Source organism: Panthera leo, chromosome C1 (assembly GCF_018350215.1).
Source record: "Panthera leo isolate Ple1 chromosome C1, P.leo_Ple1_pat1.1, whole genome shotgun sequence".
NCBI classification, from domain to species: Eukaryota; Metazoa; Chordata; class Mammalia; order Carnivora; family Felidae; genus Panthera; species Panthera leo.
In genome coordinates, this window is record NC_056686.1 from 154,030,309 (window position 1) to 154,158,728 (window position 128,420).

Genomic DNA, 128,420 nt, shown 5'->3' on the forward strand with positions numbered 1-128,420 from the left:
CTCTCAGGATAAATAAATAAACATAAAAAAAAAAAAATCTACTTCTCAAAGAATTAAAGACAGAACTTCCACAGGGAACCTGATCATAGAATGTGAGATAACACATCTAAAACCTCTAAAATAGGAACTTTAATCAGGATGGTCTGGTTCAAACTGCAAGGGATCTAAAATGCCACTTAAGAATGTCAGACAAAATGCTTCACCAGTTCAAAGCGAGGGATGATTTGTTCCTTCCTGGAGCCCCCTGTTGGATGTGTTTGGAGAAATTGTGCCATGGCAGTAAAAATCAAAAGACAAACCTGGCCTTTTTCCTGGAGGCGTGCCCTAGAGAGCCCGCTTCATGATTTTTTTCCTGGGCGGAAAGAGAAAAAGAAGTTCATGGAGAATTAAAACCTCACTCTTGTCTTTTGATAAAGACATTTAGCAAGAATCGTCAATAGTTCCACAAGCATTAGTCACTGAGGGATCTAAATCACTGAAGAACAGAAAAGCCTGCTGATACAAGTTTCCTGTCAGGAATAATTTCGACTGACCAATCTGGCTGTTCCACTCAATGTGGCCACTGGTTCTCAAAGATGTAAACTTCTAGATGGGTGTTTAGGTCATGCATTTGTCATGCATTTGTCTATTTCATGTAATAAGAAAGAGACAGCAAGCTCCTAAACAGCAAGAATTGTGTTTCCCTGGCATAGGTTCTAAATACGTAAGCAAGTAAATAAATGCCAGCAAAAACCTATGAAAAGATTGATAAAATTATATTTTTACAATTTTTAAGGATGAGGAATGTGGCAAGAATGAAATGGAATAAAAAGAAGAAATGAAGCTATTAACTTATTATGTTATTTGACATAATTTGAAGATAAAGCAAATATGCCTAGAAGGCAGAGCCTGAGAAATCTGTAGGAGAATGGAAACTTATCACCCAGATTCTGCCTTATCTCTGGCCTTAGTGTTAAAACCACGTGTTTCCTTATTGCTTACATCAGTTATCTATTATTTGTGGTTAAAAGCATCATAACTGGTTCAACAACAATGTATTTACTTCAGTCTTTTAATAACCAGAAATGCATTTGTCTCCTATTCCAGACACCCCTTGTTAAGTTGGAAAATCTGCGAAGTCCATATTAGTCATCAGATGGTTCTCCCCCGCCACCCCCATCTCCACTTTTCTTTATTTTTTTTTCTTCTTTTCCTCCTCTCTGAGGGTAGAATCTTTTTTTATTTTTTTTAATGTTTATTTATTTATTTATTTATTTATTTATTTATTTATTTATTTTTGAGAGAGAGAGAGACAGACAGAGTGTGAGTAGGGAGGGGCAGAGAGAGAGGGAGACACAGAATCCGAAGCAGGCTCCAGACTCCAAGATGTCAGGACAGAGCCCAAAGTGGGGCTTGAACTCCCAGACTACGAGATCATGACCTGAGCCAAAGTCGGACACTTGACTGACTGAGCCACTCAGGCACCCCAAAAGGGAATGGGATAGTTCATAGTTATGGGATTGTTTTCCGGAGGATGTTAACTCAGTCTTTAGAAATCCTGTTGAAATATTGCTACTTAGACACAGAAAGCATCTCTCTAGTGGCTGGAAAATTGCATGCACTCCAGAGAAAGACTTTTATTTCCTCCTGGACAATGATAGAGACCCTCTACCCTTATCTTCTTCTTTACTGCTGTTTATGTAAACCATCAGGGTTGAAAAGAAATATAACACGAGCCTCAAATGCAAGCAGGGAATTTTCTAGTAGCCATATTTTAAAAAGTAAAGAAAAGCAGGTGAAATTAAATTAAATGACATATTTTTAATCCAATATATCTAAAATATAATTTCAACATGTAGTCAGTATAAAATCATTTTTAATATAAAATTATTAATGTTATTTTACATTCTTATTTTTGTAGTAAGTCTTCAAAAATCTTTGTTATTCTATGTTTCTAGCACTGCTCAATTTGGGCTAGTCACATTTCAAGTGCCCAACCGTGCAGTTGTAGCTGGACACAAATCTCTACTTCTGTTACAGCCTAAGACCCATAGACACATAACATCTGATAGGTAACTGCTTTCCCTTGTTATTGCAATCATCATCAAACTAATGTCATTCTATCCTTTTATCTGATTGAATTCAATCTCATGTGTGTCATAGTTTCTGATATTAACAAGACAGTCTTCCTGATAGGTCTAAGGGAGGCCATTTCTCTTTACCCAAGGATTTCCTTATTATATAATAGATAAGATTATATATATAATAGATTATATATTATATATATTGATATATATAATTAATATATATTATATATTAATATATAATATATATTAATATATAATATATATTAATATAATAGATAATATATAATAGATTAATATATATAATATATATAGATTATATATAATAGATTATACATATATAATATATATATAATAGATTATACATAATTATATATATAATATATGTGTGTAGAGAGAATATATTCTCTATTTTAAAAAGTGACTGAATGTTAGTTTACAGCTATTACATGGATGCATTGTAATTCCTCCTAGGAACTCTACTTTTAAACTATGAATTGACCAAAAGTAAATATGTAGAAAGTATCTATTTATTCATGGTAAACAGAGTAACTAATACAGCAAACAGATACTCACACCAAAAGCAAAACTTTGCTCTGTTGGCCTTTTGATGAAAAAGTGTTTTTATCTGATTAGTTGCATTCTATCTTGGGCAATAGATTAACTGAGTGTCCAAGAGACAGTGTATCACAGTGAAAAGAGCATGCCCATCAGACATACCACTTGGGTCTATTGCTTCCTAGCTGTGCAACATTGGGCATATTTGTTAACTTCTCTTACCCTCAGTTTCTTCACTTACAGAAAGAGCATGCTATGCTGCATAGCATGCTATGACAGACACAGTTAATTTTATATCAATATCCATTCTTTCTTTATCAGCCAAGACTCCTCGAACGTTAGCTAGACACCAGGATACCCAAAATGAAGTCCACATTCCCAGTCTCTCTTGCAGTTAGATATGTTTACGTGATAAATTTCTGCCCCAAGAGATAAAAATGGAGGTGGTAGGTATCTACAACTTCCAGGAAGTTTCCCTAAGAGAAGAGGGAGATCATCCTTTTGTTTTCTTTCTCCCCCTCCCCCCCCTCCCTTCTGCAGGCTGGGATTCAGACACAGCAGGTGGAACTGAATCAGTTGTCTTGAAAAATGAGATGTAAGAGGCTTATGAAGCAGAGCAGAGCACAAGCAGGAACCTGGGTCACTTACGATTATGAAATCGCCACAAATGCCCTAGATCCTTTGCCCAGGCTCTTTGAGAAGAAAAAAACACATACTTCTATTTTGTTTAAGGTATTGTTATTTATTTTCTGTAACTTGCTGCTGAAACGAAGACATGCCTGATTCCTAGGGCTGTTTTTAAAGATTAAATGGGATAGTATATGTCAAGAACTTTATAGAGTTCCTGACACAGGGGAGTTATTAGGATAAAATAGCTCCATAAGAGTCATTCTAAGGGTCAAATGAAAAATACAAGGAAATATGCTTTTTAATCTGTAAATCTAAAAATCACTGTATAAATTGTTGGTCATAATTATCATCATTCAATTATGATAAGGAATTAGCTAACTGCCAGCACACTGTACTTGGATCAATCTATCTAGGCCAATAAAAACAAACAGACACAGACTTCTTTACTTTTGTTAGGTTTACTTAGTTTTAGCCAATTGTGAATGTTTAGAGGCTTGCATTTTATTGATGCTTTAAAACTTTGATGCAATACTCATTTGAGTAATATAAAGAAAATATATAGAACCCAACAAAACTAAAGTATCTTTTATTCACTTAATTTAACCTTTAGAAAGTTCTCCATTGCAAGAATCAATTAATACTTGTAGTTAAAATCAATTACAATTACAAAGACTTGAGTAAAGTCCATCCCCTTCCTTCTCTTCCCCACCCCATTCTTTAGAATTAACTATATTAACAGTTTAATTCATAATTCCTTGTGAATAAATTTTTTTGGTATGGTGATATACACATTTTCTCTTTACAAAATAAATGCAATCATTCTTGCAGGAAGTTTAAAATTACAGAAAAGAAACTTTTGCAACAGCTTTTGGGTTTTGTGTCATTTTGTTTTCCGATTTAAAATATCCCTTGAACATCTTTTCCTGTCAGTACATATCCATCTTTCTCATTTTTAAGCACCTTCTAGGGAGTCATTTAAATTTCATTTTACTAACTAATTATTGTAAAATTATTTACGAAACAAAGGAGAGTGCCCTTGAAAAAAATAATAGTAGGTAGCAATTCTGAACATTGTGAGGATTTCATTAGATAATTCAGTAGAGTGCTTAGTAAAAAGTCTGCACATAGTGAACGATTAATAGGTATAAATATTAGCCATTTTGATAACGATAGTAATAATAATTAAAGTTGACCATTTCTCTGAGCTCAATCTCAATAAATTGCTATGGTCAAAGTAGTGGTTTCTTATCCCCTGTATCTATAAAACATTACTCAATATATATACTATTCCTCATACTTTCATTCTGGACCCTACTTGGGCTTTGTCATATGGTGGAAGTGGGTGTCATGTTCTGGAGGACTGTCAGACTCAGGTTGGTTGTCTCCAGGATCTGATCAGCCCTTGACTATCCAGATCAGTGCCAAATCTGAACAAAAAAATATGGTCCACCCAACAGCCATCTGTTGAGGCAGCAAAGAAGGCATTTAGTTTCTAGGGCATTAGGGAACCTAAATGATCCCTTGTCTGAACAAGAGATGCCTGCTGGGTTGAGCCTTTGGGACCAGTGGGGATTGAATGGGCCTAATGACTCCTGAATAGCTACCAAGCAACCAGCCTGCCATGAGGAGATGAATCACAGGGTGCAGTGGGTAGCAAGTCCCTTGGAGGAGCCAGCTGGGGGTGTCTGCTCCCAGGAAGGGGACTGGCTGATGTGGACTAATGGCTCTGGGGCAGAGGGAGAGGGCTATGACAGGAGCTATCACTCAGAAGGGGCAAATGGCAAATTCAACTTGATAGATGGTAGCCTTCACCTTGTAAATCTGATAATTTTGCCATTCCCCAAATGCCTGAAGTGTAATTATTCCAGAGGCTGAAAAAAAAAAAAAAAAAGACTGAATAAGGGAGAAAACGAAATCAACTTATTTTATAAAAACACACAATTCTGCCTTTAATAATGTTATGTAGCCAGGTAAATAATATTAAAAATAAATCTAAGAGCACCTCAAAAACTGGAATGTTCAGGAGTTTTACATGTATCTGAGGTTGGTAGTATCCTTTTCCAGAACATTTCTGATTTCTTGTGAAACTGGAGGCTTGAGTGGTTATAAGTGGATCAGAAGTGACACTGGATTCAGTACCATCATATACTTTTTTGCTCTGTACAAGAGCATTTAAGGCCCTGAAATCCATCCCTCACTGCTCTTGAAAAAACTCTGAGTCTTAAAGGAATGCCTTTCTATAGTGTATCCACCAGGAGTGGGAGCCTTATGATAATCCCCACAAAGTCTTGGCTGGTGGAGGTCTTGCCTTGACTGGCTGAGAGACCTAGGTTTGGATCTCAGCAGAAGTGCTTTCCAGAACCATCGTTCCTGTTTACATAAAGCCATTCTCAAACCTATAAGCTCATAGAATCATGGAATTTAGAACCTGTTAAATATCCTAGAAATGACAAACTTGAACTCATTTTATAGATGAGATAACTGAACCATCAAGAAGTAAAGAGTTTTACCCAAGTTTAGATAGCTAATAATCTTATTCAACAACATAATATAATCTTTTATGAGTTCGTTCATAGTCCCATTTTTACTAGTGTATCACTAAAACTTTACTGCGAATTTTTTGAGGTTTAAGCTGTAATTTCAAGCAGACAGGTTAAATTAAGGGCAATTCTGCTTGCTGTTTAGGTCATAAAAAATGTTGGTTCTCAGTATAGACTTCCATATTTGACAACTTTACTACTATTCTAGGTTTTCAGTTAAAATGTGTGGTCATTTCCTCTGATAAATCTTTCCCTTCCTCTCCAGCATAGGTTGGGTATCCCTTCCATATGACTGCCCATCACTTTAATTTGTCTCTGATAACATTTGTGACATTATATTATAGTTGCAATTTATATTTTGATTCCCCCAAACCTGTAAGCTCTGTGAGATGTAGGACCTAAATAGGCATTAGAAGTACAAATACATGTAAAGAATTAAATAGTTACAAAGTTTATAAAATTTACAATTACAGTTTAGAATTTATAATTACAAAAATTAATTTACAAAGTTTTAAGATCTCCAAGTAAGGAGGACAGAACATAACTTGCCTTAGCAGAGTTCTCTGTCTTTGCCTTTATGTGTCTATTTACAAGTGGGGCATTGGAGGTTTGTGGCAGACACCATACAAGGGAACCCCCATGATTCCCGCCTCCTGTCTCCCTTCCTTTCTTTCTTCCTTCCCCCCAATGGAGGGCTAGTTATTTGTATAGCATTAGTAAAACTGGGCCTATGTGTGTATCATTAGTATGATACATTAGTAAAAATGGGACTATGAACAAATAACTACATAAAGGTTCACACCTTTCTGCAATTCTCTCCCCTTGCACATGGCCAAGACCTTTGACCATCTTCTAACCAATGAATATGGTAGCAGTAATGAGGTGTCACTCTTGAGATTATCTTACCTTCTAGAAGACTGTCTTGCAGGCAGACTACTCTAGATGCTGTCCTTGCTGGCCGGGAGAGGTAAGCCATGGGAAAGCCCACGTGGCAAGGAGCAGTAGGCAGCCTCTAGGAAAGGGGGTGGCGGCTAGGAACTGAAGGCAACCTCTAGCTGACACTCAACAAGAAGCTAGGGTCTTCAGCCCACTGCAAGGAAATGAGTTCTGCCAACGACCTGAACGAACTAGGAAGCAGATTCCTCCCTAGTTAAGCCTCCAGATTAGAATACGACCCAGCTGGTACCTTGCTTGCAGCTGTGTAAGACCTTAAGCAAAAGACCCAACTAGGTCAGGCACAGACTCCAGACTCACAGAACTTGTGAGATAATAAATGGGCGCTGTCTTAAGCCACTAAATTTGTGGTAATTCATCACACAGCAAGAGAGAACTAATATAAGGTGTTAGGTTATAAAGATGCTACATAAATAACTAGCCCTCCATTAGAAGGAAGAAAGGAAGGAAGGGAGAAAGGAATACAGCTTCAGTTAAAGTTTCCAGATTTTTTAAAGGACTTATTTGGTCATTTTAAAATCAGTTCGAAAACATTCAAAGGAGTTATCTTAAAAGATTTTAAGACAACAGCATACAAAAAATATTTATGTGACCTGCAAGGTTTAGATTTGGGTGAATTCTATGAACATACGGGACCAAAAAAGATCTTAAGAAGATAGGTGATCTGTTTTTACTTCAGGTAAAGTTTTCCCCAAACCTTCCCAAACGTACAATGACAATGATGATGACGATGTGAATATTACCATCTTTTACTTACCGAGTTCCTCATATACATCACACAGAATAGGAAGCACTGACTTTATGGAGCACTTACAATTGCCCATGTACTGTATGATGAACTTTAGGTAAATAACCCTATATTAAATAACAATAAGCCTTTCACAGTAAGACACAAGTATTGCTTTCCCCCATTTTACACACATCTGCGCACTCACATGCTTCGTATGCACGCAAAAAGAGACACACAGAGAAAAAGTGCTTTGCTCCAAGTCAATCAGCAATTAAGTTGTGAAACTGTGATTCAAATACGTAATTAACAGTTCCCACTACTGGAAATTTCCACAAACAATCAGATTTCCAATTTTCATGCCATATTTTAAGCCCAAGGATGTTCCATAGGCAACCATCCTGATTTAGTCCTATCATCTGATATTCAAAAACCAATGAATATGCTACAGAGTGAAACAAGTTTAAAAACTGGGAAAAGATGTGAAAAAGACAATTCACAGAAAAGAACTGCAAATGGCTCATAAGTATACAGTAAAATGGTCACCCTCACTAGCAGTCAGAGAAACAAATCAAAATGAGAAGTCCCTTTATATTCATCACGTTGGTAAAAACTAAAACCTTCAATAATACCAAGTGTTGGTAAGTCTTGGGAACCTTTGTACAAGGCTATTGGCTAACTAGAACTGATGAGACCAATTTGCAATATTTGGAGAGATTCACCATGTATATTTTGAAAACCTAACAAAGTGTCAACTCCCTATTTTATAGAAGCTGGGTCCAGGTGTCAACCTAGACCTGTTATTGAAGGACTGGATAATTAAAAAGTGTTGGATGCCTCCTATGAAATAACATGTAGCGGTTAGAAGCTATGAATTAGTATGTATAACATCATCTTAAAGATAAGGCATTGAATGAATAAAAAGTACAGGAGAGAGTAAAGAATTAAATCTACTGTATAGGAACACTTCTGAATATTAAGATGTGCATACAGGGGTGCCTGGATGACACATTTGGTTAAGCATCTGACTCTTGATTTTGGCTCAAGTCATGATCTTACAGTTGTGAGATCGAGCTCTGTGTTGTGCTCTGCTCTGGGCATGGAGCCTGCTTAAGATTCTCTCCCCACCTCTCTCTCTGCCCTTACCCCTGCTCATTCTCTCTCTCTCTCTCTCAAAAAGAAAAAAAAAATGCATACATATAATCAGTTTATGTATTTTTATTTATTTTTTTAATGTTCGTATTTTGAGAGAGAGAGACAGAGCATGAGCAGGGGAGGGGCAGAGAGAGGGGGAGACACAGAATCTGAAGCAGGCTCCAGGCTCCGAGCTGTCAGCACAGAGCCTGACACAGGGCTCAAACTCATAAACTGTGACATCATGAGCTGAGCTGAAGCTGGATGCCCAACCGACTGAGCCCAGTTTATGTATTTTTAAAGAACATTTACAATAACCTACATCAAACTCATTAAAAATGGCTGCATGTAGGCAAGGGAAAGATAGATGAGGTGGGGGCAGGGGGTAGATGGATAGGGAAGAGATTAAAAGAAAAAACATATGAAAGAAAAAAAGGTGGGGTCTTGACCGGACTAATAATTGTTCATTATGGACTAAAGGGTATGATTAACACATCCTTCAGCATTTGAGGTCCCCCAAAAGACAACTAAAAATGCTGTGGAATGAAATTTTATTCTTATAGGCTGAAGACCTTACACTGACCTGAGATATTTGAATTTAAAAATGGATACCCCACGTTTTACTGGGGAGAAGAGCCACATAAGGATAACACACTCTCAAATGCTGAAGAGAATAGAGAGATTTTTTTTTTTTCTAAAAATAAAGTGGGTAATTTCTTAGATTTGTACTTGGAGAAAATACAATGATAAATGTTTTGGCAAGGTGTTAGAACTTGTGCATTAGTCTTGCCTTAATGGAAGAGAATCTGTTGAAATCATTACATTTGAGCAGAGCAATCTTGTAGTAGATAATGTATCTATGAATAAACAGCCAAAAGAGACTTAAGCCTGGGTTTCATGGTGCATTCCACTTATATACTCTCTAGTCAAGGACTGTGGGATCTCCATGCTCAGGTCCTTGTTAACACCCAGCTCAACAAGGCAGGACATACCAATGGTGTGTGTGTGTGTGTATATATATATATGTGTGTGTGTGTGTGTGTGTGTGTGTGTGTGTGTGTGTGTGGTGTGTGCATACACATATTATTCCAGTCAATCTGATTTCACAAGGAAGAAATTACAAGGAATAGCTGATGTATGCCTGTTCTTTTTTGTTTTTTTGTGGTTTTTTTTTTTTTTTTTGTTTTGTTTTGTTTTGATGTATGCCTTTTCCAAACCATTACACATATTTGACATTGTTTAGACATGTGGTTAAGAATACATTTACCATCTAGTAAGTTTTAGAACTCACACAGGAAGTTAGAAATTATAAATGAATGAAGCAAGAAATAAACAAATGGAAGCAAGGCAAACAAAACAGAAAATACAAGGCACATACCTCTGCTGTAAATACAATTATCACTTGGCTACAAATTTGAGGGAGTATGTCCTACAGTAAATGTTATCATTTGGTTGAAAATGATTTTTGCCTATTTTGAAAGGTAGCAGATAGATGGAGGAAAAAAGAAAAAACTAAGGTGAATAAGAAATTATTCCATTTAATGATACAGAGAAGATTATCATGGCCCTTGTGCAAGGATGACATGCAAATTCGTGACATGTTCCATATTAAAAAAGGGAGGGGGATTTACTCCATTTATCTATACCTTTGGGGAATGGTGTTTTATGTAAGTGATCCATCACTTAACCCTATGACTACTTCTTTTTAGTTCACCCACCTCTTTTTCTTAATCTAAACACTTTCTGTAGAATTTTCTAGTTTGTACAGTGAATAGAAATTAATGATATACTTTTAAGCATAGGATCACTAGATCAACTATTTTATTATGACAAAAGGCAGTAATGTGTACAGCGGCCATTGGGGTGTAAAGGCTTAGCATTATACAAATAGCCCTGAACTTCCACGTGTTTACAAATCCAGTCTGCCTTTTATTAGTGTCTTCCTTCTCAATTTCCTGTCATTTCTTTCCGCCATGATTGTTTTAGCTGTTCCACCCTTTGTTGGCTATCCCCATGCCTACCACATTCACATCCTCTCCCACTGGAAAAGGATCCATGGACTTTGTGACAACCATGAAGAGTAGTTGTTTTCTCCTTATTTCCTGGTGTGTGTATCCAACTCAAACACCTAAGAGACATTCTAAAAGTGTGGTGGATCTAGATTAGAAAATCTTTTCTGATTGAAATTATTTTAAATGAGACAGTCATGATTTTTATTAGGATTTTCCTGTTTACTAATAGATAAATGTGTCCCATTTGGAGTTTATAGTTCATTTTTTTCCACAAGGCGATCAACCAAGACACCAGATAAAATTTTATCAGTACCTATTTTATTGTGCTGCTCCTGCATTTTACTAGTGAAGTTCAAAGTAAGTTTTTTTTCTTTGCTCTCTTCTGCTTACTCCAAAAATTTCCAGAGGCTAATAAAATCTGAATCTTAATAAGGTCTTAGCTATAGTAACAGCAAAATTTAGCATAGCTGAAGAGATATGAATACAATTTCTCAGGCTTTTTTCTCATTAAAATGCTACTCTTCAGACACATAGAGTAAAACTCATGAATGAAACTACGTCTATATACTTAGCAGTAGAACTGTAACAAAATTTCAGTTAGCAATTTTTCACTGGAGGTCCTTTGAGGCTGAGCTTTTAGCACTGGCGGACAGTACATAAACTACGACCTACAAACGTAAGCCTTTCAGACACTAATACCATGCCCTGTTCATAGTAGGTACTTTAAAAATAGTAGAGCACCATTTCTCTTTCTTTACTCCTTAAAGTAACCTTAACTAGGAAACATTTCAATCTCATTTCTCAGAATGCAAACAAAAAATAACAATAACCACTTGGCCCTACTGGGTCAGGATGAAAGATTTACCTGACCACCCAGGCTGGTTACAGAAGCTCAGCAGTAAAACAATTTCCGAGTTGGTCTACATTCTTCCAAACCAGAGGCTTCCTTAACCATGAGCCGCCACCCCTCCTTGCAGGACTATCATGGGTAGAGTTGAAGAAGGGTTGGGTGATCTGGGCTGTGCATCATGTCATGCAATGGCCATCAGAACAGCATGAGGACACCTGAATGCCCACGTGAATAATTCTCAGTGTGCAAGCACAGAGTGCACGCAGGACAGCAACACTTAAAAGGTCTAAAAGCATAAACTGCAATATGCTAGACTGCCACAGTCACACTCCAATTCAGTAATGTCTTCAATCAGTATTAATGAAAGGTGCTTTTTCAGGGGTTTACAGGTTATTTTCCTGAAGGGAATGAAACGTGCTAGAAGATCATCTTCTAATTCCTACCTTTGTTTCTGTAATACTATTAAATAATCACATACAGTCAACTCTAATGCCCTACTGAGACAATACTCCTGTGTAAATATAACATTTTCAGTACATCCTCAAGTCACAGATATGATACATCACAAATTTACATGTAATGCATTGTCCCCAAAGAAAGAACTCCATTCCTTAAAAAGTGACAAAGCATTTAGGCATATTTCTGGGCAGTAACATTCAAATCAAGATTACCAACAAGTGATAGGTGACAATTTTCAATGAAGAAAGCTGTAGAAGATAATTGAATCAGTTTACCATTTGTAGCAGAAAAAATAATCCATATTAGATGTATTCTGTGATACTTTAAAAACTTCTCAATACTGACAAATGAAAAAAATAAATGTGTATATATCTAATTTTTTCTTCTAATATACATATACATATAAATTATAAGAACTATCATGGCAATCAAAAATTTTGTGTTATTTTTGGGGCCCCTGGGGGGCTCAGTCAGTTAAGTGGCCGACTTCAGCTCAGGTTATGATCTTGCAGTTTGTGGGTTCCAGCCCCGCATGGAGCTCTGTGCTGACAGCTCAGAGCCTGCTTCAGATTCTGTGTCTCCCTCTCTCTCTGTCCCTCCCTCACTCATACTCTGTTTCTCTCTGTCTCTCAAAAAATGAATAAAAATGTTAAAAAAATAAAAAAAGTTTTATGCATTTTTTAAGTCTGATTTAAGAATGTCTAGTGGAAAGCCCCTTTTAAAATAATATGACAATAATTAAAACATTTACAGTTCACTAAATTTAAGAATATTCTTTTACTTTCCACCTTAAAGGTCAACAATTAACCCATGTTATTATAATTTATTTTGTAATTTTCCTCAATTTAATGCTTACAAGATTAAATTATCTGCAACTTGTCTTTAAAATTCTGGGATTCAAAATTCTTTCTAGGTTTCTGAAAATATTAGTATTTTTTCCTCTGTGTAAGTGGAGCTACTATTATTTTTTGGTGTGGAGGAGTTGCTTTAAAAAAAAATACAGGTAAATGTGAGTGGGCATTCAGTTACACACTATTTTAGTTTAAAATGGGAGGGGATGGCAGTGGAAAATACTCACGAAAAGATACCTGTCAGGCAGACTCTTCAATTCATTCATTTTATATTTTCTTTCTTTTTTCCTCCTTAATGAATGAGAGGAAAATGCATCTTTGGCATTCCAAGGAAATGATTCTGAAGTGTAATCTCCATCAGATCATCTAGAAGAACAAATGTCCAATGACGTGGTATTAAAGGCAGTACATAAGGTTGTTCCAAAGACCAGCTGAAAGCCTGAAACCCCGTCAGTAGCCATGACTGAAGCTCATCATGTTTGGACACTGCAGCTGAAACCTCCAGACTTACTGAGCAACAATGAAGATATTGTACAATCAGCTAGGATTACAGTGAAGAAAAACAAAATGCTCTCAGATCATAACAGAAGTGATTATCACGAGGAAAGAGAAGTGACTGTTGGGTTTAAAAGGCAACCAGAGCAAAATAAAAACAAAAGTAAATACAGAACATTAGCACCCTACCCCAGAGGATGTTAAAATCACAAAGAAAAATTTCCAAAGGAATTATAATAAGCTCACACATGAAAAAGCACTTACACAATCCATTGTAGGATGTACACTTTGCTAAATGATCTGCAAAATTAGAAAAAGAAACTGATTCATTGTAGAGGTGCATTATCTAAAAGTACACAGTGTCCAGAAATTCTATTGCTTCTTTCATCAGAATCAATGTGAGGTTTGCACTAGTAAAGATGGTGAAGTATTTTATAAGAGGAGAAGGAGGAGGAGGAAGGGGAGGAAGAGGAGGAGGAAGGGAAGGCGGGGGGAAGAAAGCTAGAGAACCAATATCAAGTCAAGAAACAAAAGGGGTGGAGAGGGCTTATTGGAATATAATAAAGTGCCTTCTTTTTCTTTCAGCTGATATATAAAAGTTAAAAATTTCCAGTACTCCTGAAAAGAGATTTCTACAAATAATGCACCCTTTAAATACCATTCAACAGCTGTTGTTGAAATTTGGCTCATGAAAAGGTTGCCAGAGGGGATGGACATGGGGGGCGGGGGATGGGCAAAGTGGGCAAAGGGGAGCAGGAGGGGCAGGCTTCCAATTATGGAATGAAGAACTCATGGTGATAAAAGTTACAGCGTAGGGAATACAGTCAATGGCATTGTAACAGTGTTGTAGGGTGACAGATGACAGCTACACTTGTGGTGAGCCTAGTGTAGACTTGTCCAATCACTATGTTGCACACCTGAAGCTAATGTAACATGGCCAACTATTTTTCAGGTAAAAACAAAAACAAAAAGCTGCAGTTACATCTTTCATCAGGCAAATGACACTAGGCACATCAACTAGTTATGCAATATTTTGCCACTGTTTTGTTTCATGTATACTTTTGTCAACGGTGTGTGACGGCAGTTCTTGTCCTTTTATGTCCCAATATACCTGATGTAAATATCAGTCTCCTATCAGTAATAGGGATCACTCAACTAATCATGAATGCTTTCGTAGGAGATGATGCTAAGTAGTAGAATTTTTCTCCAGTGGGGAGATGAGAAGGGACTCCAGCTTTAAACACCTTGCTCAGGAGATTCTTATAGGATACCCACGGGTTGTAAAGTGCTTCCCTTTTTGAGAATCACTAATCTTCTCAAAGGTTATAAACCTCTTCCCCCTTTGAGAATAACTGATGTTTGGAATGAAGATAAGGAATTTATATATTTTCTCCATTCCAGGTTAACAAGCTTCTAGAACATGGTCTGTATATGTTGGATTCAGCAAGGGCATTCACTAACCCACATTTGGTAGGGCTTGCACTTTTATTTTTTCTTGTAGCAATGAAAGATTTATGCCTATCCATCACTTTGTTGTGATCGCCACCAGAAGAAAGTTGTCTGGGGTTAAGGGTATAGACAGGCCATGGGATAGATGAAGTTTCACTTTGGCTTATCTGCTCAGCCATTCTAACCAACACTAAGAAACCATAGATCAAAGTCACATGTTTACAGTAATATTAATGGCAACCTCACGCCTAAGTAAATTATCTGGTCCTTTCACTCAGATGTTTGGATCTTAGGAAGATGAAGGAAGAGGTCAGGCAAGTCTTGGCTGTGACAACATTCACTAGCACCTGAAACAATTAGCTTTAGTAGCCACATACGTCTTTAAGTGCTTTGTAACTATTTGTCTATCCCAATGATTGAAAACAACTGTATAAAAAAGTGATCTCCTTATAGATGGGCATTGCATCGCCAGCGGTTTCTGTAGTGGGCACCATCTCCCTCTTCAAGATCAAAGCATTCCTTCCCCCAGCTGCCAGGTTGTGACTGCAGATGGTTCACAGCTAAGCCCCTTTTTTTAGGAATTATCCTTGGCCCAAGATTATATCCCCTACTGGAGTGAGGGAAGGACAGCCTGCACACAATGCAGGGCCAAGAGGTGGGTGGAGGAAGTGAGGAACTGGCCTTGGTGCTCAATTTAAAGGGAGGCCAAAAACTCAGTAACCAAGATAAATAATATTTCAATTCACTAGTTTTTAAAAATAAAAAATGTAGGGACGCCTGGGTGGCTCAGTCGGTTGGGTGTCCGACTTTGGCTCAGGCTCACGGTTTGTGAGTTTGAGCCTCGCGTCGGGCTCTGTGCTGACAGGTCAGAGCCTGGAGCCTGCTTCAGATTCTGTGTCCCCCTCTCCCTCCGCCCCTCCCCCGCTTGTGCTCTGTCCCTGTCTCTGTCTCTCTCTCTCTCAAAAATAAATAAATGTAAAATAAAATAAAATAAAAAGTGTAAAGAATCCATGATGATCAAATATCACAATTGTAAATAAAGACAGCATCAATAATAACCAATTTTTCTTTTTTGCCTGAGGCTTCAATATGGCTCCACACAGCACTCTTACTGATCCTATCTTAATTTATTATGTTCAATATTTTGTCCATTGTGGATGTTGTATTAATTTAAGATTTTGTTAAAATAGTGCATCAAAATATTTTTCATGGTAACTGAGGGTTTTGGCATCCCTAAATTTTGTCCTTGAGTGGAGTGCCTCCCTTACCTCACCCAAGTCCCAACTCTGGAAGGTAGTACTATTGCTTGGCTCATTTGCCCTTCAGAGGAACAATGTTGAAAGGCCATCCCAACAACAGAGTACCTGCAGGATTCGTTGTGACTTCCTTTCTTGTGACTTCATCACAGTCCTGTTTCCTACACTCCCTTTTAGTTTTATTCCCAAGAACACCAGCAGGCAAGTCTCTGTCTCTGTGTGTTTCCCCTAAGACATCCCCATAGAAGAGGTGAAAAATGAAACTCAGAGAAGCTGTAGGACTTGCCCAGGTTCTCAGCATTCCTAAGTGGTAGAGGTGAGAACCCAGGTAGGTCTAACTTGACACCAGTGTTCTTCTTTGTAACACCGGAATTTGGGTTGATAGTCAAATAATCCAAAAGTTAAACCCAGATATCAATAATCCCCATGCATGTACCTAATAGTAAACTGGAAATCAGGTTCTCTGGTTTCCAGGAGGTAAGCCTCTGATTATGTTAGACCCTACAGCAGAGAGAATAATGTTCACCCCGCCTCCCCAACAAAGATATCTACATCCTAATGCCCAGGACCTATGAATATGTTAACTGACATTAAAAAATGGATTTTTCAGATGTGATTAAGTTAAGGACCTTGAGATGGGAAAATTATATACACTGCTTTTCCAGGTGGGCACAATATAATCACAAGGGTCCTTTTTAGGGAAAGAGGGAGATGCGATGATGGAAGCAGAGGTCAGAGGGGTGTCACCATGAGCCAAAGAATGCAAGCATCCTCTAGAATCTGGAAAAGTCAAGGAATAGATTCTCCCCGAGAGCCTCCAAAAGAAACAGTCCTACTGCCACCTTGATTTTAGCTCCATAAGCTCCATTTGGACTTCGGACCTCCAGAAGTATAAGAAAATAAGTTTGTGTTATTTGAAGCCACTCAGTTTGTGGTAATTTGTTACAGCAGCAACAGGAAAGCAATACAGAATCCAAAGGCAGCATCTTTGCCCTGATATCATGGCACCATTCACATCACTCAGAATTAGAATGAATCCCTAACGAAAATCAGACAGAATCAGCAGAGGAATTTAACGATGACTTCTCAGTTGTGTTATATTAAAAAAAAAAAATCTCTTTTAAATAACTTGGATATGTGGAAGGATTGATGATCTTGTTCTGGCTCCAGATGGTCATGTTCTCCTAATGACAGATGGAAGTCCAGAACAGGCAGGCTCATCTATGTGGAAGGAGGAGAGAAATGATTAAGGCCAGCAAGATCCAAGAACTCTTTAAAGCATGTTTTTTACTTTCCAGATTCTTCACTAATTCTCTTTAAATTGTAAACATTGTATTACTAATATTTTATAATGGGACAAACTACTCTGTTTTTCTTCTCTTTCCTTGACGCACTTGAAGAATTTAGAGTTTAAGCTTCTCTGGCACTTACGCAAAAATAGACATTCTGGTTGTTATTCTTGTTGTTGATTAGATTTTGGGTCTGATGTGCCATCAATTTCCTCATAAAAAGGCTGAGTAATGACGAAGTTTGTTTTTAAAGGTTGGTTATAAGAAAGAGGACAAAATACTTTGGCTAGAAGCCAAAACAAGAGAATTGGGGACATCAAGAAAATATCTTGAACAGAAAGAGAACACAGTAGCAGGGCTTCACTCCAGGCAAGAATGGAGTTCTATCTTTTGGACATACAAGAAGAAGAGAAAGTACCGGGTGTATGTGAATTAGAGGTGGGACAGGGAGGAAAAGGGGCAAGGGGAGGTGATTATACCTAAGCAGATGGGACCTCAAGCAACCTTGCAAAAATACTCTTACCTCCACTGTGTGCCAGCAGGATGTAGTTCCATGGCCAGTCACCTCCTCGGAGCGGAGTCATCATTGGGAAGTGGTAGCTTTTATCCAAACAAGCATCTCCTACCTCTGCAGCCTCAGTTATCTGTACTTGCCTTCTGCTTCTCCTGAAGATGTCCCTTCATCAGCTAGCATCTTGTTTGAGGCCTCTCTGAAGAAATGATGCTTATCCATGTCCTTAAATTTTTCTTGGTTTCTGCCTGACTTACTCTTACCCCACACTGCCTCAAGCATAATGTGAGCCCAAGAAAAGTGGGGTGGAGTCCTGGAAACTTAATGGAATGGCATAAACAAACAAACAAACAAACAAACAAAAACTAAGCTAAATAGAACCAGTTTAATTTCTCCCCTACCGGTATCTGTCTTTTCGCATGAGCTGGGATAATGTTTAATGGCTTCTTTTTACATGATAATAAAATTCCCTGTAAATACACGGGCTATCCTGCGCAGAAGGAATATCCAGGTCAAAGGTCTTATTATAGATCAACATATTCTTTAAAATAGCTTAGTAACCAATATGGAGGAGCACTGGTCATTTCGGCTGATTTGGAAAAGCATAGGCCTGGGCAGTTATGAAGTCACTGAGACTCTCAGCAATACAGGCCCCTCTGAACTCCTAGTTAACACTGAACAGGTGTAGAACTCGGTACATCCTAGGTGGGGCTTTTTGGACATCTGGTAGAAAGAAAACAAATGGAGGAATTATGATTTGGAACAATTTACTGTGTTAAAAATTACTTTATCAATGAAAGTTGAGTAATTTTTCCCATTATTTAACTGAAGTTTGTGCTCTTTTATGTAGTTGGTCAGCTATGCTTGTGCCTCAGTGTCTTTAAAAAAAGTATATTGCATTAAATACTTTGGAGGGAGATGTGCAAAAAGATCAGAGGACATGCTTGTAGTGGAGCCTTTGGGCTGTCTGCTTAGAACTTTCTGAACCCTAGAGGAGACTTGGGTAGTCTGCTTCACTGGGTGGCCTCCCTTGTGGCCAGAGTGGGAGAGAAGTGGGACCAAGGGCTGCACATCAGTATTTGCCTGTGGTTAAAACTGTAACATGGGAGCAGTGAAATGTCCATGAGAAGTGAAGAGTGTTTCTGCCCTGTTTGAGGATTCTCCTCTTGCTTGGAAGTTGTCTTCAGTGAGCATTTGTTGAATGACTTGAATTAGTGAATGGATGTATGGAAGAATGAATACAGCCATGCAGAAAACAGCAGAGGAAAAGGGTAGAGTCCTGCCCACATTCCAGTCCCTGGTTCTAGTTCCTTCCTGCCTCTTAGCTCCAGTGTTGACTTTAGTAGCACAAGCCATTCTATGTTGGGTTCTGTTACTGGAGATTGTAATCACTAATAAGGGGAGTTTGGAGTCTACTTTGAGACTTATGTGAAAAAAAAAAACAACCATAGGACTTATTCTCTTTGTATATATGTATATTTATATGAGCGTAGGTGCATGCATGTGTATGTATATATAGTATCATGTACATATATATACTCCAAATCAATAAGTGTTCCTGAGCTCTCTTCCTTATATCTAAAATGAAAGGATTAAACTAAATGATCTGAATTTTTAAGAGGTTATGCTTTCCAGGAATTGTGTCAATGATTTGTATACAAGGTATAATGTTGCCCAAGTGCCCAAGATAGGCCCTCTGGAAATTCTTATACTTTCCATGTTGTGTCATTGCTGAAAACAATTGGGAAGCTCTTTTGGAAGTGCATTCAGAGGTGGTCACACATTATTTTAACTCCCTCCATGGAGGCAGATCTCCAGTCTGATAAAATGGTGACTGAGAGTGCTGGTAACACCAGTTTGGGCAGAAGGCAAATTTTGGCTGTAAAATAGCAGTGACAATTTTCCCATGAACTGGCCCCAGAGGCAGACTCCAGGGAGTGCCATGGCCCTAAGGATGGAATATTGACACATCATGTTTGGTGAAAATGACACACCAAATTGAAATGTCTGGATGGGAGATAACTTGTAGGAGTCACCCACACTTGGTTGCCCTCTTTTTGGATGGATAGTTCTTTAGTATCTCTCTCACATCAAGCATAAGGCTGGGCCTATACCAGGTTTTCAATAAGCACTGGGTGATTGACTAAGCCAAATTCATAATGACAGCTATCGTTGTTTGAACTTTTACTAGTGCCAGGTGCTTTACATATGCATATATTTTCTTTTCTTTATTTTCTTCTTCTTCTTCTTCTTCTTCTTCTTCTTCTTCTTCTTCTTCTTCTTCTTCTTCTTCTTAGTAGGCTCTACATCCAGTGTGGTGCTCAACTCAGGGCTTGAACTCACAACCCTGATATTGGGACCTGAGCTGAGATCAAGAGTCGGACATTTAACCGACTAAGGCACCCAAGTGCCCCTTCATGTATTTTCTCATTTCACACTGTCAACCATCTTCTTCTTAGTCTCATTTCAAATGTTAGGAAAGAGAGACTTCAAGAATTTAAGAAACGCGTCCCTAAATTCCACGGCTAACAAGTGGCAGCACGAATGCGGTGAAGCCAGGTTGTCTGACCCCAGGCCCACTGTGCTCTCCTACCTCCCTCTTCTCGGCCATAATTGGAGGCAATTGAGAATGGCACAGGCACAAAGACTGTCCATTAAATAATATTGATCAGAACCAGAATGTTCTCCTGAATAGCATTTCTGCCTAGAAAATAAAGTTAGGGGTCGTAAATGGTTCAAAACGTTGTGTATAAGTATTTTGTTCATAACATTGTGTATATGCATTTCTAGCTGTTACTTTTGCTTTGTGTTTTCAGAATGTCTGAAAGGGCAGCATATCCTGTATAATACTCTTCTCTACATTTCTCAGCCGTCCATGTGGCTTTTACTGGCATGCATTATTGTTCTCTCCTTCTCCTATATGCCTTAAGGTAGGGCAATTCTGCCACCCACTGAAGTTCAGTTCTAAAAAGCTAATAGCTTTGGCAAAATAGCAGAGGGGTTAGTTATTTTTTTCAAGTTAGTGTAGAGAAAAGGGAATAGAACAGGTTCTTCCCAGATGCCTGATTTCTAGTCAGCATGCGGCATGAATCCCTGGTTGAGCACGTTTCAGCCATCCTGTGCCTCAGGAGAAAACCACCACTCCTGCCTGCGTCGCTATGGTAACTGATGCTCAGCAGGCAGTTGCAGTTTCATTTAACATACTGGCTTTTAGAACTTGAGGGGAAGCATGCTTTCATGTAAGAGAAAGGGAAAGGCAAGTGGTTTAATTAATGTGTCTCAATTTAACATAGGGATACAGGTCACTTCCACTGTTTGACCATAGCGTGTGTAGCTCTGTTTTATATCTGTGTCAGATCTAAGGCATCAAAGGATGGAATATTTCTCTCATCATGTGTGAAGTGTACAAAGTGGGCAGAAAAGGAGAGACGGGTTGTGTTGGACCCTTTGCGAAAGGTTTTTCACTTTATAAAACCATCTCGGTTTGAGAGTGTATAGAATTGCTTCCTCTTCTCACATCCACAAAGGAGGCCTGAGAGATGGGTTGCTAGGCAACCTCACACTGAAGACTGGGGCGCTTTGAAATTAACATAGTTGACCTCCCCGTCATCTCTGCAGCTCTGCTATTCAAAACCATTTGGTGAGGTCCTAGGACTCAAGAAAATAGATACAAAACGTAAATACAAAAATAAAGAAAGGGTGAAACACATCTAACCTTTTCAAGCAAAGATCAGGATTCTCTCAGTGAAAAAAGGCAACAGTATGAAAAAAGCAGGTTGAGGGGAAAATGGTATTAGTTGCTATAAAACTAGAAACTTATATTTTGAATAATCCAGGAAGCAAATTTTCCTTGCTATGTTTTTAGAGATGTTTATAACTGCCATGTAAACTATCATAGCAAAGAGTCTGAAAACACTTAAAGGGCAAACAAAAAATAAATCAGTTTATGATAATAAGATCTACTACATATTTTTGATGAAAAGCTCAACTCTCAATCCTCAGCACGTGATGTTTTGCTTAAGCTCCAGAGTCTCCTATTCTCCTTCCTGCCACTACATCATTAATATGACACTAGTTGGTGTGGGAAGGGATGGCATTTATTTTGCAAGTAGATGAATATTTGGAAGGAAATTGCAAAGCTGGTTTATGGAGCAAAGCATACACTCTTGTCAGCAATAAATTATTTAGTTTGATTTTTAAAATACTTTATACCACTGCAAAATGGTTATGGTAACATTTTAAGATAGGCTGTTAAATTTATCAACATTAAAATCAATCAAAATTGGTGGTGCTGTGGAAGGTGGGGGACAGTAAACAAACCTTGAGGTCTTTTAGTAGATTTGTGTTTTTATCATGAGTGTTAAGTGAAGCAATTCTGAAGCTATTTTAGATGGATTACAGGATTGAAGAAATGAACAAATATGTTGAGGTTTTTGGGACTCAGGGTCTCCCTGTGGAAGAAGGGATGTACAAATGAAGACTGGGGAAAAGCAAGAATGAACCTTAAGATGATAAATTGGAATTTGAGAAATGGATGTAATTTTGTGATTCCTAAAATATGTGTTAGTATATGAGTATGTGTATTTATATGTGTGTATGCATGTGTATACATGTGTATGTACACATATATATACATGCAAATGTTTTTTATTTGCTCAATGTGTTTAGAAGCAATTCACCCTGGTAGCAATGAGCACTTAGCAGTAAGATCTTGATCTCTGATACCATTCCCCCACTAAAGAAAACCAGGGCTGCTTGTAGAAACTGCAGCTTGCAGGGCTGAGGCAGGGTAATTAGAAGTTCAACCTAACACATTGTTATGCTGAAAAGCAGGGAAGTGCTCAAAAAAAAAAAAAAAGTGACGGGGGGTGGGGGGGGGTGGGGGGGTGGGGGGGGTGGGGGTGGTGGGGGTGGGGGGGGTGGTGGGGTGGTGGGGGGGATTTCACAAGCCCACAGGGGCCAGCTTAAAGCAGTTTCTGCTGGCCAAAACTGAAACAATTTGAGCACCAAAAAAAGAACATTAATGACTTATGAATCATTGGTGGGGGGAGGGGGAAGGGAATTCATGAACCCATATGATATTAAATAATAGATTAATACATAAAAAGTAAAAAAATAGAGGAAGGGGCTCTTGCTTACAGTAAAATGCTGAGTACTGACTGGTTGGTACATGTGGAGAAAGTGCTGATGATAGATTGTATTTAAAAATTTTTTTAATGCTTATTTTTGAGAGTAAGAGCGCGTGCATGTGAGAGATTATGCAGGGGAGGGGCAGAGAGGGAGAGGGAGACAGAGAATCCTAAGTAGGCTCTGCACTGTCAGCACAAAGCCCTATATGGGGCTTGAACCCATGAATGTGAGCTCATGACCTGAGCCAAAGTCAGACACTCAACCAACTGGGCCATCGAGGTGCCCCTAGACCGTTATCTTTTATGACCATCGTGGTAAAGAAGAGATCAGGCAAGAATCATGCTAATCTAGGGGGTATTTTTGAAGAAGAGTAGACTATGTGTATGATCTAGAAGTGTCTCCTCACAAATTGGTTGCTCGTTACAAGGGAAAACAATAACAACTACATAGTGGAAAAATTTGATTGGGCAATCAAAATTAATGTCACCAGTGAGGACAGATGGACATTGTGTGCTTCCAGAGGACACCGGAAGGACACAGCATTATCTGGTATTATGGCCAGGTATACTCAGTGTGGATCTAATCATTAAGAAATATCAGACAATCCCCAAACAAGGAACAACTCTACTCAAGAAAAGGAGGGGCTGAGTGGATGGATTCTTCAAACATGGCTGTGTTATAAAAGACAGAGAAAGGCTGTGGAATTGCTCCAGGTTAAACAAGACTAAAGAGACATGACCAGCAACACAGTTGTATCTGATCCCACAGTGGAACGGGTCTGGAGGAAAAGGATGCTATAAAGGACACTATGGGATCAACGGACAGAGAGTGGAAGATGAAAAGTACCGTGTCTATGTTCAATTTACTGAAGTTCACAGCTGTACTGTGATTATATTAGAGAATATCCCTATTCTTGGGAGATACACAAGAAAGTACGTAGGAGGACAGAGGCATGTATGCAACTTACTCTCAAAAATGCTTAGAAAAAAACATTTTATGGGGTGCCTGAGTGGCTCAGTCGGTTGAGCGTCCGACTTCGGCTCAGGTCATGATCTCATGGTCTGTGGGTTCGAGCCCCGTGTTGGGCTCTGTGCTGACAGCTCAGAGCCTGGAGCCTGCTTCCCATCCTGTGTCTCCCTCTCTCTCTGCCCCTCCCCCGCTCTTTGTCTTACTCTGTCTCTCAAAAATAAATAAATGTAAAAAAAAAAATTAAAAAAAATTAAAACAAAAAGAAAAAACATTTCATGTATAGATAGGAGTATATATGTAGTGTATATAAATGTATATATAAATGTATATATAAACATACGTAAACACAGAGAGAATATATATTAAATGTATATATAAATGTATATATAAACATACGTCATACACAAATGACAGCACAAATGAGGTAAAATAATGGCAATATTTTAATATGTATCTGTGTAAGTGGCATGTGGGCGCTCTCTGTACTTTTCTTATTCATGCAAGTTCTGTAAGTTTAAAATGACTTACAAATAAAGAGTTAAAGTCAACCAAAAAAAAATTTTTTTTTCTCTTTTTGTGAAAACAAAACCAATTTGTACAGGAACTAAAATAAGGACTCTTTGATACTTAATCTGTGAAAACAACAACACATACAAAAAAATGTTACACTGTAACCCAGGGTTGTGTGTTTAGCACAGAGAAGTGATAGCAGGATACAGACACACCCTGGTTGTACCATTTCTTTCTCTTGCCTCTTTGTGTGGCATATGTTTAATCACTTTAACTTTGCTCTTGGGTGTTCTCAGAATCCTGGACTTGCCCAACTCCTAAATTCCCCTCAAACTGTCCTCTGCAATTTGTGACTTAGGTCAATGTGAAAAATTGACCAGTTTTCAAGAAATTATATGTCAAGAAGTTTTTATTCATCAACTAGAGTAATTTCAAGTATTTCACGTAAACTGTTTGAAAAGAGCATTTATATGACTGTTTAGCATTTTAGCAAAAAAGTTTATTTTTTCCCTTCCAAGTTTTTAAATGTAGTGTGTTTTTCAAAGAAAGTTTAATCTGTAACTGTGGGGCAGGACCTGTTACCCTGACCCATTACAAGTGAGGATACTACTGACTACTTCACAGCTGTTTGTGATTCAAAAAACTTTTTTTTTAAAGCTTCTTACATCATTTACCCATTAAAAATAAAAGTAGCCTGCCTTTGGCAGAAACTGAAATAGTAATTACCTTCTTAAAATACCCTTGTTTTTTTTAAAAACAGAGTTTCTTTCACATTGCCAAAACAATTTGTTTGAAGAAAGATAAAAATAACATGCACACTATTTGAAAACAGCTTGGTTTAAAGATTGCCATAGATTCTAAGGTTATACCGCTCGGAAGGAAGACATTTAGAACCTGCTCATTACTCAGCTTTCCTCATTTATGGGATCAAATTGCTTTTATGGGCATTGTGCCAGATTCATTTATGTGCACTGTAAGGCAGATTGTAGAGTGAAGCATTTTTCTAGAAAACATCTGGCTCTTAAGAAGAGTATTAAAAGGTGTGTAGCACTTTTTTTTTTTTGCTCATAACTATGATTTATTATGTTACGGTAACCCCCCTCTAATCTGGCAGGCAGACTTCCAGCAACCACAGCCAGGAACCTGGAAGTAAGTGAAAAATATTTTAGAACCCAAGGAAAACAGAGGCCCCCAAATTCCATGCATATGAAGGAGAGGTACTGCATTTAGGTCAAAGTCCATTTTCTTGATTACAAAACTATTGGAGCAAATTAGTGTAAGGGCTCCTGAGGCCACCTTATATGTTACACCTCTTTCTACAGTTATTTTGTTCCTTTACTCTTATAAAAATCGTGCATGCCTGCAAACTCTTAATTTTTCTAAACACCCCTAGAAACCTACCCTTTTCCTTTTCGTTTTTCCCTCTTCTCTTCTACCTTCAATATCTATTGGCTTTAAATATTCCAAGATATTCAAGCAGCTCCTCCCTTGGGGAAAAAAAAAAAAAAAAAAAAAAAAGCAAGACACTTGTCATATCCCTCTGCAGCCAGCACTCCGTCACCCTTACCTTCAGTCCTGTATCTAAACATTCTCCTGCACTGTATTTCCTTACCTTCCATTCACAGGGCTGTCACTAACCCACCAGGACCTTTTGTTCAAATTAGAAGAGGGGATCCTCTTCCTCCAAGTGGGGGGCAGTTGCAGGACCTAAGACCTGGGTGCTGGATTTCAGCCTCCACCCACCACCCCCGTAGCGGGGTCCTTCCATTCAGGACACGAGCTACACAACCACACTTTGTGGCCTTGTGTGATTTCAGTTATTTCCACTGGCAAAACTCTGCTGCTAGAATATGGGCTAAAAGTGCAGAGGACTGGTTTTGCTCTCCGTTTTCCCGCAGTTGTGGGACTGTGCTCTTCACCCATTTTGACAAGAGAAGCTCCTACCCTCCTTAGCAATTCCATGTTCTATTACCGGCTGTTACCCCTTGGGTTAACATTTTCCAGCAGCGTCTTGTTCTATCTTCTACATCCTGAATCTTTTTCTCTGACAACTGAAATAAACCAGATTACATTTTGCATAAACAATTAGTAGTAGAGTGTGGGTGTTAAGAGTTGAAAGAATGCTAGCTTTTGTGTCGTTTTTTTCTACTCATCTTTGTTCAGCTAAACAGCTGTAACAGGCAGCAAGAAGCAAGCTTGAGAACGTTATTCTCTAAAAAAACAAAACCAAACCCAAACTTTTTTAGTGTAGATGTTCACTGCAGTGAACTTGAATAATAGCAAAGAAATAAATTGCTGATTATTTCAGCACTCAGATATAACTAGCTATAAATTGGGTTAACTTCATCTAGTTTTGTATTTATATCTATGCATCTATTTTTTTGCAAGTTAATATATGAAGTTATGTTTCTTCTTTTTTACTATTTTGTGAGAATTTAGTAGTTAAAAATCTGAAAAAAGTTTCAAAAAACACATAAAAACATCTTCGAAAATAGTTTTTGATGACTACAAAATAGTTTTTGATGACTACTCCATTATTGGGTACACTTTTCATGTATTTGACACTTCATTTATGTTGAGTGTTTTTGGTAACAATAAAAAAAAAACTCAAGCTGTTTGCTATCACATTTTTTTAACCGAAATTTCTGAATATTTCCGATAAATTTTCTCCAAGTGGGATTAGTCAAAGGACAAACTCTTAATCCACGTTGCCAAAATGCGCTTGAGTAAGGCTGCACTGCGCTCTGCCAGCAGAGTGTGAATGTGGGTTTCCTTGCACCTTTGCCAATCTTTCATTTCAAACAAGGCATTTGTTACTTTATCAGCACTAGTGCTGCTATAGGATCCTGTTATAAGGCTATTCACTTGTCGTCTCTAGTCCCAAACTCAAATCGTTTCTGTCAGTCTTAACTGGTCGTTTGGTTTCCATGATTGTTAGCTACTCGTACCCTAATGCAAAGTTCAACCTAGCTTCCTCAGCTGTGGGTGCATAAAGCCCTTCCAGAATTGCTCTAGGTTCTTGACTTTTGGAAAGAAAGCGATTTCTTCTTGGGACGCAGTTCGTCATACTAGCTGATTTAAGCTCAAAGTGCATTAAACTTTGATGGGATGGTATTCTGATCCTAGGTTGACAGAAAATTCTTCCCTGCTGTGCTCCTCTCCTCTGTCCTGAGTGCAGCCCCCAAACCCTCATCTAACTTGATTCCTTCAAGCAGCAGTTCAGAGCAGTCTGAGCTCCCGCTTTCCTGGATGTGTGGTCCTGGGTACGGCACATAAGCTGTGGGCAGAAACCATGCCATAGTGAACAAGAAAACATCAGAGATTGGTTAAGTGCTAAGTGGAGTTTAAAAAGGGTGATATGATAGAGTATGACAGGACGGCTACTTTAGATCATGGGCCTGGCCGTGGACATGGCCTCTGAGGAAGAACAGGAAATGGATACCTGAAAGAAAGAAAGAATAAGCCTAGAGCAGGAAGCTTGGAGACAGGAAGCAGGGTAAGGGAGAGGAGTAGGGAATAGAGAGAGAATCCTGGGTACAGGAGGTGAGGGCAAAAGCAGAGCTGGATGAAATGAGATTATGCATGTAGAGAATACAGCACAGTGTTCATGGGGGGAGGGGAGAGGGGCAGAGGGAAAAAAGAAGAGATAGGGTGGGGAGGAGGGAGAACGTGAATGAGAACCCTGAATCCTGTCTGATTGAGCTGTCTTGGGGAGCTTACTTGTCCTCTTTATCATACCTTGGACTGCATTTTTCTCTTCGGTGAAGGTTTTTCTCAGTTGCAATTGCTACTTGGCCCTGTTCCACTTATAATAAGTACAGCCACTATTTATTAAGAGCCTAAGTGAGTCAGATTCATTATAGGTTTTATATATGTTCTCTCATTAAATCTTACAACAACCTGAGACAGATTTATTCTTATATGCTTCTTTATGGATGGGAAACTCAAGGCCGAGAGAGCCCACGTAACTTGAGAAAGACAAAACATATAGTCAGGGGTAGAGCCAAATGTAAACTTAGGCTGGTCTGACTTCAAATCCATGTTCTTAACTGCTACACCACACTGCTCCTCAATTAGACTTCTCTTTGGTAGTTTCCACGTTTGTAAGAACTGTGCATTCCACTCAGTTCATCTTGTTCCTCATTACTTGACTATCTCTGTGACAGAACATCTAGTTTCGTCTGCTAGCCAGATGTAGACAAGATAATTTGTTCTTATAGACACAATCTCTCTAGCTCTATAAGATGTCTCACTACGGCAAATAGGGTATGAACTTTGAAGTTGTCTGGGTCAGTATGGAATCCAGATTCTGATGCTTTGTCTGTGACCTTTTGCGCAAATCATTTACCTGCACCTCCATCTTCCTCACCTGAAAAATGAGTATTTTTCTTCTGGAGAGTTGAATGAAAATTAAAAGACATAATGTAAGTAAAGTTCCTAGAATAGTACCTAGCAAATGGCAGGTGCAAAATGTTCAGTGGCTGCTGAGGAAACAAAAACAAACTCCTGATTTTACAGAAAGGAAGACTGATTTGGAAATGTCTTGCTGGGAGAAGAGATGTTCTGCTGTCTCTATCCAATTTCCAGGACTCTAGCATCCCATGATGCAAATTCACTAGAACTCCTAAAGGTATTCTGTTATATAATGTCCTTAACAGTATCCGTTCAGGCTGAAATACAAAGAAAGAGATAATCTGCCACAGTTCCAGAGTTGTAAACAGGGATAATGAAGCCTATGTCCTAGGGTTGTGGGGTGATATTAACTGTACTAAGACACGTGAAAGTGTTTCAAGAGATAAGAAATGCTTCATAAATGCTCTTATTATTAAATAGTTTCATGAAACACAATAAAGTAGGTGAAAAAGAAGAATGATTAGGGACGCCTGGGTGGCTCAGTTGGTTAAGCGTCCAACTCTTGACCTCAGCTCAGGTGGTTATCTTGTGGTTCGTGGGTTCGAGCCCCATGTCAGGCTCTGTGCTGATCGCGTGGAGCCTGCTTGGGATTCTCTTTCTCTCTCCCTCTCTCTGGCCCTCCCATGCTCATGCGCTCTCTCTCTCTCTCTCTCTCTCAAAAAAAAAAGAAGAATGATTAGAATTTTATAACATATAATTGGAATTAAAAGGACTCTGGAAAATTGTAGAAGTGATCAAAAAGAGATATAAAAAGAAATAAACATAGGACATTTAAAAGCAGCAGTGACTAAAAAATACTCTGTTTATTGAAAATGCAAATGACATAGAAGACTATGATATTTTTAAAGACAAGTGAGAAAGAGGTGACAACAAATCAGAAATAATGCTAAAAATTGAGTTTATTAAGATTAGGTTAAACTTAACCTAAAAGACTGAGAACTGCTGGGCCAGAGGGTGTTAGGCACGGTAAGGTAAGCAGTTGCTTTTGTGCTTGGTGAGTCCCTGTTGACCAGAAATATTGTCACCCTTCTCTGCCAGATGTTACAGTGTCTGAAGTCATCTCAAAAGACCGAGTCTTTGGGCTAAGGTTAATTATTGCTGTAAGAGCTTACCTATGTAAATGGATTTCAGGTATAGATTATTTCTTAAGATCACATTAGCATCAAAAGCAGAAAGAAGGAGTTCAACGAAGGGAAGGGAAACTCACATTCTTTGTATTTTTCTAAAAAGATTCTTCTAGGCAAGTCACATATTCTGTGCTACTACTCACTAAACATTGTGAATTGTACAGGGAGCTTACCCTGATTTTGCAAAACTTACTATGCCTCTTGAGTTCCAAGAGCAATACAAACCATAAATTTGTAAAGTCTTTATTAAAATAGACTTTTTATTTTTCATACATTATTAACAAGAAAATTTTTTCAAACCTTTGAAACAGCGAAGAATGTTAACAAAGAACAACAGCGTTTTAAATATATTTCCTGAAATAAACAACTAATGTTCCTAAGAAAAGCTATAGGATACTTAATGACCTAGTATTTAATAAAATGTTCTTTATAGAAATGGGTTATAATCTTTACCACAGAGACACCAAATCTATTCCTAATCAAGACAGGCAATCAAATAAACCAGCTCTAAGTCACCTGCTCCATTAGAAACCATCTATGTGACATAGCATTTCTCTTTATATACAATAGCAGCCTCTGCTGGAGAAAGAAAAGGATGCTTCTGTTATAGAGCTTTAGCTCAAACCTATTTTGACCCAGAAGAACTGATTCCTTCCATTTCCTGCTGTATCAACAAACTAAATTGTAACAGTTTTCAAGGTCTCAAAGACATGCGGGCCTTATCAAGTATATCCTTTCTGATTTTTGGATAAGTTGGATGTCCTTCAAGAACCTGCAAAAACAAAAAACAAAAGCACAAGAACTTGTAATTGATTACTGAGAACTAGAGCTATAAAACTTACAGGAAATATGTATTACAGTTGAGATTTCATTGTATTAATATTACAAATATAACAACACTTCTTAAAGGTGACATTTGAAATGTGACGTAACTCCTAGTAATAGTACTTAGAAGACAACAATAGAATACATGTGAGAAATACAACAAATATAATTACTTCCTTAATGGATCAGCTGCAAAAAACAAGTATGTATCAATGATTTTAAATATTTAGAAAGTTTAGCTAATCGGGGCGCCTGGGTGGCTCAGTCGGTTAAGCGTCCGACTCTTGATTTCGACTCAGGTTATGATCTCGTGGTTCCCAAGATTGAGCTCTGCATCAGCCTCTGCACTGAAAGTGCAGAGCCTGCTTAGGATTCTCTCTCTTCTCTCTCTGCTGCTCCCCCGGCTCAACCACATGCTGTCTCTCAAAATGAATAAATAAAAACTTAAGATATTTTAGCTATTCATATGATATTAATAAACCCTCACAAAGTTAATTTCGACCAGTAGCACATATCAGATATACTTGGAGTTATTTTGAAACATACAAATTTTTAGGCCTACTGAGTCTAGTAGTGGGGAGATACTCATTTTTTAAAAAAGAATTCCACAAATGGTTCTAATGCATAACCTTACATTAATGTACAACCTTAACCTTAATGTGAAACACTGCTTTACAGAGAGGCTCAGCAATCAATAGCAATCACTGAAGCCAAGTATTTGCTATAATGATGCTGATACAGCTATTTAGGATAGGAGACATTACATAATTCCTTTCGAAGGAGCTGCTTTTCTTGGAGCTCCTAACAATATAATGCCTTATCTGGAACAATGGTGCAGTGCCTTATATATCAATGGGACAATGTACATATAAGGAAACTGCAAATTCTAAACCTGCAACTTAAATATTTGTCACTTGCTAAGGGATCATCTAGTTAGGGATAGATTACAGAAATGTAATTGAATGACTTCTAAGTAACAGAAATACCTCTTGTCTCTAATTTATAAATCTGAATTCTGCACTAACCAGACTTAGACACATTCACAAGAACTTCTATTCAGAAGAATGGCTTGGAGAATCAATAGTTTTAGTTCACATGCTTCTCCCCTTGTCTCTGTCTTTAACGTGACACAAACATTTTATTATTTGAGCCTCAATTAAAACCATGTTTGATTCAAGTAAACTTATTATTATCTAAACTTTGAAAAGCAGAAATCTCTCCCAGATGTATTTGATGAAGCCATTTAATCCAAATACAACATCGTCTACCTCTGCCATTGAGTAAGATGTATTCATGTACATCTTGAGATTAACTAAAAGTAGGAAATTGTGTATCTGAAACATTTTAAGAAATCTATATTGAAGTATTACCTGGTGACATACGTCAATTGCATCCACATATCTTTTTGCTTTTAAGTAATTGAATGCCAATTTGTATCCTGTTAAAGACAAAAAAAAAAAACAACCAAAAAACAACATAATGATGTAGCACTATTTATAGAGCACACTGCTAGCATTCCCTTTTTTGCCCCCTCCTTTGTTTGCTTACTCATTTGAGAAGTCTTAACAAAGGCTGGTGACTATACTGTAAAGAGAGAAGGGATGGGATAATGGAAGGTGGAGTGGCTCAAAGGGAGAACAGGTAGCGAAAAAAATGGAGTTAGAAAAAGGACTGCAGTGAATATCCTGTTGGGTTAGAAGACTGCCATCCTACAGGAGTGGCTTTTGTAACTTACTAAAAAAATCCCATTTATTTCAGATTATAGTAATAACTCATCACAGGGCAGTAAATGATAACACAACTACTCATTTATACCACATAGGTTTATTTAGCACTTAACATGTCAGGCGCAGTCAGGAAGTTTACATTTTATTAGAGAAGGAAAGTATATTATTTAAGTAATTATGTAAGTATGTCACCAATTTCCAAAGTGAGATAAATGCTATGAAAGAAAGGTACAGGCCAAGAGAGCTATCATAAGCAGCCTGGGTGGGGAGGGGGTGGGTATCAGGCAATGCCTGGAATCTGAAGGATGAGGGGATAGGCCGAGGGAATCGGAAGCAAGAAGGCAGAAGGAGCTGACCAGGCAGCAGTAGTCATGGGACCCACAGGAAACAAATGGATTTGGAGTACGACAGGGCAGAGCAGTTGGGAGGGTGGCCCAGAAGAGGACAGAGCAGTCACCAGATATGCCACATCAATGATTAGTAACAATTATCACAATTACCGATACCGAAATGTCATGTTTCAAATACTGACAATTTAAAACAAAGTTTTAAGACATTCTTAAATGATTGCTGCTTTTCTGTAAGAATGCTGTAAGAGTTAGCAAACAGGAGATAAGACAAATAAGATATGATGTATACCATGATGTAAAATAATATGTAATTAATACATTCAATATTTCACTTTACCTCTTGCAAATATAAATCAGGGAAATTTAAATGCTGCTCTTGGGGTCTAATAAAAGTACCAAAATTTTTTTTTTTATTCCAAACAAATACTTGAAAGGAATTACTGGCTAATGTAATCATAAGGTAGTAAAAAGTAAGAAACAGGACTTATCTGAAATTCATAGTGTTTGATAAAAACACACATGAACACATATGCCTATAAAACCATCAAAGATGAAAACAGTAAGTTTAGGAGAGTTAAACTTGATATCATTACAAAGGAATTGTAAAATTGGCTAATAAAGGTGGTGACATTTAAAAAGGAAAACAATTTAAGATGTCACGCCATGTCAAACATACTTTACATGAAAACTAGAGCCATAAAAGTTGGACTTCAGTTTTGGGGTCTGGCTTCCTGACTGGCTTTGAGATCTCAGGTGAGCTGCCAACTTCAAGTTTCCTCATCAACCCCTCCTCCCCCCAACTCTTAGTGTACTTTTAAGATCAAAGGAAATACTTGCTGTGAAAGGATTTTAAAAGTTTTAGAGCACCATACAAATAGGACTAATAGTAAAATAGAAGAACAAAGTTTTAATGTTGGAAGAAACTTGATAGATAATCTTGTTCAAAATATTTTAGGGAGGAAATAAAGGGCCAGAAATGTCAAAGGATATGTACACTGAAGCTGCATTATACCTGTCAAGCTTACAAAAATTCAACTCTGTGTAATGAGGGGAAAAAAGGTAGCATGGCAGGGGAGGGGGGGAGGAGGAACATGAACAATGTACACAGTCTAGTGAGTGTCATATAACCAGAGAATGGATGTAAAGGGGGAAACAGAATTGTGTTTTCTTTTTGGATCTCAGTTCCTGGTGCCTTTCATAGTGACAGTACTCAAGCCTCAATCCTTTGGAAAGAACATGACCGTGATTTTAAGGATTTCCTGACAACTATATAAGTGAAAGGCAATTGCAGGTGTTGGATACAATGACAATCTGAAGGAAGAAACTAAAGAATGAACTGGGAGCCTCAGAGAAAACTTACTAATGAGAAGTCAGGGAAATTGACAAAATCATCTATAAAATACATAGATGACACAATGAAAGAATGAATGAGTTGGAATATTTGCTGACGTCTTCCAAAGAACAGAATGTTTAAATAACTTAACTTGTAAATGTATTCCTTCTGTGGAATAAAATATATTTAAGGAATTTTTATTTTACAAGCTGACTTTATTGTGTAGGATACATGATCTTAAGAAGGAAAAATACTATCAACAAATGGTATGGTATTAGTTCCTGTGCCATATACCAGTCTAGTAAAATAACAAACTCAAGAAAAATACAAGGTGGGGGAAGTCCTGAACTGACAGCAGTTAATGTAAAGATGACTTATCTGATTGCAAATTAAATCTGAGTCCATACCATGACATAGCTGCTCAAAAGACTCATGCCACCTTAAGGCTAAGTTAACAACTGCTAAAATGCTTAATAAAAAAATAGCTTGATTATGCATATAATTAGATTCTTAAATTATACTTAAGAACTTGTTAATTTCTGGTACAACATTTTGGGAGGGACATGGACAAACAAAAGAGGCTTTTCCAAAGTTATCTGGCCATGAAATCTAATCTCTTTATACTCAATTCTCTTCATTTTTTTTCTTTTTTTAAAGAAGTAACTATTAATACCTCACCAACTATTCCAAAGGACAGAGTAGGAAGCATTATTTTAGAGTTTACAGGAGACAGGAACAAGAAGGCTGAAAGATTTGGAAGCAAGTCTCAGGAAGAATGGACAAGTAATTGAGATAGTTTGAAGAGATGTCTTGGGAGAGACAGGACAGAGGTTGAATTAGAATGCCACCATCGGTAAGAGGGAAGAGACTCTGTGGGCTGCTCCAGAGAAGAGACCTGACCAGTTTCAATGCAGCATATTTCAGCTCAGTACAAAGAAAGGGAAGAGCACAGGTATGAGCTCCTCGCAATGTGGAGGGAGGCTAGTCACTAAGTATATTCTAGATGCTGTGCATCTGGTAGGGATGTTGGAGACTGCATTCCTTGAGTCTATCACTGGAACAAATTGATGTTTCTGGATGCTCAGTAAAAATAAAAAAAAAGTTCCATGGTCATATTATTGTGAGAAACACGTCCCTCTGTGATATCCATCACAATGTACATTAGTGTTTAAAGGCATAAGAAGTTCTGCAGTAAAGAGACCTGCAGGGGCGTCCGGGTGGCTCAGTTGGTTACGCATCTGACTCTTGAATTCAGCTCAGGTTATGATCCTACAGTCGTGGGATTGAGCCCCACATTGGGCTCCATGCAGGGCATGGAGCCTGCTTAAGATTCTCTCTCTCTGCTTCTCCCAAATCCCTTGCCACTGAACTTGATCTTGATTTAATGAAATGTTTTCCTAACTGATGTGACATTGGAATACTTTTTCCCACAGCATTATCATTTTAGAAATAGCAGAGGGTTAAAGGGAGAGAAAGGGGCAGAGTTAGATTAGATGCAGGGGCGCCTGGGTGGCTCAGCTGGTTAAACGTCTGACTTTGGCTTAGGTCACAATCTTGCGGTTTGTGGGTTTGAGCCCTGTGTTGAGTTCTGTGCTGACAGCTAGGAGCCTGGAGCCTGCTTCAGAGTCTGTGTCTCTCTCTCTTTCTGCCCCTCCCCTTTTCATGCTTTGTCTCTCCCTCTCTCAAAAATAAACATTAAAAAAAAATTAAAAAAAAAAAAAAAAGATGTAACTGAGGACCCATTTGAATCTCAGGACATTATACTTAGTAACTATTAAGCTAATAATCTATTATGAACATAAAATTTATTTTTCAGAAGGACTGATAAAGGAAGTTGGCTTTTTATTTAGGAAGCTGTTTATTTTGTTCTTAAAAAATATTAAATGCATTTAAATGGAGATTTACAAATAAAACCCAAGTTTCCAGAAAAACCTAGTATCTAATTTGTTAAACTCACCTACTGTTGGATTTGTCTGATTGCCATGTTTCCATGCCATCTCATAGTTTAAGGCAGCGTCTGTATATGCTTGCTCTTTTTCCATAATGTATCCCATGTATTCATAAGCTTTGCAGCAAGACTGAAAAAAAAAATGGAAGATGTTATCAACAGATATCACTTGATTTTATGGGGGTGCTTATGACTCTAGAGGTTGACCATATTAACTCATTTAATTGGCATATAAAACAATGTTTTTCAACCTTGGCTATGCAATCAAGTCATCTATGGGACTTAATGAAAGATTCTGATCAAGTCCCACTTCTATTCCCCCCAGAGTCAGGAGTTTTACATGCTAGGCAATGGACTGTGTATTTTACACATATACACATACAGTTTTTATTACAAATAGTTTTAAGTTAAAATTAACAGTGTAATGAACCCCATGAACCTCTATCTTCAACAATTAAATCAGGACTAATACTGTTTTAACCTCTACCCCCCACACTTGTCCTTCTGTATTATGAAAGAAAAAAAAAATCCTCAGATATTGTATCATCTCATTCATAAATATTTTACTTTAGTATGCCTCTTTACATACAAGGACTTTCTTTAAACATAACCACAATTTATCATACCTAAACGTAACAACTCATTGATATTACCAAATATCCATTCATTATTCAAATTTCAAATGGTCTCAATATCAGTTTGTTTTCTCTTGTTTTTAGTTTGTTAGGAAGATGATCCAAACAAGACCCACACATTGTAACTGGTGGAAATGTCTCTCAACTTTCTTTTGATCTAGAGGTTTCCTCTCCATCACTCTCTGTGTCTCTTTTTTTGCAAGTTTTTAAACGTAGCAAAAAAGAATTTTTATCCTAGAGTTCCTCACAGCCCAGATTTAGTTGAATGCATCTTGCAGTGCTTATGTAATATATTCCTATATCACCAATATTTCCTGGAAATTGTAATTAGATCTAGAGGTTTGAATTTGATTTCAATCTTTGAGGACAGAGGTAAAAGTACTTCTAGGTCAGTGCCCTGGTGAGCCACATTGGAGCCTGAGGCAAAAGGAAAAATGCACAACTCTGTATACATGTTTTTGTGATTTAATTGATAATTCCCCCCCCAGATGTTAACATTTTACAAATCAAATTGACAAGTTGAGATATTAAAACTCACAACATTTAAAATTTAAATATTTCTTTATACCCAAACTAAATTTATTATAATTTTATTTTCCTGACTTTAATGGGAGTAAATATATTAACATTTTCATTAAAATCATTACCCACTGAAAAATATATAGGGGCACATGAGTGGTACAGTCGGTTAAGCGTCTGACTCTTGATTTTGGCTCAGGTCACGATCTCATGGTTCATGAGTTTGAGCCCTGTGTGGAGCTCTGTGTGGAAGTGTGAAGCCTGCCTGGGATTCTCTCTCTCCCTCTCTCTGCTCCTCCCCTGCTCGTGCTTTCTTTCTCAAAATAAATAAGTAAACATTTTAAAAACGAAAAATATGTAAAAACATGGATATGGAGACATAAATTTTCCCCTTTTGTTTCAGGCTTCAATACCACTCAGCACAGCACTGTCAGATGCTATTTAACATTTTGGCATTTTGGCTAAAAAATACTGCATTAAATTATTTATTAAAAATTTTTTCCTCCAATGTTTATGTATTTATTTTGAGAGTGAGACAGACAGAGTGTGAACAGGGGAGGGGCAGACAGAAAGGGAGACACAGAATCCGAAGCAGGCTCCAGGCTCTGAGCTGTCAGCACAGAGCCCGATGTGGGGCCTGAACTCACAAACTGTGAGATCATGACCCGAGCTGAAGTCAGATGCTCAACCGACTGAGCCACCCAGGTGCCCCTGCATTATTTATTGTAATAATATTTTATTATAATTTATAATAGGTATCTTGATTAAATGATAATTTATCTACAATGGACTGTTTCTATTCCCCCCAAATCCGTACATGGAAAGCCTAACCTCCAGTGTGATGCTACTAGGAGATGGGATCTTTCAGAGCTAATTAGGTCATGAGGGTGGAGCTCTCATGAGTGGGATTGGTGTCCTTATAAAAGAGACCCCAGACAGTTCTCTTACCCTCTCCTCCCACCATGGGAGGTCACAACAAAAAGTCAGTGGTCTGCAACCCAGAAAGGTGCCCTCACCAGAACCCAGCCATGCTGGCACCCTTACTCCAGACGTCCAGCCTCCAGAACTGTGACAAATCAACTTCTACCGTTTATATGCCACCCGGTCTATAGCACTTTGTTATAGTAGCACCAGCTGCCTAAGATCATTACTGAGACATAAAGTGCCCTTGGAAATTTTGGACCCCAAGTGAGGGTTTCACTCGCCTCACCCCAGTTCAGCCCTGTCATAGATGGCGTGATCTTCCCTGAGGAGGCACATAACGTCAGGTTCTCTTTTTATGATGTTATACCCTTTCATCAATTTATCAGGGCTGGAAAATGATGATAGTCTATCACTCTTCATTTATTATCTGGAAAACATCTATAATAAGAGATGTCTTTTATACTATATTGTTTCCCAGTAGTGTAGTTCATACAGAAAAGGTAGGCTAAGTGCTTAATGCCTTCCCTTTATTTCCCAGCTTCAGAAATAATAGTTCATCAGTATAGGCCAATGGTGACTAATTAGGTTTTTAATTTTTTTTTTCTTTTTTTGGATCTTTGTAAACCCATGGATTTAAACTTTTTTGGTGTGTTTCAATCCACTGCAGTTACTATTCTTACTGAGAGTTAATGTGTTCCAACTCTGGCTACTGTGAGTGTCTTCAAGTTGGCTCCTGAGTCCTTGACATGACTCTAATCATCTTCGATAGTTTCCTTGCCATCTGGTATGACAAGATGGTCTAGTGTCATCCTGTACATTTCTGTCCCAGATCTGGATGATCTCCATCTTTTAATTATACAATTCAAGGTTTCTAAGCTCTAGTTCCTGAATCTCATGCTTCCAATATTGACATGCCTAATCAGCCAAATGGCGCCTCTAAAGTAGCCATTGTGTTCAGCCATGCAATATATTGCTGTCAGTGTTCCAGGAAACTGAAATTCTATCTGCACTGAAACCTTAATTTCCATGTAATCTCACTTAATCCTAGACGAGGCGTGTAAGGGTCAGCCATTTGGCTGTTTACATTTTTCTTTTTCTTTTTAATTGAAGTATAGTTGACACACAATGTTACATTAGTTTTGGGTGTACAACATAGTGATTTACCAAGTCTATACCTTATTCCATGCTCACTACAAGCATAGTTCCCATGTGTCATCATACAACGTTATTACAATATCACTGACTATATTCCCTATGCTGTACCTCTTTTCTTTTTTTAAATGTTTATTTATTTTGAGGGGGGAGGCGCAGAGAGGACAGAAAGAGAGAATCCTAAGCAGACTGTGCCCTGTCAGCATAGAGCCCAACCGGGGGCTCAAACTCATGAACCGTGAGATCATGACCTGAGCCAAAATCAAGAGCTGGACACTTAACCGACTAAGTCTCCCAGGGACCCACCCACTCCATGCTGTACCTCTCATCCCCATGACTTTTTCACTCCATAACTGGAAGTCTGTATCTCCCATTCCTCTTAACCCACTTTGCCCATACCCCTATGACCCACTCCTCTGGCAGCTATTAGTTTGTTCTTTGAGTCTGTTTCTGCCTTTTGTTTGTTTAGATTCCACGTATAAGTGAAATCATGTGGTAGTTATCTTTCTCTGACTTATTTCACTTAGCGTAATACCCTCTAGGTCTATCCATCTTGCACAAATGGCAAGGACCCATTCTCTTTTTATGGCTGAGTCATAGTCCACTGAATATATCTGCCACATCATCTTTATCCATTCTATCAATGTACACTTGGGTTGCTTCTTATCTCAGCTATTGTAAATGATGCTGCTTTTTAAACATGGGAGTGTATATAACTTTTTGAATTAGTGTTTTCATTTCATTTGGGTATATACTGAGCAGTGAAATTTTTGGATCATATAGTCTTTCTATTTCTAATTTTTTGGGGAACGTCCATATTGTTTTCCATAGTGGCTGTACAAATTTACATTCCCACCAATAGTGCACAAGAGTTTCCTTTTCTCTACATCCTTGCCAACACTTGTTATTTTTTGTCTTTTTGATGATCCTAGTCATTGTGACAGGTGTAAAGTGATATTTCACTGTGGGTTTGATTTGCATTTCCCAGATGGTTAGTGATATTGAGCAACTTTTCATGTCTATTGGCCATTTGTACATCTTCTTTGGAAAAATGTCTATTCAGGTCCTCTGCCCATTTTTAAATTGGATTTTTGTTTGTTTTTGGTATTGAATTCTACAAATTTTTCATATACTTTGGATATTTTTTCACTTTTTTTCAAAAATTTTTAATGTTTATTTATTTTTGAGAGAGAGAGAGAGAGATAGAGAGCGTAGCGTACATGCTAGTTGGGGAGGGGCAGAGAGAGAGGGAGATACAGAACCCGAAGAAGGCTCCAGACTCCAAGCTGTCAGCACAGACCCAATGCTAGGTTCCAACCAACGAACTGTGAGATCATGACCTGAGCCGAAGTCAGAGGCTTAATTGCCACCCAGGCACCCCTATATACTTTGGATATTAACCTCTTATCAAATATATCATTGCAAATATCTTCTCCCACTTCTGCCCTTTTGCTTTGTTGATGGTTTCCTTCTCTGTGTATAAGCTTTTTATTTTGGTGTAGTCCCAGTAGTTTATTTTTGTCTTATTTCCTTTGCCTGAGGGGTCTGGAGGCAGATTTTTCAAAACCTATTAATTAGTATTACCTGTTTTTCAAGTCCAACTTAACTTCAAATTAGATGTACAGACTATAAATTGATAAATGGCTTGATATTTTGGGTTTTTAAAGTTATTAAAGTAACTTAATAGCATTAGATGATCTGTTTTATAACTTAATTTGCTCAAAGAGAATAAGACAGATTTACTATGATTACGATTTTGAGGTAATTGACATGAATCTGTAAAGATAAATATCCTTAAGTTTCTAAGTTGATTGCAATTATTTCTCAACAAATAGTAACAAATTCTTTAAAAATGTTATAAGACATTCTTTTTTGTGTGCCTAAAAACCAAAATGAGCTATTACTGAAATATGGTGGAATTGTATAGACTTAAAGATTTTCAGCTTTATACCTAAAGGTAAGAACTTTTTAATAAGCAAATTAAATGCTGGAAAGACTTTTCCCCACAAAATATATTATGCATAGTGGATTTTAATAATGTGAAAACAACATGCAGCTGCAGTAAATTTATCTAGAGTATTTCTTAATAGGAGGGACAGACGTCCGCAATTAACGTTCTTCTGCAATTTTCATTAGTTCTGGGATGAGCTGGATAATCACAAATGCTTGACATTCCATAAACACTTTCTGTAAGTGGGGCGTAAACCACAGCTGAACCCTGAAACTGCATCAATCTCTATTTTTATTTTCAAAAGCAAATGGCTTCTTTCTTCTCATGACTGTTTATTTCCTGATTGTGTTAAGAATAAACATTTAATTTTCAAAAAATACACAAGAATCCTTAGAAATGGACCAACATTCTATAATAACCTATTACGGGAAGCTTGTAAGTGAAAGGTTACCAATGATGTTTTACTCTTCAATCACCTACCCTGTTATGACGCAGGCACCGTTTTAATAGCTCTTCTGCCATGTCGTATTTTGCTGATTGAATATAAATATCAGCAAGCAGCAGCCAACTCTTCTCAAAGTCCTCAGCATCAATAGGATTCCAGTTCATTTTCGCAATCCGCTTCAGCTGGTTTCTGGCTCTTGGAGTCTGTTTCAAGATCATATAAGCTGTTGCCATTCCCAAAAGTGCTGGAATATGATCCCTCTGTAAGAAAGCAAAACTTCAGATGCCCATATACACAAATATACATGTTCTATGTTTAAAAGGAAACAGGGAAAGTAGCAAGTGCTACACAATGTGAGAACTGGCCTGTGAATTCTGTAACTGGCTCCACAGATATAACTGTGACATAGTCATTATTTAATACACTGAGTAAACTCAAGCTATCATGGAGAAACCTGGTCAGGCACCATGCGGTCAAAATAATTCAATAAATACACAGATGCCAGAACCACATGATTCAGACCATTAAGGCGACTTAATCTTTTGGGGACTAATTAGTTTTTATGGTTTTATACAGAAACAGGAAAAAACAAAATTCTGTTTCAGTATAATACTCATTAAACATTTGCGTTTCAGATTCTGCATTCAGATTCCTTAGTTCTTTCACTTGTAAAACAAGAATGAGAATGATTTACCTGCAAATGATATTCCTTCTCTATGTGAACTTCTACTGACTTATCTATATTGACTTTTTATCGATATGGACTTTTATCGCTTGTTTTCCCTTCCTTCTTGTTTTATTTGAAAGCCTCTTCATCCAATTAAGTTTGACCAATGAAATCTTATAAACAAGGCATGCGATTAATCACTCAGAAATTATATGAAATAAACTCATGCCTTAAAACACTCTTTTAGACTTAGAGCCTGCTGCTTGGTAATGTCTATAAAACACAATGTTCTTTTAGAGAAGAGTTCAGAGTCAGAAAATGTCACTCTGTGAAACCTACAGACTAAAAAGAATTGGTATGAAATGGAAGCCATTAGTGATCTACCCAGAAAACCAACTTACCTAAGCAATATGTGTATATCCCTGATAAAGCTAGGGGGGCTTCTTACATTTCAGCAGTGGGATCATGATGTTTTCATAAAGAGAAGGCTTCAGGTTAAAATACAAATAAAAGATGAGAGACTGTGCTTTAGAAATTACAATATCATGACTATAATAAAAGGACACTGTAAGATAGCAAGTTTGGGTAACCAATAAGGAATACTGCCAAAAGGAGACTAGAGGGGCATGTTCAATGTCCAACCCTGATCATGGTTGGAAGTCAGAAATAACCATCTCGGAGCCTGGAGCCTGTTTCCGATTCTGTGTCTCCCTCTCTCTCTGCCCCTCCCCCGTTCATGCTCTGTCTCTCTCTGTCCCAAAAATAAATAAAAAACGTTGAAAAATTTTTTTTAAAAAAAGAAATAACCCTGGAATATGGGGCGCCTGGGTGGCTCAGTCGGTTGAGCGTCCAACTTCGGCTTAGGTCAGGATCTTGGGGTCTGTGAGTTCGAGCCCTGCGTTGGGCTCTGTGCTGACAGCTCGGAGCCTGAAGCCTGCTTTGGATTCTGTGTCTCCCTCTCTCTCCGCCCCTCCCCTGCTCATGCTCTGTCTGTCTCTCTGTCAAAAATAAATAAAACATTAAAAAAAAAATTAAAAAAAAAAAAAAAGAAAGAAATAACCCTGGAATAGAGAAGGACAGTTCCTTAGAGCTTGATGAAAACAATTTTTTGGAAGATAAAATTTCTTTGGTTGTAATTCTATGCCTAGCAACAAACTTCCAATATGTAATTTGCTGTTGTAATTAAGGGATGGCAAAAAGGTTTGAGTGTCAAATTCAGCCAATTGGTGGTAGATTTTGGAGACATAAGGGGCATATTATCAATTATTGAGCCCCTTCCCCCTTCTGTAGAAAGGAAAGAAAATAGAGGTCTGCTCTGAATTTGTCAGCCTGGTCCTAGGACAGCCCAAGACAAGAAAGGTTCTATAAAAATGTCCAGATCTAGGGGTGCCTGGGTGGCTCAGTCGGTGAAACATCCAATTTCAGCTCAGGTCATGATCTCAGTTTGTGAGTTTGAGCCCCGCATCGGGCTCTGTGCTGACACCTCAGAGCCTGTAGCCTGCTTTGCATTCTGTGTCTCCCTCTATCTCTGCCCCTCTCCTGCTCATGCTCTATCTCTCTCTTTCAAAATAAAAAAAATTAAAAAAAAGTCCAGATCTAGTCACATGCTAAAAATATCCTACACTATACATTTAAAAATAAGCTCTCTGAATCACACACCTTGAGTTTGATTGGAATTAATCAACTTCTCACCGCTTGATCACTCCTGAATGAACTCAAGAATGGTTTCTAAAAGCACAAACCTGAGTTACAACCCCTGCATTAGACCCATATGTCTTTTCTGGTGCAGACATCCTAAGGTGTTCAGCTGGCTTGTCAATGTCTCTCTCAGTCACTCTGAGCTGCAGCAACTTTAGATCACAGAAGACAATATAGCCATGTTGTAACCAATGCACCCTTATGCTTCAAGACGACAGGATGAAAACAGGTGGAAACAGTTTGCTTGGGTTTAATGTGTCTTCTACCTTTTCCTCAGGTGACTTCCTGTTACCTACCTCTTTTTCAATCAATCTGAATGCTACAGAGTGTCATAAATATACCCCATGCTTGTCTGCCTCCTTGCCTTTGTTCATACTTCCCCCTTCCCCTAGAATGTATGTATCGTCTGTCTCTGCCTGTGAAAATGCAATTTATCATGGTTCTTCTTCAATCACACCTCTCCACAAAAGGGCCTCCCCCTTTCCTTATACTGTCCTACACCACTTTTACCTGTAACTCTAGGACAGAATGTAATAGATTTTGGTTTGTACACAGGCAGTATGCTTTGCCTTATCATCCCTAGATTATGATAAACTCGATAAAAGAGAATATACACTTTTGTGATTCCCATTTTGCCTAGCACCCACTGGCTGCTTAGTGAATATTCATTTTATTAATACATGCAGCTTATGAGTTAAAAGAAAAAAATGCCAGATAAAACTCACTGCTGAAACATCAGTTCATGCATCAGTCTTAGGCTGGAATGGTCAGTGAACAGATTTGAGGGTAGTATATTACTAATCACACATATATGAATGGTAAAAACAATGCAGTCTCACCAACACAAAAAACTGGCACAGTACTGCTAAGAAACAGCCGTGATGTCGCTCACTGATTTTGGTGTTCTCTCAAACCTCATGATTTAAACTCTCTCCCCTACTTCTGCTCTCCATTCATCAGCCGCTGTCGTCCATCTGCTGCCACACAGCCCACCCCTGAGAGGGTCACGTCATGGTCAGCAGAAGGGTGCTGCTCTAGAATGTCACTGCTGCTGATACTACCTTGCTGTTAAGTTCCAAGGGTGGCTTACAGGGGTGATAAAGTGCCATCTAGGATGCTTGTGCACAAATGGCAACAGGAGCTATAGGTTCCCCAAAGCTCTCCTGGGTCATGGGAGGCAAGAGGAAGGGGCCACTGCAGGAGGGTTTTGGTGGCTTACTGCTACCACTGTGATCTCTGAACCGCAAGAAAACACAGCAAAGTTCTGTATGTCCTCTGAGAGACATAAATTATGAATTTTTGGTGGCCTACAACACTGTTGAATGGAAGAACATGAAATCCGATGAGTATGCTTAGAACTAGCGATCACCCACTGCTGATGAGTGGGGTCCCTAGAATTCCTTCCTTAGTATCAAGCAATTGAAGAAATACAGCACTGTGTGAGAGAAGGCAAAACCAAGAACCCAGAGTGAGAAGGTGGATCTGAGTGAGGTGAAAAGAGAAGAAAATCTCTGATCTAATTATTATTTGCTCTAATTATTATTACTGTTGTTACTATTATTATTTTTGCAGGGGCAAACAACACCATTATTCTCACGACTGAATTATAAGCGGTCAGTACTGACCTCATTTAGCCTTAGATTTGGAAACATTTCAAGTTTGCACAAGTGAAAAGGTGAGCTATCAAGGCAGACAGGTATTTATTTTCACTTAGCAAGTTAAGTGAAACAACACAGAAACTTTCCAGAAGACAAAGCCATTCCTTTGAGTTAATTTATGCCCTTTTGAAGAAGAATTTCCTTTTCTTAGAATTTACCATTCTAATAGAAATAAATATAAATACATATATAAAGAAATACAAATAAATACAAATATAAATAAATAAATATAAACAACATGTCAAAATAGTAACAAAACTGTTTCTTCTGGAAACAGAGGTGTATATATATTACGTAGAATTATGCCGAACTACAGAGGCATTTGTACTTGTAATTAAATCAATCTTCAGAAAGTAAACAACTATTTCTATACCACCAAGAAAGAATATAAAGCTGAAAAAGAAAATCTAACCTCAGATGTTGCTATTTCGGTGAAGGTATTCAATGCTTGTTCAACATTAGACTTCTGTTTGGTAGCGACTAGGCAATAGTTTTCCATTATGCGAAGCTGTACATGACCCTGAATGGTCTGAGGTTTTAGTTCTTTAAGGAGTTTTTCTGCTGTTCTCACTGCTAATTGCACAGACTCTTGCTTCTCAGTTGAATTCCTATATACAATTAAAAATAAATCTGTCTGTTACTCATGAAGTAAAAAATTCACTGATTTTGGAATGAGCCCTAGGGTACACTGGCTTCTTTGCTGTCACTTAATGTAACCCTTTTGTGGAATGTCACTCATTCTCTTCTAATACAAAGTGAACCACGGTTACAATGCATTAGATTTAAACAATTAATACAGCTTTAATGAAACACCATTAAACATTTATTCACTTTAGACTGAAGACAAAAATTGGACAATATCTGTATGTGGTAAGTGTGTTCATTTCCACTAATATAAAACTAGAATTCGGGAGAAGTAGAATCATTCAATTATCAAGTGGTACATATACTCAGAAAATGAAAGGAAAGAAAGGAGGGAGTAAAAAGTAACTAACTTTGCTGAAGCACCTACTATGTGCCAAGTACTGCAATATTTTTACCTATCGGTCTCTCAGAAAAGAAACTATGTATCTGTCAAAGGCTGTAAATGTCAAGTGTAAAAACAATGTGGATATGTGACATCAATTTTCTTATTTTTAAAAAAATATATAAATCAATTAATAAAAGGAAATTAAATTCTCAAAGCCCATTCAGTAAACCATTGGTTTTTTTTACCTCAGGCTTCAGGCTTTACCTTCTCTAGAACATTTCACATTGTTGAATACCTTCTTCAAAGTTTCCCTCCTTTGTCTTCTGTAACATTATGGTTTTGGGTCTCTTGCTACCATGCTGAGTGTCCTTTTCTGACTTCCCTTCCTCCTCCAATCCCCTTAAACATTAGCCCGAAGTTTAGTTTTCAAACTTATGTTACTGCATTCTATTTGCAAAGAGGCCATTCATTGAGCTCCAACTGTCTACTCTGATCACACATCCCCCACACCTGTATCTCCAGCTGGGACCTCCCTTCCGAGTTCTAGTTTTATATTTTCAACTATTTGCTAAATATTTCCATGAGGACAGCCTATAGTTGCATAACAGTATGTTACCTAAACCTTTATAAACAAACAGAAACATGCCTCTCCTTTGCTCTAAAACTTTTAATGGTCTCTATAACCCAAGCCTTCAAATCTGTCATTAAAACCTCTCAGCAGTCTGTTCTCACTTTCTCTCACACCCCTGTGCATCTTCCCCTGACTGCTTTGCACTGCTAGGATTTCTATGAATTCTTGTAACACTTACTATCCATTTCACCCATTTCTGTTTTGTCAAAGATCCAATGGTTTCAGATATTGTCTTGCCTCCTAAGTAAATTACATGCTCCTGAAGGCAGAAACTACCTTATGTACCTTACGCATTTACATCCTTATATATCCCCTACAATGCCTTGCCCATTTCTGAGAACAAGCAACTAACACAGGTTGATAGCAACAGCACTATTTATCAGCAGTGCACCACGGTGGCTATTAGCAGGAACTTTGAGGTCATGTAGAACTCAGTCCACATCTTGCCCCCACCATTTACTATCACATTAGATAGGTTAACTCTGAGCTTAGTTCACAACACTGTTGCAGGGAGTAAATAAGACAATGCACATAAAGTATATAGTATAGCACAGGGTATGGCAGAGAACTACCATATGCTAAGGAGTTACTGTTACTGTGTGGACAGCTTTTGCTAAAGTAATCAAATTCTACAATTTATGCTGTTTCAACAAGTAATTAGGGAAATGTCTTTGTAGCATGCTTATTCTGATTTAGGAAGCCTCTTAAAAGCATTTCATGTTTGTTTCAGAGAATGGCTATTCTAGCTATGATTTTTTTTCACCTGCCTTTTCATTAGTGCTCTCCTAGAGTTTAGCCCTCTTTTAGAAGGTATCCTTGCTTGTTATCCCTAGTAACTGTTTCCAGAAAAGGGATAATTTGTCAAATGATAACTCACCCTAGGTCTCCATCCAGATTTTCAAATACTTCACCTCCAACAGTTTCATTATCTGGATTCAGACAGATTTCTATCATATTATAAAGGGCATTTTGGCCCCAGTCACTGTCTTTCCGAGCTTTATTAAAGTGTCGAAGGGCATCATTTGGTTCTCCAGTATACCTTGTTAGATATTAAAAAAAAAAAATCACTTATTTCAATTGTCGACTACAAACTTTAAGTCATTTATAATATCTTTGGTAAAGATTTGGTTAAAATTATTAACATGTTTTTTTAAAGTTTTAATTTGAGAGAGAGAGAGAGAGCACAAATGGGGGAGAGGGGCAGAAGAAGGGAAGGAGGGAGGGAGAGATGCAGGGAGGGAGGGAGGGGGAGGGAGAGGGAGGGGAGAGAGAGAGAGAGAGAGAGAGAGAGAGAGAGAGAGAATGAATCCTAAGCAGGCTCGTGCTCAGCCCAGAGTCCGACTTGGGGCTGGATCCCATGACCCTGGGATCATGACCTGAGCCGAAATCAAGAATTGGATGCTCGACCCACTGAGCCACCCAAGCGCTCCATAAAATGTAGATCTATCTTAAGACAAAGGAAAGTTTATTCTACTTCATTCACAATGAGAAAGAAAAAAACTATTATGTAGGATTTATTCACCAACAGATTTACCAAAGATATAGTCCTTTACAGTATTGAAATCCCGGCTCCAATTTTGCTCTGCAGTTACGTTTTTCAGCCATTAAGAAAAATCTTGGAACATCCTCAAGTTTTCCACATCTTCTCAGGAAATCAATTAAACGAGATAATGTCATGTAATTATCTAGAAACAAAGAATATTTCAAATATAGACAACATTTTATATCTCTTGTTTTTGTGGTTATAATCCTGCTTCATTAAAGTAGTTTACTTTAAGTGATGTAGAATTTAAATACAAGCAAAAGGAATGCTTTAGGTATTATAAACCCTTAAAAAGACTGTATGAGTAATTGGATAAAGGTTTGGTTGGTCTGGGCAGTGGGAGAAGGTTCTATACAAGCCAATGTATAAAAATGTACATTTGTTATAACTTAATTTTCAACTGTTCCTGGGACCAAAACCTAGAAACAGTCTCTGCATTGATCATCTAAACTGTAACTGTAGAATTCAGGAGGGTTGATGTGATTACACAGGGTTAAGACTACCTCTGACCTCCTTTCTCCTCCACCCTTAGCTAGGAACAGGGTGAGAACAGTACTTTTTGATGATAATGTTTGGGGTGGGCAATTAGAAATTTTACTCCAGACTTTTCTTAGTATGTATATGTGACTAATGTACTAGACACTAGCTTACCATAATACAACTGTAACAAATCAGTCCTAGTATTTTAATCCTAATTTGCCTTCTCCTAAGAAAAAAGAATTAATTTAGTTCTTTGGTATCAGGTATAATTTACTGGCAGGTTCCTAGAAAGCCTTCTCCCAATTCTATCTAGTTCTTTTATATCATTAAAATACTGTTTTGAGAAAAATTTAATAAATATTTTTCAGATTGTAAAAATAATGCATGGACATTTTAGAAAATTTGGAAAAGTATAAAGAAGAAAAAGAAATCACTCATATTCCCACCAGCTAGAGATGACCACATTTTTGTACTTTTCCTTTCATATATTTGTGAGTGAAAATCATTCTATCAGTATTTATGTATCTACTTTTATTCTATCAATATTTAGTATACATAAAATTAATATGCAATATTAATATACAATATTAATATATACAAAATTGAAGTCACACTTGGGGTTTTAATTTTGGTTCAGCATTATACAATAAACATTTCCCAACTCATTAAATAGTCTTCAAAAACATGATTTAAATAGCTGCATAATAGTCTATTATATCAATGGCTCATATTTTATTTCTCTATAGTTGTGCTTTTTAGATGTTTGGACTCTCAAGTTTCAGTGAGCACAGGACTCATAGTAGGGGATTTGTGAAAATCATTGTATAAGCTATGCTGATCTTTTCTGTTGAGTGAATTAGAATTAAAACACACAAACAAAAACTTTTTAAGAAATTTTTCCTTGATTTTATGTTCTAAGGAGAGAAAATATATGATCCAGCAAGTCCACTTCTGGGTATATATTCCAAAGAATGGAAAGCAGGGAATCAAGTAAATATGTGTGCACCTGTGTTTACAGCAGCATTACTCACAATAGCTGAAAGTGAAAACAACCTAATGTTCATCATCAGATGAATGGACAAATAAAGTGTGGTATATACACACAATGGAGTATTACTCAGCCTTAAAAAGGAAGGAAATCCTGACATATGCTACAGCATGGATGAACATTGAAAGCATTATACTAAATGAAATAAGCCAGGCACAAAAGGGCAAATATCGTATGATTCCACTTATATAAGGTATCTACCTACAGTAGTCAAATTCATAGAGAGGTAGAATGGGAGTTGCCAAGAGATGGGGGAGGGGAGCATGGGGCGTTAGCGTTTAGTGGGTACAGAATTTTAGTTTAGAATGATGGAAAAGTTCTGAAGATGAAAAATGGCGATGAGTACAAAATAATTTGAATGTACTAAATGTCAGCGAACTGTACACTCAAAAATGGCTAAAATGGCAAATTTTATGTTATATACTTTTTGTTATGTTACCACAATAAACAATACTTAAAAAAAAAAAAAAACTTCTGTAGGCTTGGTTTCTACTCTATTACATGATGTTAACGTAATCCAGGTTGACAACATCATCATTTGCCTTCCTTTACCTAATATCTTGAGATTTTGTTCTTCCTGTTTTTTGGCATCACTAAAATACAGAGCATGGTTTCAGAGAAAGAGGATTCAACTAGTGGTCTTTGTCTTTTTCAAACAAATTACTCAAATTCTCCAAGTCAAGGATTACCTATTTTCTTAAAATAGGAATATAATATTGACCCTCAACATGTCATAGAGACCAAATAGAAAAAGGTCATGAAAGAGCTTTAAAAATACAATGGTCATTAGTGGGGAGCCTGGGTGGCTCAGTCAGTTAAGCGTCTGGCTCTTGGTTTTGGCTCAGGTCATGATCTCATGGTTTCGTGGGTCCAATCTCCGCATCGGGCTCTATGCTGACAGGACGGACTCTGCTTGGGACTCTCTGTCTCCCTCTCTCTCTGCCCCTCCCCAGCTTGCACTGTTTCTTTCTCAAAAATAAATAAACTTAAAAAATTAAAAAAAAATTACAATGGTCATTACTAATATTTACAACTCCAAAAGTGTGGATAGAAACTAGGGATATCTACCCACAATAAAGTCACAGGACCTAGAAGCTGTCTTGGATTAGGCAGGATGTGAAGGTGAAAATTTCTGGCCAAAGTTTTTTTGTATGATGTTGCTAATATGTGCGATGCATGATATTGCTAATATTATCTAAAGTCAACATTGGGAGGCCAGTTTCTTAGATAATTATCACTTTCCAATACTACTGAAATGTATTATTAGTTCCAATTATAATTACCACTGATACTGACTTGTCTTTTGGTTAACCATGATACCTGACAAGCAGGCAAATTTCTGTACTTAGGGAATCCATTGAAAACTGAAATGTATTATATATTATGAAAAAACTTAGCCCATACCTATTGAGGGAGAGGGAGAAGATACCAAATGATTATAGTGTGATGCAATGCAGCATGAATAAAAGTGCTATGGAATTACAATGCACAAATTCCTAACTGCCCGAGGGAGGCGGGAGGTTTCACATGGAATCAGACCTTTGGGCAGCCTGAAGGCTACGAGGAGGATCTTACTAGACATACCAAGACATTCCAAGAGGCATATGGCATGTGCAAAGACAGAGCAGAGCAGCATGGGGAGTGCTGCTAAGTCCAAGGTTACCTGATATTAAAGTGGAGGAAGAGGGGTAAGAAATACAAATCGACCAGTAATTTAGGACTGCCTTATTACCAAAATAATGCTATGATTTTAGACTTTCCCCTGGAGAGCCATCCTAAATTATACGCCAAGCAGCAGTTTTTGATTTACAGAAGTGCTGTGAAGGTGTCAAATGGCAGGAGCCTAGAGACTGGAGGATGAGTGCGGGGGCTGCACTGGTCTGGGTGAGAGGGGATAAAGGCGCTAATTCGAGCAGTAGGCTTAGCAGACAGCAGCCTGGATGTGACAGCTGGCTCTTTAGCAGACAGAACTGATGAACCCTGTTAAGAAGTTAGTGTGAGGGAAGGGACAACCCAAGATGATGTGGAGATTTTAAGAGTTAAGAGGTGTAATCTGTCAAGAGAACAGTAATTACCTCTATAGGAAGGATTGTCTACTAGTTAGGTTAAGTCAAATTAGACAGTGCATTTCTGAAGTCAGCTAAAATACAGCATTAATTTAAGGTATAACATGTGTTACTTAGGATGACCTATAATTCATGCAGAGAGTAAGTATATATACTCAGGTGTTAGAATGATTCTGATAGAACAGATCTGTGAATAGAGTCCTATTAGGAATAAAGAATGCAAGATTAAAAACCTAAAATATGACAGAGACCATAAAAATTTTAACATTTTGTACTTTTAAATGACTGGGTATTTTAGTCATGCATTGATCCATTCAACCAATAAATATTTATTTTGCACCATCTATGTGCTTGGTGATTCGTCTGATGCTGGGGATGTAAGATGAATATGACGTGATCTCTGCAAACTTGAGGAGACTGTAGTCCCATGGAGAAGACAAATGGATGCATAAATATTTTCAAAAAGATACTAGAAGAGACGAGACAAAGAGGTATGGGTGAGGTCATCCAGGATTAGGGTGACCAATTCATCCCACTTTGTTGAGACTTTCTTTTAGCATTGGAAGTACTGCATTCCAGGAGATCCTCTCATCTCCAGCAAATTGAGGTAGATGGTCCCTCTACTCAGCATCACGTAAGGCATCTTAAAACATAGGTGGTGGCAGTAAGGTACAGGCTTTTGTTTTTGGTAAAGGGTGAGTATATTTTGGATCATGTGTTGGGAAAGACAGAGAAAAAGAATAAGGAAGGCAATGTACATTATAGGCAAAAGGAAAAAGAAACATGCAAAGATTTGGACATATGGATGTATGTGATTTGGTATTTCCAATGTACAAAGTCTGTACACTGAATTTACAAATAATTTATTTCATATTTGTTTATAAACAGACAGTCCAAAGCTGCCAGTCTACTAAGCCAATTTGACTATTATCTCTTCCAACAAAATGCTGATGCCAAGTTACCTGGCTGAAACCAAATTCACATGACAGATGAGGGCTTCTTCAAATCTTCTGTGTGAGGGCACTAGTGTCATCAATGGCTTAAAAATATTCCAAGGGCAGAGGTTTGTTTTTTTAAAGAAGCCAGGTTTGATTATTCACTCAGAGGGAAGTGCTACAATATGAGAACAGCTTGAGACAGAATGAAAATAGTATGTGTGTCCCTTAAACTGGCAGTTCATAGAAGGAGAAAAGGACAAGCAGAGTCTAGAACCCCAGACAGAAATGGCATGACAGAAATAACTTAGGCTTGAAGAAAATAAGAGTAAGCTTTGGACAACTGAGGTGGGAAGATGTACTCAGAGTGAGTAGAAGAGGTAAGATGTTAATATAATTAACTGCACTCTTTTATTTTTTTAATGTTTATTTATTATTTTTGAGAGAGAGATAGAGAGTGGGGTGGGAGGAAGAGAGAGATGAAGACAGAAGATCTGTAGGGGGCTCTGTGCTGTTGCCAGAGAGCCTGATGCGGGGTTTGAACTCCCGAACTGTGAGAGAGATCATGACCTGAGCTTAACCGACTGAGCCACCCAGGCACCTGGATTAACTGTACTCTTTTAAATAACACCTGGGTAGAAGCTGGGACAGACTGGGGAAAGAAACAACAACAGAGCATGAGGCAATCCAAAGGTGGGAGAACATTTAAAAAGATAATAAAAATAGTAGAAATAAAATAAAATGTTATCACTATAAAGACAGAAAGGACTTATTTTCTTTCAACCTTTACTCTAACGAGGGGTATTTTGTTTGTAAGTAGAAAGTGTTGTTCTCAAATTCAAACTTTTTAAAAGTAGAAGCATTAGTAACTACAATAGTAGAGTATGTAAAGTTCTTTGAGTTGCCCTACTTGAAAGAGACAGCTGCCCAAACCAGGCAGTTGTGGTTGCCCGTGGTGGCATCCCACCATGAAGGCATTAGGGTTTACAAGAACTGAGTGACACCTCTAGGAGTCCTCTGAGATTTCAAACTCTTTTTGGTAAAAACGTAAGTAACACACATTACTGTTTCCACCTTCCTTTCCTGTTTTCCTTTTCCTCCCCCCCTTCCCTCTCCCTTGTTCCCTTTGCTCCTCCCACTCTTTTTCTATCCAATATTTACTGAGCACCAAGTTGGCCAGATACTGTTCTAAATCCTGGAAACAAAGCAACAAAGACAAAGTTCCTGGCCACTTGATGCTTACATTTCATTATTTAGGGTGATATAAAAAAACCAAACACAAGATAGAAAGATAGAGAGCAGTAAGAGGTGTCATTGATACAGGATGGCTGCAGAAGGGTGCTCTCAGGATGTGGCCATGCTGGAGCCAAGTCCTGAAGGCGTGAAGTAGCCGCCACCAGAATATTCCAGGAAGAGGGAAGAGCAATTTAGAAGTGTCAGGGCACTAAGCTGCGAGGACTGTTGCCTACCTAATGTCTACCATCACTTTCTTCCTTACTATCAGAATTCTGATTTTATCCTACATGGCACTGGGTTCAACTAAAAGATGACCTTTCCCACCATCTTTTGCAGCCATGCAGGTGCTTCCAGAAGGGAATTTTTTTACAGAAAAAAAAAAAAAAAAAAAAGATGGTTCACTAGGGAGGTAATCCCTTTTAGCCACCTCCACCCCAACCTTCCCCATCTGGGCCCTGGAACGTTGATGCTAGAGCTGCAGTCATCCTGGACCATGAGGTGATACTCAGAGTGGAAGTCAGGCTGATGAGGGCAGGAGAAAAAGGCAGAGGACTCAGGTGTCCTGATGATACTGTGGGTCCTCCATGCCACTCTCCGCATAACCGACTTCTACATTTCTTTTACGTAAGAGGAAAATAAAGAGCCATAATCATTCAGGCCACTGGAACTTTGAGAGGGACAGTCTCTGCTACTTTCAGCTGAAAGCATTTCTCGACTGTCTGGAGGCAAGGAACAGAAACGGGTGAGTTTGAGAACAGAGCATTAACTATCTACGTGAGAGACGCTGATGCCTGAGACCAGGTGGCAGCAGCACAGGAAGTAAAAGGTGATGGGATTCCAGATATGCCCTGAAGGTAGAGCACACGGGGATATGCTGACAGACGGGATGTGGTAGAGAGAAAGATGAGCCGAAGGTAACTGTAAGGTTTGGGGCCTAAGTGGGTAAATGGTGATGCTATTTACTGAGGTGAGAAATGGAGGAGTAGATTTGGAGGGACAGAGGGAGAGATCCATTGTTCTACAGAAACATGTCAAGCTGGAGACCCCCCAGGACAGCAGAGTGGGAATGGGTCAGGACTGGAGGAACATGCTTGCAAGACACCAGCATACACGTAGGACATAAAGCCATGGGCTTGGATGAAGTCACCCAGTGGGCTGACTATATTAAAAAAAAAAAAAAAGTTTGAGAGCCCAGGTCTAGAACATTCTGATGTTTACAGGTCATAAAGAGAAAAGAGATCTAACAAAGATGTAGACAACAAAAAAAGAAAAACCAGGGAAGCCCAGCGCCCCAGCAGGCAAGTGAAGAAAGTCCTTCACGAGGGAGGGAAGGAGCTGTGCTGAGCGTAAGGACAGGCCACGGAAGCAGACAATGAGATATGAACGCAGGCTCTGGCAGCTTGGAGGTGGCCGCCTGTCCTGCAGAAACAGCCTCCCTGGACTGCAGGAGCGGAGCAGACGATGTGGAGACAGCACAGATGGAAACCGTTTAGAGGAGACGTTCTATCCGGGAAAAGCGAAGAATGGAGCATTAATTGGCAGGAAGAGTAACTGGACAGTTAAGAATTGGTTTTTAGTTAATATATTTAGCAAGGGGCTATCACGCCATACTTGTGCGTGGGCTTGGGAAAAAACGGTGGTGCAGGAGAGACAGATGTGCCTGAAGAAAGCCCTCCGGGAGGACAGGGGTGGCATCCCGAGCCCGCAGGGAGACACTGGCTGTGGGAAGGATGGCAGATCCGGGGAGGACAACGGCTGCGAGAAGGCAGACTTGATGAAAGGCGAATGGAGTTCTTCCAGTTGCTTGTATTTTCCTACTCAAGTGGGCGGCAACATTTTTAGTTGAGGACAAGGAAGGGGGATGAGGGGGCTAGACGTTTGAAGGGGGGAGGAGAAGGTATAAAAAGCAGCTGGAATGAGTGAATTCATTAGAGAAATACAGCAGGATTGCCAGGCAGCGTCTGAGGGCCCACTGGGGGTCTGTGGTCATAATTTAAAGTGAGGCCAGTCAAAGGTGCTGCATTTTCCTTACAGACATTTCTGCTACTCAAAGGCAGGTGTGGAATAGAGAGTTGGATTTGACTGAGGTTTTCATAACAGTCAAAAAGAAGAGAAAGGAAGTTGACTGCATTAGTAAAAACATAATTAATGGATATTTACCTGGTTTGCGTTCTAAAAGCTGCTGTAAATGAAACACTGCTTGTTCATAGTCCTGTTTCCTGAACATGAGATCTGCCATCATCTATAAAGGTAAAAGTTGGTTCTAAAAATATTGCCATATATTTTACAAAGCATACCTTTCCTGTCAAGATTTAGGGCTATGAAAACACCTATGAAAAACATGAAGAGGGCAAAGTTTTACAAAAAGGAGCCATTTAAAATTCAAGTATATCGAGGAGCCTGGGTAGCTCAGTTGGTTGAGCATCTGACTTCGGCCCAGGTCATGATCTCACTGTTAGTGAGTTTGAGCCCCACGCCGGGCTCTGTGCTGACAGCTCAAAGCCTGGAGCCTGCTTTGATTCGGTGTCTCCCTCTCTCTGCCCCTCCCCCATTCACGTTCTTGTCTCTCTCTCTCTCTCTCTCTCTCTCTCAAATTAAATAAACATTAAAAAAATAAATAAAATTCGAGACTCAAGATATGAATTACACTAATTCATATCACTGTAACAGAAGATAATTAAGGATGTGAAACAGATCACTCTGTTCACAAAACTTTATTTTTAGCAGAAAATATGTTTCAAGTGGCTATTTTAAAAACAGAAATTTGAAGGGAATTGCACACTCTATGTGCCGTGATAGAAAAGATGCCTCCCTGGATTTGGCTAAAAGGACGAGAAGATTTAAAAAAAACCCAAATACTCTTAAACCCTAAATATTCCAAAGCAATTTAAAATACACAAGATCTACTGAGCTTTTCTTATTGTGTTTTAAAAGGGATGCTTTTTATACTTCTTTTTTGTTATAATAATAATTTTTCAGTGAACCTCACATACTATCATCTACCTAGCCGTTGGGAAATGAACTCGTATCTCAACCCAGGTAAAAATGAGAAAGCAAAGCACACCATCTTAGAATAATACATCAAGGCTTCTCTCTGTAACTACAAAAGTCCCATGGAAACTTTTTAATTAGTCCTGCATGTCTGGTAAGTACTTAAAAGTCAGTCATTAGCAAATGATAGCTTTGTCACATCAACTCTTCCTGATCATGTATCCTCTTCGGCATAAAGACAAATTAACTAGACCCCAAAGGGAAAGTAAAGGCCTGACCTAGGTTTGCCATTCTTATAAAACAAAAAGATTCTTGGTCTTTATTGGTAAAATATGCTAATAATGTTAAAAATACTGTTTCTTCCAAAAGTCAACATGAGCCAGGCTTCTCATCTAGTATTAGTTTTACGGGGTAAAATTTGAAACTTCCACATGGAATATAAAACACAACTGCCTTTCCAGCACTGAAGTCCTTTGCACTGACCATGGTGGCAGCTTCATTGTCCTGGTCACTCTGGAGAAGCAGCGCACAGTGCCGCAGGCAGGCATCAGGGTCATCCTGTGCCAGGTACAATCGAGCCAGCTCCAACAGGATCTGTAGAGAAAAAGCGCAAGATTAGTCAGAAACTGTTTGGATTAAAAAGTGCATATGGAAAATGTCTGGACACAGATTACACTTCAGTTGACCAAAAATGATTGCAATAAAAATGCCAAGCATGATCGGCAGGAAAACTATACACATACCCGCCTCTATTTTCTCTTATACTGGAAGAAAGGGGGAAAACAGGTAGTAACTCACTTGAAAGGTATACAGACACAAAGCACTGTGAAAAGAACACTTGTCTTAAATCAGAGAGAGATTAGATTCTAGTCCAGGCTTCTCCACAATGGGGCCAGGTCCCTGTTATCCCTCTAAACCTGTTTTCTCATTTGAAAAATAAAACGCTTTTAGCAGATAATTTCCAAAGTATGCTTCAGATTTGAAAACATGATTCTAACTCCTTTAACCACCACTATACAAGGTACCTATTTGGCTATGCCTTAAGGGTTATTTTTGCCTTACATCTGAAAGAGTTGTATTCATTTTACAATGTTCAATTCAAAACCATAAATTTTGGGGCATCTGGGTGGCTCAGTTGGTTAAGCAGCTCAGGTCATGATCTCGCAGCTCAAGTGTTCGAGCCCTGCATCGGGCTCTGTGCTGACAGCTCAGAGCCTGGAGCCTGCTTCAGGTTCTGTGTCTCCCGCTCTCTGCCCCTTCCCAACTCACACTCTGTCTCTCTCTCTAAAAAAAATAAACATTGAAAAAAAAAATAAAACCTTAAATTCTAAAATATAGTTGTCTTTTCTCCTGCATCATGAAATAAACTCATCAGAGAAAGACAAATACTATATGATTTCACTCATGTGTGAAATTTAAGAAACAAAACAAATAAGCAAAGGAAAAAAAAAAAAAAAGAAGAGAGATAGAAGCAAGAAACAGACCCTTCACTGTAGAAAACACACTGATGGTGACCAGAGGGGAGGTGGGTAGGGGTATGGATGGGGATGAAGGAGGGTACTTGTGATGAACACTAGGTGTTGTATGAATTGCTGAATCACTATATTGTACACCTGAAACTATTATTATGCTGTATGTTAACTAACTGGGATTTAAGTTAAAAAAAGAAAAAGAAAAAAAGAAGTATTTAGCCATATATTAATTTTTTTAAATTAATCATCTATCTAGATTTGAGAGAGGAACAGCATTTTAATTTACATAACCAGACACGTATAGAAGTTTTCTTTACCAGTATTATCCTTACAGTTATTCTCATGCTGTGCCACTTTAGGTAAGAGATTCAATCTAGTCACTTTTCTGCATATCCAGCACCAAATAGCAATTGAAATACAGAGGTGTTCAATAGCAGTTTAGTAAACTGAACTGAATCATGAAGATCGAGATATTCGAGACTGAGAAATTGTTTCAGAGTGATTATTAAAACATAGATTAATATCAAAAAAACCAAAGAGCTTACTGATTTATTTTATGTTACTTCTTCCACGATAAGTTTTAGACTCTGACATTATTACATAAGGCATTTTGAAGAATTTCTAGAAATAATATTAATTTTTTAGCTTGTATTTTTATTACATTTATTTTTTTTACAAACAAGCTGGGAAGAATTTTACATCTGGGGCAATTAGATGACATCTGGAATAAAAGGCGGTGAAAATTTTATAAAGGTTCTGACCTTATTATCTGTTTCACAATGAACAAGAGCCTCTCTATAAAACTTAATTGCTTTTTCATAGTCTCGCTGAGCAACAGAATGTTTGGCAATCCCTGCACAAATTTCAGCTGCTAAATGCTTCTGTGCAGAAGCTGCGTCTGGCTGTTCCATCTGAACACGTTTTAGTATCCGAGATTGTAATTCTCGAGCCTAGAAGAAAATAAGGATAAAAAGGAATTTTAAAAAAGAAATGGAAAATAAGTTAAACAATTATCAATAACTCACACACGGCATACATTTACAGAAGATATATTTAAGCATTATTGGCCTTAAATCTAACAAAGCCTGATCCAAAGAAAATGTCTTAATTGAGGTCTTAAACATGTGCTTGTTTGCAAATGAGCCAGCATGCACATATCTTTCCAAACAAAGTATAATAAAATTACTGAGTCTTTTCCCACTGTTATAAGGATATGTACAGAAGGCTCACTAAGGAGGAAATGCAGGCATGAAACAAATATATGAAAAATAGTCTAGATGTTGCAATTAAATACGTGGAAATATAAAATGTTTATTAAATTAATCAAGTAGTATCTAAAAATTATTAAATCAAATATTGGAAGGTTTCAGGCAGTAAGTACATCCATATATCGGTGATGACAAACGAGTGAGTCCAAACATTCTTGGAGAGCATCCTAGCAAAACATGCTAACTCGATAAAACGAATCAAACTACTGAACTTAGTTGTTCCACTTTTGGGAAGGTATTATGGATGTTACTTAGAAGAAAAAAAGGAAACATGTTATCTGTTAAAAAGAAAAAAAAAACAATCTCTGTTATTTGTTGTAAAAACAAAAAAAGAAACAACAAAAAATAAGAAATCTGAAAGCAACTCAAATGTCTAATGATGGGGAAATGACCAACGAACTGATGGTGTATATTTATAAGGTCCAACACTATACACAGATACCCAGAAAGGAGGTAGGGGCCTCTGTCAAGGTAAGAATGTAGAGCAGGTTGTTAAACTAGAATATCAGCCTTATCACCTACCTACATGTTTGATTTGTGAAACATTGAGACCTTCCTTTTGTAAATGACAGAGAAGTCCTACGTTTTAGGCCTTCACAATATAATTTAACTTTGAGCTATAGATAACCATCCACTAAGGCATTCATGCATTCATTTAACAAAGAGTAAAATGCCCACCATCTGCCACACATTATGCTACACACAGGGAGCCCTTCTGGGGACTCCTGTCAGAATGTTGGTTGACAACTGGTATTTGACGAAGATGGTCTAAAGCAGAGTATTTTTAGAACCGTAGGTCGTAACATTAATTTAAGGTGTCATAATAAGCATTCTTTTGGAAATGAAAGAGGAAAGATTAGAAAACATGGGTATATATAGCATGTGGTAAAGGTTAATATTGTTTCATGAAATTTTTATTTTGCTTATATGAATGTATGCTTAAGTGCAGAGGTATGTGTACATTTGTGTATTTGATGTTTTTTATACATACATATATTGGTGTGCATAGTTTTGCACACATATTCACAAACACACACTCATAGACAAAAAACTCTGAAACAACTGTCTAAATAGAGTGAATGTATCGTTCCATCTGGCAGTACCTTTTATATCTGTTGTGCCAGGTTATTATTAATTCTGCCTTCTTTCTCTCTCAAAAGTATTTTGGCTAGAATGATAAATTCTTTGGTCACCCTAGGTCTAAACGGTACACAATTCATTCTCGAGATAGCCTAAGTTTTATCTCTGCATCAATTAAATTGCTACAAAGTCAGATGAGTGGACCTCATTAGCTTAACTTCTAGATAAACACTTTATTTATCTACTTATTTATTTAGGAGGGAGAAGGAGAGAGAGGGAATCTTAAGGTAGCTCCATTACATGGAGCCTGAGGTGAGGCTTGATCTCACAACCATGAGATCATGATTTGAGCTGAAATCAAAAGTAGGATGCTTAACCAACTGAGCCACCCAAGTGCCCTGCTTTGCATTTTCTTGAAGGCAAATAATCAGGGAAGATTTTTTGAGCAAAAGTTTTTGCATTTCCTATTAAAGTCATTTCATAAAAGAACAGTCAATGATTGTGAGTATATAATGATTAGAAAATATTTTCATACAGAATAAAATTTTCTTGAAGAATTGACACCATTTCCTATGTTTTTTTCTTGGGTTCCAGAAAGATTAAAGCTAAATTTAACTGTCTGTTAAAATAACTATATTAACTTTGATTGTCAATGCATTTACTTTCTTTCCTTATTTTATAATATTCTTGTAAATTCCATAAAACCCTTGGGTAGAATGACATACAAACATCTTATTTCATAGACTTCTTAATTTTCCTTTTATATTTCAATAGCCTTGTTGTATATGTATCTTACTGAAAGCCATATCAAAATAAAACTTACCAATAAAGTCAGAATGTCACATTATATTTTATATGAGGAAGATGGAGCTACATAGACATCAGGGAAAAAGCCACACGAATGTTAAGTGAAAAAAAGCAAAAATAAATATAATCTGTCCGTAGTAATTAAAGTTACACTAAGTTAAAAGTCACAAAATTGTTAGTGTTTTATGACATATAGGTTGTTTGTATTTAATTTATTTAGATTTTATTTTCACAGAAAAAATGGTTAAGATGATAAAAAGTGATTTTTTTCCCGTGTAATTGTTCCTGCAATTAAAGCATTAAAATAATGTATGGTTTTCACGGGGCGCCTGGGTGGCTCAGTTGGTTAAATGTCTGACTTTGGCTCAGGTCATGATTTCACAATTCTTGAGTTTGAGCCCTATGTCGAGTTCTGTGCTGACAGCTCAGAGCCTGGAGCCTGTTTCAGATTCTGTGTCTCCCTCCCTTTCTACCCCTACCCTGCTTGTGCTCTATCTCTCTCTCTCTCTCTCTCTCAAAAATAAATAAACATTTAAAAAAATTTAAAAAAATGTATGGTTTCCTTTCAGTCATTCAACTAAAATTTCAAGCACCTGTCATGGTGGACAGATTTTTAGGATGACTCCCATGATCCCCACCTCTTGATGTTCACTTCCTTGTATTAATCACCCCTCTTTGTGGGAGGTGTGGCCTATAACTTACTTGTAGCCAATAGAATATGGCAAATATGATGGAATGTCACCCCCATGATTACATTTCATAAGACTCTGTTAGTAGACTTATTCCATGCTGGCTCTGAAGAACTAAGTGACCCTATTAGCTGGCGTACCAGGCAAGGAGCTGATGAACCTCTAGGATCTGCAAGAAGCAAACAGGAACTTGGAGCCCTAAGTCTCACAGCCTTGAGGAAATGAATTCTGCTAACAACCCATTTAAGCTTAGAAGTAGATCCTCCACCTGACAAGTCTCCACATGAGAACCCAGCCCTGGCCACACCTTGACTGTCCTGACACCTTTTAGAGGACCCAGCTAAACCATGCCCAGAATACACACCCACAGAAACTGTGAAAAAATAAACGTGTGTATTGTTTTCATTGACTACAATTTGTGGCTATTTGTTACACAGCATAGTAAACTAATGAAGCAAGCATTTGCTAGGGTCACAAAACATGGAACTACACCTACACTCATGGAAATTTTAATTTTAGCATGAAGACAGATAATAAAATAATTACGGCAAATTATGAGGGTCCTGTTTTATGGCTGGGAAATACCAGTCACATTGGGATTACATAATAGGAGACCTAACCTAATCTTGGAGATCAAGTGAGACTTGAAGAATTACTGGTAGTACTCCCATGTGACTTTGGGAGAAGGAAAGGAGATGGGATGGATTACAGGCATTAGGAATGACAGGTGAAGGAAGAAGGTGTGGGATACTATTGTTTGACCAAAGAATTAGAAGGAAAAACGGCTAGAAATACAGAGATAATTTACATCAGGTAAGCTTGTTAAATAATTTGCTTTTTATTCTAGAGGGCAGTTTTTAACATAGGGTAGTTACTACTACATGTTTATAAGCAACAGGATGACAACATCAGGTCTGCCCTTTAGAGCAATTACTCTGGTGTTGTGGAGAACTGGAATGAAACAAGATTGGAAGAGGATGGGGATTAGTTAAGAGGCTCCTGGAGTCTGGGCAAAAGATAATGCTGGACAGGGCTAAAAGGTAACAGAAAGATGACAAGATGAAAAAATGTGGAGTTATTTCAGAAATCTGAAATCTTTAGAAAGTACAATTAATAAGACTTGGGGTTTCCCTAAATGTAGCAGTTCTGCCACGGCCTATAATGTTTAGCAATTATGCAAAAATACTATGACGGGACTACTAAAGTTCCATAAGGTGGAGATTAGGCTCAGTAATGGGTCCTGAATAAATGAACTTAAAATATCAAAAACTTTTGACTAATATTTATAAGTTTCTGTTTGAATTATAATTCAGGATTTATCTTTTTGGAGATCAGAAAGCATAGAATGTTAACAATTGGGAAGAATTTTAGGGCTCTTTAAATTTTATTAAAGATGAATAATCTCAGTGCTATAACATATAAACTTAAAATTATTTAAATTTGGCCCACTGGCATTGTCTAGCCATGTATACTGTTTGTTCTCAGTGTTGCTTGATTTATCTGCCCATACAACACAAGGACTCATATAACCAAGGCAGCTGGGACTAATAATACTTACAAAAAAGTAAAATAAGCCAAATTCACTTCTAAAATATTTTAAAAGTCTAAATTTACCAAAATTACATTTTTCTTGTAGCTAATGGTAGCTAACCTAGGGTTAGGTGAAATTCTCTTATCATGTGATAGAAAAATAGGGATAAAACCATACCAATTAAGGATAAGATATTAACACTTTAAAGATTACATATTTTAATGAAATCATAAACTTAGATGGGTATCACAGAAATTTAATGAGTATCATAGAAATCTAATAGTCCAAGATCAATTCATTCATAACTAGAATAAAAAAAATTATTGGACATATTGGGCAAATTACTGAAATACAGGTTATTTTACACACACACACACACACACACACACCACTGTTAGCTAAAGCTCAAAATCAAAACATTTGATAAATTATTTGGAGAATGGAGAATTCTTCTGGGTACATGAAAATTAGGTCAAAAGGTGTCAAGCAGTGTGGTATTCTAGAAAGCATATAGGATTAGTAATGAAGTACTCTATGTTCCACTTCAAGCGCAGCAAAGATGTAGGATAAATCAACTAACAAATCTGACCCGAACGACATATGTTGAACTAAGTGCTCAGTAATGCCAGAAACACATTATTTCAAATCCACACGGAACCTATACCAAAACTGATTATAATGTAGGACACAGAACAAGCTTTAACAAATACCAAAGGATTGAATCATTCAAAGTATGTCTTTGACCACGGTGGAATTAAACTAGAAATCAATATCCAAAAGATAATACTCAAATACAGAGAACTAGTGGTTGCCGGAAGGGAGGGAGTAGTGGAATGGGCAAAATAGGTGAAAGGGATTAAGAGGTATTAAAAAAAAAAAAAGGTAACAAGAAAATCAGAACTGTTTCGAAACTGAAGTTAAAGAAGTAATCAAAGGGGAAATGAGGAATATTGTGAACTGAATAATAATAAACTTGTGAGAGGTAGCTAAAGCAATGCTTTGAGAAAAATTTTCACCTTAAATAGTAAGAACAGAACTAAGGCTAACTAATCCATTATCCAACAATAATTCATCAATAAGCTAGGCAAAGATCAGCAAACCAGATCCAAAGAAAGTAGAGGAAACTAATTAATGAGATAAAGGGAAAACATTTAATGAAGCCAGAAAAGGGAAAAATTGGTTCTCTGAAAATATTAATAAACTCCTCGTGTAACTGATCATTAATAGTAGAAGGAAAATAAAATCATCAGTATCGGGGCCATAAAAGAAGATATTTTTATAGCACTTGCAGACATTCAAAAAATAAGATACAATGAACAAATCTTAGTCAATAAATTTGACAATTAATGAAATGAACAAATTACTTAAAAACATAGCCATTCAACCTCACATAAGAAATCTAAAAATGATCAGTCTGAGGGGCACCTAGGGTGCCTCAGTCGGTTAAGTGTCTGACTCTTGATTTTGGCTCAGGTCATGATCTCACGGTTTGTGGGTTCGAGCGCCGTGTAAGACTCTGCACTGGCAGTCTCCCTCTCTGCCCTTTACCCGTGTGCTCTCTCTTTTAAAATAAATAAACTTTAAAAAAATGATCAGTCTGAAACCCTCAGTGGAATCCTTTAATAAAAACTTGCCATCAACAAAGCCTTGAGGTAGAAATGGTTTTAATTTTGAATTACTCCAAATATTAAAGAAACAGCAAGTCTTAGAGATCCAATCTCCCTTACGAACATAGATATACAAATTTTAGACAAAGTATTAGTATCTTTAAATCCCAGCAATATCTTTAAAAAAAAAACAAAAACAAAGTGACATTTATTTAAGAAATATAAGGGTGGTTTAACATTTGAAAACCAATTTAATATACCACATTAACAAGAAAAAAAGGAAGATTCATGCGACCATCTTGATTAATGCAGAAAGTGCAGTAGATAAAACTTAAGTCATTTATAAAAAAACTAATAGCAAACTAGAAGTTGAAAAATCATCAAAAACCATCAGCTGCCTAGGAATATATCTAAGGAAATGTGTATAAAACCTCTCCTCTGAAAACCTCCAAAATATTAAGGGAAACTAAGGTAGATATAAATAAACAAAAGTAGAAAAAACTGAATTCAAATCCTGCCTATGACCCTGGTCATGTGATTTTATACAAATTATTAAACCAAGCTTCCTTACCTACAAAAGTGGATTAAAAATATTAACTTGCTGTAGTTGTTACAATGATTATCAATAACACATTTAAACAGTACAATCCATTGGCATTTGATCATTATTTCTATTTTGACTTATTTTCTGTGGTAGTTGGGCCAAAATAACTGGTCTTTCTCCTACCCGTGATGTATTCCCTTCTCCCCTCCCCTCCGACACCCCACAAGCACTCACAAGTACATTTACCTGTTGTAATGAAGCTATGGCATCACCAGGTCTTTCCACTTCACTATAAACTTTTGCTAGGAGAACATGAGAACGTCCATCCTCCATGAGAGCTGACAGTTCATTTACTATGAGAGAAGGTATTGGGAACAAATAGTCATTTTTAAATAAACGTTTACATTTTTCTACAAGTTTTGAAACAGGTCTTTACAAAGAATGATTTTGAGAAATAGTGAATAAAGTTGAAAAACTTTCAGTCAGTTAACTGAGGGATGGCCAAATTAAAGAAAGAAAAAAGATTTAGGATAAAAACTAGCTGGAAGAAAAGCTAAGGAACTGGATAATAACAAGGTTTTTCTTAGACTTATATTAAGAGATAACAATGTAACAATACATGTAAGAATTTCAATTTTCATTTTTAACTGTATAAACATTTATGCTGATTGAAATCATTAAAAAACAAGATAGAGTAGTTGCTACATGCAATTAGGAAGATAATGGCTGTTTTTAAAATAATAGACACTTGATAAGCAATGAAGTACAGTCACTAAGAGCACTGACTTTGATGGCAATCTGTCTGGTTTCAAATCTAGTCCTTATCACTTACTAGCTATTTAACTTTGAACAAGATACTTATACATTTTGTGTTTCCCTTTCATCTGTAAAATAAGGGAAAGAATAGTACCCATCTCATAGGGTTGTTGTAAAACTTAAAAAGTAAGTTATGAAACAAGTGTGCATATGCAAAGCAATTAAAATAGTCTAGTACATGGTAAGTGCTATTTAAATATTTGGTATTATTATCTTGTGATTTAAGAGCAATAATAGAACCGTACATAAATAAGAAAATGTTTCTTCTACTATTTATCAAGTTCATGAAATGAACAAATTACTTAAAAACATAGCCATTCAACCTCACATAAGAAATCTAAAAATGATCAGTCTGAGGGGCACCTGGGGTGCCTCAGTCAGTTAAGTGTCTGACTCTTGATTTTGTGCCACATATACATCAAAGTGGTTTATATATATTATTTCTTTAAAACCCCAGCCTAAGGGGAATCAACAGGATTTCCTACAGGCAGGGACAGGGTGATGGCTAGGATCCGGGCTCTCAGCAATGACTAGAGGGATAAAGCTCTTATTGAGACAATGAAGGTTGCATGCAGGACAGATGTGGGGAGGCAGATCGGGAATTCTGTTTCAGACATGCTAAGTTTAAGATGTTTATTAGAATCCAGGTGCTGGCTACTTCAGCTAGATTAAGTTAGATATGTCAAGGAAACAGAGTCTTAGGTTTTAATTTAAATATGGGAATTATAATTGCCTCAAAAATGAATGTGGACATTAATGAAACAGTATATAATGAAATGCACATGAAGGCATCTAAGTGCACAATGGGGTGTGCTCAACAAATATTTATTACACGAAAGCATTTATATTACGTAAGTGTAATAAATTTATACCCATATAAGTAAAATATGCTACTTGAATCATTCTTCCTCTACAACCTTTTCAAAAATGCATATGCACATTTAAGGCTATCTGTAGTGTTTCAAGCAAGGTCTGACAAACCCATGCAAATATTTTTATGCACTAATACTTTATATGGTGAATAAACCCAAAATTAGGTAAATTTAAGCACCAACCTCATCAAAGCTAAATGAAAATACTATTTTTGAAAATCCTAGAAAACTTCGAGTGGGCTGGCCTTATCATATACCCAAACACATTTTATTTTTTAAAAAATATTTATTTATTTATTTTGAGGGAGAGAGAGAGAGAGAGAGAGCGAGCACAAGCAGGGGATGGGCAAAGACAGAGGGAGAGAGAGAATTCCAAAGAGGCTCTGTGGTTCTGTCAGCACAGAGACCAATGCAGGGCTCAAACTCACAAACCATGAGCTCGTGACCTGAGCCAAAATCAAGAGTCAGACATTTAACTGACTAAGACACCCAGGCACCTCTGAAGACATTTTAAAGCTACAGTGGATAGGATACTGGCAAAAGAAAAATAACGCAGGGCAACAAAATGAAGATTCTCAGAATTAGTCATACATACAAATAAGTTTATTATGTGACAAAGATGGCATCTCAATAAATGGCACAGAAATAAAATTGGTCTCCATTTGGGAAACTATATAGTAAAAACTGTACATGGACTAAAGTTCTACAAAAATTACAGAAAATATAAAAGAGTATTTTTATGATGTTAAGATGAAGGAAGATAGTTTCTGAGTATGAGAGGAAATTCAGGACTCAAAAAAAGGAAAGGCTGGTATATATAATAATTGGCTATTCTATTTGACTAAGGAAATGACAAATTCAATTAAAAAAACAAAAAAAGGGATAGGCTCAGGAGAAAATGTCTGCAAATGACTAACAGGTGACAGATGATTAATCAGAGGTTCAGGGTCAAAGCAAGGGATATAAATGAAAACATCCTAGAAGGAAATGTGATCTACAGACATGGAATGATGCCTAACCTTATCGATTATCAAAGAAATTCAAATTGAAGTGGTTTTCTCCCCTATAATTAATACAACACAATGATGGGACATTTTTGACCTTAAGAAACAATGATGCGGCACAACTCAACTCAGAGGTATATAAAGAAGCTTATCTCATATTGTCTTCAACTTTTCTTCAGTCTAAATGTCTATCAATAAGGGACTCATCAAATAAATTATTATATCAAGATATAGAATACCTATACTAAAGAAAATAAAGAAAAGCTATATTTGCCAACATGAAGAGAAGCTATTAAGTGAAAAATGTCTACTGTAGATGTACAGTATAATATGATCCCATTTTGGCAGGAAAAATGTGGTATGTAATTCTGTGTGAGAGAGACAAAGAGAGGCATGGCAGAGACACTAATTAGGATGATACACAAAGTAAATGTGTTTTTTTTTTTTTTCTGGAAAGCTGGGACAACACAACTTTCACTCACTTCTGTAATCTTTAAATTTTGACAATGAGTAAGCACTAGATTTTATTTTAAAATAACAATCTTTAAAAAGCAAATTTGTATAGGGGTGCCTGGGTGGCTCAGTCGGTTAAGTCTCCAACTCTTGATTTCAGCTCAGGTCATGATCTTTCAGTCGTGATAGTGAGCCTGCCATCAGGCTCTGTGCTGGGAGTGGAGCCTGCTTGGGATTCTCTCTCTCTTTTTCCCTCTGCCCCTCCCCTGCTTGTTCCCTCTCCCCAAAAAGAAAAAAAAAAAAAGGCAAATTTGTACCAACTTATAAGAAGGCAATTTAGATAGTATCCAGTTAAATTTATCTTATTTTTATTATTTTTTTTAATGAATACAATTTATTGTCAAATTGGCTTACATACAAGACCCAACAACTGCCCTCCAGTTAAATTTTAAATGCACATACTTTTTTGACTTAGCATCTTACTCTTAAGAAATATAAGCAAGTACGGACTTCAAGCTATATTACAAAGCTGTAATCATCAAGACAGTATGGTACTGGCATAAGAACAGACACTCAGATCAATGGAACAGAATAGACAACCCAGAAATGGACCCACAAATGTCTGGCCAACTAATCTTTCACAAAGCAGGAAAGAATACCCAATGGAATTGATATTCAGCAAGTGGTGCCAGGAAAACTGGATAGTGACATGCCGAAAAATGAACCTGGACCACTTGCTTACACCACACACAAAAATAAACTCTAAATGGATGAAAGACCTAAATGTAAGCAGGCAAAAACCTCTCTGATCTTGGCCACGGCAACTTCTTACTCAACACATCTCCGGAGGCAAGGGAAACAAAAGGAAAAAGGAACTATTGGGACCTCATCAAAATAAAAAGCTTCTGCACAGCAAAGGAAACAATCAGCAAAACTAAACGGCAACCAACGGAATGGGAGAAGATAGTTGCAAACGACATATCAGATAAAGGGTTACTATCCAACATCTATAAAGAACTTATCAAACTCAACACCCAAAAAACAAATAATCCAGTGAAGAAACGGGCAAAAGACATGAATAGACACTTCTCCAAAGAAGACATCCAGATGGCCAACCGACACATGAAAAAATGCTCCACATCACTCATCATCAGGGAAATACAAATCAAAACCACGATGAGATACCACCTCACACCTGTCAGAATGGCTAACATTAACAACTCAGGCAACAACAGATGTTGGTGAGGATGCAGAGAAAAAGGATCTCTTTTGCACTGCTGGTGGGAATGCAAACGGGTGCAGCCACTCTGGAAAACAGTATGGAGGTTCCTCAAAACATTAAAAACAGAACTACCCTACGGCCCAGCAATTGTACTACTAGGTATTTATCCAAGGGATACAGGTATGCTGTTTCGAAGGGGCACATGCACGCCCCAATGTTTACAGCAGCACTTCAACAATAGCCAAAGTATGGAAAGAGTCCATATATCTATCAATGAATGAATGGATAAAGAAGATGTCGTGTATACATACAGTGGAGTATTACTCGGCAATCAAAAGGAATGAAATCTTGCCATTGAAACTACGTGGATGGAACTAGAGGTACTATGCGAAGCGAAATTAGTCACAGAAAGACAAATATCATATGATTCACTCACATAAGGACTTTAAGATACAAAACAGATGAACATAAGGGAAGCAAAAATCATATAAAAACAGGGAGGGAGATAAAAACATAAGAGACTCATAAATATGGAGAACAAACAGAGGGTTATTAGAGGGGTTATGGGAAGGGGATGGGCTAAATGGGTAAGGGACATTAAGGAATCTACTTCTCAAATCATTGTTGCACTATATGCTAACTAACTTAGATGTAAATTAAAAAATAAATTAAATAAAAATTTTTAAAAAAGAGTACTAAAAAAAAAGGATATAAGCAACTATATACCAAAGAATGAAATACAAGGATACTCACTGTAACATAGTTTATAAATATTAAAATAATGGAAAATCAGCTAAATATCTAATAATTGGGGGCATCTGTGTGGCTCAGTTGGTTAAGCATCCCACTCTTGCTTTCAGCTCAGATCATGATCTCACAGTTCATGGGATCAAGCCCCATGACATGCTCAGTGCAGAGTGTAGAGGCTGCTTGGGATTCTCTCTCTCTCTTTCTCTCTCTCTGTCCCTCCCCTGCTTGTACTCTCTCTCAAAAATAAATAAATAAACTTAAAAAAAGTCCAATAATTGAAAGAAAGTTAAAAGAGAAAAACATGGAGTCATAATAAAAAAAAAACTGTTGAGTTATAGAATATTATGATGCCATTAGAATGATATGAATGTACTAACATCTGGAATATGCTATCTGGGGAAAAAATTCCAGAATAGGAAGAACAATACACTCAAAAAGAAAAATTATGCATATTATACTTATGTACTTACATATACACTGAAACACAAAAATGGTATTACCTCTAGGAAGGTAGTTTGAGAAGAGGGCAAGTAGAATTCACATGAGAAACTGGAGACTTACACATTATATTCTTGGATTGTGTTGAATTTAAAAAAAAAAAAAAAAACTTAAGAGGAAAGATTATAAAAATGTTTACTTGTCTAAACATCAGATGTAGTTTCACATTATTCTGGAAAGTAAAGTATCTATGGCACAATTAACTGTTTCATAAATCTGTTATTAGATCATTCAAATGTCCTATTTTAGTAGAGTGACATTCTGATAATGAATTAACCAACCTCACATATATAATACCGAGAATACAAATGAACATTTATATAATATAAAAATAAAATAGATCAGACATATCAGATATGGTATACTTTTTTTTCAAATCAGAAAGACTTTCATACCAGGCTCATGAGCTAGAGCATGTTGAAGAACTTTTTCTGCTTTGTCATACCATTTCAATTTTAATAAAAGCTCAGCCAGGTCATAGCAAAGATAATTTTGTTGTCCACTTTTCAGAGCGGCTTCATAGTAAGTGATTGCCTAAACAAAATCCGTTTCAGTTAGGAAAATAAGGCAATGAGAATGGTGTTCAAGCATAGATATTTTATACATTATAGATTTAAAGCATAGAAAAATTGGAAATAACCTAGCAGAAACTCAGGCATGTACCTATCAGTTAAATATGCCATTTTTTAGACAATCAAACATCACATAAGGCAACTGGCATTTCTTATGAAAAGCAGTTAATGAAAACTGCTTGGTGAATTTTTTTTTTTTTTTTTACCAGTTTTATTCCAGAGGCCATTGAATGCATTGAATGCAAATATATATGTTCAGTAGTTACCAGGAATAGAACAAGAATATAACAACTAAAGGAAAATCCATTATCCCTACTAGAGGGAAATAAAAGCACATGGCTTACCAAAACTGGTTCATTAAAAAGGACAGCTATTATGCTTTGTCCTATAATGAAAGAAATATAATGTTATCACAATTGACTGGTTGCAGGGTTTAGGTGCAAGATGAAGCCAGAAGTAAATTTTAGGCTCCAGTCTTTGCAAAATGCAGTGGTCAAGAATCTGAGACACTGACAAAATCTTTAACATAAATTCCAGTTTGTGAATATAAATTTGGAGTTTATAACCATCAAGATACAAACAGTGCTTGCTGCAGACTTCTCAGAGAGCAGGGTTTGAAACATTTAATCGAATAGGCATATCTCAAGTACATAAAGTACTTACCTTTGAGTAGTTGTGAGTTTTGACAAGCGCTTTCCCAATTTTGCTTGCCAGTGTTCCATCTTTGGGATTCTGATTTAATGCTTGCTCATACGCTATTATGGCTTCTTCTGGCTAATGTTGGCAGATACAAAAAATAAGCAATGAATAAACAGCTTAGCTGGATCCTTTTAAAGAGCAACATTTCTGTAATTAAGCTCTGTATCTGTAGTACTCACTCAGTGAGACAAATAAAGTACATAGTAAAGTCTAGAAACATTACCACTGTCAGATAGGTGACAGTCACTAGTGTAGGTGTAACTCATTACTGGCTCTCTTCATTTTTCTGTTTAAAAGAGACTCTTACCTTGTTTCTGGTATCCTATCTATTTCAAATAATGATAATGCTAAATTACTGGATCTCAGTTTGAAAACAACTTTTTTTACTATAATGGTTATTTCCTTTTTACTGTAATGACTGGATCTTTAAATAACACTTAAAACATTCCTTTAAATAGAATATTACGCCAATCACAAAAAGGAGTTTTTTTTTTGTTTGTTTGTTTTTTAAATCTAAGTTCAGTAGCATCAGAAACTTTACCTCTTGTATATTCATGTATGCATCACCAAGGAGAAGAAAAGAACGAGGGCTGGGCATTCTCTCAGCAATTTCTCTAGAAATCAGACCAATTCTAGTTAGTATCCTGAATATAAATATCTTCTTCCAAAAGAATTAAATAAAAAGTAAGTTTACTTATTTCAATTAAGCCATAGCTTTCAGAGTATCTTCTACATTGTAAAAGAAAAAAAAAAAAACCAACCCATTCATACCCAGATTATTTATGCTAGATCAACTTTTTTTTTTCCATTAAATCTTTCCATTTTTTGATATGCAGGTAACAAGAGTACTGGTAGACAGTAAACATATAAGCTCTCATTATATGAAAATACATTTTTTTACCTTTAATTTTGAAATGATGTGGGAGCGAAGGCACCAAAACAGGATGTGACGCTATCAGTAATGTACAGCATCTCACTCAATTGGTCCAAAAACTATATGCGAGGTATAACTTTATACATGACACTAAGAATTGAAGTCTATAACTAATGTGTCAGATCTGCCTGAAACAAGACCTATGCTTTTAACTATTATACTATAGGGCATCCAAAACAAATCAATCTTATTTTTAAATATCTTCTGATCATGAGAGATGACGGTGCTGATCTTTTGGAAACATCACAGGGAATAAGATCTAGGACCTCCAGTTCATCTACCCATACACAGGTGCTGCTCAGTTTCTTCGAATCACTCAGCACCTACAAAGAACCTGAACAGCTTTCTAAGTTTTGATATTTACATGATATAGATGAGCCAATGAAATAATTCATCAACACTGTGCTATGTTCTCAACAGATAAGAGTGTTGATCTCTTCTTACATGAAGTGTGTGCTTGTATGTTTATAAGAGTAAGAACAACCTGTGCGTGTTGTCGATCCCAATAAGAGCACCAGTGTATGACATAATGCACCTGCCCTTTCACCAAGGAAAATTTGTAATCCATACCTTGGCGTGGTGTATACTAAGTCATAATTTTCTATTGCTATAACTATTATGCTGAGCATTAAATATGACCATTTAGCCCCTGAATTGTTGTTATATTATAGTTTTCTTAAGCTATTAGAATGTATGTAACAGTTGCTTTTCCCCTTCCCAAACAGAAAGGTTTAAGGTCTAGAAATAACATCAAATGAAGGAGGAGAGTTAAGAATCTAGAGTAAGCCACAAAATAATCATCATCATTAATGATTTATGTCTTAGGAGAGTGAGTTGCTTGGTTAGTGTGACTGTGGTTGGTAGTAGAACATATTAAGGAAAGGGTCTATGAAATATCTCTGTAAAGCAGTTAAAGAAAGAAGAAATAAATCTGGGAACTAATTTTAAGAAGTAAATGTGTCAAAATACAATGGGTTGAAATAATCATTTACCTGTAACAAGTAATATATAACATTTTCTCTTTTCTGTGCTTCAGATAAATATCTGCCATTTTTTCTTTGGCCTCTATGAAATAAGGCTGTTCAGCGGTAACATTCCGAAGCATACTTAAAGCTCGCTCAACATCTCCCTGGGCCAGAGCTAGGTCTGCATTAGCAATAGTAACACGCAATTCTTCAGATGTCCCAGAAAATTCATGGATGGCATCTTGTATAACTTTCGCTGCCTCATGCTATAAAGATGAAGTTAAAATAACATTCTTTCAAAATATTCAACAAATTACATTAGAAATGAAGATTTTCTACTAATCCAGAATAAACAATAATTATAGCACAGGTATGATGAAAATTGACAGATTTCTGAAAAGTACAAAAATTTAAAACTAAACTCAGAGACCAAATTCAGATGACAGTATGAATATTTTTTAGGTGAAAAGTGTTTTCATGACTAGGACAATGGCAATTGCTATGAAAGAGCTCCTGCTACTGTAATTTAATAAGCATTTACTTTGTATCCAGCATTATATCAACCCATTTAATTCTCACAAAACCCCTCTAAGCCCTCTCACAAAAACCCCCATCTTGCAGCAAGGAAAATGAAATTTGGAGAGTTAAGAAGCCATGTTCATTATTGCCCCCTTGATGGGATCTAGTCCACAATCATCCACTGTACCAAATGGGTCTTCACCAAGTAGCAGATTACTTTATTCCCTATACCAGGAGCAGTTCTGTTATGCCTCAGCTGAATACATTACCTCATTTTCAAGTCTGTACCTCAATGAAACTAAAATGTCTTTTAAGATCAATATCAATTTTAGAGAATATAAGACATTCCGATTTCAGAAACATTAACATGAAAAAAATAGTGCATTTTAGAATCGACTATCTGTGGTAGAACTGGTTCTTGTTATGTATTTATGTTAATGTATTAGTGAAATAGAAATTATTTTGCGATTTGGCAAGAATCTAGACACAGCCTTCTTCATTTCTGCTAAAATATGAAAATAACTGACTAGCAACTGTTGCAATCTAAAAAACAGACCTAAATGATGTTAAGTTCTTCATTTTCTAAGGCTTTAACTCCTCTCTCAGAATTGCATCCTTGCCTACTTCCTGTCTATTTATTATTATATTATATTATATTATATTATATTATGTAATATTATGTTGTATTATACTGCATTATATTATTGTATATATTATTTTAAGTATTTGATTTTATGATCACCCTATAAATTTACCAAAGGTATATTCATTAAGTGTTCCTTTTGGTTTCTCAACTATTAGAATTTCAGATTGGTACTTTCATTTGATTCCAGTAGTACTTGTGTGCACATGTACATACGTGTATGTGCATGTGTGTGAGTCCTTTCAGGAATTCACAGAATGACAATTATATTATTACCTTTCATGGTAGCTGAGATCATCACACATATTGCTATATACGTTATACTACATTCATACATTTCATGGTACGTATTAAATTATATTATTACTCATATTATATTACACATATGTTATTCTATTGCCTGGTAGCTAATGTAAGTACACTGATACCTAAGGCCATCCAGGTACAAATTATGTTTAATTTCAGGGACTTGAAGAAAGGACATGATTTGGTTCAAAGTAATGAGAAATTTTCTAAACTTTATCATTTGGCCAAGAAAACAATTTTAGCTTTTCCATTTCCTACTAATATGTACACTTGTATAAAAGTTCAGAGCTGAACTACTGAATTAAAACTTGACTTACCTGTTCTCCATTTAAGCGGTGAGCCTCTACCAACTCAAGAAAGACTGATAAACGATGGTTTGCATCAACTTCAGTTTTTCTGTGTTTTGATTTTGAGGAAGCTCCAATTCTCCTCATTCCTGGTAAACTCATTGCCATATGCAGGGTTTTAATTGCTTCTGCTATTTCTCCCATTTTCTTTTGTGACTGAGCTTTTATCAAATGATACAAAGGGCATTCTCTCACCTGAAAAAATAATATTCAGAAATACTTCCTTAGAATATACATACAACATCAACACATAATTTACAATCCACCAAACATTAAAATAACAGAATCTCTGAGGACACTCAGCCTGTATTATGTACCTGAGGTCTATTTTTGCCCTCTTATTAATTTTGTGATCATTTACTGTGTGATACCAGATTCAAGGAAACTGCCATTCTCTAGCATCCTTCTGGATAACAAACCAGGTGATGGGCTTTTACCATGATAGAAGAGAAAATACTTTAAAAAAAGACTAGCCAATATATTCTTTAAAAAAATTTTTTTTAATGTTTATCTTATTTTTTGAGAGAGAGAGAGAGAGAGAGAGAGAATGAGTGGGGGAGGGACAGAGAGAGAGGGAGACAGAGAATCTGAAGCAGGCTCCAGGCTCTGTGTCAAGCCAGAGCCCGACATGTGACTCGAACCCACAAATCATGCAATCATGACCTGAACTGAAGTCAGACGCTTAACTGACTGAGCCCCCCAGGTGCCCCAAGGCTGGCAAGTATATTCTAAGAAATTTAGTTTTCAGGCAAGGCATTTATCTGGGACTTCTAGTACTGATATAAAGTCATTAGATTTCTAGAAACACAGTTTTTCCCTTTTCTTCTATTTTTTAATTTTAGGATTAAAAATTTCAGAACATTTTAGTCAAACTTGGTGTTACCCACTGATACTACTCTGAAACCTATAGCAATGAAGTTTCTATCTTTATTTTGGCTATCCAAAGTGTTTACAGAAAAAAATAAGAGAATGACAAAATGAATGAAGAAGGAGTCAAAGGAAGGAGATGATCCAGAATGAGGCAGTGTGGCAGTCATCTAATGTCTAGGATGGCTACAACTGCCCTGGAGGCTGCAGCTCTAAGCCTTAACTAGGCATCACATTTGCTGATGGGTTTTGTGTAAATTTACTCATGCTTCTATTCTTCTCTCTGAGATTTCAATTTCTTGGGATAGGGTACTGGCATTGGGGTCATAATGTACCACCCGTCTTGAGAACTAGTGACATAAGAAGCAGGCACTGCCTTCTGCAAATCTTGAATTATCCAGTCCATTGAAGCGTCCTCACATAATAGGGTTCAAGACCCTGTGAACCAAAGCCAAAGTTTGAGGAGCTCCTCCATGATTCTAGGTAGTTAGGAAGCACCTGAACCTATGATTTTCCCCAATGCTTAGAGATATGGGATGTAACACAGAATATCTTGGATAGAAACCTAGTGTGTTTATATCCTCAAACCATATATGAACTTTCAAAATGACTAGGTGTTCTTTGATGATGACTCTAAAAAGATGTTATTAAAGCCACAATCCAAGAAAGAAAAAAGCAGTAAAATAAAGTTCTTACACATAAAAATATTTGGCATAATGTTCTATAGCTTACAATTATTTTTATATACATCCATTATTGCACTTAATGCTCATTATAACTGTAGGGTGTTATTATATGAGTTTTATAGAAAAGAAAACAGGTTCAGAGAGAGATAAGTGACTAGACACTGACCCCCAGGTATTCTGTGTCCAATTCCTTACAGTTTTTTAATTATACCACAGCTGCCTCCATGTTTTCTCCCACTGCTTGTGAATCCAAACTTGTTTCCATTAAAAATACATTTATTAGCAAAACATATAAGCAAAAATGCAAGATAGCTGAATATGTAAGTATCTGCTAAAGGTTCAAGGAGGGTGATATGTCCTTTCCCACGTGAATCTGGAATACTTACCTTAAAATTATAGCTCAGGCAAAGTTCAAGTGACTGAGAACACAATTTGAATTTTTCCTGAGACAAATAAACCTGAGCTATCAGGAGATGCGCATCTGCATAAGAAGGATTGTGTTCTAGGCAATGCTGCAGGTAATTATAAGCTGCTTCAATGTCACCTAATGACAGAAACAAAGCATTGTAATTCAAATGGTTAAGAGACAGAGATGTGAGAGAGAAGAGGGTCATGAGGAGTTTATGGAGAGTTCCAGTATTTAAACTAAAGTTCTCTATTCATAAGGCAGTGTAACCTCTCTACCTGCACCAGGTAGCTAGCCTCCTTCTAGACTTCATGAAAGGATATACCTGTAAGTCCATAAGGAGCTCCATAAGGAGCAAGGCAGAGAAAAGCTGTGAATGGATGGATCAGAGTCCATTACTGTTGTTACCGAGAGGACCATAAATGTACCTTTATTTATTTTCCTGATCAAAAAAATTTTGCTTACAATTTTATTACAGTAAGTTTTGTAAAACATAGACATTTAAATAGGTAGAATTCTGTAGCGTCCCTTACATTAACAAAGAAGATCTAGTCTTGGAATTATTTTTGGCTAGAAATTTTATCACTGTATATAGAATAACAAAAAAAGCATAAGGATATATTCCAGACATTCAGAAATATGAACTACTGATTTAATATGCTTTTAAATACCAACTGAAATAGTCAGTGTTTTGGGCATGCATACTCTGTACATCTGGGGGTCTTAGATGGAAGAAATGATCAAAATTAAAGTGACAAGAATGGGTGGAATCTGTTAGGCTAGGCTGGTACTTGGGGTCAAAAGAGGCTCTTCAGAGAAGGAAGGGCATGAACTCTAGGTCCCAGAAGAACTTTCTAGTGATGTAACCTACAGTGATCTGCCCAAAGCCATCTCATAGACTGGCTAGGTATAGGAGCCCAACTCCCCATTCAACCTTGTTAGGAGCATGGGGGAAGGGCAAGCCCTAAATTATTCTCTGTTCCATTACTCTCCTTAACCTTACATGATACCTCAATAGACCAAATAAGACTTATACTTAGGGCTTCCTGTTCCCAAAGGCCTAAACTACCAATGACAAAATCCACATAAACAGAAAACAGTTTTCTTAGAGACAGAGTAACTGGCTGAGGCTGCATAATAACTTAATAAATATAGTATCAAAATTTGTCAATCAACCATCAAACATAATAAATAATATTGGATTATTTTTTGTTGTGATAAGATCTAACGCTCAAGAATCGAATAGGCAGAAAAGGAAATGGAAAGGTTAAGGATAATAACCTGGTGTGCAAATTACCACCTCCATGTAAAAGAATTAAGGAGATAACCTGGAGGTTACTGCTAAGGGGGAAAGTACATAGGAAAAGAATCAGGATTTATAAATAAGAGACTGAAGAATATGAGGACTGTATGAATAACTGAGATCAGAATTTTTATTGTTTTGTTTAATGGTGATGAGGGGGAAAGATGTGTGGAGTTAGTATTTAGAAGGTCACTAAATATTTAAAAATGAGAAATGGGTAATCACTGTTGGGGAAAATAGCCACATAAACAAAGAACACATCAACATCACATTTTTATCGAAGAATAGCCCAATTTCCCTTAAGGAGAAAATGAAAGATATTTCTGTCCTACATGTATCTCTTTGTTAGGGTCTGGTGTAACACAGAATTTGGCTGGCCTTTGTCCCGTTTCCTGGGAAGGAGTCTTGAAATCATAGAATTTCCCAAGTGAGAGGGAAATCTTTGTTGTTTGAGGTCAGCTCTGATCATTTACCTAAGTGAGAAGACTCATGGTGTGGCCCTAGATAGCTTATGTTAAGGAGATGACTCCATGGGGACTATCCCCGCCAGAAAGACCAACCAAGTACTTAGAGGGTTGGGGCTTTGAACTATGTTTTCTACTTGGACTGGGGAGCAGGATCCTGGAGACTGAGTTCAATCACACACCCAATGATTCGATCTGTGCCTATATAATGATTCTCTAATTAAAAACTCTAAACCTGAGTTGAGTTTCCCTGGCTATTAATGTTCTTTATGTATTGTCATATACACATATGTTGGAAAGTTTATGTGTACTCTATAGTGAACAATGGCAGCTTCACATTTGGGACCCTCCCATACCCCACCCCGTACATCTCTCTCTTTTGCTGGTTTGGATTAGTATCTTTTTTCTAAACTAAAACTCTAATTAAGTGGTTTCCTCAGTTCTATGAGTCATTCTAGCGAATTTGAAGCTGAGGAGTCATAGAAACCCTGAATCTGTAGTCAGCTAGTCAGAAGTTCAGATGGCCTTGGCAACCCCTGAACTTGTGGCTCGTGTCTGTGCCCTTAACCTGTGAAGACTGGTCCAACTCCAGGTAGTTCTCAGGTCAGAAGTCATTGCATTTGGCAATTTATCAGGATACCGTTATTTGGACACATGCCAGCGTTACTTCAAATGGTTTCAGGCTGCTCTTTTTATTTTATTTTTTTAAATTTTTATTATTTTTTTTAACGTTTATTTTTGAAACAGAGAGAGACAGAGCATGAACAGGGGAGGGGCAGAGAGAGAGGGAGACACAGAATCTGAAACGGGCTCCAGGCTCTGAGCCGTTAGCACAGAGCCCGAAGCGGGGCTCGAACTCACGGATCGTGACATCATGACCTGAGCCGAAGTCAGACACTTAACCAACTGAGCCACCCAGGCGCCCCAAGGCTGCTCTTTTTAAAAAGAGTGTCCATCTATGAAACTTTGGCAAGTAAGTAATACTATATTGAGACTGATTTATATCAATTTTCAAAATAAATAGTAAGTGTTTGATAAATTAATCACAGAACTCAAATTTTGTTTAATCACCTATTAGATAATACTGTTTCAACTGAGAGGAAAAGTAGAAATATCATGTAGCTCAATAGTAGAACTTAATCAGAAGAAGGTATTATAAAGCCACTTCTTACATATAGAGTATTTCAGAGATACAAACTTTTGAGATCACCTAGTTCTTTTTTTAACAGTTAAAACTGAAGTCAGATAAATTATAAAGTCAATCTTCTCTCTCCATTACATGCAAGAAATAATTGTTTACAGTAATATCTTTAAGCTGGTTTCTACTCTTTATGATTTTACAAACTTAATTTACTTTGTGTGGCAATTCATCTACCAAAGGTACATAAACATAAGCACAAAGAATGATCTATTATGTGTATAGTCACACACCTGTTTGTGTCCTAAAAAACTAAGGTTATAAACCTGGGGTTATTTTTTTTTTAGCTATACATAATCACAGAAACTAAGCAGGAATTAATCAACACATTTCATAAAGGCCTGAAACCTGGTAAACTTTGCATCTGGCTATACCAATGAGTCAACTATGGATTAATGGCTATGAATTCTTATTGCCATCTAAGTACCATCTGATGGACTTTTTTGTAAATGGTACAACTGCTTTTTCCTGTCAATTCACTTGAACAATGAAAATTTATGCTGATTTATAAAGAATTAAACACAAAATAATTTAATGCAATTTTACACAATCTTATTTTGGACTAAAATTATTTGTTTGTGCACAAGTAAAATGCATCTTATGTGACTATTCTTCAAGTATGTGGAGTGCTTAAACATACCTTTGTTTTTATCAACATCAGAATTAAAAGGTCAATTTAAGTTTTTAAGTTATATTCTACCTGATAAATATTTCACTTTTGCTATAAGGAAGACAGCTTGCAGTAGACCTGGTACAGTTCTTACTATAGTCTCCAGGATTGAGGTACAACGTCTGAGAAGTGGAGAAAGAGGTTGCCCAAGACTTGCAGGCTAAACAAAACAAATTAGCACATCATTTTATAATTATATTAGTATTTAGCTAAAAGTAAACAAACATACTAAATTTTAGTGTAACTAGCAAAACTACCTATTTTCCCAAAATTTCTCTTATTCTATTTTTGCAATAATATCTTTCCTATAACATGACTAATACTAACTTATCCCCTTGGGATCTGTGAACAGCCCATGTAATGGCTTTTATTCAGCAAAACAGTTATGAGGTTATTACAGTTACTGATCTGATAACATGAAAGGAGCATATTTGTTCAAAAACTGTCAAGGAAACATACTCAAAGGAAAGATAACTGAGAGACAGAACTTCTTGCTGGAAATGAGAGTCAAGGCAATGTAGTTCTAATTCTAGACCTGCCTATGATTTACACAGTTCAGTAACTTGCATTACCCCCTAGAGTACTGTAAGTTCAGTTTCTAGAAAATTATTTTTCCTAGAAGTCAGAGGGTAGAACACACTCATGTGTATTATACCAAATGTCTCACACGTTCACGTTCTCTGCTTTTCTGCCTGGCATGTCAAAGGCTTTCAAAGGATTTTTTTTCCTCTTTTTATTAATACATAGTGAATATGGTAACTAAAACAGTACTATAACATTTGTTTATTGTTTTAATGGCTGTCTACCCAACCAATCTTTATCCAAGGGTTACCCACTCACAAGTTACAAATGTGATATTAGTTTCAATATCAAACGTTTATTCTCCCTGCTTTGACCTACTGATGCTGTGTCCTTAATTTGAAAAATAATCTTCCCCATCGTCCCCCTACACTCCATACATATATACTCTTTTTTATTTTAAGTTTATTTTTATTTATTTCAAGAGAGAGATAGAGACCAAGTGGGGAAGGGGCAGAGAGGGAGAGATAGAATTCCAAGCAGGCTCTCCACTGTCAGTGCAGAGCCCCATGCAGGGCTCAAACTAACAAACAGAGAGATCGTGACCTGAGCCAAAGTCAAGAGTCTGACGCTTAACTGACGGAGCCACCCAGGTGCCCGTCCACACATATATATTTTTAACTAGAGTATAGTGTCTTACAATCACTCCTACAATGAGACGTGACTACTGAAAAGAAACTACCACATCTCTTCACTATGTTGAGTCACAAAAAAATGTGCACTCAAAAATTATTTCAAAATATGACCACTGATGCCTACAATACATCGACTTCTTTAAATTTCTACAGCACTTATAAGTTACGTAATAAAATTTAGCATCCTACATTATCTTATACAATTCCAAAGTAGTTTCATGTTTTGTTTTGCTTCTTTTATAGGGTTAGGGTCTTTATGTGCCTTGAAGATCAGAATTTTACACTCTTTCACATAGTATGAATACAGAGTAAATTCTTCAAAAGTATTTATTTTTTCAGTGTAACTGAAAACAGCGAAAGTGTAGGTGATATAGGTGGCAAAGGTTCTTTACCACCTGCTAAGAGTTATTTATTGAGAACAACCGTCATTTTTGCTGTAAACACTTTCAGAGTGAATTGTACGTGGACAATCTCTAAGATAACATCCGTCTGATTAAAAACAAAATATAAAAGGGGCAAGGAACAGAACTGGAGAGGCAAGTCTGCCTTTCTGATATTTCCCCATGGAAACACCATTATGAATGTTAATTAGGTGCTGCCATGCTGACAAAGGTTATATGGGGGGGGTGGGTGGGAACACAAAATGTTGTGGACTAGGGACACAATTGCCACTTAACACATTATTTCTTGCTCCACCTACAGTTAATTCTTAGCACAGCTGCCACAGAAATCCTTTTTAAATTACTGAGTCAGATGACGCTGTAAACCCTCTGGCGGCTCCCCACTGTACTCAGAATCGATGCCAGGGGAGGGACAACACCTCTAAGGACCTACGTGGTCTGCTTTCTCTGTTGTGACCTCCTCCTCACTCCATCCCTGTCACATTAGTCTCCTTGTGGCCTTTGGGCCATTGCACAACTGTTCTCTGTGACTGAGACAATCTATACCATATCTCCACATGAACACCACGTTTTTGTTCAACTTTTACCACTTAATGAGGCCTAACCAGATCATCTTATCTAAAATTATCACCTAGGGGCGCCTGGGTGGCTCAGTTGGTTGAGCGTCCAGCTTCAGCTCAGGTCATGATCTCACAGTTCATGGGTTCGAGTCTCGCGTCAGGCTCTGTGCTGACAGTTCAGAGCCTAGAGCCTGTTTCAGATTCTGTGTCTCCCTCTCTCTCTGCTCCTCCCCTGCTTGTGCTCTCCCTCTCTCTCTCAAAAATAAATAAACATTAAAAAAAATTTAAAAAAATTATCACCTATTTCTTCTGAGATTTTCTAATACACCATATAATTGGTTATATTATCTGTCTCCTCCTGCTAGTTATATATATGCTTCATAGAGGACAAAGGCTGTACTTTATCCTTTCACAACTACTTCCCCAGCTCCAAGCAAAGTCCTGGGTACTCTACAAGCATTCATTGAGTGAATTCTGATTATTGCACAAGTACTGAAAAATGCATTCTAATTCTAAGCAACTGAAAGCACATCATGACAGGGAAGACTTGGATCAACCCTATTCCAGAAGGGTTAATTTATTATTATTTTTTAAGTTTATTTATTTATTTTGAGATACAGCATGAGAGGACAAGCTGGGGTGGTGGTGGGGGGGAAGTGGGGCAGAGAGTGGGAGAGACAGAATCACAAGCAGGCTCTGCACTATCAGCATAGAGCCCAAAGTGGGGCTCGATCCCACGAACTATGAGATCATGACCTGAGCTAAAACCAAGAGCCAGATGCTTAACCGACTGAGCCACCCAAGTGCCCCCAAAGGGCTAATTAAAAAAAAAAAAACAGATTTATACAAGTTTAGAAAATGACATAGTGATCAACAAAAGTCGCATGGCTTCCCTAAAGAAAGGCCATTATCCTCATTTCCTTATTAACACAATTATGGAAGCTGTAAATCAGGGAGAATGCTAAGAATTATGCTTTTAGCAATGAAACATCTGACACTTCCTGTTATGATATTCCTGTGTTGAAGCATGAGCTGAATATAACGTAAAGTCATCTGCTTACTGTCGTAATAAGAAAGTGCTGACTAACGGATCCACATCAGTTTGGAAACAACTCTCTGGTAGTTCAATAAAAGGCTCCATTTTCAGTTCTACTCAGTGCTGCATAAGGCAGATATTGGATGACACTAAAGATCTGTATAAAATAGATGACAATCAGGATCTAAAATAATACGGTAATCTGGAATTATGAGAGGAGTCTGAGGAGATAAGGTTTCACAGGGATAAATGTACAGTCTATGGTTTGGTCCTAAGTTACAGTGAATAATAGATCAAAAGACTTTAGTTAACTATTAATTCAATAGGGGTTGATAATATCGTATGATTCACAAAAGAAGCTAGAAGAACATCTAGATTTAGGGAGAAGAGGATCTGCCAGGGCCAAACCCACATTTGGACTAGTGACCTTAAGGAGAGCTTACTAACAGGAGAAAGGCTATCCTCAGGCCCACGAGCAGGGTTCTAGCTATGTCATATAAAAATAAATGGCTAAAAACCTGGACTTGTTTAGGGAGAACATGAAAACTAATTTCTAAAATCTGAAGGTCTGTTTTATGAATGAGGAATAACCCTTGCTTTGGCTAAGTAACTGGACTTGCCCGTGCCACTTCAGAGAGCAGGAGGATGACTAGGACACAGGTGAATTTTTTTTAACATGAAGTTAAGTCTGATTTAACACAGGAAATGCAGTCTAACAGTTATAGTTATACAGTAAGAACTGCACTTTTAGGTGTACCCAAAGGTTGGATGGGCCCTTAAGATGCTATGGAGTGGATTCAGGGGTGCCTGGGTGGCTCAGTCGGTTGAGCATCTGACTTCGGCTCAGGTCATGATCTCATGGTCCGTGAGTTCGAGCCCCGCGTCGGGCTCTGTGCTGACAGCTCAGAGCCTGAAGCCTGTTTCAGATTCTGGGTCTCCCTCTTTCTCTCTCCTCCCCCACTCATGCTCTGTCTCTCTCTTCTCAAAAACAAATAAACGTTAAAAAAAAAAAAAAGAAAAATTAAAAAAAAAGATGCTATGGAGTAGATTCAAGTATTACATGAATGTCTGACTTAAACAACTTCTAATATTTCTCCTGAAGTGAAGATATTAACATTCTATGAACTACAAGTGAATATTTACAAACCAAAACATTTATTACTTGATAGCCGTCATTGGCATAAATATTCTGACTTAAAAACTATTTCAACTAATATAGATACGAATACTACCATTGTAAGATGCAGATATAATCTAATATGTGAAAGACAATTTATTAGCACATTCATAAAACACTGTGTAAATGATGTTGTAAATATTTTCACTGAAAAAAAGTCCCAGAATTACTTACCTGCATTGGGCAGAAATTCAGATATTCTGTAATAATTTCTAGTAAGAAATCAGGATTTAAGTTCTCAAAGTATTGTATGCCAAGTGGTAAATCTTCTAAATGTGAAAAATGAGTGTCCAGAACATCATTTAACATGTTAATAACTTCTTCTTGTCGCTTATTTTTCTTCATAGCAAGAATTGCATGTAAATAAATTAATTCCTACAAATTAAGCAGTTGCCATTAATTATCCCATTCAGTTGTAAAGCCATTTATTTCTACTTAGATTTCAAACACATATGAAGTGCTATTTATGTGCAATATTTATTCAAATTTAAGTATTAGCTTGGACAAACTTTTAGACTCTTTTTAAAAACAAAATTTTTTTTAATGCTTATATATTTTTGAGACAGAGAGAGACAGAGCACGAACGGGGGAGGGTCAGAGAGAGGGAGACACAGACTCTGAAGCAGGCTACAGGCTCCAAGCTGTCAGCACAGAGCCTGATGCAGAGCTTGAACTCACGGATTGTGAGATCATGACCTGAGTCGAAGTCGGACGCTCAACCGACTGAGCCACCCAGGTGCGCCAAACTTTTAGACTCTTATACAAGATTACTTAAAGTCTAATTCTGCAAGGAGGTAAGTTAGTAAATGCAATCATACATTAAAATTATCATATATTAGTCTTTTAAAGCCATTACTATTACTAAAAAAAATTTCATATTTTATAAACAGTAGCTAGGATCTATACGATCTGATAAAATAAAATACTGTACCGCAGATTTTCCAATAGACTGCTGAATTTCACTAAGGAATTCGAGCTGCTGATCTGCATCCTGTAACTGCCCTTCTATTAATTGACATCGGATAACTCCTAAAGCCAAATAGGACAAAAACAGTCAAAGTCCACATCCATTCAGGTATGTACACTTCAAGCTAACAACACAAGGATTAATAAAATAGGTTTTTCCCCCCATAATATATTAAAGTATTGATACATTATAATAAAATACAATAAAGTCATAAATACTACATCAGATTTAAAAAAGAAGAAAAAGAGAATAAAAGGAAATAAAATTGCCAGCTTTGTACCTATATAAAATCAGTTACTAAGGACTTCAGAATTTATGGGAACTACCCCCATAAAAGTTTATTATCGCAAGATACTATATAAGAAATGAAAACTTTAGGGGCACCTGGATGGCTCAGTCAGTTGAGCATCCGACTTGAGTCAGTTGGGCATCCGACTCGAGTCGGTTGGGCATCCGACTCGAGTCGGTTGGGCCCTGGGTTGGCCTCTGTGCTGAGCATGGAGCCTGCTTCCGATTCTCTCTCTCTCTCTCTCTCTCTCTCTCTCTCTCTCCCTCTGCCCCTCTCCCCAGTTCATGCTCTCTCTGTCTAAAACCAAGTAAAATTAAAAAGGGGCGCCTGGGTGGCTCAATTGGTTAAGCATGCGACTAGTTTCAGCTCAGGTCATGATCTCAGTTTGTGAGTTCAAGCCCCACGTCTTGGGATTTCTTTCTCTCTTCCCCCCCTCCAAAATAAATAAACATAAAAAAATTTTTTAAAAATGAAAACTTTATTTTTAAAGATTTATGTTTTTTTCTATTGTGGATAGTAGAGGACAGTTTGATTTTAGAAAACCACAACATATTTTCTTCTTTAATAGCAGGTATTAAAAGGAATTATTATGTATATATATCTGAGGAACACTTATAGAAACAGTTGTCATACCAATTAGTGCGGGGACACTAGTTTCATCCAGTTTCATGGCGGTATTATACCACTTCAATGCTTCTTTCATGTCTCCTTGTAAAATCATTTGGTATCCAAGTTCTGTAGCAAATTCTGATTGTTCAGGGTTTAAAGCAAGAGCTCGTTGTAGTAATGTCTGAATTTTTCTAAGAATGAGTTGACTTCGTCCACACTAAAAAGAAAAAAAAATTTAGAAGTCAAACACTTCTACTCAGGTGGGAGGATTATTTTTTTTCTAAATATACAAACTATTTGTACTTCATAGAAATAGAATGAAAAAAAAAGATTTAATAACTAAAGGAAAATAAAACTTCTCCATTTACTACCTGGACAGTGCAGCAAGAAAGAGTTTACATCTAATCAGAACTTAAAATCCTCATGAACACTGCTTTTAAACAACAGCTTCCTGGAAAGTATAAAGATGCTACACAAGTGTATTTTTTAGGACTGTTTTCAAACTGTCTTATCATTGTTCTATAAATTAGATGAGGAAATCATTACTTTAAGGTTACAGATATGTATATGTACATATATATGTAGTTTATCAAATCAAAACCTAGGACAAGGATTTGCTTTCCCCCTAAGGAGAAGGTATACCACCAGGGCAAATATTTCATTTTTTTATTATTTTATTTTATAATATCATCTCTTTTTATTAAAAATTGTGTATATGTGCAGAGAAAGGATAAACACTTTAATGTTAAACATGTTAAGTTTTCCGTGGTGAGATCATTAGTATTTTTACTTTCTTCTTTGTATTTTCTCCTAATTTATTTTTTTAATGGGAAAAAGGTAGTATATAAATATTTTTAAATATAACTTATTGTCAAGTTAGCTAACATATGGTGTATAGAGTGTGCTCTTGGCTTCGGGAGTAGATTCCCAAGCTTCACTGCTCACCCACAACACCCAGAGCTCCTCCCAACAGGTGCCCTCCTCAATGCTCATCACCCATTTTCCCCTCCCCTCTGTTTCCTCCCCTCCCCATTAACCCTCAGTTTGTTCTCTATATTTAAGAGTCTCTTATGGTTTCAGGGCAAATATTTTTAAAGATCATGCATTTGGGCTCAGCTGGGTAACTCAGTTAAGCGTCTAACTCTTGATTTTGGCTCAAGTCAGGATCTCCCAGTTCATGGAACCGAGCTCCGCACTGGGCTTCACGCTGACAGGACAGAACCTGCTTGGGAATCTCTTTCCCTCTCTCTCTGCCCAACCCCTGATCGTGCCCACACACACACACTCTCTCTCTCAAAAATAAATAAACTTAAAAAAAAAAGATCATGCATTAGAATCTTTGTTATAAAAGCTTCAAAAATAGTTCAAGAAATGGCTACTCTACTAAAATAAGTACATAATGTTCTAACATAATAACTTAAAAAAAGTTTATTTATTTATGTTAGAGAAAGAGTGAGATCGCAAGCAGGGGATGCGCAGAGAGAGAGAGGGAGAGAGACAATCCCAAGCAGGCTCTGTGCTGCCAGCACAGAGCCAGATGTGGGGCTCCAACTGACAACCCAGAGATCATGACCTAAGCTGAAATCAAGAGCCGGGACACTCAACTGACTGAGCCACCCAGGTGCCCCTACCACAGTAACTTTTAAGAGTAAAATTCTAAACTGCTTGAATTTTTTAAGCTTAATTAAAAACTAATCAAAATAAATGATCTGGCAATGAAATAAATAAAAAAAGGTAAATATCTTCCTTAACTCAAACTTTTGTAATAGCAGGGATTTTTTTCCCCTCTAAATCTCACACAATCTGACAATCTGTTTTTTAACAAAAGAATCAGTTTCTTCATGGCATTTAACAATTGATATCCTTGATTTTTTCTTTCAGTTTATCTATTATTTCATCTACTTATGTGTACCTTTTCCTTATTTTTTAAATAAGGAATTAGTTTAATTAACTTTTCAATCCTCCATTCCTTGTATTGATTTTGAGATTCTGCTGTATTTTTCTACTCCATTCCTGATTATCTTCTTCTTATTGGATGTTGTAATAAAAACATTTCTTTATTATTATTAAAACAAAAAGATCCCAACCATTTCCCCCACCAAAATTGTCTCTTACCTATGTTAAAACTTTTTTTCAAATACAACTGACCCTTGAATAACATGGGGGTAGGATGCTGGCCTCCACCCTTCACTGCACAGTTCAAAAGCTGCATATAATTTTTGATTCCCCAAATATTTAACTATTAAAATATTCTACTACTGACCACACCTAATTGATAACATAGTCTATTAACACATATTTTGTACATTATATGTATTATATACTGTATTCTTGTAATAAAATAAGCTAAAGAAAATTTTATTAAAAAAATCATAATAATAAGGAAACTATATTTACAGTACAGTACTGTATTGACTGAAAAGATCTGCTTTAAGTGGACTCATGCAGTTCAAACCCGTGTCAGTCAAGGGTCAACTGTAGTTTTAAAAAACAAAACAAAGAATAACTCTAATCATAAATCCTACGCTCTGATTAAAATACATGATTTCCCATTTCCTTTGGAATTTACCACTTTCCTATCCTTAAAGGCTCAACAAAGCCTTCCATGAAGCCTTTATGATGTCTTCTTATGGTTGGTGAGAAATTATGTTATCTCCTCCAAACGGATTTTCTTAGGAATGTTATCACATATTTATATATGTAGGGTATTTTCACTCTAGGCCATATGCCTTTTGGTGCATCAACCTTCGTGACTTATTTTACATTCCCAGCTACAGATACAGAACTCTGGTACATTGCAGGCACTCTTACAGTTCTGCTGAAGGCTACTGTGATCTTATAAAAAAGTTGAGCATTTTGTGGTTCTGTGGCATCCAATGCATTTTCTAAGTTTTCCAGCTTGGTGGCAGCCTAAAACAAAAGTATCCAGTATAATTTTAAAATAACAAAGAAAAAAAGAATACATGACATATACACGAATAAATATTATCATTTAAAAAATGTTTGCTTTTGCAAATTCCCTCTTGACTCCAGTGAAATCATCTATGTTGCAAAATGTATTAAAAGTTCTTTTTTTTTAATTAAAAAAAATTTCTTTAATGTTTATTTATTCTTGAGAGAGAGCATGAGCAGGGGAGGGGCAGAATGAGAGAGAGGGACACACAGTCCAAAGCAGGCTCCAGGCTCCGAGCTGTCAGCACAGAACCTGATCCGGGGCTCGAACTCACCAACTGTGAGATCATGAATGAGCCAACGTCAGATGCTTAACCGACTGAGCCATGCAGGCGCCCCAAAAATTCTTTTAAAAGGCTCAAGAATTATGAATAAAGAATTGAGTTTTAAAATGTGTTTTTAAAATATCTGTTATTGAATGGAATTCTTTGGGTAGGTAAAGATACCCATAATATTCAATTAACTATATATGCCAAGCTCCCTCTCCAATAATTAATTCATGACACACATGAGATATGAATAATAACATAAGTATAAACATTACTATTGTATGAGATCGGACTTCAAATTACTTATATAGTCTGGTTTATATTTAAAATATTCTCTAGATTAGAAAAATCACTAAGACACTTATGGTAAGTAACTTCAATGCCAGGAAAATTTACTGAAGAGGCACCCCTACTGAAATTCTTATGGTATTTACTGAAAAATTTATTAGTTGCTATCATATTAACCGATTTAACCAGACTAAACACAATTCAAATCTATTACCTGTTACAATACTATTTGCTTCAAACTGGATTTTGGCATTCCATAATTCAGTATATAATCAATGTGCTCATTACTACAGAAACATGTACCTTATTATAAGGTCCAATGGGATTTCATCCTAAGCCCATTTAAATAATGCAAACACAGTTAAATTGTAAAAATACTACAAATCATATTTTGTATATATATTCTTCCATACCTAGCACCACCAGTTACATTAATCATGTATATAATACTGTACTGGGGTTTTATGTGGAAAACCACATATACTATAATTAATGATTTAAGGAATTTTTAAGGTAGTTTTAACTATATAATATTTTTGCTTTACTAGTTGATTTAAGAAGCTCATCTCTTTGTTAAGGTGTATTTCTAGGAATCAAGTAAAAAGTACCATGTAATACATTCTAAAAGAGCTCTTGAAGGCTCTTATATATGTGCATATGTGTGTGTGTAACTAGATTTTTTAATACAGGAAACTTAAATAGTACAATACAACTTACCTTCTCTATGTCCCCCTCCCTACACAAATAGTAAAGAGCCAGGATTCTTAGAGCTTCCACATTTTGATTATCTTGAAGCATTAACCTGCAGAAAAACATTTCACTTAATGTTGAAATAAACTTAATGTGCTTTCTTTTATTTGAAGGTTGAAAAAGTCATTTTGCTGGTCTGACTACTCCATTATCTAAGTAAGAATTTTAAGTAGTAAAATAAAGTCTCCTTTATGAAAATTACCAACCTCATTATTTAAGCTAAAAAAAAATCTCTGATTCTTAGTCTTTATGCACTGCTGGAGTACTGATTCTTAGTCTTTAATATGTTTTAAAAAGATATGAATAGATGGTACCAGTCTCATTAAATTCTTTGGCAATCCTAAATAAAGTATTACTTAACCACGCATAACAGTATATTAAAAGAATAATTCACCTTAACCAGGAAGATTTATTACAAGAATTTCAGGAATGAGAAGATTGGTTAAATATTTAAAAGTCTCTTAATGTAATTCACAACATTAAAACAGATTCCTATGTGACAAAAAAAATTTGAAAATATTATGGAAAAATATCTGATTAGTAATAGGAACAACTCCCCTTACCCCAAAAAAGATATAAACTTAGTAAAAAATATGCAAAAGCTATATAAATTCCTATGAACTTTGCTCAAGGACATTTAAAAAAGAAATGAACAAATGGGGTAATAACACACCAGGTTTCTTATTATGGATGATGTGGTACAATGAATTATTAGCTTCAATTTTCCACCTTCCAAGAATATATACCTTCTGCCACGAAAGTGAGTTCTTCCTATAAATGCTGACATGTACTTTGTTGCTCCTTGGCTGTGGACTTGGACATCTTCCTAATGTTGGTCAATGGAATGTGAACAGGACTGGCAGTGTGCCACACCAAAGTTTCAGAGGCACTGGATACTTCTGCCTGTCCCTTTGCATCTCTGCTATAACCACGGAGACGAGCTCACCTCTGGGTAGCTGCTGCTCTCTAGCTTGAGCCCAAAGAAGAACACCCGTAGAGCTGACCAGAGACCAAACTGCAATAAAGTGCCACACCACCCAGATGGACCTAAAATCTGAAGCAGAACACCAGGCGGGGCCGGTGGAGGCCAGCAGACCCCAGATGATCCCTACCAAAGTGAGGAATGAGTGCTTACTATCGTTAAGACCTGAGATTTGTAGCTGTCTGCTATGCCCCAATAGTTGCCACATGATAACACCCATTTTTGGTTAAAAAGGTCCCCCCCCCCAAATAATCTATAGATTCAATGCATTTCAAACCAAAATCTTAGAAGGTTTCTTTTTTTTTTTTTTAACTTGGTAAGTTAATTCTGACAGTCGATTGAAAAAGAGCCAAGAAAACTATCAAAAAAGAAATGTGATGGAGAACATGCCCCCCAAAATATAAAAATGTATTTGAAATACAGGGAATAATGGGGAAAAAAATGACCAGTCATTTTACAGGGGAAAAAATAGCCTTAGCAATATGCAGGTGCTCAATTTCAACATAATCAAAGAAATGAAAATAAAAATACGGTTTTATTCTACCAGATACTACCACTTTTATTCTACCAGATAGTTAAAAACAAAACCACCACACTGATAATAGCCAGAGTTGACAAGGATGGGGAAGGGGCATTCTGGAGAGTACTCATGGGAGTATAAATTAGTACAATTTCTTAGAAGAACAATTTGGTAGTGTCTTTGCAAATTTCAAACATGCATACCCGAGATAGAGACTGCCATCTGTCTCCTCAAATCATTCTTTCCTCATTTGCTTGGGCACATAGCTAGCTGACATGTCCCTGCTACCTTTGCAATTAGATGTGGCCCACTGGAGATAGCCCATTTCTAGGCCTGGGCTTTAAAGGAAAGTGGAATGATTCCGCCACACTCTTACCCTTTCTACCAGCTGGATACCAACGTCATGAGGTTTTAGGACATCGCAGAGTTGCAATATGGAAAGAACCTAGGTCCCTGAATGACAGTGTGGAGGAAGGCTGACTGATCAAAAGTTACACCCACTCAAAACAATTACATATGGCAGAAAAAGTATTCTATTATGTGTTTAGATCTATTTTATAGGAGCTCGGCCTACCCTAACAAATAGGATTCCCTTTAATTCAGTAATCCCTCATTTAAGAAATGACCCTCCAGAAATATACCTATATGTGTAAAAAGGGGTGTGTGTGTGTGTACCCCTAAATGGCTATCAATGGGGAAAGATCAACTACTTATATGTTTACTTTATGGATGTGTACTTTGTTAAAAAATAATTACGTATATCTGGATGAATGGATATAAAAGAATATCCACAAAATACCAAGCAAATAAAAATCAAGCTTAAAAACTATAGTCTATTTTTTATTTTACAAACATCCCCAAATATATATGTGTGTGTGTGTGTGTATATATATATATATATATATATATATATATATATATATACACATATATATATATATATTTAATATACTATATTGATACTCCACCACCTCCCACTCATACAAAGTGCCTAGAAAAGGAAGCTAGAAAAATATAAACATTAAAGAGTTACTAATGCCCAAACTGTGGCCTCCAAATATCACTTCCCACTAAAAGGGATTATATTGCACTCCACAACAGCTAATTCCTGTTTAGGGCAAAAAATACACAAAATGACCCTAGTGCGCCTTGCTATACACCAAATAGCAAGGAAATTATTGAAGACTACTAGGATCCCGTCAAAAGGACCTAAGAACTAACTTGAAGAGGCTACTAACAGCCAATAGTGAGACAATATGAGCAATTATAACAATCAAAACGGTTAGAAGCACACAAGTTTAATCCATGTTATATAAACAAACCCAAACTGCTAATCAATCACAATTCGGGGATGCTAGGGAACTTTCTAATTTTTTTGGTTTTTTGAAACCCAGAAATAAAAGATTCAAGCACTTATCCAACTTTTCTTACATGAACTATACCACTGGATAACCGACCAGTTGATGCGAAATTTTTTTTAATAGTACTCCAGCTAAGAAATGCAGAATGATATAACCATATTGTAATCCTAAAGCACCCAGGTACTGAGCACAGATTTCTGATATTACCACAAAAAGACAGCAGGGGATTATGTCCCTTCGATAAAAGAACACATCACCACTTATGAAGTAACTGCAAAAAGAAAAAAAAATTGAACATGTATCTAACCAAGCCTCTATATCCAGTACCAATTTACAGGAAATTCAGAGGATAAGCAACAGTACATGGCATGCAATCAATAAAATTCTTATGGAAAACCTACTGGATACAAGATGGTTTATTTATCGTAAATATCAAGAAAAAGATGTGGGAGAAGTGGGAGGCCAGTGGAGAGAGAAAGTAGGAAAATGAGGAAGGAGACGAGGGAGAGAGGGGATCCTCCATTTTATACTTCAGAGGAAAAATCCAAATCCTCAAGATGACCAACAAGACCATTTATATCCTGGCTCCCCTGCTCCCTCCTACCCTTCTGCTCTGACTTCACTGTCTAGTCATCTTACCCCCCCTTCATACTCCTTAAAAACATGACACACACCCTTGCCTCAGGTCTTCACACTTGCTTTTCCGACCTTCTGCAGTCTTCTCCCAGATATCTGCATGGTTTACTCCCTGTGTTCAAATGTCACCTATTCAGTGATGCCTTCCCTGACCATCCCATAAAATGGAATCCCTCCTCCCACTCCCTATTTCACTTTCCAGCTTTATCTTTTTTCCATAGCACTTAAAACTTTCTAACATACTACATAATCTTTTACTTGTTCTGCTTATTATATGGTTCCTCTCATTTGAATATAAGCTTCACTAGGGCAGGGATATTTGCATAAAAGATTATCTGTCTTAGAACAACTATTCAGATATTTATATAAATCAAAACATTCAGTTGCTAAAAACAGTGCAATGTTAAGTTCTCTTTCAATTCTATATTGCTTGAAAAAAAATCAAATTAAAAAAATCTTATAATAGGGGTGCCTGGGTGGCTCAGTTGGTTAAGACTCTGACTCTTGATTCTGGCTCAGGTTATGATCTCGCAGTTCGTGGGATCGAGCCTCATGTCAGGCTCTGTGCTGACAGCGTGGATCCTCTCTTCTTCTCTCTCTGCCCCTCCCCTGCTCATGCTCTGTTTCTCAAAGTAAGTAAATAAACTTAAATAAAAATAAAAAATCTTATGATAAAAGAATACAGATTTTTTTCCCCCTGAAATTATAACCAGATCCAAAGGTACTTGTATTATCTTCTTTTACTTAACCTCTGTGCTGTTTCAACAGTCTGGTCCCAATCCTGTAAGGCGAGCTGTAGTTTCATTTTCTTTACAAAAGCAGGAAGGAAACTAGGAAAGTTCACTATTATCTGGTTCACAGTGTCCAGAGCACCTGAATAATTCTGGCGCATCTCAAGGCATTGTGCCTAATAGGAGGAAAAAAGTGACATCAAAACTCCAATCATACACACCGAGGTTCTCATAACAGTTACACTTGAGAGGTAGGATACTAACGTTTAACATTTTCTATGTTTTTGTTTTCTGACTTTCTGTAAGGAATAGTTATCACTTTTATGAGAAATATAAAATAAGTTTTTAACAAAACGAAAATTTTAAAACATCACAAAACAATAAAAATATTGTATGTAAGTGGCTATGTTATAAAATCTACTTTTAAATAACTAGAACAGAAAAATTATCTTTTAGAATAAAGTATTTCCAAGATATTTGCAAATAGCATCTAAAATGAAGACATTTCAGAGGCACCTGGGTGGCTCAGTCCGTTGGGTGTCTGACTTTGGCTCAGGTCATGATCTCATGGTTTGTGGGTTTGAGCCCTGTGACTGGCTCTGTGCTGATGGCTCAGAGCCTGGAGCCTGTTTCAGATTCTGTGTCTCCCTCTCTCTGCCCCTACCCTGCTCACGCTCTCTCTGTCTCTCAAAAATGAATAAATGTTAAAAAAATTAAAAGTGAAATAAAATAAAATGAAGAGATTTTGTATCTTTAAAAAACAAACAAACAAACTACTTTCAGGCTGGGACACCCGGCTGGCTCAGTCCATAGAACATGCAACTCTTGATCTCAGGGTTGTAAGTTCAAGTCCCACGTTAGGTGGAGATTACTTAAAAATAAAATCTTTAAAAAAATAAAATAGGGCTCCTGGGTGGCTTACTGGTTAGGCATCTGACTTGGTATCAGCTCAGGCCATGATATCACAACTGTGAGATTGAGCCCTGCATCAGGCTCTGTGCTGACAGCACAGAAGCTGCTTGGGATTCTCTCTCCCTCTCTGTCTCTGCCTTTCCCTCACTTGCATGCATTCTCTCAAAATAAATAAATAAGCTTAAAAACAAAAAGAAATAAAAAATAAGTAACTTTAAAGAAGGTAAGACTTTAAGAAATAAGCAAAATAAAGTTCAAACAACTCCCTCTACCTTAATATTTTCACTTCTAGGATGTATCTTAATGAAATAATTGAATAAGACCATAGGAAAAAAAAGATTGTATTTATGGCAGATTTATATTAGATATAGTAGGAAAAAAAATAATCCAAAATTCCCATTCAGGATCAAACTATAGCATACCTATTCAATCAAATTTTAGGTGGTCATTAAAAGTCATTATATAGATTTATAGATCTATGCTTAATAACATAAAGAGATGTCATTTATAATATAATAGTTTAACTGGTTATCTTCAATGGTGATATCTATTCTTAATTCTGATATTACTGCATTCTGTACAGTATCCATGTATTACTTTCATAGTCAGAAAAAATAAAGCTATAGAGTTAGCACTTTAAGAGCAGACATTAGGCATATTTATCATATATCAGATTTTTAAAAATTTGCTTCTGGATCTCCTTTAGGAATAAATTTAGTCCTGGAATATCTCAGTTCAAAATGAGTGTCCAGTCTCAATACATGTACAGTAGAATTACAATATAATCCTGAAATAGGTTTGAGATTATATTCTCATCTATAGTCCCATATAACTCCCATATAATTAAAGCCTGAGAACCACCCGACCCTGCTACTATGCCAAAATAAATTATTATTAAAATTTCTAAATAGTTGACAATAATGCATAAAGATTAATGCTGAGAATGTTTTCAAATTATATATACCTTGGAATCTGCCTAAATAGCTGATGATATAAAAAAAAGAAAATCATACTAAAGGACCACATCTATTACTTCCTTAGACCATCACCTCCCATATGATGCCACATAACACATTAAACGAAACTAAATTTGCTGTGTACTTGGTTCCTATCATTCCTAGTTGGAATTAGGCTAATGCAAACATCCTCTATTGAATTAACTGAAAAATAAATACATAATTGGAATGGGTTGTATCAGAAAAAGAATTTAAACAAATCTTAAGTATTGGAGGCAAAAGGTAAATCTCTCCTAAGCTGCTTATACTGACACCTGAAATAGCCCTAGACCTTAGTAGATTATCAACTAGCTTTTTTTTTTTTCTTTTGAGAGAGAGTGAGAGAGAGCATGAGTGCAAGCAGGGGAGGGGCAGAGGAAGAGAATCTTGAGCAGGCTCCATGCCCAGCACAGAGCACAACCAGGGGCTCCATCTCAGGACGGTGAGATCATGACCTGAACTGAAATCAAGAGTTGGATGCTTAACCAACTGAGCCACCCAGGTGCTCCTCAATCAGCTTTTCTTTAAGAAGAGGGTGGAGTTGAAATGATCAAGAAAAACTTTTTAAAAGCTTGATAAATGCTCAATTCATCTAGCAGTGCCATCAGGTAAAACTTGAGTGCATTCAGAGTGAATACTATTTGTACCAGAGGCGAATATCCAAACAAGTTCACTAGCCACAGAAACTGGCAAAAGCCATGAGGGGATATTAACAAGAGTCAAGACACTAATAATCCTCTCTTCTTTTTTACACCTGCAAATTACTGCTTATCTAACAGGCTGTTTTCCTAACAAATAAATTTAATTTCCTTTTGCTGAATCAAAAACTTTAAATATTCTAAGACATTCAGAAGGCATCAATGGAACTGAAGAAAGGACCCAAATTATACATTTCTACCCACCAATGATTTCTAATGACTCATCCTTCACAATGTAAGTCAGGTCATGTTGTTTCTCTTATCATTGGCTGCCCATCCATCTGGTTCAAAGTAAAAGCCAAAGGCTTTACACAATCAGCCATGGCTCTCCTCATCTCTCCCACACACCCCCACCCCCCATCCTCATACTCACCTTCTTTTCCTCAAGCCTCCACTTCTACCCTCTGCTTAGCTCATCCCACTTTCATCTCCTGGCCTCCCAGCAATGCCCTGAACATGCCTTAGGGTAGTTCGACTTGTTATCTCCTCTATTTGTAAATGCTTTCCCCCAGGTGCCCACAGAGCAGTAACTCTCACTTCCTATAGGTCTTTGCTCAAATGTCACTTTCTCTGACCACATGATTTAAAACTATAGGTTCATACTCCCAGCTCTCCTTCTCTCCCTTTATCTGATTTACTTATTTTTCCATTGCACTTATTACCTTCCAATATACTATGTAATATAATTACTTATTTTATTATCTGTCTCCAACAATAGAGTATAAGCTCCATAAAAGCAAGAGGTTTTATTTTGCTCAGGGTCTCCCTGGTATCTACAGTGATGCCTTGCACATGTTAGACAAACCATAAATGTTTGGTAAATAAGCAATATAGGAACCACCGGAACCACCGGAACCACCACCACCACCACCATCACCACAAAACAAATTAAAACCAATCGGGATTCAGGAATTTGGTAAGGAAATACCTTTCTCTAGTTTGTAGTTCACTGTCCTATACAAATAAAATGCAAGTTCCTCTTACAGTTGAGAGCTGATAAAAGTAACATAACAATTACTATCTTTTTTGAACTACTCAGTTTTGTTGGGTTTCAAATATATATATTATGAATAAATTTTAAAATATGATTTATTTACCCTAACTTCAACTCACCTTACCCAGCAGAGCAAAAATATCATTTCCATCTTGTAATCCCTCTTCAAAATATCTTAGTGCTTTTTTAGTATAAGGTTCTTTTCCTCTTGTGATATCAAGCCATGCTCTCAAAACCTGTCCCTGTAGAATGAAAAATTCTAATCATACTCCCATTTTATTGGAAACAAAAGAAATAAATGTTGATGAAAGAGGTAAAAACTAATGTCCTTTTCTGTAATTAGTAACAACAATCACTCTGTCAAAAAATGTTATGAACAATAAAACAGTGTTCAATAAAACTGGTTTAAACCTTTTCCAGCCTCGAGTTTTGGGAACTGTTATGTATTTTAGCCCTTAAGATTATGATGTGTCCAATATTGAGAAACTTGTCAAATATTCCATTAATACTAAATAACCAGTAGTCTCATCTTGGACTTTGCTAGTAAATTATTATTGAAAGTTGTTAAACATGTAATTCAATACATAAACAAGAATGTGTTACTTCTTTTTTTGGGCAAACAGACCAAGTGAACTGAGATGGAAAAACACAAGTGTCTTGCTTTATATATATATATCTTGCTTATATATATATATATATATATATATAAGATAACCTATCTTAACTTTTAAAGTTAAGATAACTGTCTTAATCCTTGTGACTACTCCAGTGCATTTCAAATGCAAGGATAAATGGCCTCAGAAATTAAAGACTGAAGAAGTCACAGATGCTTACTTTCAGAAATGTTAGGGAGCCAATGGATTATAAGGTTTATAGAATAAGAAAGAAGATGTCTACAGGTTACTTTTCTTTTTAATGTCAAATAAAAAGTTGTGAAATCTGTTTTTCTATCAAAAAATTTCTAGGGGCACCTGGCAGGCTCAGTTGAAAAGCATGCAACTCTTGATCTTGGGGTTGTGAGTTCGAGCCCCACATTGGGTGTAGAGATTACTTAAAAATAAAGTCTTAAAAATTTTTTTTCTAGGTTAATTCATAAACTTATAAATCTTTAAGATTATATTTACCTCCCTATATTTCACCTGAAAAGACAGAAATGAATACTAAATGCTATTTCTACTCACTAGATCAATGTCTGTATTTGAATCGTTTCAACTATTATTTCTGTGTGGATGATTCTCAACCTTTATTTCTAGTCCAATACCTCTTTCTAAACTTTTCTTTTCCTAAGAGCTCATCTACTATCTCCATCTCACTGTTCCACCAGAGGTGGAAACATAGTATGTCTGGAACCAAATACATTACCCTCTCCAAGATTACCTTCTCGTCTCAACATATTCTCTGTTTATGTTAACTGGGATCTGAACTCTCCAGACTTAAGACCTCAGAGAGACATCTTGATATCTGACACCTCAAAATCTTGCCCCTAATAATTTTAGAGTCATTGCTAAAATTTTCAAGTCCTGTTGTTAAAAAATTTGCATCTAATTTAGCCCGTATATCTCAAGAATGATATAAACTATAAAGCTTTCGTATGCATTACAGTGGTCATATATGTACAATATTTTAGTGTAGGCCCTTAAACACCTTCTGCTGGAAAGTATGTACTACCACTTGGGGGCAGCACTCTAGTTTCTCCTTAGGCCAGTTCATCCTATAAACCATACTTAAAACAGTCTTCAGAATTTGTACTCTAATAATACCACTGCCACAATTAAAAGTCTCAATGACCTCTCCATGCCTACTAAATTTCATAGAAATACTTGTAGCTAGCTGTCAAGGCCCTTCAATTTGTCCCAACCCACCTCTCTAAGCTTTTCTTCCACCCTCCTTTTCTACAGTGTTCCCGTCAAAATTGAGCTTCTTACTGTACACAGAACCAACAATCTGTTTTTCTCATTTCCATTTATTATTCCCCACGTTGGGAGTATTTGTTTCCCTTTTCCATCATCTTTGCATGTGGAAGCTGTATCCATGTTTCAGGTTTTACCTCAAATGCTACTTCCTTCAAGAAATTCATCCTCATTCTCCTAACATTTATAGATGTGATCTCTCCTTAAGTACCAAAATAGTGCCTAGCACAAAGTAAGTGAGCAAGAACTGTTAATTACTCTTTTTCTGAATACTTCAATCACATGTCTCTCACACCATTTATAAACGTTCTAACAATATTAGCTGGATAGGTGCTCTATGACACTACTAGATTGACCCATCCATGTAAGTAAAGTTTATGTATTCCTGATCTTTGTATTATTAACAGTGCAAACAATGGTATGTCGTACCTAGAACAGTTCAATAAGGAGAGTGAGAGAGAAAGATAGAGATAAGGAAGGAAGGAAGGGAAAGAACCAGGGAGGGATTTTTTCAAGAGTTAATTAACAGCATAAAAATAGACAACTTTAGACAGCCACAATTTTACAAAATAATATTAAAATAAAGCTGTTATTTATAAACTGAGAATAGAACAGAATAAATACTACTTAATATGTAAGCTTCCTTTATTGTATCTATTTCAAAATAAGAAGACCAGCTACCTCTTTACTGCCATTTGACATTTTGATCATTCTGTCAATATATTCTCTCGCCTTATCATGACGACCAATGTGCCATAAAAATAAGCCTGCGTGGTACAGAGCTTTTGGCCCAGCTCCTTTACGCTGCTCTTTTACTCTGGCATCTGATTCCAGAATAGCTTCTTTATCTAGGAGGGGAAAAAAGACATTAAATAAAAATTAAATTCTAGATCAAGTGTTCATAATAGGTCAGATGATTAACAGAGCACAGAATATAGTTCTCTCTAGAACACCACTAACAGAAATAAAATATTAAGTCACATATGTAATTTAAAATTTCCTAGTAGCCACATCAAAAAAGTAAAAAGAAACAAGTAAAATTGATTTTACTAACATATTTTATTTAACTTAATTTATCCAAATTATCATTTCAACACACAATTGACATGAAAATTATTGAGATACTTTTTTTCTTATTAAATTTTAAAAATCTGATATGTATTTTTTACAAGGTACATCTCAGTTATAATGCTAAATTCTCTTCAAAATTATGTGATTTGTACTTAGCTTCCTTAAAATTTATAGATGAAAACAACAGATTCGTATATTCATTATTCCAAACATTACTTTTCTAGTAACTGAATCAAGTATCAGTTTTAAATTTAAAAATTAGAATTAAAGTTAATTTAAAACTTGGGTTCTCAAACTAGATACATTCCAGCACTCAAACAGCCACATGTGGTTAATGACCACTGTAATGCATACTACAGTTCTATAGTTTATGTCATTCTCAAGATATAAAGGCTAAATATACAAATTTTTTAGCAACAGGACTTGAAAAAATTAGCAATGATGCTGAAATTATTAGGGGCAAATCCAGGACTAGTACTCAAATTACCCAACTCCCTAATCCAATTCTAAAATATGTAAACATTCCTGGCTGCTCTCATTGGTCAATAAAAGGTAGTATAATTACCATTATTTACATGGTTTAATACTGACTGCATAGCAGCTCCCTTAAAAAGATGGCTCACCTCTCATAACTCTAACCTTTAAATCTATTACACGTGTGCTTAGGACACAACTATCAATTCGATCCAAATCCTGAATTGAATCTGAATGTGGATCAACTATGCAATAAGGAAGAAGAAATGTCAAAGCTGAAGGCTGTGATTCTGACTACCTTTCTGGAAATGGCTACTCAAAAAAGGTATTACAACTCTTTCTTTTATCTCTAATACCAATGAAAACTTAAATGTGGAACCACCAAGGTACGACTTTGAGTTCATGAAATGAAATTGTTTCTGGAAGGCTATACAGATTGCCTGGCAAGAAGACCCTCCAACGCACCCACTTGAACACCTATAGAAGTTTTCATTAAGTAGCCAGGATACAGAGACAGAACGCTGTAGAAACAGAACTCATCAGGGCAGGGGCATGATTTGTACTTTCCTGCCCAGGTGTCTATCAAGTCTCAAGTGGGCCACCTGTTTGCTGTGACACCATCTGCACAAAGCTGGCTCTTACCAGATATGAGCTCGAGTTCTTAATGGACCTTTTATAATCAGGGCTTACATCTGTAGAAGAACGGACATGAATAATCTAAGCCCTTCCTAGGCAATACTAATGGACATCTGGGGCCCTCCTGAGTTTAAGCCCACTCAAAATCATCTATGGTAGAAAGTAAAGTCTGTACTCAGGTGTTTCTAAACAATATTTCTGCCTCCATCCTTTTAGTGTCCTGGAAATCACATTTCCCAACAGAACCAACACTCTTGGGAATAACCAATTAAATGAAAACTTGATTCTAAGAGGAAAATAGTTTGTACGAATCTCTTTTTTTTTAGATTTACTGATTACATCTCTCTATGCAAGTTCTGTGTTCCACCTAAATACACTCTTGCTGGAGCACAGAGAAAGGAGATCCATACAAGAGCTAATCCTGAACCACTTCCACATATTTGCCCATTGATTTACCCTGTACGACATATATGTTTTATATTCAAATCCTACTTGTGCTTCTAAAACCAGATTAAGGCCCCATTTTACACAAAGCGTTTGCTTTGTTCTTCTATGGATTAATAGTACATACCATTTTCAGTTAATTATGAACTCATTTGTTTTATTTGTCATAATTTTATTTAATAGTAACATTAGAATTTAACCTTTATGGGTTTTACATTTTCTTTTCTTATCTAGACTACAAACTTGATGTCATGGGTCACTTCTTACAATTCTTTTGTATTCTCTGTGTTTGGCATAGTCTCTTGCAGAAGGTAAGCATCTAGTCATTAGATTTGTTTACTTGTTAAACACATTAATGTTTTAAGTAACTTTTTGTTGATCTGTGCAAGTACATGTAGGGTAAAGGAGATATGTGGTACCTTTGCTTCGGAAAAAAATTTTCTAATATTAAAAAAAGACATTCTATGACATCTGGTTATAGTCTAATTATTTGAAACATGATGTACATTTGTAACGTTATTAGCTGTTACTGGATATGTATGAAAGAATACAATACTATTTCTTCTTTATTACCTATAATTATGATATTGTGTGCTTCAGCCATTAAGATCACTGTTCGTTGACAGTTCGCACAATTTTAATTATTGGCTTATGCATAAGGTTCTTTCTATAATCTAGTTATATTTCCCAACCTACTACTGGATAAAAATTTACTGAATATCTTCTAAGAGCTAGCACCCCTCCCTGCCCTGCAGGGATGTACATGGGCCTTTGAGAAGCTTAAGATACAGTGGAAGGGAGAAACTGCATGTAGCTATAGATTTGCACATAAGCTATAAAGTTGGCTGCAAAATGGGGCACCTGGGTGGCTCAGTCGGTTAAGCGTTCGACTTCGGCTCAGGTCATGATCTCACGGTTTGTGGGTTCAAGCACCGCATTGGGCTCTGTGCTGACAGGTCAGAGCCTGGAGCCTGTTTCAGATTCTGTGTCTCCCTCTCTCTCTGCCCCTCCCCTGTTCACACTCTGTCTCTGTCTCAAAAATAAATAAACATTCAAAAAAAATTTTAAATTTTGCCAATCTGATATGATACATGTAAAATGGTATCTTTTTGCAATTTTAATTTCCCTACTTACTAACAGAGTTGAACATCTCTTCATATTTGTATCAGCCTTTTCTCTGTGTATTATCTGTTCATATTCTATAATTTTATTACATTGGCTTTTTATTTTTGTAAGAGTTCTTTTTATATTCAAATACTATTTTCTTGTCAGTTAATGAATTGCAAATATTTTTTCTAGTATGTAGCTCATCTTTTCACTTTCACCCGCACTCTGTCTCCCTCTGTCTCAAAAATAAACATTAAAAAAAAAATTAAAGTTGGCTGCAATTTATGTGTAAACCTATTTTGGGCTGTCCTTTGTTTAATAATTGCTAATATACAACTTTATATTATTTCAAATGATCCCTATATATTAATGAAACTTTTGCCCTAAGATATAAGGAATATGAAAGTGATAAAAGACACGTATTTCTTGTGCTTGATAAATCAGTAACCTTGTCAGGAAGATAAAACAAATATATAAAATGGTAACTATAGAAAATTGTAATATAGATTATCAGACTAAATGTTATGGTAATTGAGAAAAATCAAAATGAATTGAGTAGAAAATATTGTCCTAAGCATTATACTTAAATACTATACCTGGATTAGGACTCATTTTATGGGCATATATCAGTGCAATTAGAGAACAAAGTGATACATCTTGTTTATTTTTAATAGCCTCAAATTCCCGAAGAGCTTCTTGAGTTCTACCTGAAAATCAAAATTATAATGTGAAAAACTTCATAGTACAAAACAAGAATTTAAAACTTATGGAACATGTTTAATAATTAGCACATACCTTCCATTAATGTACCATAGGCATGATAAAACCTGAAGACTGGGTCACTGCCATACCTCTTAACTCCTTCACTGGCAGTAAGTAATACATGATGGAAATATTTCTCCTGACAATAGTAATTAATCAAAGTCTAAAAGGAAACAGGGACTAAATGTTAAAAGAGATTTTGGTGTTCAAATACCTTAAGAAGCAGATATTAATCTAAAATTTTAAATAATCTAAAATTAGATAATGTGGTTCTTTTTTCCTTCCAAGTTCCTGAAAATATTGTTAAAGGCTAGCACTTAACAGTAACAAATGCAAAACACAATGAACACAAAATTTTTGAAAAAACTCAATGTTTTCTAATAATTTCAATCTTTTTTTTCTAAATTATTTAACAATACTGAAATTAGGCTACTATTGCCTCTTTCCTTTGCCCACATTTTCTTAAAGGTTTTAGAAAATGGGAAAACAGGGATGCCTGGGCTCAGTTGGTTTAGCGTCAAACTCTTGATTTAGGCTGGGGTCATGATCTCACAGTTTGTGAGTTCGAGTCCCACACTGCTGACAGTAGGTAGCCTGCTGAGGATTCTCTCTCTCTCCGTCTCTCTCTGCCCCTCCCCCACTTGCATGTACACTTGTGTGTGTGTGTGGGGGGGAGGATTCTGTCTGTCTCTCAAAATAAACTTAATAAAACATAAAAGAAAAGAAAATGGGAAAATTGACAAAAACAGGACTAGTAAGAGCCTTCCATTGCCAGACCACAGGATTCTTTTTTAAAAAAGAATCTTGCTTCTATTTTGTTTTTAGAGCATTACAAAGTAATGACAAATTGAATTCAGCAATTCACTGTCAAATATCTTTTTTTCTGAGTTCTACAACAAAGAACTGTCAGTAAGAACAAATGATCTAAACTTTTTAAATGGAAATTATTACCTTTAAGCTTTTTTCAAAATTATATTATTTAGATTTACTTGGCAGAAAACTACTATCAGGAGATACTAAGTTCTGATTAATTGAGTCTATGCTTTACACCTTTCTCTCAGGATCATACCTAAGGCTTAGTTGCTAACCTAATCAAAGAAGGAAGCCATATTCACTATTTCTGTAATGGACCTGATCCACCTCCATAAACCAATTTGGACCATCCCATACTCACCTACTCTGATTCTGCAGCCCATATAGCAGGAGGGAGAAATATAGATGAAGCAGTGATTGAAAAGATTGAAATATGAATGTCTAGACTGTTTAAAAAAATTTTTTTATTTTTGAGAGACAGAGCGTGAGTGGGGGAAAGGGGAGGGAGAGAGAGAGAGAGAGAGACAAAATCTGAAACAGGCTCCAGGCTCTGAGCTGTCAGCACAGAGCCCAACACCGGACTCGAACCCGTGAACCGAACCCGTGAACCGTGAGATCATGACCCAAGTCAAAGTCAAACGTTTGACTGAACCACCCAGGCGTCCCTAGACTGCTCTTTTTTAGTGTGTTGTTTCTGAAGGGCTACAGTCCACATGCTTCTCTTGAACACTTAGGCAAACATTCCCTTTTAACTTTTACTCTGCTTCCCTCCTTGTGGTTACTGCTCTCTTGTTCCCAGTTACCCACACAGCACGCTTCAGTAAAGTGCACTTTTCCTCCTGTGCCCTTCCCTAAGATTGCAGATGAACTCTTTGTTTGCCACAACTAAGGACAATGTTAATATCATCTTACTTGACTTCTATTCAACATTTACTATCACCAAGCATCTATAATTTTCCTGAAAGGTATCATAAAAAGGACATGGATTTAAGGTGAAAAGACCTGGTTTTAAATTTCTGGTCCATCTTACACACCTTAGTTTGCTCATTTGTAAAATGCCACTAATCATTTATAGACCATTGTGAGGATTAATTAACAGTATCATACTGTAAAACTCCTGTTCTAAGAAAAGTAAGTTCCTCTGAGCCCAATACACTGATGAAATAAAAAAACGTAGTGTCCAGTCAAGACCTCTCATCAAAGCTCCAGATTTATCTTTCCATTTGCCCCCTCTACCCAAGCCAGAAATCAAGTCATGGCATCCTCCCTTCCAGTTTGCCCAGTCTCACTAATTCTAACCAGTCAGTAGGCTCTTCTGTTTCTCTAGTCTACTTCCTACTCTCACATCTATTACCACTCCTTGGTTTGTTCAGACCAACAAATGTTTACTGACTGCCTACCAGTCCCAGGCACTGGGCTAGATACTGTTTATGTGAAGATGAATAAGACATGGTTCCTGACCCAGAAAGGCTTAAAATTTTAACCTGAGACTAGAATCCAAAGACTAAAACCATGCCATAAATACAAGCAAGAAAAGAGCTTATAAAGTGTTGTAGGGATGTAAAGAATGAGGTTGGGGTGTGGGATGACAGAAGAATAAAAAGATTCTCTGGGTGGACTTCAGAATTCCCTCTTGAATCATGAACTCCTCACTCCGTCCACACGTACACATATTTCCCCTTCATGATCCTTGAGGAGGGTAGAGGAGTTACCAGGCAGAGGAACTACAGCAACAGAGATAAGAAATCAGCACTGGTAAGAAATCAGCAGTGAAACACAAGGATGGAGAGGCGATGGAGAGGACTTAAAGTCATCCTGTATTGTAGAGCAGGGATTGACAAACTATAGCCAGCTGCTCTTTTTTTTTTTTTTTTTTTTTTTTGGGTATGGTCAGCAAACTAAGAATGGCTTGTACATTTTCAAACAGCTGGCGGGGGGGGGGGACAAAACAAAACAAATATTCATAACATGTGAAAATTCTAAGAAATTCAAATTTTAGTGTCCATAAATAAAGTTTTACTGGAACAGGGCCATGCTCGCTCATTTGTTTAAGTATTGCCTATGGTCGCTATCAAGCTGCAATGGCAGGTTAGATGCCAGGAGCCCTATGGCCTGTGAAGCCCAAGATACGTACTATTTGACCCTTTACAGAGAAAGTTTGCCATTCCCTGTTTTAGAGTCTTATGTTAAGACGCAGATTCTAGGATGAGGAGGTTGGAGAGAAAGGTAGGGTCTAGCAGGGCCTCATGTTAAGGACTTGGATTTACTCCTCTAGTCTAAGTGATGAAGAGCCACATAACAGTATTAGGCATGAAAGTGTTTTTATTGAAAAGTTCACTTAGTTCATAGTGCAAAGGACAAATTAAAGTTATGAAAAAAATTAAGGAGATGGGGAGGGCTTTGGAAAATAATGTAACTCAAGCAAAAAATCAGAAGACTCTCCAGGACTCTCTGTCACTGCCACTTTTCACCATCTAACTTTTCACCATCTAACACACTACTTACCATCTGACTCCCCCCAGTCAAATGTAAGTCTAAGACTGGGAGTGTTTTTCTTAGCTTTAATATTGCAGGACTTATTATTTTCAGGGCTTAGAACAGTGCCAGCAACATAGTGGGCACTGAATAAATACTTGTTGAATTAATTTAAGGTTTGTTTTTTTTTTTAATTTTTTTTTTTAACGTTTATTTTTGAGACAGAGAGAGACAGAGCATGAACAGGGGAGGGTCAGAGAGAGAGGGAGACACAGAATCCGAAACAGGCTCCAGGCTCTGTCAGCACAGAGCCCGACGCAGGGCTCGAACTCACGGACCGCGAGATCATGACCTGAGCCGAAGTCGGACGCTCAACCGACTGAGCCACCCAGGTGCCCCTAATTAATTTAAGGTTTTTGTCCAGCATTAGATTGTACAATCTGTGAAGGCAGGGGCTATTCAGGTCTGCTCATCACTCTCTCCAGCTGCCAATGTACACACAGCGAGCCCTCCATCAACATGTGCTGAAAGAGTGAATCAGTGAACAAATGGGAGATCATCATCCTACAAAGAAACTTAATTCTCAAGCCTCATGTCCCTGTTTTTAGATCACTTCTTCAGTGGACCGTCACAAAATATTTGCTTAATAGATGAATCGGTGATAAAGAAGCCCATCACCCCAAAATAAAGACTCCTCCATTTTCAAGCCTAGCACTTTGTTTTCATATAATCTTTCGTGTTCCTGTTCTGTGCAATCGGTTTATTGACACTAGTTTGCTTAATTAAATCCTTAAAAATCGCACCGGGAGGCGCAGTGGGTGTTATTCGTTGACCAAGCATCCGGAACAAACGGGATACAAAGTAAAAGTAAACAACCTAAACGGGGTGGGACACGCACACTAACGGCAATTCGTTAGCAGCTGACTGCCCGGGCTTCAAGATTCCAAGGCAGGGCCCATGGAGGTGGCCCTGGTGATACAGCTACAGGCCAGCACCGCCCGACTGGGACGCCTGGCGAACCCGGGCAGCAAAGGCACAGCAGGATAACGACGCCTTCGCGAAGTCCTCTCCTCCCCACGCCCTCCGGGCCCACGCCGCCGGCAGAGGCAACTTGCGTCCAGGCCCCGTCCGCTCACCTTCAGCCCCTGCGAATCCATGGCTCTCACCGGGGGGCTCAGAGTCCCGCAGCCCAGGCCCAAACCCCACTAGAGCTTCTGGAAGCGGCGGGAGGGGCGGGGCGGGGCCGGGCTGCCATTGGCTGCCGGAAGCAGGGGGCGGGCTCTCAACGCAGGGATTTGCGAGGAGGAGGTGCCGCGGGGAGGAGGTGCTGCGAAGACCCGGAGGAAGGGCTGCGGAAGGGGAAGGGGGCGGCACCGGGTGGTGCGGCGGCTGCGGTTGGCGAAGGGGTCAGAGTGCGGAGCGGCATTAGGAGGGAGGTGGATTTGGAATGACGGAATAAAGGAAATGGGGGAGGTAGTAGGAAAAAGAGCAGTCTCCTTCCGATCGCTAGCTACAAAGAAAGACACCATTTTCTGCACGTTTGTGTAGGGGCCGGTTACCGCAATGCGGCTCTTTGAAGGCCGGAACAACGCAAAGAAAAACTTTTATCACTTTCACTTGCAGTAATCGTATTATCACCGCAAGGTGGCGCAGAAAAATCAGGGTTCTTTACAGAAAGCTCACCTTTACAGGCATTGCAGCGATCCCCTTTGTTAGAATGCGCATTAAATTAATCCTTTGTTTTAACCTTTCTGATAATGATAGCAAGTTTTTAAAAATATTTTACTTTAATGATACTGCTGATTTTAACCTGATAAGATTAACTCCTATGCATGGGGCACCCGGCTGTGATTCTTGGTCTTGGTGTCCTGCGTTCGGGGCCACACGTTGGATATACAGCTTATTTAAAAAAAAAAAATTTAATTCCTGTGCATCTTTTTAATTAATTAATTTTTTTTTTAATTTACATCCAAATTAGTTAGCATATAGTGCATCAATGATTTCAGGAGTAGATTCCTTAGTGCCCCTTACCCATTTAGCCCATCCCCCCTCCCACGCTGGCTCCAGTAACCCTCTGTTTGTTCTCCATATTTTTCAGTCTCTTATGTTTTGTCCCCCTTCCTGTTTTTATATTATTTTTGTTTCCCTTCCCTTATGTTCATCTGTTTTGTCTCTTAAAGTCCTCATATGAGTGAAGTCATATGATATTTGTCTTTCTCTGACTAATTTCTCTTAACATAATACCCTCCAGTTCCATCCACCTAGTTGCACATGGCAAGATTTCATTCTTTTTGATTGCCGAGTGATACTCCATTGTGTGTGTGTGAGTGTGTGTGTGTGTGTGTGTGTGTGTGTATGTATATACCACACCTTCTTTATCCATTCATCCATTGATGGACATTTGGGCTCTTTTCTTACTTTGGCTATTGTTGAGAGTGCTGCTATAAACATTGGGGTGCATGTGTCCCTTCAAAAGAGCACACCTGTATCCCTTGGATAAATACCTAGTAGTGCAGTTGCTGGGTGGTAGGGTAGTTGTATTTTTACCTTTTTGAGGAACCTCCATACTGTTTTCCAGAGTGGCTGCATCAGCTTGCATTCCCAGCCTATGCATTTTTTAATGTTTGTACCCATCAGCCAACTCTGTCAGTTGCTCATAGATTTCTTCAGGTCATAGAATTAAATTGAAATGTAATGGATTAAGAGATTTCCTATTTCTGCTTAAAGATACTTCAAAAATAGTGGTAAAGATCTGAGGTTTAAATGTTCTTTGCAAAATATTTTTACATGGATTCCAAATTTCCATCCCATTGTTAATTATTTTACTTTAGTTGATATGCTTGGAAATTGTCCTAATCAGATTTTAAATGTGTTGAGTAGGCAATGACCGTTTGCTTTTTTTCCATGCCTAGAGGTTAGGTAATGACAATCTAGAAGGAAAAAAGTGGTTACTTGCCAAGACTTCAAGGCTAGGTAATATTTTTCATTAGTTTCCTTTTAAAGATTGGTTTCACGAGGATTGTTTTCTTATGGTTCCAACATTCATAGTCAGGCTAAACGGTTGTGATAATGGACAACTTGTAACGGCTAGTCTGATTTTCAAAGCACGTGGCATAATCTGCACTTGGTGTGCAGCAGAAAATACCACAAGCCATGGTCCACATCAAAGTCTATAATGAGGACATAAAAGATACGATTGTCATAACTCATTTAAAATTCTACATTTAAAATTCTACAATTTGATTCATTTAAGTTAGGGAGAAGACAATAATGCTCAGACACATGCCTTTTACATTTCTTTTGCTTAATAACACAATGGAGAAAGTTGAAGAAGTGATCTAATTTCTAAAAATGTATTATTTAGTCATTCATTCATTCATGCACCAAACGCTTAATGAATGCCTACAACAGCAAAATTCTTGTTCCTGCCTTCCTGTTCTTTAAGGTCTAGTAAAGGTAGATATTGAATAGATATTCACAAAAGGAAATGAATAAATTATAGATAGTGACAGCTTTGATAGCTCTTTCAGGAAATGCAGTTAAGCAAGCCACTAAATTGAGTGGTCTCTTCCCAGTTTTAGGAATTAATGTATTAAGAATGAAGGGAAATTAACATCACTTGTTACATTCCAGACACAACTCCTACTCAATTCCTTCTTTTTGGCCACTGATTCTTTGTTTTTCTTTAAAAATACCCATGCAGCTCAGATATCTGACGGCTGAAAACTGCCAGATAATAGAAAATTTGCCTTTTGCTCACTATCAGATATAGGGGCTGTTTCTACTCAAATTTCATGATGGAGACTTACCAGGAAGTTATTTTTTTCTTGGTTTTCTTGATTGTATTTTGACATTTCATCTATGCAAAAGTAGGAGACAGAAGATACAGAAAAATATTTTTCAGAAGAGTCTGGTATTTTGAAATAGAACTAATGAATTATTTAAATGCTTACAACCACCATATACAGAACATCTTCACGAGATGCTATTTGTCTTTCTTTCTACTCCTTTCAAGAATCTGTATCTGGTTGATAAAATAAGAACAAAGAATAAAGATAACTCTCCCTTCAGCCTAGAATTTACTCACTTGGATCCATGTTCATATTTTAAAAAATCTTACCTAACATCAGATCCACACTGCCATCTTCCCAGACGCTCTATTATTTCTGGATGTGAGATAACCAGAGGTCTGTTCTAAGTTTTACCCTAAGGTTGAGAAAAACCAGGCCTTAGCTTTCTAGGTGTCTGATTCTTGATAACTTTGTTTATGGCAGTATTTGTTTCCAAGTAGTCACCAACATTCCTTAGAGGCAATACATGCTAATGTACAATGTTGAGTCTGCAAAAATAAATGAGGAACTCTGGCTTCATGCCCAGTACACGTGAGGTCATAAAGGATGCTCTGCTGTAATGTGATTGTCTTCAAGTATGTCCAATGTAATTTTCCTCACAGACCTTCCTTTCCCTGCCTTTCCCACCAGTCTCTCTCTTCCCTGTGCATCCGTTTCAGCATCTGTGTTAGTAGCCACCGTGTGGTAACTCTGCTCCACTGAATTGCTTCCCCCAGCTTGTCATTCAAATGTGTTTGCCCTAAATACCTCTTATTCCTCCAGCTTGACTTTTTTATCTACAAGAAATTAGACCAAAAGCTCATAAGAGTGTCATCTTAAGCCTGAGGCACATGGCTTTCCCTCCATCCAGAAGGCAGCTGACTCTATCTCCCTCAGGAAGAATGCCTTTCCTGTTCAGAACCACAGCTTCCATTTCCCTCTGACAGCTGAGACTTTTTTTCTCACCCCAAAGTATCCAGGTTTTCTCTTCACACCCAACTCCTGGTTTCTCATTCACAGGGTCCTCCTCATCGGCCCTACCTCTTATCTGAATTAGCTGAATTAAAACAGTTGGAGCTCACACCTCAGGATCCCTGCTCATAAAACCATTTATACCTAGCTTTAGTTGGTGGCAGTATATTTTTTACCATGTTTTTATTTTGAGAATTTTCAAACGGGTAAAAAGTGAACGATGTAATGAACACTCCTATACTCATCACCAGAGAACTTTTTTTGAGATGCTATTTTGTATCGCTCTCTGTAGTTTCCATTCTTTGATTTATGTGGATGACTAGGCCATTAGTATTTTGTAACAGGGTGAAAGCAAAGGTCTCTAGAACTGTACTGTCCAATAAAGTAGCCACTAACCACATGAGGCTGTTTAAGTTTACATTATGATTAGTTAAAATAAAAATTAAATCATCAATTGCACTAGACACATTTCAAATCCATAGAGGGCAATTTCATCACCTCAGGAAATTCTTTTTTACAGCACTTTAGAAGACTTCTGGAACTTTTGTAAAGTAAAAGTTCTTTTTATAAAAGATCGGGGTTTCTTGGTGGGTGAAAGGGGCCAGAGAAGTGCCCCTGAAGCAAGAGGGGGAGAAACACTTTCCAGAGACAGAGACAGGGACAAAAGTCAATAGGGTCCTGTAATTTCAGGCATCCACCCCTGATCTGTGGCAGTGCACCCAGAGGGAAGGGAGACCTCACATAAATGGCAACATGGTGTGCCCAGTAGAACTGATTCTGTAATACTGACATCAGGCATCCACTGTAGTTTCTACAGTAAGGATGTCATCAGAAGCTGTCACGGACCAGAGGATCAAGAAGTTTCTCCCATTTTCTGAACACCATATGAGCCTCTTGGATTCTGGTTAAGTCCTGGGAGAGATGAATGTTAATACTGAGTGAGAATTGATTTCCTGGCAATCTAATGAGACTGATACTAAGCTTTGGATTTTATTAGATTTAAAAGAAGAAAAAGAAATGGAAGTTTTTTGCACACACACATGAATTTTCAGACTAAATTTCAAACCCATTAGAAAATAGCGAGGGGCACCTGGGTGGCTCAGTTGGTTAAGCATCCGACTTCAGCTCGGGTCATAATCTCACAGCTCCTGAGTTCAAGCTCCATGTCAGGCTCTGTGCTGACAGCTCAGAGCCTGGAGCCAGATTCAGATTCTGTGTCTTCCTCTCTCTCTGCCCCTCCCCCACTCACACTCTGTCTCTCCCTAAAGAATAAACAAACATTAAAAAAAAGAAAAAAGAAAAATGTGAACATTGTCTTTGGTAATTATTTTAAATATACACATGTATTTAAATAGTGTATGGGTTTTTGGCCACTGGGGGACATCATTGCCCCATGCATAAGACAAGAAGTGGTTCTTAAACTTGAGCATACATCAGGATTACCTGGAGGGCTTATTAACACACAGATTGCTAGGGTGTCACCTGCAAAGGTTCTAGTTCATGGCTGAGGACCCCAAAATATGAATTTCTAACACATTCTCAAGTGATGCTGATGCTACTGGTCTGGGGACCATGCTTTCAAAATCATTGCTTTAAGTAAAAATTATAAAATATGATATTAAGATTCTTTATTGACCAAACTTGCTTCATCATTAGGGTATTACAATGGATACAGAGAACAATCTAGATGCTAAAATAATAACTGGCCTTAGTCTAGCATAGGAAGCTCATGTGGTATTTCAATAGTTAGTAAGAGCACTTTAGAAAGTCACAGTTTCTACATAGTTGATGTTCATAGTTCTGTATAGTGCAGTGGATGGAAAGAAGTTTAAGACCAAAAACCTTCATGGCTTCTGAGACTAAATTAGCTGAAGTCTAGACAGAACTTGATCCCCAATTATTGGTTTAGAAGATGCTCTCAAGATGTGTACCTGAATATAACAGACCCTAAAACCCAATGATTTATTTCCAAACTGTAATTCAGACAATATCAAGGAGACTAGATTTGGCAGGTTAATCCACAGTTAGATTCTGTTTCAGAGTTGCATTAGAGACTGGGACGTGAACTCCCTCATGAAATACAGCCTTCCACAGCAGAAAGAAAAACATTTTTTATGGGTTCCTAAGAACTGGTCGTGACCTTCTGTAATGTCTGTATTTTTTTCTATCCCTAACAGTTATTGTGCCAAAATTAATGTGTGATAGCACCTATCCCTTCTCATGAAGAAACCTTTGTATATTGTCTTAAAAGCCTAGAAAACTGGGGCGCCTGGGTGGCTCAGTCGGTTGAGCGGCCGACTTCGGCTCAGGTCACAATCTCGCCGTCCGTGAGTTCGAGCCCTGCGTCGGGCTCTGGGCTGATGGCTCAGAGCCTGGAGCCTGCTTCCAATTCTGTGTCTCCCTCTCTCTCTGCCCCTCCCCCATTCATGCTCTGTCTCTCTCTGTCTCAAAAATAAATAAACGTTAAAAAAAAAAAAAAGCCTAGAAAACTAATGTAAGGTTTACTTGATTTACCATGTTAATTATGGTAGTTTATTGTTTTATGCTGCCAGAAATTGGTTTTATTCTCCGAAAAATAATGTTTTGAAACTAGAATGGACATTGAAAATCCATGTCTTTTCAAGCCCTTCATTTTGTAAATGAGAATCTAATGTTCAGGACAGATAAATGAGTTCAAGGTGTTACAGATTTTATTGGAACAGTATTTCTGGTCTTCTAGAAAAATGATTGACAAATAGTAGTTTTGGAAGTTTGAAAGGTTAAGTAAATGTTTGGATCTAATGATACATGTAGTAATATTTTATGAAAAAATATAAACCAAGTTTTAGCAGTATTTGTCTTTGGGCTTCTTATTTTCTACTGTGTAAATTTTATAGTCTTGACTTCGTTACAATAATCATGTTTTGCTATTGTCATGAAAAATAGAGATAATTTCTATTTCAGAAATAAATATTCCAATACTTTTGAATATTTTAAAAGAAAAACTGTATTGTTAAATGAGATAACTTAAGTATAAATGTTCATAGATAATTAATTTAAATTACATTATTTATCATTCATAGGATACACAGGAATTGAATAGCTTCATATGGGCTAATAGTATTCGCCCTAACTCCTCATTTTCATTGTCAAGTAGGCATTTTCTTTGAATAATAATGTGATGATATGTGGCTCCCATCATCTGAAATATGACATTGTTATGTATGCTGATTTGTTTTGGGCTCACTGCAAAAAAAAAAATGTGTTATTGGCATTATGTTTTTGATCCTAAATTTGAAGATATTGTGAGAAGAGTTTTCAATATTTATCCATGTTGGTAGGTTATTAACTTACTCAACTTTTAAAAAAGTACAGTGCTGGCACTGTCCTATACCATGTAAGGTATAGGACATAGAAACATAGAAACATAGAAAATGTGAATATGTGTGACCTACAAAATCCAATTTAGAAACATATCCAACAGAGAGACCTATAGATTTCACAAAAATCCAGGAACAAAGATATTCATTACAACCTAGTAACTACAAAGCAAAACTGGAAAATTTTAAATGTCCATCAAGAAGTGGCCCATTGGGGCGCCTGGGTGGCGCAGTCGGTTAAGTGTCCGACTTCAGCCAGGTCACGATCTCGCGGTCCGTGAGTTCGAGCCCCGCGTCAGGCTCTGGGCCGATGGCTCGGAGCCTGGAGCCTGTTTCCGATTCTGTGTCTCCCTCTCTCTCTGCCCCTCCCCCGTTCATGCTCTGTCTCTCTCTGTCCCAAAATAAATAAAAGAAAAAAAAAAAAAAAAAAAAAAAAGAAGTGGCCCATTAATTTGGGGCGCCTGGGTGGCTCAGTCGGTTGAGCATCCGACTTCGGGTCAGGTCATGATCTCACGGCTTGTGAGTTCAAGCCCCGTGTCAGGCTCTGTGCTGACAGCTCAGAGCCTGGAGCCTGCTTCCAATTCTGTGTCTCCCTCTCTCTCTTCCCCTAACCCACTTGCATTCTGTCTCTGTCTCTCTCAAAAATAAATAAACAATAAAAAAATTAAAAAAAAAGAAGTACCCATTAATTAATCTATAGAATGGAACATTGTGCACCATTTAAAAAGAATGAGGTAGATTTATATATGCCACTTGAAAATATATGCAAGATATATTAATTGAAAGGTCAAATTGCAGAACAACATGAAAAATGTTATTTATAATAACAAATAAAGAATATGTTTACCTATGTATAAAACAATTCCTGGAGCGTTACTCAAGAAACTGTTCAAAGAGAGAGTGGGAAAATAAGATTTTATATTTTTCTGTGCCGTTTTAGTTCTTTTTCTTTTCTTTTTTAAAATCTTTATTGATTTATTTTGAGAGAGAGAGTGTGTGTGTACACGCACACACACAAGGAGTGAAAGATCAAAGAGAGAGAATCCCAAGCAGGCTCTGTGCTTTTAGCATGGAGCCTGAAATGGGTCTCGATTCCACCAGTCATGAGATCATGACCTGAGCTGAAATCAAGAGTCAGATGCTCAACCAACTGAGCACCCAGGCGCCCCATTAGCTCTTTTTCTTAAATAAAAGGTATGTGTTATTTTTATAGCTCAGTCAAAAAACAATAGCAACAACATCACACTTCAGTGAACGTTGCAGAGACCCATAGGTACTGGTCCCATTCCTTACCATCACTTTTTGATTTCACATTTATCATAAGATGTTATTTGGGAGAAAAAAAGGGTTCCATAGCCTTGCAATATTAGAATCGTCATTGGCCTAAAAGTTAATCATTCGTATGTGGTCTCTCTTGGTATTGGTAGTTTATATCAATAAATGACCACCAGTGCCTCAGATTGTCCTGCACAATGATACCAGTTGAAATCCAGCCCATGTCCCAATTGCCAAATCTTTTATCCCAGTGCAGAGTTGTTTTCCCCAGAGGAGAAAAGGGGATCTTTCCTAATTTTTATAAAGGTCTGTATGAGCCGATTGTGTCTCTGATGTTAGAACTTATCATATGTGCTGAAGATTAAGCTATTTTGTTCTGTTCATTCAGCCCAGATTTCTGGACAGTATTTGGGCACTTCACAGTATCATACTGAATCAAACTCTAACTCGGGGGTGCTACTTGGTGATGCCAGCACATTCTGACCTTTAAGTATTTTATTAATTAAGTACTATCATCAACTAATGATGAGCTCCTGAGGTCCTTGAACCTTACCAGACTACCTACCCATAAGTCAGGATTTCACAGACTTTCTGCTGATGAGACTCCTGGGGGGCTTATTATAGCTTTCTCCCAGAACATTCTAACAGCATAACTCAATAGAAATTTTCAAGTCCTTTTCTAGAGATTCTGATTCAATTGCATTTTTAGCTATTTCCCTGGTAAGTTTCTAGAATTAGATGTTTAAAAAAGAAAGAAAGAAAGAAAATTGCTCTAAGATTATTGAAAGGTAAGAGAGTTTACGATAGACTCAGTAACTTGACACCTACCACCCTGAAGTTATCCTTGCATTGATTTGCCATGGCAATACCTAAACTTTAGTGTGGCAAAGAGGCAGTGTCATAACGTTGTGGGACATACCTAGATGGTACTAAATTTCATGCAATTAACTGTGTACTGAGTTTTATTTTAACAAATCTAACATATGACAAATAGGACAAACTCTGCTGTGTTTGAATGAATGCATTCATTCAGTTTCCTTGTCTCTGAAAAAAAATATTTCCAGGTACTTTCTCCATTCTCCATAAATCCTATTATCCATCTCTTTACTTATTTATATGATCATAACCTTATAGTTACTATATTTTGCTCTAGCTTTGCACCTATTTTAGGTTAGCAGTCAGTATAACTCAACAGACTTTTCCCTAAGGTTGGGCAAATGGCTGCACTTATAATCGAGGTTGATCAAAGGCACAATCTGTTTGCCTTTAGAAATTTGTGTTTTCTATGCCTGCAAGAAATACTGCTGAACGGGACATTTCTTCACCATCTTTGATAAAAGATGAGCATTAATAATGCAGTTAAGAATCAGGCCAAGCGATGTTGAAAACCAAGGTCCAAAGCCCTAATTCCTTTTAGAGGAATAAATTTAAAATGGCAAGCTCAATAGTTCCACCATAGCAAAGAACGGGGTGAGTATTATATAATCCTTAAGTTCTGAAGAGTTAAAAATCAATTTATGAACTTTTATACCTTGGAAATATTTATGTATATACATATCTATACCTATATCTATCTATCTATCTATCTATCTATCTATCTATCTATCTCCTTTTCTTTACAGGTAATAGAGAGGTAGTGTATGTACTCTTATGGAAGGATACAATGCTCATCCATTTATAATATTTATTATATACATCCAATATTTCTATAATATACCAAGGTTGATATTCATTTATAACTCTTATGATGTTTTATTACTTCATATGTCTTATGTATAATGACAGCCCTCTGACATAGTATATAAGTAAAGGGGAAAATATCTTAGAGGGGTAAATAACTTGAAAATGGAATAATTTTGAGCAATGCTAAAATTAATTAATTTGTTTATTTGCTAAATATCCACGGAAAACCTTCTGTATGCAAAGCAGTGTAAAGAGTAAAAGGTATTTAAGGCCAATCTCTGCCTATCAGACACTATGTGGTGTTTGTGTTCTTGTGGCAGAAGTGGAGAGGGAGGCTGGTCAAAGGAAGCAACCCACATTCCAAACCACTGCATCCTGGCAGTTTAAATGTCACACCAATGGCATATATGAGGTGATCCTATGTCCTGGCTTGCCTGGGAGAGTCTGTGTTTATGCCTCTTGCTTTTGCATGATTATCAACAGTATCCTCCTTCACTCTCAAAAGTGTTTCGGTTTGGACGTATACATCCAAATCCCATGGAAGTTCATTGGAAAGAAATTTCTCTTACAGCAATAAGAAACAAGGGAGCTGTCACTGAATTCTGAAGTCTGCGTTTGGTTTCAGTGGGGAGAAAATGAGATGAGGAAGGTATTCAATGCTAATGGTGTCTCATCATTGCTCACCTGGATTCTCCAGTGGCTTCTTAAATTATGTCGCTGCGTTCTGTTTCCTTTTCTTTAGTCAAAATATTCCCTAGTATCTTCACTTCTAGCTTCACTTCTTTTACAAATGTCTAAATGATGTTCATCACTATGCATTAAAGCCAAACCCCGACATGCACTTAGGGCCCTTTGTTATCTGACCCCTGCTTGCCCCTCAGTCACTGTTATCACTCAGTCACTCAGTTATCACTTCATTGTGAATGCTCTGAACATGCCATCCTGTTTCCCATTTCCACATGTGTCTTTGGTCATCTCTCAGCAGGATAGACCTGTATGTAGCAATTACTATATGCTTGGAAGTGTTTATATAAGAGCTTTATTTGTATTAATTCATTTAATCCTCACAAGAATTATTATTACTGTTTTACAGATGACAAAATTGGGGCAACAAAGGGTTAAGAAACTTTTCAAGGTTGTTCAGCTAATAAGAAGTATAGCTGATATTTGAATCCAGGCATCTGGCTCCAGCATCTATGCTTTTGACCACTATTCCATAATATTTCTGCTGTTCAGCCTGTCCTGCCCTTCTTATTCTTCAAACTCAGGCCAGAATTTACTGTTGTAATTGTTCCTGTATCCTCCTGTAGAGTTACTCATCAATTCCTGTATATACTCTGTAATGTGTACTTACTTCTTTTGCTGAACTGGAGGGATAGCTTACACAATAACAGATATTGGGAAAGCAGGTTGGCTTCTGGGTAGTTTTGTTGGTGGCTGAGAGGAATGGAATGTAGTCTAATAAGTTTGGACATATTAAGTTAAAGGTAATAGAAAATATGCAAGTATAAAAGATTGATAGAAAGTTGAAATTGTAGTACCAGCTCAGCAAAGAAGCTGATGGTGCTGTATAAATCCAAAAGGAGAAAAAAAGTGAACAAATGGTAAAGGCAAAGAATCTAAAATATAGGAGGAGACCTAGAATAGTATAGTTTTATGGAAGGCAAAGGAAGATGTGGTTTAATAAAGGTGTTGATGATCACCATCGAATTCTAATTATCTACCAAATATAATAAAGATGGATTAAGATCGTTGAATTTGGCTAATTGTAGTCTGACAGGGATAGGCCCCAGATTTGAGAGCACTAAAGAGAGAAAGAAGGTGCTTTGGAAGAATATGTATCAGCATTGATTTGGTGTTTGAATCTATAAGAGTCACATTTTATACCAGACAGCTTGATGAGGAAGGATAAAATCTGTAAGTTAATGCTTTCCAAAAACACGTGCACACATATTATGGCAACTTTAACACATAATAGTGAATTCATTAATAACCTAATGAGCAAATTAAAATTTTCTATAACAATATATTTTTTCGTGAAAAATTCACACTTAAAATGTAACTTCCTGTAAGTTTACTTTAAGAAGATATTTGCAAGTGGCATATCTGATAAAGGGTCAGTATCCAAATATGTAAAGAACTTCTAAAACTCAACGCCCAAAAAACACACAATCCAGTTAAGAAATGGTCAAAAGACATGGATAGACATTTTTCTAAAGAAGACATACAGATGGTCAACAGACACATGAAAAGATGCTCAACATCACTCCTCATGATACAAATCAAAACTACAATGAGATGTCATCTCACACCGGTCAGAATGGCTAAAATTAACAACTCAAGAAACTACAGGTTTTGGTGAGGATGCAGAGAAAAGGGAACCCTCTTCCACTGTTGGTAGGAATGCAAACTGGTACAGCCACTCTGGAAAACAGTATGGAGGTTCCTCAAAAAGTTAAAAATAGAACTACCCTACAATCCAGCAATTGCACTGCTAAGTATTTACTCAAAGGATAATATATAAACACACAAAATGGATTGTTACTCACCCATAAAAATGAATGAAATCTTGCCATTTGCAATTCATCAATGGAGCAAAAGAGTATACGCTAAGGGAAATAAGTCAGAGAAAGACGAGTGCCATGTGATTTCACTCATATGTGGAATTTAAGAACCAAAACAAATGAAGATGGGGGAAAGAGAGAGACAAACCAAGAAACAGACTCTTAAGTAGAGAACAAACCAATAGTTACCAGAGGGGAGGTGGGCAGAGCGATAGGTTAAACAGGTGATGGGGATTAAGGAAGGCACTTGTTGGGATGAGCACCAGGAGTTGTCTGTAAGTTTTGAATCACTAAATTCTACACCTGAAACTAATATTACACCGTATGTTAACTAATGGAATTTAAATAAAAACCTGGGGGGGAAAAAGAACTTTTTGGTCTCTATTCCTTATAAACAAAGCCTACATTTTTAGAAAACAACAGAACAAACAAAATGCTACAGTGTACAGTTGAATAGCTCTGTGAATAATTTTCCCTTCTTAGCAAACATTAAATAGAGAAGATGTAATTCATGATAACCAGAAACAGAGTATATACAGCTTTGCTCCAAGTAGGTAATATTCTTTATTCCTATATCTACCTTTTGTAAGTATTTTCATCTTTTCCTTATAATGTTACTGATAGTAGCCAGCATAGCATTTTGAAAACTCAGTGTACTAAGGTCAACAAGATTATTCACAGCCAAGTTTTCTCATTGATATCATCGATAACTAAGAGTGAAGGTGGTCAGCATAGAACCCTGATTTCAGAAGGTAATTTTTTAAAGGAATGAGATAATGGGACAGTGCATAAAGATGCATCAGAGTTGAGCAAAATTAGTTCTCAAGATTAGAAGAACCAATTCTGAAAATGCAAATCCGGACAGAATGGATCAATAAAGAAGAGAGAGTAAAGATCAAGAGAAGGCAAACAGCTTATAGTGCAAGGTATTAACATACGTAAAAATGAATGGGGAAAAATGATCTCTGGACAGATGAAGGAAGGGGGAGGATGGAAGAGAGAGGGAGAGAGAAGGAAGGAGAAAGGATGGAAACAAAGACAAGGAGCAAAGAAGGGAATGGAAGGGAAGAAAAAGGATGGAAAGGGGAGGGAAGGAAGACATATTTTTCACTGGAGAGGAAAGAATTTGAGGAACTTCATGGCAATGTCCTCATGTTTCTTGGTGAGTAAGAGGTAGAGCTACCTGAAAATACAAGTGTTCGGAGGGGATGATAAAGGACTTGAGCAACACTGAGTACTCAGTTGACATTGAGGATTATTCACTTGTGATGTTAAGCATTTCTTGGTGATGCAACCTCTCCAGCAACTCTTGGTTGCCTGGAATATTTTCTTCCTCACATGCCTTTGCTGCCATATTGATTGAATCAACGTAAATTGATAACCTCGAAGAATATTCCCATGCGCCAGGAAGAACAGTATTATCAGCTGCACCTGATTGAAGCAATATTTTTGACTAAAAAACATTTTAATAAATTCTTAGTGACTGAGAAACATTTATTTTCTTATAACAATATGAAATTCGAGTGCACACATGATAGAATATGCAGTTACAAGACATATTTGCTGTCTTTAATACAGTTTATTTAGTTCTAATCTGAACTTTCTGGTATCCACGTACAAACACACAAATTTATGAGGTCAGGTAATATTTGTCTACCCCAATGGTTCCTAGATTTTTGAATTCATGTACCAGTAAAGTAAAAATGAGAGGACCAACACAAAGTTGCCAATTTTTAATCTGAGCAAATAAAATACTAAAACAAATAACCTACTATCATTTATTCTCACCGTAATTTCTAAAAAAAAAGCATTTTAACATAAAGATGATTTTAGTCTTCAAAAAAAGTATGAGACACAATTTTACAATTAAATTTTTAAATTGAATACATTAAAATTTATAAATATTTATAACACTATTGTTACTTTTCTGGCTTAAGTGTAGGCATATGAAAACCTTGTCATGGGGGTGCTGGTCTGTGGAACTGTGTTTGGGTTATTGGTTTATACTTAGAATGTCTGGGCCCCAGCTCAGAAAGCCAATAAACTACCTTCTTGTATGATATGGATAGAATTACCAGCATTTAGATTACAAAGCTTCAATTATGTCTGTCTAGTTTCAAACAGATGTCTTAACCACTATGTCACATCTTTATTTTAAAGTTGTCTTTTTTTTTTAGCAATGTAAGGATTATCATAAAAGTCAAAGAATGTAATAATTTAAGTAATTTTAGAAATATGACTTCCAGGAAAAAAAGAATTGTAGTTAAAATAAAGCATTCTTTGAAATAATTGGAGATAGTATATCTAATTTTGAGGGTAGAAAATAGGGTTAACACACATACATACACACTTAAATAACACATAACACAACAGGAACAAAAAACTCTTCCCTTCCCCAAAGATATACCACATCTATTACTATATCTATCTTTTAAATATACACACATACACATAATACATTTTCCTTTGAACACATTTTCTTTTGAGAGTGAATTGCAGACATCATCCCATTCACCCCTAAAAAGTATGCATTTTCCAAGAAGAAAGATATTACCTATAGTTATAATAGCTGCATTAGACTTAATACAGTTAGAAAAATCAATTTTCATAATACTAATATTGAATCAACAGTCCATATTCAAACCTAGTTTTCTCAACAATATCTGTAATTGATGTTATTTTGCCAGTCTAGTATCCAATCCAGAATCATTAGTTTTCATAGCTCTTCAACCTCAGGCAGTTTCTGACCTTCCTTTGTTTTTCATGAAATTAACATTATTTTATAGAATGGCCTTAATCTGATTTTCCTTATGGTTAAGTTCGTGTAATGCAGCTTTGACTGGATACCAAGAAATCATGTGTCTTTTTCAGTGTAGTTGGCAGTATAATTGATGATATCTTTGAAGGTAGTATCTGCTAGATTTTTCCACTATAAACTCTCCTTAAAAATTTTTTAATTAATGCGAAAGAGATACTTTGAGACAATGTAAATTTCTTATTCCTCATCAAACTTTCATTCATGAGTTTAGCATTCATTATTTTTGCATGAATCAATTGTCATTCTCAAGGTTGCCAAATGGTGATTTTCTAACTGTAGTATTTCTTCTACACTTGTTAGTTAAAATTCACAATAAGGAAGAGGTTTTTGCTTTTGTCCATTTATTTATATCAGTATATACTTATGAATTCTTATTTCATTAAATAGGTTGTAATCTACTATCGTTATCTTTTCTGATTCTCAAATCCCCCCAGTTTTGACCAATGGGAACCTCTTTCAAGCCACTGTCTTTGTCCCACTGATGTGATTCAACATTCCTTGAGCATTATATTACTTTTTGGCACCACAAGTATTATGTAAAATAATACCAACATGACTATGGTAATTTATGATTCTGTTTCACTAGTTCTTTTTGTATTTGGAAAAGTACCAGTAACTACTGGTGTGGATGTGGAGTATAAAAAAATCTGTAGAGATTTTCCTATAATCCTTATTTATGTTGGTTGGAAACGGGAAGTACTTTTCAGCCACTAATAAATCGGTATTTATTGTCATGTTGTTTTAAAGTGATGTTATGAGTGTAGAAGGATAAGAAAAGTAGTGCATGACTGCTCCTTTTCCCATCAAGGCTATGTTCCCCCTTCTAGCTTCATAACTGAGATTGTACTACCTGATGACAGGTGAGGGCTTCTCTTTCCTCATAAATTTAGCTAAGGTTTTTAGACTGTCAATCTTACTGTCCAGACCACTGTAGTAACCTTTCTATGATTTCTATGAATTGAATTCTTTGGTTGACTTCAGTGGAGTTTCTCCAGTTCCTGGTCTTTTATGTATAGCCAGTTAGATTGAGTCTCC

General features: G+C 37.0%; 1 protein-coding gene and 1 non-coding gene across 3 annotated transcripts; one reads left to right on the forward strand and one right to left on the reverse strand.

Annotated features, from left to right (window-relative positions):
* Positions 1 to 10,117: 10,117 nt before the first annotated feature.
* LOC122228998 lies at positions 10,118 to 10,219 on the forward strand. Its single transcript, XR_006206872.1, has one exon. It is a non-coding gene; the product is annotated as a U6 spliceosomal RNA (small nuclear RNA).
* Positions 10,220 to 29,584: 19,365 nt separating this feature from the next.
* On the reverse strand, positions 29,585 to 115,119 carry TTC21B (tetratricopeptide repeat domain 21B). 2 transcript variants are annotated; one of them, XM_042949006.1, is made up of 30 exons: positions 115,005 to 115,119; positions 114,694 to 114,743; positions 107,630 to 107,759; positions 107,431 to 107,541; positions 103,784 to 103,950; positions 101,312 to 101,434; positions 97,612 to 97,769; positions 93,331 to 93,415; positions 91,916 to 92,014; positions 89,129 to 89,321; positions 88,171 to 88,268; positions 87,414 to 87,614; positions 82,882 to 83,011; positions 79,197 to 79,354; positions 77,228 to 77,452; positions 75,470 to 75,708; positions 74,085 to 74,157; positions 73,508 to 73,618; positions 72,668 to 72,806; positions 66,904 to 67,010; positions 59,893 to 60,081; positions 58,143 to 58,253; positions 56,829 to 56,910; positions 48,895 to 49,045; positions 48,238 to 48,399; positions 46,172 to 46,367; positions 41,772 to 41,996; positions 36,120 to 36,240; positions 32,123 to 32,190; positions 29,585 to 30,699 (listed from the first exon to the last, which is right to left on the reverse strand). In XM_042949006.1, the coding sequence occupies exons 1-30, from the start codon at positions 115,009 to 115,011 to the stop codon at positions 30,622 to 30,624; spliced, it is 3,987 nt and encodes a 1,328-aa protein (XP_042804940.1). In that variant the 5' UTR covers positions 115,012 to 115,119; the 3' UTR covers positions 29,585 to 30,621. The 2 variants fall into 2 exon arrangements, with proteins under 2 accessions (XP_042804940.1, XP_042804941.1); XM_042949007.1 differs by lacking the exons at positions 114,694 to 114,743; positions 115,005 to 115,119 and adding an exon at positions 112,021 to 112,249.
* Positions 115,120 to 128,420: the final 13,301 nt, after the last annotated feature.

Bases quoted from the DNA above. Each gene is read 5' to 3' on its own strand.
- TTC21B (XM_042949006.1), bottom strand. The intron at 97,770-101,311 runs GTGAGTTGAAGT...TCCTCCTATTAG, and splicing joins TTTTTGCTCTGCTGGGTAAG to GCACAATGCCTTGAGATGCG. The intron at 74,158-75,469 runs GTAAATGATTAT...TCTGATTTCTAG, and splicing joins TTATATATTACTTGTTACAG to AGAAATTGCTGAGAGAATGC.